At 40.0% G+C, this 144,179-nt stretch overlaps 1 protein-coding gene across 7 annotated transcripts; it reads right to left on the minus strand.

The window, feature by feature from the left end:
- Positions 1-573: 573 nt before the first annotated feature.
- Positions 574-80,684, minus strand: FAM168B (family with sequence similarity 168 member B). Of its 7 annotated transcripts, XM_023556105.1 has the most exons (8): positions 69,225-69,307; positions 57,287-57,389; positions 57,055-57,152; positions 56,854-56,937; positions 7,197-7,339; positions 6,894-7,071; positions 5,781-5,906; positions 574-5,248 (listed from the first exon to the last, which is right to left on the minus strand). In XM_023556105.1, the coding sequence occupies exons 4-7, from the start codon at positions 56,924-56,926 to the stop codon at positions 5,794-5,796; spliced, it is 507 nt and encodes a 168-aa protein (XP_023411873.1). In that variant the 5' UTR covers positions 56,927-56,937; positions 57,055-57,152; positions 57,287-57,389; positions 69,225-69,307; the 3' UTR covers positions 574-5,248; positions 5,781-5,793. The 7 variants fall into 7 exon arrangements, with proteins under 7 accessions (XP_023411873.1, XP_023411871.1, XP_003416716.1 ...); XM_023556103.2 differs by lacking the exons at positions 57,055-57,152; positions 57,287-57,389 and adding an exon at positions 80,538-80,684 and having other exon boundaries at positions 6,894-7,068; positions 69,225-69,305; XM_003416668.4 differs by lacking the exons at positions 57,055-57,152; positions 57,287-57,389 and adding an exon at positions 80,538-80,677 and having other exon boundaries at positions 69,225-69,305.
- Positions 80,685-144,179: the final 63,495 nt, after the last annotated feature.

A 144,179-nucleotide genomic window follows, 5' to 3' on the forward strand; every position in this document is an offset into this window, starting at 1 on the left:
CGGTCAGGCCCTTGATGAGACATGCTAAGGTGGCAGGACAGGCTCCAGGGAGGCCACAAGGAGCTGGGGAGAACTGGGACAATGAAGGGGGAGAGCAGGGCCAGGGTTAGCCTGGTATGTGCCCAGACCCTGTTCCGGTGAGGGATGAAACTGGCTCAGCCCCCTTCCTCAAAGGGCCCAGAAGCCCAGGGATTCAAGGAAGGCTGCTTCCCAGAAACTACAGTTCGCTGAAGTGGGGAAATGAGTCTGGGGGAGAGGTGAAACTTAATCTTTTGGGGGCTCAGCATCCTCATCTGTGAAATGGGGAGGAATTTGATTTCCCAGGAGGAGGTGCATCACATGACCTAGGAGAGCAGGTGTGCAGGGCTGTTTCCCTTCCTTTCACCCCCTGGGAAACGGTCCTTCACACCCTTATTCACTGCCAAGGTCACTGAGGGGCTGAAGACAGCAAGGGCTTTCTTCCTGAAACCCCAGATAGTCTCCTACCTTGAGACCAGAAGCTACAACACCTCCCAGTCATGCCAAGCTACCTCTAAACAAAGTACCTACAGAAAAACGAAGAAAAACAGAATATGCAACACAAGTCAATCTTTATTGAAAACTGCAGTATTAATACATAACAATTCTTGTTACGATAAACGTGCTTTTAAGAATTTTAAATCTGAGCTCATCTACTCATCAGATTGCATAAAAAATTAAAATAGGAAGAATTTACACATAATTGAACTGGCTCAGGATGGATTTCTCCATTCCTTTGTATCGACACAGTAAGTTCAATGCAGAGGTGAGGGACGCCTTTAACACTGGAAGACAATGCTGACTTAAGCGTAAAAAAAGTACCAATAGAATGGTCTAGGAAACAGTATTTAAGTCATTAAAACAAAAAAACAACAAAAAAAAAACCCATTTCCTGTTTAAACACAACCCATAAGGCTCCTTGGGGCCTCTCTCAAAGTGGCTCTCACAGCAACCCTGCCAGGAGCGCAGGACAGCTGCTTTTCTATCTGGCCACAGCATTCCTGACCACTAGTCTGCACAAGGAGCCACAGGAGGCACTCTGAGGGGCCAGTGGCCTGCTGGGCACCACCACCATGCAAGAAGACTTCCATATTGGCTCCAGGAGGCCAAGACTGACACCTGTCACCTCCAGTGGCCCAATACCGTGCAGGAAGATGACTAGGAGCACACGCTGTCTCCTGAAGCTCCTCTTGGACTCCCTAGACAGAGATGCCCAGAAAGGTTTCTTTTGCCTCTGGTCTCCCTGTCTGCAGTGGACAGGGAATCCCGACTAACCTCTAGTCCTGTGGATCAAAAATAAGACTATCCCCACAGGTTTTCTGTTCCTCAAATGAAGTGGAGGTGGAAGAAAGGGTCAAACCTTCCCAACAGGTTTATCTAAGAGCAACATCACAGTTTTGTACCTGAAATGATCAGACCCTCCCCTCAGAGAATTACCTGCAGTATATTCAAGAGTCTACTGCACCTTCAGAAAGCTTAGGCTGAATAATACACAATTCAGGAAAATGTACGCTGACACACACAAAAATCTGAGATGTAGAGAGGGGAGCTAAGCATTCTGCCCCCTCCCTTAAGCCCCACTGCATTCCTCTTTTGAGACCCTCCCCCCACCCCCAAAAGCACCAGAGAGAACCAGAAGCTGCCCTTACTTCATGCTCCCCGAAGCTAGTGATGCTGTACTCCCTGGAACCTACCCTTGCATCCACTAGAATGTCAGACAAGGTATCCTGTCCTGTTTAGTTAGGCCATTAGCTGCCGGATGAGGAGGAAGTGGCGCAAATGGTCAGTTAATACTGTTTTCAAATGTTTAAAATGGGCAGGTAAAGAAGTCTGTACATGCCATTTAGAACAGACCTTAGTATTTACATAGCTGGTGTACACCACTTTCCCCCTGGCACCCTCAGAGAAACCAAATGTGAGCAATACTACCAGGTATTAGTACGTTTTGCATTATCTTTAAGAATGTATTTTCCCTCATTACTGGAGTGTCCCCAAAAGACACACGCAAATCACCTTCAGGCCTCATTTATTACAGCCAGGTGATGCTACCCGGTGGAGCAAGGAACTGTGTGCCCAACTTGGGGAGGGCAGGCTCTCTCATGTCCCGTAAATACTAAGTTTGCATAGCACTCAATAAACAGTGTCCCAGAATAGCCACTGATGGGCCTAATGACGCTACCTACACTAGAGACTCAAAAGGTTCTGAAGTGCCTCCGTACTGATGAGCCTGGCTGCTCCACGAATGGCCCAGCCAATGCTGGCCTCCTTCTCAGAGGCAGCAGGCCAGTCTGCTGAACACACAGCAACTCAGTCCAGATCCAAACCAGATTTCCATTAACACAGAAACAGCAGTATCTACACATCTGATGTAATAACCTCGCGGACCTTGGGTTGTAAGTTGTATAACAAGATTTTCTAAAACATCCATGACGTCATCCATGTCTACAGGAATCAGGCCCTTTTGCTTGCCTGCTTTAGCTTCTAAAAGAGCCGTAATTCAGCTGAAAGACTCTCAAATCAGGAATATCATATGCGAAAAAGCAAAATTTCTCAGAATCTTCCACTACTGTGCTTGGGATCTCAAATTACACAACTTTTTAACAGAAGTTTGACCCAAGTTGTACTCAATGGTACTGGAGTTAAATGCTGCTGAAATTACTGTCTGTGAGAGTTTTGTTACTATTCATATGCCTAGATTCTTACCTGACAAGCTCTACCTTTTATCATCATAAGGTATTTATTGATAGCTGATGCCCTGATAATTTCAAAACTGAAAAGACTTCCTCATGGATGCATTCCATAATGCAAAGTGTTTGATAAACAGCCTCCCAACTCAACTTCACAAAAGGGAAAAAAAATTAAAAATTATAAAGGGGAAGAGAAGTGTTTATGAAGCTGATGTAAAAGAAAGAAATGCAACCCGCTCATCTTTCTCTTGAAGTTTAATTCAGCGCTTGTGAAAACACTCACCCCGTGTGTGCCAGCATCCAAGCAAGTCTGAAGAGACATCCTAGATAGCTTCTCATCCTGAATTCAAATGACTACACCTCTTACAGGAAGTTGTGTGTGTGGTTTTCTGCTTTTTATTGTTTGGGGTTTTTGTTTAAATACACACTAAAATCGTAAATATCTTCTAATCTATTATTCCTAATCTGGGAAAACCGACTTCTCTATCAGTCGGGTCAGCCCCTGGAACCCTTAGAACCTGTTAATATTGCAAGCAAACCCATTAACTACGCAAATGGAATCATCAACACAGACTTGAAAAAATGAACAGATTCTAACTGTGTACCTGGGGTAAATGTCTGCTACACACACACGCTAAGGTGGGTTAAGTGCTCATAAAGCAATTTAAAGTACTTATCAGTAAACACTCTATGTTAATAGATATCAGGAATAAGGAATTTTATTTACAATGATCCATGCAAAAATATTCCTAAAGTTGTTATAAAATAAATGTGAAAAAAAAATTATGAAGACTACGTACTATAAAAAATAAAGATTACCAAAGGCTCAGTGGTCAGGTGTCCTGCCCACCAACCAGGGCTGACCACTAGTGGGGCGACCTCCCAACCAGCATCAGAGCCCGTGACCTAGCTGCCAGAGACATGAGAGCAGAAACCCTTCCCCCAAATACAGCACTGAAAACCACCATCGGGGTGTAAACAAGATGCCAGCCCCACAGCCCTAAAGACCACTAAAAGGGAACACAATTTCCATCGCCACCCCGACTACATCTGAGAACACAGAAAAAAGCACTCCCATCATTTTAAGTTCGGCGTACTTAGGAAAACAAAAATGCATCTATATCCTCCTGATTTCTTATGTGCAATATTCAGATTTTAAGATCAAAATTCCTTCCTGATCATCATGGCGGCCATAAATGCATTCCCTTCTTGCGGTCCAACCTTGTTTCATGCTAAACACCCTCAGGTGCAAGAAGAGATGGCAGAAGAAATCTCCCGGACCGCAGACATTACCCCTTCACTCTCTCATTCCCCCCCAGCCAGTCTCAGAGGACGCATCACCAGGGGGGACAACCCCAGGAGAAATTACAGGAGCCCTGACACAATGCATACTCAGTCTACAAGAAACATGAGGAATTTTAAATAGGTTTGTTCCCTTTTCATAATTCTTAAATATATATATTCTTCATAACACATAATCTTTGCCCTTCTTTTTGTGTGTGTGTATGTGGGGGAAGGGAGGGAGCGGCAAAGCCTCCATGTTCTTCAGCTGACTCAGGATTTCTCAGGAAAAAAGAAGGAATGATTCTCTAAGCTAAATACAGCAGAGGTCAATGCCTCCTCCAAGTGCGATGGCTCCTCTTTTACACGTCTTCCCCGCCAGGGAAATAGTTTAATTCTACACAGGCCTTTTCCACTACAGATAAAGAAAACAGCATGTCTAATTTGTAAGAGATTTGTAACAAAAATTTTGATAGCAGAGGAAGTTCCTCTGCTTACACATCAACCACCGCTCTGCCCCTAAATGTACCGGCCACACAACTGTTTGGTGATGGTCTTTAAGAATGTCCACACCACACTGACCCCACCACACCCACATGGAAAGGGGGGGACAGAAGGGGCTGGGAAGCCGGCATGCCACACCCCAGGCAGCTGCAGCCTCCTCTTGACTCTGCCCCTCCTGTGACTTACTCCCCCAGTGCAGTCAATGTGAAAGAAAAAAATCACTGAAAACTAAAGTCTATGGTCCTAACTGGCAACCACACCAACCCAAAAGGCTGAAGAATCATCTAGCGTATTTTAGGTGCTCTATGGAGAAATTCACTTTTACACTTATAACTTTAAGACTCTGCATACATTACAACAGTGCATTAGTGATACAAGTTGTAAAATACTTTTCCATTCCTTTGGATTTTGCATATGATGGTTTTGCATCAGTCACTGCAGGTAGATTGAGCAAGCTTTGTTTTTGTGGTTTTTTTTAAAACATGCATTCAACTAGATATGGTTCAGAATAGATTAATACTCCCTTTTATCATTATAGTTAGCTAAAAAAAATTGCCACACAGTCCACGAAACAGGATTTGCTTTAAAACCAACCCACAGAGTTAGCTGAAGACTACCAACGCTGGGACCTGCTGGGCCAGAATGTCATCGTGTTTAGCTAAGTGTCGAGAGCATTAAGAAGAGAGTCCCTGTTGGAGGCACGAGGCCTGCAGCACCAGCTGTGAAACCTCAATGTGACTGCACAGCTCCATCCAAACCTGGGGGGAGAGAAAAGACACGTAGTCACACAGAGCTCCTCTGGCACCACCGCTCAGAAGAGGAAGTCTGAAATTAGTCTTAAAGGAAAGAGGATGAAATCCACTAGGACCACGAAGGGCAGAATCATCCCACAGAGCCAACATGGTGGGGAAAGAAAGGTCACAGTACATGAAGGTTCCTGTGTGCATCACAGATCCTCCCACCAGGTCCCTAAGCATCCACACACACCTCAGCACCTGGTTAAGACAGGGGTCAGAGGGCCACAGAAGGCAGGTATGTGAATCAGAGCAGAGAGTCGGGTAAGGAACAAAGTGGATAGTAAATATAGTAAGTACACAATGGTTTCTCCTCTTTCTTCTTACTTCTTCTAGTTCCAGTAAGAACAAAAGTTTAAAAACTGCCTTGTCCTTGGATCAATGGTTAGGTAACATCTCTCTACCTGGTATGCTAAACATGCGGTAAGCTTGGCATTCTCTCCTGAAGAGACGCTCTTCAGTCAAGAGCCAACCCGGGCCTTTGTCGGTCACTTACATTTGCAGAGTGATCACCACTGAGGGGGCACGTAGCTGTAGGTGGGTGTTCCTGGGGCCCGGTATGTTGGCACAGTGACTGGGTGGGGGGCGACAGGAGTTGGGGAGTGAGCTGTCAGTAGGGTGCCTAGAAGAAAGAACAGCACATCTCACTGGCCAGTAGCAGCATCCACGCAGGAGACTGGCTGGAGCCACTGCAAGTAAGGCCAACTTCACCACCACAATGCCATGCCGCCTGGAACCAGAGCTCCTTGTGGCCTAAACTCCAACACAGTTTCTATCTGTGCCCCAGTCTCCTCTGCCTTGAGAGTTAAGTGTGGGAAACCCGAACAAAATCGAGACTCAGGGCAGAAACACAAATGTTATCCTGAAATGCTTTTTGCCCTGGCACAAATTCCTTACACTGAAACAGTCTAATAAAACAAAGAACAGTATTAAAAAAAGAATTCCAGTCATGGGCAACCAAGTACGCCTTGTGCGGACATGAGCTCCCAGCTATACGCGACTCATGTTGGGCTTAACCCAACTCACATTCGCAGGATGCCACCTTTACCAGGGGCTCCACGGTTCCATAATTGGGACCATCCCAATGAGGAGTCTCATCTCACCATGACTTACTTCCTAACCTATGGGAGGCCTTGGGAAGTGAAGCACACGAATGCCAAAGGATTCCTGCACGCAGCTGTCATTTCTATTAACCCAAGCCCAGCTTTCCTAGGTTCCTAACAATCTTCTCATTAACACAGCTGGCCCACAAAGACAGCCCACACTAATGTGAACATGCAAGAGGGAAGCTCCACCTGCAACAGTGTGCCCCTTCTGCTCAAGCTTTATGTGTTGAGGGTATTGGCACTCCTTTTCCTACTGCCAGACACAGCAGCTCACCGACAAAGTGGGATAATAAATCTAAAGAGTGCTAGCCTACACTCCAAACTAAGGGAAGGAAGGGAGGTAAGAAAAATAATTTGCTGTTCCTTCTCAAAAGAATTATATGTTCTTCCACACAACCACAGCCACGGAAAACTTGAGCCAAGGGTGAGAGAGCATTAGCGAGTCCTGCCCTCCCACCACTCTCATACCCCCTCTCTCAGCACAGCCAAGAACAACGACTCACCAGCTGACATGGCCATAGTGGTCCCAGCCACCATGCCCATGGTCACTCCGTTGCCTCTGGGAGGGGGGATGGGTGCAGGGTACACGGTCGCCGGCATGCCGTTGGGCTGCACCACGGTGGTGTGGTGGATGACGTGAGGGGGTGCTGCATAGAGGGGTTGTGTGTAGTACGTGCCCTGCTGTGGAAGAAGGAGAGAGACAGCTGCCAGAGGATCCCACTCCCCATGGGTCACAGCACAGATGGAGCAGACTCATTGCACATATGGAGTGTCAGAGAGGCCCAGAGCACACACCCGAGCCTTACCTGTGCGTATGGGCTCTGTTGGGGGTAGGCACTTCGCACAGGGTACACGGCAGTCTGGTAAGGGTTAGGGGAGGAGGAGTATGGCGGCACCGTCCCGCTGGTGGGTGAACAGGACACTTTGTAAGGTGTGCCAGGAGTGTAACCTGAAATAAAGAAGCCCGATGGCCTTAGTTTAAACACGCATTCACCACAACCTGTGCCAGGCTCATACATTCACAACCTGTGCCAGGCTCAAAGAAAGGACTGAGTGTGCAGAGAAGGGTAGGGCAGCACTCTAGGCCTGGACCTGAATCAAGAGCTGACAAACCTACGGCCACAACCCCCCTCCACTGACATTCTTATTTCATAACATACTGACAGAGAGAGAATGTGTGTGTATCACAGAGGCTGTTTGGAAAGGAGGAAAGGAGGTGAAAGAAAAAAGTTCTGCACAGTATGCTCCTACATACACAGAACAGGAAATAAGTGTCCTGTCCTGTTGGAATATAAACTGGTATGGCCCTTCTGGGGAAATATTTGGCACTGGAAGTATGCATATCTTTTATACATTCCACAATTCCACTTCTAGAAATTTGTCCTAAATAAGCATAGATATGTACAAAGCCTTAACTGTAGGCATGTTCATTCATCCTATGTTGTTTAGTACAGCAAAAACAAAAGAAGAAAGTTTTAAAAAACCATGAGACTGGCTAAACACTCTATGTTTAAAAAGAATTTCAGGTCAACAGAGTCAGCTGAACACAGACATGTGCTTATGACCCCACCTAAAACTACATAAAATGACAGTAAAACAGATTAAAAAATAATAAGACATAAAGCCACACATAGCAAAAACAGAGGAGAAGACAGTATTCTTGAACCTAAAAAGCAGAGGTGGGAAGTGATTCAGCAGACTCAAGAAAACTGTTCCTCAGCCAGCAGCAAGGGAGTCGAGAAGCAATTTAGACCATGGGCCCCCTCCCCAAAGGCCTAGAAACTGTTGGTACTTGCGTCCAGCTGTTGATGGAGCTCTGATCTGAAGAATGGCTGGGACAGTCCATCCAGGGAGCAGTGAAGCGCCTGGCTCCCTGTCCTGACCCCACATAAGGCCAATGCCCTTCTCGACCCCAACAGAGATCAGGGTTTATCTTGTGTTTTTTTTTTAAAAGAGAGGGTCTCTGGACAGCTATGTGCAAAGCAGCTTTACTCATAAAAACCAAAAACTGGGACCAGCCCAAATGTTCAGCAACAGATGAATAGATAAACTGTGGTATATCATATGATAATACTCAGCAATAAAAAAAAAAGAACAAAGTGTATATACCTAAAACATGTGAAAGACGCAGAAGAGACTTGCACACCAATGCTCACTGCAGCACTATTTACAACAGCCTCAAGGAAGATACAGCCTAAATGCCTATCAATAGATGAATGGATAAACAAAACATGGTACATACATACAATGGAATAGTACTCAGCCAGTATGAAAAACCAAGTCTTGATACATGGTAAAATATGAATGGAGCTGGAAGACATTATGCGGAGTGATAGAAGTCAATCATAAACGGACAAATACCATATGGCCTTACTTATATAAAAAGACAAGAAAAGACAAACACACAGAAAACAAAATTTATTAGTGGTTACCACGGGTGGGAGGGAAGGGGCAGGTAGGGTAACTGTGACAGAAATATCACAATGACTAAGTGTAGGGTTGCAGAGCTGATTATTATAATTGCTGACTATCAGTCGTACACCTGTAAAAAGTTGAATTGGCAAAAGCTGCAGGATACATTTACAACAATAACAAAGAGTAGCTGGTGAGGCTACTTATGTATAACCAAAAACCTCAGGGGATTTGGTTTCTTGGTTTGCAGGTTTGGTATGATGGTTTCATGGGACATCCCAGTTAACTGGCCTAATAACATGTTTGGTGCTTCTGTTCTACCTCCTAGTTCAATATGTAGTACCTGGGGTCTTCAAAGCTTTCAAGTAGCCATCCCAGGCACAACAATTGGTTTCTATTCAAGCAACAGAAGAAGAAGGAGGGTCAGGAACAGCAGGAGGATATGGAATGTGTGGCTAATCACCTCCATGAACAACTGCCTCCTTTGCCATGAGACCAGAAGAATTGGATGGTGCCCGGCTGCCCTTACCGAACATTTTGATCAAAGATTCCATAGGAGAATTCCGATCAACAGGGGGAAAATATAGACCAGAATTTCAAATTCTCATGGACTCTAGACTTCCTGGAGTCATGTAGGTTGGATGAATTCCTAGAACCACTGCCCTAAGATAAACTTTAAACCAAAAATATCCCCTTAAAGTCTTAAAACCAAACAACAGTTTAGCATAACTAGTAAAGAAGTCTGCCTTGAGCATTATGCTCTTTTAAGAACTATCTGTATGGGATCAGACTGCCAACAGCAACTCGAAAGATAGGAAACTTAGGAGACAGTAAATTTATGTTACTACGGGAGGAACAACTCACAAAATGAGAGTGAGAATGGCTACACAACTTGAAGAATGTGATCAATGTCAATAAATAGCACATGAAGAAACTGTTGAATTAGTATGTATTTTGCTGTGTATATTCTTAAAATAAAGCTATATATAAAAAAATAAAGAACACACCAAAACATGGATATATTTCAAAAGCATTATATTAACCAAAAACAAACCAGACATAAGAATACATGCTGTATGATTCCACTGATATGAATATCCAGGGAAGACAAATCTAATCCACAGTGTAAAAAAGCAAGTCAGTGGTTGTCAGAGGTCAGAGAGGCACAAGGGACTCTTTAGGTGGAATGAAAATATTGACTGTGGGTTTGTTATATATCTGTCCAAACACATCAGATTATACACTTAAAAAGAGTGATTTTCAGCACATGTACGTTATACCTCAAGGCCTCACAAATATGAATGGCTGGCAAAATAAAAGAGTGACATACAAATGTTGGTGGAAACGCAGAGCAAGTGCAACACTCCAAGCCCGGTCCATGGGAGGATAAAACAGTGCAATGACACTGGGAAACTGATAGTTTCTCATAGTTACTTTCTACATGACCCAGCAATTTCAGTGCTAAAATCCCCTAGAAAAATAAAAACATATGCCCATGACAAGACCTGTAAAAAAAAAAAAAGTCTACCAGATTTACTCTTAATAACCAAAAACGGCAAATAATCCCAATTTTTATCCACAGGAAAGTAGATAAATTGCGATACATCCATACAATGAAATACTACTTAGCAATAAAAATGAAAAAATGAATACACGCAACAAACAGCATGAATGAATCTCAAGTCATCGAGCTGAGTCAAAGAAGCCAGACATGAATAAAAACAGTGTTGAATCCATTTAAATGACATCTAACAACAGGTAAAACTTATTTGTCTACAGTGGTATAAATCAGAAAGTGGGGTTTGATCTGAAGAAACGGGAAGACGAGTTGCTGGGATGATAAAAACATTCCATACTTTGGGGTGGTGGTTACATTAGTATATATATCCGTCAAAACTCATCTAACTGAACGTTAAGATGTGTGTTTTGTGTATAAAACTATACCCCTCATATTTAAACAATGAGCTGAGTATTAAAAAAATTTAAACTTAAAATTAAAAAATTAGGTAGCCACACAAAAATCAGTTGTTCCTTTACAATGAACATTAACGAGGAATACTCTGAAAAAGAAATCAAGAAAACACCACCATTTACAATAACCCCAAAACGATAAAATAGTCAGGAATTAACCTCATCAGGGACATGAGAGCCTTACACAATGAAAATTATAAAAACCCTACTAAAATGGACTAAAAGAGACCTACATAAATGGAAGGACATTCTGTGCTCATAGATTAGAAGACTTAATATTGTGAAAATGTCAATATTACCTCCCCCAAACCCCAGCGATACAACGCAATCCTGATACAAATCCCACTGTTCTTTACTAAAATGGAAAAACTAATAACCAATTTGGTATGGAAAGGGAAGAGGCCCTGAATAGCCAAAGCAATATTCAAGAAGAACGAGGTCAGAGGCCTCACACTCTCTGATGTCAATACATACTACACAGCCACTGTAATCAAGGAAACCCTGGTGGCGCAGCGGTTAAGTGCTACAGCTGCTAACCTAAAGGTCGGCAGTTCAAATCCGCCAGGCGCTCCTTGGAAACTCTACGGGGCAGTTCTACTCTGTCCTATAGGGTCGCTATGAGTTGGAATCGACTCGACGGCTAGGGTTTGGTTTTTTTTTTTATGTAATCAAAATAGCCTGTTACCGTTTCAATGGTAAGCACATACACCAGTGAAACAGAACTGAGAATCCAGAAATAAATCCATTTATGGACAACTGATTTTCAACAAGGGGTCAAAGTCTATTCAATGGGGGAATAAACAGTCTCTTTGAATAAATGGTGCTGGCAAAACTGGATACCCACTTGCAGAAAAATGAAACAGAGCCCATATCTCACACCATACACAAAAACAAACTCAAAATGGATCTGAGACCTAAACTGTCAAACCTAAACCTATAAAGTTCCTGTAAGACAACAGAGACAAAACAATGGAACCTAATCTTTTTTTAAAAATGGGCTAACAAACATGAATGCACCAATAGCAGAAGACAAATTAGATAAACAGGACCTCATAAAAATTAAATACGCTCATCAAAAGAATTTATCAAAAATGTAAAAAGATAACCTACAAACCGGGAAAAAATCTTCAGAAACAACACATTGGATAAGGGGTCTGTCTGAGTTATCTAGTGCTGCTACAACAGAAATACCACTAGTAGACGGCTTTAACAAACAAAAATTTATTGTTGAACAGTTTACAAGTCTAGAAGTCCAAATAAAGGGTGCCGGCTCTACCAGAAGGCTTTCTCTGTGAACTCTGTGGGAAGGTCCTTGTCTCTTCCAAGTTTCTGCTCCCGGACGATCTTCATGTGGCTTGGCATCTCTCTTCCCTCATCTCTGCTTCTCTTTGCTTGTTTAATCACTTTTATATCTCAAAAGAGATTGACTCAAGGTATAAAAAAAAACGCTACACTAATTCTGTCTCTGTAGACCCTGGTGGCATAGTGGTTAAGAGCTACGCCTGCTAACCAAGAGGTGGGGATGTTTGAATTCACCAGGTGCTCCTTGGAAACCATATGAGGCAGTTCTAACCTGTCCTATACGGTCTGACTATGAGTCGGACTTGACACGACTGCACCGGGTTTGGTTTTTAGGGGGGCTTAATCCTGTCTCATTAACAAAGACAACCCATTCCCAAATGGAATTATAACCGAAGGCATGTTGTTGTTGTTAGGTGCCATCAAGTCAGTTCTAACTCATACTGACCCAACAGGATAAAACAGAACTGCCCCACAGGGTTTCCAAGGAGTGGATAGTGGATCTGAACTGCAGACCTTTTGGTTAGCAGGTGAGCTCTTAACCACTATGCCACCAGGGCTCCACCACAGGTTAGGATTTACAATACATATTTTGGGGGGACACGATTCAATCCATTAACATTCCCCCCTTTGGCCCAAATAAATCCACATGCAAAACACACTCATCCCATCACACCATCCCAAAATCCTGAAGTTCAAAATCTTATCTTCTAAATCATTTAAAATCAAATATGGGTGAGATGTTAGGCATATTCCATTCTGTGAAAAATTCCTCTTCCTCTGTGTACCTATGAAATATTGAACACAAGTTGTCTGATTCCAAAGTACAATGGTAGAATGGGCACGAGGTAAACATTTCTATTACAAATGGGAAAAACTGAAGGGAAAGAAGGGCTAAAAAGGACCAGCAAGTCCAAAACCCCACAGAACACATTACGTTAATGCTTAAGGCTGGAAAATAATCCTCTCTTCTCTGAGAACATCTGGGCAATGGCCCCACCCTCCAGACTGAGTATTGGCCACACTCTCTGGATTCTGGGTGCAAGTCCCTTGCATTCAACTTCACTTTCCTGGCCCAGTAGGATGGCAAACTCTGCTTCCTCGGCTTTGGGTAGCCACAATCTTCCAGCCCATCTGAGTAGTAACCCCGCCAAGCAGCCTTGGGCAGGCGTTCTTCTCCTGCCCCTTGGGCACAGCAGCACCACACCCTTAGCTTTGGACAGCAGCCCCATCCCCCTGATACTCCTGAACAGTAGCAACACACTCCAGAACCCATTTGGTGAAGATCTGTCACTTGGAAATAAAAAAACTGTGGCCCCACACTTTGAATTCCAGCAGGTTGTGGTTCCACCATTTGAAATCAAGGCAGCCCTGCTTCACATGCTCCTTCTAACAGTTCTGCTGATCTCCAAGTTGCTCTAAGGGTGGTCTTCTCCTTGGAGAACAACAGATGTAGCACCTGTGGCCTGCTTCCTGCCTTCTGCTTTCCAAAGGGTATTCTGTCCTTTCATTCTTGCTCTGTTCCTTTCAGGCTAAGCTGATAGGTTTTCTGCTGCGGTAGTTGGTTAGATTCATCAGTCACAGGCTTAATCTCTTTTAAAAACAAAAGATTGTACAGCCACCTCCTTGGTGAAAATTTTAGGGCACGTGTCCTTTTTTTGTATGACAAATTTTCCATATCTTCAAGTTCTGTTTTCATTTAGCACATTTCATTTTTTTCTTTTGCGTTTTTTTTTTCCGTTTGAAAATACACTTTACTTATAAGTTTGAGAATGATTATATGCCATTTTTTTTTCTTTTTCTTTATTACTGTACTTTAGAGGAAGGCTTACAGAATAAATTGACTTCTCATTAAACAGTTAGTTCACATATTATTTTATCACACTGGTTACCAACCCCATGATAACCCCATGTTATTAACACTCTCCCTAGGGTTCCTATTACCAGCTATCATGCTCTCTCCCACCTTCTATTCCTTGCCCCTGGGCTCACATGCCCCTTTAATCTTGTTTTGTCTTATGGGCCTGTCTAACCTTTAGGAGTGACTTCATTACTCAGCTAAAAGAGCATCTAGAGGGCCATACTCTCAGGGTTTCTCCAGTCTCTGCCAAATCAGCAAGTCTGGTCCTTTTTTCCTAAGTTACAATTTTGTTCTACATTTTTCTCCAGCTCTGTCCACAACCCCTCCATTGTGATCCCTGTCAGAGCAGTCGCTGGTGGCAGCCAGGTGCCATCTAGTTGTGCTATACTCAGCCTGGAGGAGGATATGGAAGTTGTGGCCCATGAATCCTTTGGAATAATCTTTCCCTGTGTCTTTGGTTTTCTTCGTTCCCCCTTGTTCCAGACAGTACAAGACCAGTGGGGTATTTTCAATGGCCGCTCACAGGCTTTTAAGACCCCAGACACAACTCACAGAAGCAGAATGTAGAATATTTTCTTTATAAACTATGTTATGCCAAATTGAGCTAGATGTTCCCTGAGACCATGGTCGCCACAGCCCTCAGCACAGCAATTCAGTCCCTCAGGGAGTTTGGATGTATGTGTGGAGCTTCCACGACCTTGCCTTCGACAAGGTGTGCTGGCTTCCCCTGCACTGTGTCTTGTCTTACCCTCCACCAAAGTTATCACTTACCTATTATCTATTTAGTTTTTCCATCCCCACCCCTCCCCTCCATCAAAACCATCAAAGATTTTTTCTTTTTGTGTGTAAACCTTTCCATGAGTTTCTACAATAGTGGGCTATTTGTCCTTTTGTGGTTGTCTTACTTCACTCAGCATTAATGCCCTCCAGAATCATCTATGTTGTGAGATGCTTCACAGATTCATCACTGTCCTCTATCGTTGTGTAGTACTCTATTGTGTGTATGTACCATAGTTTTCTTATCCATTCAACTGCTAATGGGCATCTAGGTTGTTTCCATGTTTTTGCTATTGTGAACAATGCTGCAATGAACATGGGTGTGCATATGGGTATTCTTGTGATGGCTCTTATTTTTCTACGATACATTCCTAGGAGTGGGATTGCTGGATCACACAGTATTTCTATTTCTAGCTTTCTAAAGAAGCGCCATATTGTTTTCCAAAATGGTTGTACCATTTTGCATTCCCACCAGCAGTGCCTAAGAGTTCCAACCTCCCCGCAGCCTCTCCGACATCTGTTATTTTCTGTTTTGTTTTGTTTTGATTCCTGCCAGTAATGCCAGGGTGAGATGGTATCTCATTATGGTTTTGATGTGCATTTCTCTAACAGCTAGTGATCGCCAGCATTTCCTCCTGTGTCTTTTAGCTGCTTGTATGTCTTCTTTGGTGAAGTGTCTGTTCATTTCCTTTGCCCATTTTTTAATTGGATTTTTTGTGTCTTTGTTGTAGAGGTGTTGGGTTTTCCTGTAGATTTTTAGAGATTAGACCTTTGTCAGATTTGTCACAGCCAAATTTCCCCTCCCTGCCCCCGAGTCTGTAGATTCTCTTTTTACTCTTTGGGTGAAGTATTTTGATGAGCATAAGGGTTTAATTTTTAGAAGATCCCAGTTATCTAGCCTATCTTCTGGAGGTTTTGTATTGTTACTTTTGGTGTCTATCCTCTTAATGCTGTGTATTAGGGCCTCCAGCGTTGATCCTATTTTTTATGACCTTTATAGTTTTTTTGTTTTATATTTAGGTCTTTGATCCATTTTGAATTCGTTTTTGTGTATGGTGTGAGGTATGGGTCCTGTTTCAATTTTTTGCAGATGGACATACAATTCTGCCAGCAGGATTTGTTAAAAGACTGTCTTTTCCACATTTAATTGACTTTGGGCCCTTGTCGAAGATCAGGTGACCATAGGTAGACAGATTTACATCTGGTTTCTCAATTCTATTCCAGGGTCAATGTATCTGTCGTTGTACCAGTAGCAGAGTGTTTTGACTACCATAACTGCATGGTAGGTTCTGAAGTTAGGTAATGCAAGACCTACTTTATTTTTCTTCAGTGGTGCTTTACTTACGCAGGGCCTCTTCCCTATCCATATAAAGTTAACGATCAGTTTTTCCATCTCTTTAAAAAATGTTGTTGGTAAAAGGACCAGGATTGCATTCTACTGGTAGACTGCTTTGGGCAGAATTCTTATTTTCACAATGCTGAGTCTAACTATCCATTGGAATGGTATACTTTTCCATTTATGCAGATCTCTTTTGGTTACTTGCAGTAGTGTTTTGCAGTTTTCTTTTCATAGGTCTTTTACACCCCTGGTTAGATTTATTCCGAACTATTTTAGGGGCTATTACAAATGGTAACATTTTCCTGATTTCCTGTTCGTCATTCCCCTTATCTGTGTATAGGAATCCAACTGATTTTTGTAGTTTATATTGTATCCTGTGACTCTACTAAGTCTATTAGTTCCAGCGGTTTTTTCATGGAGTCTTTTGGGTTTTCTATGTATAGTATCATGTCATCCACAATTAGGGACAGTTTCACTTCTTCCTTACCAGCTTGGATGCCCTTTGTTTTTCTTGCCTCGTTGCTCTCGCTAGGACTTCCAGCACCATGTTCAACAGGAGTGATGATAAAGGGCATCCTTGTCTTGTTCCTGTTCTCAGAGGGGAATGTCTATGGCCTCTCTCCATTAAGAATAATATTGGCTGCTATTTTTGCATAAAACAAACAAAAAAAAAACCCAAACCCATTGCTATTAAGTCAATTCTGACTCACAGCGACCCCAAAGGACAGAGCTGAACTTCCCCACAGGGTTTCCAAGGAGCACCTGGTGGATTTGAACTGCTGACATTTTTTTTGGGTTAGCAGCCATGGTTCTTAACCACTATGCCACCAAGGTTTCCTGGTTTTGTATAGATGGCCTTTATCATGTTGAGAAATTTCCCCTCTATACCTATTTTATTGAGAGTTTTTAACAGGAATGGGTGCTGGACTTTGTCGAATGCTGTTTCTGCGACAATCGAGATGATCATCTGATTCTTTTATTTGTGGTGGATTAATTTGATTGATTTTCTACTGTTGAGCCATTCTTGCATACCAGGTATGAGTCTTACTTGGTCGTGGTGTTTTGTTTTTTTTTTTTAATATGATGCTGAGTTCTATTGGCTAGAATTTTATTGAGAATTTTTGCATCTATATTCATGAGAGATATTGGTCTACAAAAGTTTCTTTTTTTGTGGTGTCTGTGCCTGGTTTCGGTATCAAGGTTACGCTGGCTTCACAGAATGAATTTGGAAGTATCCCTTCCTTTTCTATGTTCTGAAATACTTTGAGTAGTATGGGTGTAAGCTCTTCTCTGAATGTTTGGTAGAATTCTCCAGTGAAGTCATCAGGGCCAGGGCTTTTTTTTATTGGGAATTTTTTTATTACCTTTTCAATCTCCTCTCTTGTTATGGTACTGCTCAAATTTTCGAAGTCAGTTTGTGTTAGTTTGGGTACGTAATGTGTTTCTAAAAATTTGTCCATTTCCTCTAGGTTTTCAAATTCTTGGAGAATAGTTTTACATAAAATTGTTATGATCCATTTTATTTCAGTTGGGTCTGTTATAATGTCTCCCCATTTCACTTCTTATTTGTGTTATTGTGTCCTCTCCTGTTTTTTCCTGTCAATTTGGCCAGTGGTTTGTAGATTTTGTTGATCCTCAAAGAACCAACTTTTGGTTTTGTTGATTCTTTCTACTGTTTTTCTATATTATCCATTTCATTTTATTTCTGCTCTGATCTTTATTATTTCCTTTCTCCTGGTGGCTGTGGGCTTCTTTTTACTTCTCTCTATTTGTTCAAGTTGTGTAGCTAATGTTCTGATTTTCTCCCTTTCATCGTTTTTCATGTGTTAAATTGACTGTGTCCCAAAAGTTTTGGTATGTGTTTTCATTCTCATTTGATTCTAGGAATTTTTCGATTCCATGTCTTAATTCTTCTATTACCCAATGGTTTTGAAGAAGGGTGTTATTCAGTTTCCATGTTATTGAATTTTTTTTTTTCCTTGCTCTTCTGTTGTTAATTTCTACTTTGATGGCACTGTGATCAGAGAAGATACTTTGTATTATCGGAGTGTTTTGGATTTTCTTGAGGGTTGCTTTGTAGCCTAGGATGTGGTCCATTCTGGAGAACGTTCCACATGTGTTGGAAATGAATGTGAACTTCGCAACTTTTGGGGAGTGTTCTATATATGTCTATGAGGTCAAGTTAGCTGATTGTGCCCTTTAGCTCTTCTGTATCTTTGTTGAGTTTCTTTCTAGATGTTCTGTCCTTTACTGAGTGGTGTGTTAAAGTCTCCTAGTATTATTGTGGAGCTCTCTATTTCTCCTTTCAGTGCTGTTAGAGTTTGTTTTATGTATTTTGGAGCCGTGTCACTGGGTGTGTAGATATTTATTATGGTCATGATGGATTGTCCCTTTAATCATTTTATTATAATGATTATATAATGCCCTTCTTTGTCTTTTATGGTAGATTTTGTTTTAAACTCTATTTTATCTGAGATTAGTACTGCCACTCCTGCTCTTTTTCAGTAGCTGTTTGCTTTGTATATTTTGTCAATCCTTTGATTTTTAATAAATTTATGTCTTTGTTTCTAAGGTGTGTCTCTTATAGACAGCATATTGATGGATCCTGTTTTTTATCCATTCTGTCACTCTCTGTCTCTTTATGGGTGCATTCAGGCCATTTACATTTAGTGTAGTTATTGATAGATGTGAGTTTATTGCTGTCATTTTATACTTTTTCTTTTTTGTGGTGCTGACATTTTCTTTGTTCCTCTTACTCTCCTGTGCTGAATTCCTTGTTTGTGGGTTTTTCCTCATTTGTTTTTATAGGAATTGTGTTTACTGAGACTTTATGTTTTTCTTCTTTACTTTGATCAGTAGGTGTGTTTACCTTTCTTGTGGTTACTCTAAAACATGTCCTTATCTTCCTAAGTTTGAACCAGTCTTTTAATACTTTCTATCACCTTAACTTCCTCTCCATTTGAAAGTTCTGAACCTACACTGTTTATTCCTTCTTTCACTGTTCTGATGCTGTCATTTACAAATTAACCTCTGTTCCCTGTTTTAAATCTTTTAGTTTTGATTTGTCCTTGAGATTTCATTACCTAGATTATTATCTGGCTGATGGAGTCTTGCATCCTAGATTCAGGCTGTCTTCTGATGTTGCTTGATTTCTAATCGAAGGACTCCCTTTACTAATTCTTCTAAGTTTGCTTTGGTTTTTACATATTTCCTTAATTTCTGCTTATTTGGAAATGCCCTAATTGCACCATCATATTTGAAGGAGAGTTTTGCACACTATACTACTCTCGGTTGGCAATTTTTTTCTTTCAAAGTTTTACATACGTCATCCCATTGCCTCCTTGCCTGCATGGTTTCTGCCCAGTAATCAGGGTTTAGTCTTACCGTTTCCCCTCTGTATGAGACTTTTTGTTTTTCTTGGGCTGCTCTCAGGATTCTTTGTCTTTGGTTTCAGTGAGTGTGATTATGATATGTCTTGGTGATTTTCTTTTGTAGTCTATCCTATACTGGGGTTTGTTGAGTTTCTTGGATGGTCAGCTTTCCATCTTTCATGATATTAGGAAAGTTTTCTGCCAGCAGTTCTTCAATGATCCTCTTTGTGTTTTCTGTTTTCCCCGTTCTGGAACTCCCATCACTCGCAAATTTTTGTTTTTGATTGTATCCTACATCATTCTCAGAGTTTCTCCATTTTTCTTCTTTACTTTCTGATTTTTCCTCAAAGTGGTATCCAAGGATTTGTATTCAATTTTGTTGATCCTGTCTTCCACTGTTTCAAACCTGCTCCTCAAACCTTCTGTGACAGTGTTCATTTCTGAAATCTTGCTGTTTATCTTTTGGATTTCTAATTGCTGTTTTTGTATGATTTCTAGTTGTGAATTTGACATTTTGTTCCTGTACAATTTTCCTGAAATTTTCCATTGTTTTGTCTTTCTTTTCCATGATTTTGTCTGTTATTTTCCATGATTTTGTCTGTTTTTTCCTCATTTTTGTCTGCTTTCGCTTTCAACTCTTGGATAGCTCTGAACATTAGAACTGAATTCCCTATCAAGTAGTTCAAGTGCCTTTCCTTCTACTGGAAGGTCATCTGGTGTTTTATTCTGGATGCCTACTGGAACCATCCTGGTCTGCTTTTTTAGTTTGTTTTTATATTGTCTGTTGTCATCGAGACATTCGGGAATAATTTTCTACATTTGCTGTAGATTTATTTCTTCCCTTTTTTTGTTACTTAGTTATATCTGAGCAGGTGGGCTGGGCCTTCTTTGTTTGCTCATCTGTGGGTATGATACTTCTCACCACCTAGTCCAAGTGGCAGGGCCAGTTGCTTGACTATGGTGCAGCAGGGCAGGTTTATCCCAGGGGGAGTGGCTGGGATGAAGTTGTTTGTGGCATGTACTGCGGCTGACAGGGCAGGTTCAAATAGACCATGCCTGTGCTGCTCAGGGGTGTGATGCTCAGCACGCAGTGCAGAGTGGTAGGAGGGATGGGGAGGTTGTGATGTGGGGATCTAAGTGGGTGTTCGAAAGAAGAAAAAGAGGAGAAACAGGAGTCCCCCCCCCAAAAAAAAAGTGCTGAGGGAGCCTGTCACTGGAGTGGTGCAGACCCAGGGAAGTCGTGTACCAGAAGCTTTCTAGTCAGGCAGTGAGGCACAGCCTGTCAAGAAGGGACAGTTATGGCACATGCAGCTAGGTGGGCAGGGGAAAGGACAGATAAACTCAATTAAGGAAAAAAAGAGAGAAAGGTACATGTGACCAGATGGTCAGAAGGAGGGAATGGGAGGAATGTGGAGAGACAAGAAACTCAGGAAAAAAAAAAAAAGATGCCAGGTGGTTAGGAGGAAGGAAAGGTAGAGACAAGAAACTGAGAGAAAAAAATAGAAAAATGCCCCACAGAGCCCACAGGAAGTACATCCCCAGCTAAGCAGAGCTGCACAGCCTGGCAAGAAGGTGCAGAGATGGCACACGGTGCCAGGGGTTCAGGAGAAGGGTAAGGAAGGAAGGTAGAGACAAAAAAACTAAGAAAAGGTGAGAGAAAAAAATGCCCCAATGGAGCCCACTGGTGTGATGGAGCAAACTGGGGCAGTGACTCCCGAGCTGCGCAGCACTGCACAGCCCTCTAGAAGGAGCAGAGATGGCACATGACTCCAAGTGTTCTGAAGAAAAGAAGGGAAGGCTGGTAGAAGGAGATAAGAAACTAAGAAAAAAAAAAAAAATTCCAACGGAGCCCACTGGCTTGGCAGCGCAGATTGGGGAAGTGGCTCCCAAGCTGCACAGCCCATCTAGAAAGGGCAGAAATGGCACATGGTACCTGGTATTCAGGAGACAAGGTAAAAAGGAAGGTAGATACAGGTGAGTAACCAAGAAATGAAGAAAAAAAAAAAAATACACCCATGGACCCCACCGGCATGTCAGCACTGACCAGGGCAGTGGTTCCCCAGCCGAGCAACACTTCACAGTCTGTCAAGAAGGAACAAAGATGGCACATGGAACCAGGTGTTCAAGGGAAAGGAAAGGATGAAGATGAAAGAGACAGAAGAAACGGAATAAAGCTGAAAAAAGCAACAACAAAAAAAAAATGGCACTGAAGGAGATGGTGTGAGCATGGATAATCCAGGCAAGGAGCTGGCGCCTCCCCAGCCCAGCAGCTACAGCCCACAGGGAAGCAGTAGAAGCTGAGCAGGAGGAAGAAGGGTGGGGGGCGGCAAAACATGTATTGCTGGTTACCGGGTGCGCTGTTTCCTGGCAGGAGCTCCGTGTAGCTGCCTTCCTGTACTCTCTGTCTGCTCATCTTGGTGGATGAGGAGGCCAAGATGGCAAATCCGTGCTGCACTGGCTGACAAGGGAGCTCCAGTCCATATCTTTCCTCGCTATTTCTTATTCCATTCGATGCTTGGATGAGTTCTTTATCCCTTCATTTGACACCTGGGTTCCAGGACTGCTGTTTGTCTCTGTTTTAGTTAGTTTTTCAGGTCTTTGCTGTGGAGGGACGATGTGGTGGTTCTGTCTACAGTGCCATGTTGGCCCACCTCTTTAGCAGGACTCTGTACATTCTCTTTATGCCATGTATTAGGGCCCCTATTTTTTCTTCCATGATCTTTATCATTTTTGGTTTTACATTTATGCCTTTGATCCCTTTAGATTTAGTTTTGTTGCATAGCATGAGGTATGGGTCCTGTTTCATTTTTTACAGATGAACATCCAGTTCAGCTAGCACCATCTGTGAACATGACTATTCTCCATTCAATAGAGTTTGACCCTTTGTCAAATATCAGCAGCTCATAGATGGATGGATTTACATCTGGGTTCTCAATTCTGTTGCATTCGTGTGTGTCTGTTGTTGTACAATACCAGGCTGTTGTGACTATCATGCTGTATGACAGGTTCTGTGATCAGGTAGTATGAGGCTTCTCATTTTGTTTCTCTTCTTCATTAATGCTTTGTTTATATGGGGCCACTTCCATCTCCACATAAAGGTGGTGCCTCTTCCATCTCCATACAAAGGTGGTGACCTGGTTGTCCATGTCTTTAAAGAACGTTACTGAAATTTGGATCAGGACTGCACTGTAACTGTAGACTACTTTGGGAAGTCCTGACAGTTTCACAATGTTGTGTCTTCCTATTGATGAGCATGGTATATTTTTCCACTTAGGTAGGTCCCTTTTGGTTTCTTGTAGTAGAGTTCTGTAGTTTTCTTCATACAGTTTTCACATTCCTGGTTAGATTTATTTATTCCTAAGTATTTTATCTACTTGGGGGCTATTACAAATGGCATTGATTTGCTGAATTCCTTTTTGAACTTCTCTTTGTTGATGTAGAGGATCCAACTGATTTTTGTATGTTAATCTTGTGTCCTGCTGCTTTGCTGAAATCTTCTATTTGTTCCAGTAGCTTTCTTGTGGATGCTTTTGGGTTTTCTATGTATAAGATCACATCATCTACAAATAAGTATAGTTTTACCTCTTCCATACCAATCTGAATGCACTTTTTATTTTCTTGCCTCACTGCTGTAGCTAGGACTTCCAGCATGATGCTGAATAAGAGTGGTGGTAACAGGTGCCCTTGTCTGGTTCCCGTTCTCAAGGGGAATGTTTTCAGTCTCTCTCCATTTAGCACAATGTGAGCTGTTGCTTCTGTATTACTGCCCCTTACTATGTCGAGGAATTTCCCTTCTATTCCTATTGGTTTAGAGTTTTTATCAGGAATGAGTGTTGGACTTCGTTAAATGCTTTTTCTGCGTCAATCGAGATGATCATGTGATTCTTTTGTTTATGTGGTGGATTACACTGACTTATTTTCTAATGTTGAACTGTCCCTGAATAACGCTATAAATCCCACCTGGTCATGATGTATCTTTTTTTTTTTTTTTTATGCTGTTGAATTCTATTGCCTACAATTTTCTTGATAATTTTTATATCTATGCCCATAAGGCATATTGGTCTGTAGTTTGTTTTGTTTTTTTCTGGTGTCCTTGCTTTCAGGGTTATACTGGCTTCATAGAATGAATTCAGGATTTTTTTTTTTTTCCCCTATGCTTTGAAATAATTTGAGTTGTACTGGTATGAACTCTTCTCTGAAAGTTTGCTAGATTCACCAATGAAACTATCTGGGTCGGGGCTTCTTTGCTGTTGTTAGTGGTGGTGGAGGTTTTTTTTTTTTTTTTTAATTACCGCTTCAATCTCTTTTGTAATGGGTTGGCTTAGTTTTTCTACCTCAGTTTATGTTAGTTTAAGTAGGTAACGTGTTTCTAGAAATTTGTCCTTTTTCTCTAGATTTTCAAATTTGTTGCAGTGCAACTTTTCATAGTATTCTATTATGATTCTTTTTATTTGTGTCTGTTGTGGTATCACCTGTCTCATTTCTTACTTGTGTTATTTGCTTCCTCTCCTGTTTTCTTTTGTCAGTTTGGCCACTGGTTTCCCTATTTTGTTCATCTTTTCAAAGAACGAACTTTTGCTCCTATTGATTCATTCTATTTTTTTTCCTCCATATCTACTTCTGCTCTAATCTTTATTATTTCTTTCCTTGTGATACCTGTGGGCCTCTTTTGCAGTTCTCTTTTCTATTTGAGTTGTAATGCTAGTGTTTTGTTTTGGCCCTTCTTTTTTGATGTGTATGTTTACTGCTGTAATATGTTCTCTAAGCACTATTTTTCCTGTGTCTCAAAGGCGCTGGTAAGATGTGTTTTCATTCTCATTTGATTCTATGAATTTTTTTATTCCATCCTTGATTTCTCTTATTATACAGTAGTTTTTAAACAAGGTGTTGTTCAGTTTCCATGTATTTTTCTCCTTGCTGTTTCTGTTAGTGATTTCTACTTTTATGGCATTATGATTAGAGAAGATGCTTTGTATTATTTCAGTGTTTTGGATTTTGCTGAGGATTGCTTTGTGGTCTAAAATCTTTTCCATTCTGGAGCATGTGCCATGTGCGTTGGAAAAGAATGTATACTTTACTGCTGTTGGGTGGAGTATCTGTACATGTCTATGAGGTCAAGTTAGTTAACTGCGGCATTTAGATCTTCTGTATCTTTACTGAGTTTCTTTCTAGATGTTCTGTCTGCCAAAATCGGTGTGTTGAAGTCTCCTATTTATGTAGGACTATTTCTCTTTTCAATACTCTTAAGAGTTTGTTTAATATATTTTGGAGCCCTGTCACTGGTTGCATACATATTTATTATGGTTATGTCCTCCTGGTGTATTGACACTTCACAGTCATTATAGAGTGACCTTCCTCATGCTTCATGGGGGATTTTGCTTTAAAGTCTATTTTATCAGAGATTAATACTGCCACTCCTGCTGTCTTGTGGTTTTGCTTGCTTGATATATTTTTTTTCCCCATCTTTTGAGGTTTAGCTTATTATCTTTGTCTCTCAGGAGGGTCTCCGGTAGACAGCATATACACTGATCATCTTTTTTATCCCATGTGCCAGTGTCTATTTTTTACTGATGTATTTAGGCCATTTACATTCCGAATAATTATCAATATAGGTATGAGTTTACTGCTGTCATTTTGTTGCTGCTGTTTGTGGTGCTGACAGATTCTTTGCACTGCTTGATTTAGGTGCTGAGTTTATTTTTGTTTATGGATTTTCTTCTCATTTCTTTCATTATTGTTGATTTTATGGTGCTGAGTTTTTATGTTTTTCTTTCTTATTTTGATGGGTAGGTTTCTTAGCTTCCTTTGTTGTTACCCTGAAATTTACCTTTACTTTTCTAAGTTAAACCAGTCTTTTATTTCTAGATATCACCCTGACTTCCTCTTCATATGGAAGTTCTATGACTACATCATTTTTTCCCATCTTTTTTGTTCTGACATTGTGGTCGTTTATATATTGTTTTCTCTGGTTCCCTATTTTAGCTCTTTTAGCTTTGTTTTACCTTTGATAATTCCCTATCTGGGTTGGTATCTGGTGGATCTGTCCTGTGTTCCAGTCTTGGATTGCAGTCTAGTATTGTTGGTTCTGTAACCACATGACTCCCTTTAATATTTCTTATAATTCTGGTCTTGTGTTTTACATATTCCTTTCATTTCTGTTTATCTGGAAATGACCTAATATAGCCATTGTATTTGACAGACAATTTTTCCTGGATATATAACTATTGGCTGTCAATTTTTGTCCTTCAAGGACAAAATTTCATTCCATTGCCTTCGTGCCTTCATGATTTCTGCTCAGTAATCAGAGCTTAGTCTTATTGGTACTCCCTTGTAGGTTAGTTCTTGTTTATCCCTAGCTGCTCTCAGGATTCTTTGTGGTGTTGGCAAGTTTGATTATGATATGTCTTGGTGATTTTCTTTTGGGATATATCCTGTATGGATTTGTTGAACTTCCTGGATAGGTATCTTTTCATCTTTCATGATATTAGCAAAGTTTTCTGCTGGCAAATCTTCCAACAATTCTCTGTGTTTTCTATTGCCCCCCACCCCCCACACACACACCATTCTGGAACTTCTGTCACTCGTAGGTTTTTCCTGCTGATAGTATCCCACTTAATTCTTCGGCTTTCTTAACATTTACAGAAAAAATTTTTTTTTCTGATTTTTCCTCAAATTGGTGTCAAAGGATTTATCTTCAATCTCACTAATTCTGACTTCCATTGTCTCAATTCTGCTTCTATCACCTTCTATTGGGTTATCTAATTTGGAAATTTGGTTAGCTTTTTGGATTTCTAGTTGCTGATTTTGTACGGTTTTTAGTAGCCTGTTTATTCAGTCATTTTCTTCTTGTATTTTTTCCTGACATGTTGCAGGGGTTGCAACCAACGTCACAAAACAATTTGTGTATAAATTTCTGGATGAAAAACTTAATTTGCAATTAACGTCAGACAAAACCACAGTAAGATTAAAGAAACAAAAAATAAATTCATTATAGTTTTTAACTTTAAAAAATTTTTTCAAAATGACATAAGATGAGAGCAATTTAAAATGCTATTTTTTACACTTAATGTGTATTTCTGACTGAATTGTGAGCACTCTAAAACGGATTTTAAGTTTCTTGAGGCTTGAATCACATGTACTATTCTCTATAATACTACTGCCATCTATTCAGCTCTCGACCCAATGCGATCCCATGCACAGAAGATGGAAACCCTGCCCGGTATTGCACCATCCCCATGATCAGCTGGCCACTGGACTGTTGTGATCCATAAGGTTTTCACTGGCTGACTTTCAGAAGTAGATCACCAGGCCTATCTTCCTAGTCTGTCTTAGTCTGGAAGCTCCAATGAAACCTGTTCAGTAACACAGCCAACATGCCAGCCTTCACTGACAGAAGGGTGATGGCTGCATAGGAGGTACACTGGTTGGGAATCCAACCTGGGTCTCCCCATGAAAGGTGAGAGATCTACCACTGAACCACCAAACCCACTGGATGCAGAGAGGAGCATTAATGATGCAAATTGAATGAAGTGAACAATCTGGTGTTTTAGGAGTATCCGTCCCTCTCACTGCCAGTGAGTCGATTCTGACTCATAGCGACGTATTCAAACTGCTGACCATCTGGTTACCAGCCAAGCTCTTAACCACTGCACTAAGCAATCTATGGCCATTTAATTTTATTCCAGTGTTTTTACAGCTGTGAAGAACTTGGCATTTATTTATCCATTCAACAAGCTACTTTTTATCTCCTACGCTGGGACCAAGGATAGCAAAAAAAATGAAAATCATGATTACTATATTCATTTGTTTTTGTTTTTCTCACAACCAGTTAAGTTTCAGAAAGCCCTGGGATAAGAAATTTGCCCAAAGAGATGTGTTTTATGTGAAATTTCATCTAGGTGATTTAACTTTCTGGTGACCTCTGGAATTAAAGCCCATTCTTTGGCTTGTCTATGGGATAAGAAAGCCTGGCCACAGACTACATGCCAACTGCCTCCTGATCCTGCATTTGCACTGTTTCTTTCACTGGTTATTTTGCCCTCTTAATAGGCCACAAACCCGCGTTACCTTTTACTAATGTCAGACTCTTTGATTCCATCCTTCATGAATTTGTGAGATGCCGTTTCTACATACAGTACTTTGTAAATAAAAGTAATAATATGGCAAATCATAATTATGTAAAATGATCAAGTCTTTAAGGTGGGGGGAACCTTTGTTCTTGTAGTTGCTTGTGGTTCATGTTGTTCTCACTGCTGCATAATTGTCCCTGTCTTTGCTGTTCCCTCGTTATGGATTTCTATTTCTCCTTTGGCATACCTTATTATTATTTCCTTTGAAACAACCTCTCCTCTACTGGTATGCAGACTTACTTTAGCTTAGTCCGTCAAGAATTTATCAATCATTTACAATGTGACTATCACTGTATAGGACACTATGGGAAAGACTCCAAGGTCCATTTGACATTCGATGTAGCCTCTCCCCTTGAGGAGTTTAGGAACTAAGGGATGACTTTTCTCGATATTCTTCCATACCAGTCTAAGCCACTGAAATTAGAAAATTACAAGCAGTATGTTGATATTCCCTACTGGAATACTCAGTATTTCTTTGAGCCTCTGCCTCTTTGCCTATCTACAAGACAGAGAGAGGGAGAAAGGAAGTCCTGGAAGGGCTTTGACCATCTAATTTATGTCTTCTGTGTCTGATTTCAATATTGATTGCTTATAGTCAAAGCTTACATTACTGCTTTCTTGAAGTCCTAGTCGTAAACATGAAATTTATTTCATCCATTCTTCTAATTGTCCTCCTGATCTCTAGGCTAGACATGGAGATGCCTAGTAGGAGTTAATGCATAAAACCTAGGAAGTGATGACAATTTTATCTAAAACGTCCTATTATAAAATGCTTTAAGACATTTCCGAATAAAAATGGCTGAAAACTGTGAAATTCTTACTCTAAAAAAGTGGGTCTTATGCTGACCATAAGACCACTTTAAGTGGGTCTTATGGTCAGCTTTGATCCTCACAAAATTCTTTAAAGTTGCTATCTTACTGCTTTCTTCATTTTATAGATGAGGAAAACATGCCAAGTTATATAACTTTCCCAAGACCCATATCTAACAGGTGGCAGAGCTGGGACCTGACCTCAGCTCTGGATGTACTCTGAATACACTCTGACTTTCAACCACTCTGGTAAATGCCCTCGCCTTTGAGGGACACTGAACAGAGTCAAATGGAGAAAGAAACAAATGGTTAGGTGACTTGATTTTATTTAATTGGTTAACAATCTTAAGTTCCTGGTTCATGTATTTATTTACAGAAAATATGAGGAAAGATAAATAATACTTAGTGTACTTGGAATGGATTAAGGCAGCACCCCAGCCATGGATGTGACTTAGAAAGACCTCTGATGTGCAAAAGAATCACCTACAATGACAAAAACTTTACTCTTCATATTTTCGTGTCATTATCTTAAGGCATTGTTATTGTTGCTGTGGCTAGTTGACTTCGAGTAGATTCTGACCCACAATGACCCCATGTGTTACAGGGTAGAATTACAACATTGGGTTTTCTTGACTGTAATCATTAGTACAGTTAAAATGCAAAATACCTTACTAGGTGGGGCAATATACTGAAATATCATCATTCAAGCAGGTACTTACAGAACTTCACAAAGTTAAAGAATGATAAGTACTCTAACAGAAGTGTCTTGGGTCTGGTTTCCTAACAGTACAGTCTGAGATGGGATTCTTACCTAAGTGGTATGTTCAGTGCATGCCCTCAGGTGCAACCTGTCAGGGAAACCAGGACAGAACACAGGAAGGAAAACCTCAGCCTCATCCCATGGAGAGGCTCTGGAGTAAGAAAGGCTCCAAGGAGTTGAGGAAAGAGGTTGGTCTTTTGCACCCCAAATAAACCAGTCATTGACTCTGCCTTCTAACTCTTGCCCTTATCCTGCCTGTGTAATTTGGAATCTCTCACTCCCAGGCATTTCCAGTAGAATTGGCTTCCAGTGCATCAGAATAGTTCCTTTGAGAGATTATAGTTGTGACTCTTCAGGAGCCTGACTCTTAACAGCAAGGGGAAAGGGGGAATGCATCACCATTACCACCTACTACAAAAAACTTGGACAAAATGCTCTGAGGAAACAGAAAGGAGATTATTTTCACATGGTGGAGAGGTAATTTTTTGGTCATTTTCACCATAATATGAATAAGGTACTCAAGAGTTAAACTTTATAATCGAGTATTGGAAAGGGGAAGGGAAGAGGGAGGGAGAAAGGGAAGGAGAGACAAAGTGAAAGTATCAAAGAAAAAAAAAGGGAATGGAATGGATTAACCAAAACGAAACCAAAGCCTTTACGATCTAGTCAATTTTGACTCATAATGACCCTATAGGACAGAGTATGACTGCCCTGTAGTGTTTCCAAGGCTGTAATCTTTACAGAAGCTGACCGCCACATCCTTCTCCTGCAGAGCTGCCGGTGGGTTTGAACTGCCCACCTTTCGTTAGCAGCCAAGTACTTTACCACTGCACCACCAGGGCTCTTACGGAATGGACTGCTTACGTCAAAACGTGCTATAGTCTTTGAAAAGCTTGTGTCCAAAAGGTTGTGGTATGGTGCGTTTTCATTCTCATTTGATTCTAGGAATTTTCTGATTCCACCTCTGGTTTCTTCTATTACCCAGTGCTTTTTAAGCAGGGTGTTATTCATCTTCCATATAATTGATTTCTTTTTTTTTTTTCTTGCTCTTCCTGCTGTTAACTGATACTTTGATGGTGGTGTGATCAGAGATGATACTTTGTATCATGCCAATGTTCTGGATTTTGTTGAGGGTTGCTCTGTGGCCTAAAATATGGTCTAATCTGGAGAACGTTCTATGTGTGTTGGATAAGAATGTACACTTTGCAGCTGTTGGATAGAGTATCCTATATATGACTACGAGTTCAAGCTGGCTCATTGTGGCCTTTAGATCTTGTGTTTTTGCTGAGTTTGCCTCTGCTGTTCTGTCCTTTACCAACAGTGGAGTCTCCTACTATTATTGTAGAACTGTCGATTTTTCATTTCAGTGCTGTTGGAGTTTGTTTTATGTATTCTGGAGCCCTGTCGTTGGGTGTGTAGGTATTCATTATGGTTATGCTTTTGTCACGGATTAAACTGTGTCCCCAAAAAATATCTGTCAACTTGGCTAGATCATGATTCCCTTGTACAACTGTATGACTGTCTACCATTTTATCTTCTGATGTGATCCCCTTAAATGTTGTAAATCCTATCACTATGATGTAATAAGATGGATTCACAGCAGTTATTTACGCTGATGAGGTCTACAACATTAGCGTCTTAAGCCAATCTCTTTTCAGATATAAAAGACAGAAGTGAGCAGAGAGACATGGTGACCTCATACCACCAAGAAAGCGGTGCCGGGAGCAAAGCACGTCCTTTGGACCTCAGGTGCCCACGCCGTGATGCTCCCAGACCAAGGGAAGAATGGTAACAAGGAACCTCCTCCAAAGCCGAGAGAAGAAAGCCTTCCCCTGGAGCCGGTGTCCTGAATTCGGACTTCCAGCCTACTGACTGTGAGAAATTAAACTTCTCTTTGTTAAAGCCACCCACTTGTGGTATTTCTGTTATGGATCATCCATTTAATCATTATATTATGCCTTTCTTTACCTTTTATGATGCATTTTGTTTTAAAGTGTATTTCATCTGAGATTAGTATTGCTACTTCTGTTTTTTGGTAGCTGTTTGCTTGATAAATTTTTTCCATCCATCCTTTGATTTTTAATAAAATTTATATCTTTGTTTCTAAGGTGTGACTCTTGTAGGCAGCATATTCATGGATCCTGTTTTTTATTCATCTTTCACTCTCTGCCTCTTTATGGGTGCATTTAGGCCATTTACATTCAGTATAAATATTGGTAGGTGTGAGTTTGTTGCTATCATTTTGTAGTGTTTTTTTTTTCTTTTCTTTTTTTTGTGGTGCTGACATTTTCTTTGTTCCTCTTACTCTCCTGTACTGAATTCCTTTTATTTGTGGATTGTTTTTTCATTCCTTTTGTTTTTGTAGATTTTGTGTTTACTGAGATTACATTTTTCTTCATTAATTTGATGAGTAGGTTTGTTAACCTTCTTTGTGGTTACCTTGAAATTTAGCCTCATCTTCCCAGGTTTCGATCAGACTTTTATGACTTGGTATCGCCTTGCCTTCCTCTCCGTTAGAAAGTTCTATACTTACACTGTTTATTCTGTCTTCCATTGTACTATCAATTTTCTCCCCCTGTTCTGGAACTCCAAATACTTGCAAATTTTTGCTTTGGATTGTGTCCCTTGTATCCACATCATTCTCAAGGTTTCTTCATTTTTTTTTTTTTTCTGATTTTTCCTCCAAGTGGTATCCAAATATTTGTCTTCGATTTTGCTGATCCTGTTTCCACTGTGTCAACCTTGCTCCTCAGAACTTCTGTGACACTGACCATGCCTGAAATCTTGTTGTCTTTTAGATTTCTAACTGCTGTTTTTATATGATTTCTAGTTGTGAATTTATTTTGACATTTTACTGCTTGTATTATTTTCCTGAATTCTTCCATTGTTTTGTCTGTCTTTTCCATGATTTTCCCTGCCTTTTCAATGATTTTGTCTATTTTTTCAACATTTTGTCTGCTTTCTGAATATTAGAGATTTGAATTCCGTATCAGGTAGTTCCAGTGCCTTTTCTTCTAATGGAAAGCCATCTGGCATTTTATTTTGGGTGCCTACTAGAATCATCCCGTCCTGTTTTTTTTTGTATGTTTTGATATTGTCTGCTATCTTCGGGGCATTCAGTAGCTATTCTCTTCATTTACTGATTGTAGATTTGTTTGTTTCATGCTGTTTTTTTTTTTTGTTGTTTTATTTGGTATGTCTGAGCAGGCAGACTGTGCATTCTTTGTTTGCTTGTCTGTGGGCACAATACTTCTCACCATCTTCTCCAGTGGGCAGGCCCAGTCACTCAGCTATGGTGCAGCAGGGGAGGTCCAGCTGAAGGGGAGGGGCTGGGATGGGTTGTTTGTGGCAGGAAATGGGCCCGACGGGGGCTGGGCCAGCGGTGAGTGCACAGCAGGTTCCAGCAGGCCTTGCCTGTGCTGCTCAGGGTTGCGATGTTCAGCACAGGGTACTGATAGGCAGGAGGGAGGCTATGATTTGTGGATCTAAGTGGGTATGTGAAAGAAAAGAAAGAGAAGAAACTGGAGTCAAAAAAAGAAAAAAGTGCTGAGGGAGCCTGCTGTTGGAGTGTAAAGACAAGAAACCGAGAAATGAAGAAAAACAAAAGAGAAAATAAAGAAAAATTAAAAAGAAAACTGACCCACCGGTGACAGGGAAGTGGCTCCCAGGCCTCAGAGTATAGCCTGTCTAGAAGGGGTAAAGGTAACACACAGTGCCGGGTTTTCAGGAAACATGAAAAGGAGAGAGAGATGAGAAACAGAGAAATGAAAAAAAAAACAAAAAGGGAAAAATTTTTTTTTTTTTTTTTTAAAAAGCCAAAGACATGTCCCTAGGGATTCCACCAGTGACCCAGGAAGTGGCTCCCAGGCCTCAGGACACAGCCCATCTTGAAAGGGCAGAGATGGCACACAGCATGAGGTATTCAAGAGGCAGCAAAAGAAGGTAAGTAGAGAGAGATAAGAAACTGAGACAGGAAGAAAAACAAAAAGGAAAAATGAAAAACAAAAAACAAAAAGGCCCCAGGGATCCCACCAACACGGCGGCACAGACCAGGGCAGCGGTTCCCCAGCTGAGCGGTGCTTCACAGCCTGTCAAGAAGCAGAGCTGGCACATAGAGCCAGGTATTCAAGAGAAAAGAAGGGGAGGAGCTGAGAGAGAGGGAAAAACCAAAAGAAGCCAAAAAAAGCACCACCAGCAACAAAGAAATGGCACTGAAGGAGCCAGCCAGTGTAGGCAGGGCGAATCCAAGTGGCAGGGAGCCAGCACCTCCTGGGCTGAGCAACTGCAGCCTGCTGGGAAGCGGCAGAGGCCAAGCAGCGGGTAGAAGGGGAAGGGGTGGGAAAGCGTGCATCACTGGTTACCAGATGCTCTGTCTCCTGCTGGGTGCTCCGTGAAGCTGGTTTCCCATACTCCTTGTCCACTGATCTCTGAAAGTAGTCCAAGATGGTGAATCTGTGCTGCAATAGCTGATGGGCGACCTCTGCTACATATCTCTCCTCTCTCTCTCTTCTCTGTCAGTTTCTTACTCCAAATGGTGCTTGGTTGAGTTCTTTACCTCTTCATTTCACACTCAGGGTTCCAGGACTGACGTTTGTCTGCGTTTTACTTAGTTTTTTGGGTCTCTGCTGTGGAGGGATGGCGTGCTGCCTCTGTCTACAGCACCATGTTGGTGCTGGCTCTGCACAGCTCATTTTTAAATCCATCTTTTTCCTCCCACATTTTACTGTAAGTGGCAAGGAGAAACCACAGGGCCCCTTTAAGATCTCATCAGCCAGATATCCAAGTTCATCACTTACAAGTTCTACCCTTCACCAAACATTTGAAAATAATTAGGTAAGTTCTCTGTCACTGCGTCAGAAGCATCGCCCTTCCTCCACTGTCCAATCACATGTTCATTGTTTTCTTCTAAAGCCTCGGCAGAAGCACACTTTACGTCCCCATTTCCAGGAACGTTCTGTTTTGGGCACTGGATGTATTCTCTAAGGTGACAGAGACTCCCTCCTGAGCCCTCACCAGGATTGATTTTTGACATCCATACTTCTACCAACAGTATCTTCAAGGCACTCTAGGTTTTTACTATTAGTCACCTTAAAACTCATCCAGCATCTAGTCATCAACCACTTCCACGTTGTAGGTATTTGTCAGAGCAGCATCCCACCCCCAGTACCAAATTCTTAGTTATCTAGTGCTGCTATAAAAGAAATACCACAAGTAGGACGGCTTTAACAAACAAATTTATTTTCTCATAGTTCAGGAGGCTAGGCTGTAGGATGCCAGCTATAGGGGAAGACTTTCTCTATTTGCTCTGGGGGAAAATTCTTGTCTCTTTCAAATGCCTGATCCTAGACAATCTTCATGCGACTTGGTATCTCTGCTTCTCTTGATGGCTTGTTTAGTCTCTTTCATATCTCAAAAGGGATTGACTGAAGATACACCCTACACTAATTCTATCTCATTAAACGTAACAAAGACAACCCATTCCCAAACCATAGGCACAGAGGCTAGGATTTACAACACATACTTTGAGGGAAACAATTCAATCCATAACTAATTTGTAAACAGAAAACTTCAACAACTCAACAACAAAATGATAAACAACCCAATTATAAAATGGGCGAAGGACACGAACAGACACTTCACCAAAGAGGACATTCAAGCAGCCAACAAACCCATGAAAAGATGCTCATGACTATTAGCCATTAGAGAGATACAATTCAAAACTACAATGAGATACCATCTCACCCCTGCTAAAACGGCACTGAGAAAAAAAAAAGTAAAAACAAATGCAGGAAGAGTGGAACCCTTATCCACTGCTGGTGAGACTGTAAAATGGTACAACCCCTATGGAAAAACAGTATGCAGCTGTCTCAAAAAACAAGGAATTGAAATACCTTATGATCTAGCAATCCCGTCCTAGGTATATAACACAGAGATCTAATAAAAGAGACACAAACAGACATACGCACACCTATGTTCACTGCAACATTATTCACAATAGTAAAAAAAATGGCAACAGCCTAAATGCCCTTGAACAGATGAATGGATAAGCAAAATGTGGCACATACATATAATGGAATATTATGTAACCGTAAAGGTCAGTGATTGGTCTGCAAAACACTTTATAACATGGATTGATCTGGAGGACATAATGTTAACAGAAGTAACCAAAAAACCAAACCCACTGCCATCAAGTCAATTCTGACTCATAGTGACCCTACAGGACAGAGCAGAACTGCCCCAAAGGGTTTCCAAGGACCTCCTGGTGGATTTGGACTGCTGACCTTTTGGTTAACAGCCACAGCTCTTAACCACTATGCCACCACGGTTTAACAGAAGTCAATCACATAAGGGCAAACATGGTGTGATTCCACTTTTACAAGAACAGATATTACAGAGAGACCAATGTTCATCGGTGGTTACCAGGGATGGGCACAAGGGAAGGGGGAATCACTCTCTAGATCACAGACACGTTTTATTTTTGGTGATGGGAGGAGTAGCACCCAATGTGGGTGTAATGAGCACAGCTTGACCAAAGTAAACAGTGCCACTAAGAAGCTTACCAGAGCCATCTAAGACACATCAATTGGTCCCAACCCACCTGGAGCAAAGGAAAATGAAGAACAAGGAAAATATTAGCCCAAGAGACAAAAAGGGCCACATAAACCAGAGACTCCATCAGTCTGAGCCCAGAAGAAACTAGATGGTGCCTGGCTACCACCAATGACAGCCCTGACAGGTAACACAATAGACAGTCCCTGACAGAAGGAGAAAAGTGGGATGCAGAATTCAAATTCTAGTAAAAAGACCAGACTTAATGGTCTACGACTGGAGGGACCCCGGGAGACACGGCTCCCGGACTCTCTGTTAACCCAGAACTCAAACCATTCCCAAAGCCAACTGTTCAGACAAAGATCAGACTGGACTATAAGACATAAAATGATACTCGTGAAGAGAATGCTTCTTAGCTCAAGTAGATAAATGAGACTAAATGGGCAGCTCCTGACCACAGGCGAGATGAGAAAGCAAAAAGGGACAGGAGCTGATTAAATAGACACGAGAAATCTGGGGTGGAAAGAAGGAATGTGCTGTCACATAGGAAAAGCAACTAGGGTCACATAATAATATGTGTATAAATTTTTGTATGGGAAACTCACTTGAACTGTAAACTTAAAGCACACTTTAAAAAAAAAGTGCCATTGAAAGCAGAAAAAAAAGCTTACCAGAGAAAAAGATGTTTGCACTCAAGAATATGACCTATACAATTAGGCAACAACACCAATAACCAAAAAATGAGCACAGGGTACATATGTATGGTATAGGCATATATGTATACGTGTAGGTACAGGTGCGCACATATGAGTGCAGAGTTAAGTACACCTACTCCTCGCTTATCGACTATCGTGCAACATTTTGCATTTACGACAATAGTAAAATATCTACTCTCCAACTATTCTGTGCATCAACAGTGTATTTCTGGCAAGAGCTACACTGGCCGTGATGGTTAAGGTTATGTGTCAGCTTTGCTGGGATGTGATTCTCAGTTATTTGGCAGTTATGTAATGATATAATTTGTCAGTTATGTAATAATGGAGTCATTCTCCATTTTGAGATCTGATGTGATCATCCTTCATTTTCACATAATGCCGATTTTCACATACCAACCAGGTCTTTGGAGCCTAACCATGTCGATAAGTGAAGAGTAGGTGTATTTATACATATGTGTGCATACAGATAAATGTGTGCAAACGTATAAAGGATCTAGTTACACAAAACTTCTCAGACATGACCAAACACCTTGTGAGATTGGCTTTCTGAATTTGATGGCTTAGGACATTAATCTCATGGTACAGTTCAGTTAATTGGCATAATATAGTTCATGAAGTTCATGTTCTGCATCCTAGTGAGGAGAGTAGCATCTGGGGTCTTAAAAGCTAGCAAGCAGCCCTCTAGGACACAACCATTGGTCTCTATCATCAGGAGCAAAAGGGAAAGAAGGCAAGCAAAGTCTCAGAGAAGAAACTAGTCTACAGGGTTAAAAGCCTACAGAAGCCACTGCCTCACCCACCCTGAGACCGTAAGAACTAGGCGGTGCCCATCAACCACTGCTTACCATTCAGAAATGGGCCACAGTAGATGGATCCTGATAGAAAAGGAGAAAAAACACGGAACAGAATTCAAATTCTTAAAAAGTCCAGACTTACTAGACAAGTAGAGACTAGAAGACTCCCTGAGACTATCATCCTCAGATACTCTTTAAATTCAGAACCAAAACTATCCCTTAAGGTCCCCTTTTAGTGAAATAACAGATTGGCACACAAAATAAGGGATACTGCCCACGAGTATGATGCTCCATTAAAAAGAACCATCCACATGAGACCAAAAGCTCAACAATTACTCTAAAGTAAAGAAGGGAAGAAAGGTGGACAGGGAAACTAGAGCACTGAAAACAGAACAACTAGAACACAAAGAGAATGTTGACACACTGTGAAAAATGTAACTAATGTCACTGAATTTGTATAGAAATTAGCAAATGGGAACCTAATTTACTGTGTAAACAAAACACAATAATATATTATGGAAAAAAAATAGGTACCTTTGGATGTGCTAAGCAGGAGAGAGGTGTGGCTGCATGCTTCTATAAGGATTTACAGCCTTGGAAACTCTATGGGGGCAGTCCTACTCTGTCCTTTAGGGTCACTATGAGTCAGAATCAACTTGACGGCAATGGGTTTATACATGCTGAAAGGAACCTTGGTGCCTCAAGTGATTCAAACCCAACCCAAATACTCTGCAAAAGGCCTGGCAATTCCATAAAGGCTGTTGTTACCGTTGGAGGCCATCAAGCCAATTCTACCTCACAGTGACTCCATGTGAGAGAGGAGAACTGCCCCCATAGGGTTTTCTTGGCTGTAATTATAACAGAAGCAGATTGCCAGGTCCCATAGAGCTGCTGGATGGGTTCAAACCTTCAACCTTTCAGTTAGCATCCGAGCGCTTAACCACACTGCACCAACAGGGCTCCTTTCCATAAAGATTACTACCAAGAAAACTCTACTCTGTAACACATGGGGTCACCATGAGTTAGGGTCCAACATGACAGCAGCTAACAACATTTGCTGATAGGGAATAATTTCCAACACATAGTGTTAAATGCAAAAAAGAATGTGCAGAATAGTATATACTTTGTTTCCTTTTGTGGAAAGATGGAAGGATATGTATGTATGTATACAAAAACTTTGCAAAAAACATTCTGAAAGATTCTCAAGAAAGAGGACGGACAGTCAAAAAAAGGGAGCTACGTTCTAATGTATATTTTCTTACATTGTTGGAATTCTTTAAACAATGTATACATTATTTTGTTTTTAATTTAAATGAGAATGAATTCCCAGGAAATTCACCAGTCTTAAATGGTCTTTTTTAAAAAATCACAAGAAATGTCCTCTATCTCCAAAGGGCCAGTTCAGTCTTGCTAAGCTGTTCCACCTTACCACAACCACCAGTTGTGACGACACCATGTGCATCACAGCAGAACTGTGCTCTGCTGGGCTTTTCAATAGTGATTTTTTGCAAGTAGATTGCCAAGCCTTTCTTCCCAGGCACCTCTAGGTGAACTCGAAACACCAAACTTTCAATTAGCAGTCTAGCATACAGTTCCAGTTGTGAAGATTTTTATTTTTTTATGTTGAGGTGTAACCCATACTGAAGGCTGTAGTCTTTGGTCTTCATCAGTATGTGCTTCAAGTCCTCTTCATATTCTCTTCACACTTCCAGCGTTATATCTGTTTATTGAAACATCTCAATTGGTATGTTGCCAATTCATGGAGCCTTTTTTTTTTTTTTTTAAACCAATGCCCTTTAGCTTGGACTTCTTCCTTCAGTACCATCAATTCTGGATCATATGCTACCTCCTGAAATGGCTGAATGCCAGCCAATTCTTTTTGGTACAGTGACTTTGTATATTCTCTCCATCTTCTTTTGATGCTTCCTATGTCATTCAGTATTTTGCCCACAGAATCCTTCAATATTGCAACTCAATGCTTGAATTTTTTCTTCAGTTTTTTCAGCTTGAGAAACGCTGAGTGTGTTCTTTCCTTTTGGTTTTCTAATTCCAGGTCTTTGCACATTTCACCACGATACAGGTAGTCCCTCAACTTACAACATATTCGAGTTTACAGTGAACCACACTTAAGACCATACATTTTGTTTTTTAGTTTTTGGCGAGTGTACTCCTGTCAATAATATGTACTACATACAATGTTGCAGCACGTAATTTGCTGATCTTTTCATTCTCAGATGTTCAATTTCATGCTTCGCTATTCAAAACAGTGCCGTACATCAGCCTATGGCCTGGTCCACAATGAAGTCAGCGCCACTGATGGAAGTCACAATGGACAGAAAGCTGGACAATGTTCAACTCTAACGATATATGACAAATGAACAGCAAATGCACATGAGAGCCTTTATAACTCTGACTTCATTGTTAGGACACTGACACCGATTTCACTGTACACCAGGCCTACAGTGTGATCTTATCTAGCATTTCATATTATAACCATCATCAGTTCTTAATCTGAAATGAGGTATTCGACACAGGACAGAACCAATTTATGACAGGCTCACTGGAGCAGAACCCCATCCTAAGTCAGGGACTACCTGCATTTTACTTTGTCTTTTCAAGCCACCGTTTGAAATCTCTGCTTTAGCTACTCTATATTAAAGAGCAAGTTTTAATCCCTCCTGACATCTGTTTTGGTCTTTTCTTTCTTTCCTGTCTCTTTAATGACCTTTTGTTTCTTCATATATGATGTCCTTGATGTCTACCCCCAACTCTTCTGGTCTTTGATCACTTGTGTTCACTGCATTCAAACCTATCCTTGAGATGGTCTCTAAACTCAGGTGGAATATATTCAAGGTCATATTGTGGCTCTTGCCCATGAACTTGATCTAATTTTCTTCACTTTCGACTTGAACAGGCATATGAGCAATTGATGGTTTGTTCTCCAGTTGGCCCCTGACCTTGCACTGACTGACGATATTGAGCTATTCCATCGTCCCTTTCCACAGATGTAATTGATTTTGATTCCTGTGTATTCCAACCAGTGAGGTCCATGTGTATAGTCGACATTTATGCTGTTGAAAAGGGTATTTCCAATGACTAAGTTGTTGGTCTTGCAAAATTCTATCACACGATCTCTGCATCATTTCCATAATCGAGGCCATATTTTCCAACTATTGCTCCTTCTTTGTTTCCAACTTTAACATTCCAATCACCAGTAATTATTAATGGATCTTGATTGCATGCTAGATCAATTTCAGATGGCAAAAGTTGGTAAAAATCTTCAGTTTTTTCATCTCTGGCATTAGTGATGGTGTGTAAATTTGAGTAACAGTTAACTGGTCTTCTTAAAGGCATACGGATATAATCCTATCACTGATAGCCCTGTCCTTCAAGACAGATCTTGAAAGGCTCTCTTTGATGATGAATTTGATGCCATTCCTCTTCAATTTGTCATTCCCAGCATATAAAAAAATAGTAGACCATATAATTTTCTGATTCAACATGACCAATATCAGTTCATTTCAGCTAATACTTAAGACACCGATCTTTACACATTCTATTTCATTTTTGACAAGTTCGATTTTCCTATTCATACTTTGTACATTCCACGTTATGATTAATGGATGATTGCGGCTACTTCTTCTTATTTTGAGTCCTGCCACATCAGCAAATAAAGGTCCTGAAAGCTTTATTCCAGCTATGTCATTACGGCTGACTATACTTTCCGGGGGCAGCTCTTCCCCAGTTATACTGAATGCCTTCCAACCTGAGAGGCTCATCTTCCGGCACTGTATCAGACAACGTTCTGCTGCTAAGATTTTCGCTAGCCAACTCCCCCCACCCCCGCCCTGGAGGTAGATCACCAGGACTTCCTTCCTGGTCTCAGTCTAGAAGCTCCACTGAAATCTGTCCACCATGGGTGACCCAGCTGCTATTTGAGGAATCGGTGGCATAGCTTCCAGAATCACAGCAACACGCAAGCCACCACAGCATGACAAACTGACAGACAAAAGTCCTTTGCGCACAATCAATGACAGGTCAACCTACAGTGCCTTTCTTTTCTTCTGATGGAGCCCTACTGCTGAAGAAGGCCCTCCTAATGCCCTAGGTCTCCTCATCATCTGAGATGTTCTTTACAACACCTGCCTTAAATGTAGGCTCTGCTAAAGATAAAGAGATGACTCCAAGAAGCCACCAAGTGTGTGCATCTGTTAGAACACAAAGAATCATCTGCTTAAAATCTGTGCAATTCGTTTATGTAAATCTTATCTAACAATAAAACAAAAAGAACCATACATAAGTATTAATGACATGCTTTATACTTATTGATTTTACAAATGCAAAAAATGCAATTAAAAAACACTCTCAGGAGTAGCACAGCCAGGATTAAAGACCACATCTAGGTAACTCCACAACCCAAGCTCTTCAATATATTGTTCTGATTCCCAAAAAAAAAAAAGAGGACAGCCCATTCTGGCTGCATGTGTACTCAGTCTACCACGCCTGTTCAAAGGACAAAATGAATGACACTCTTCTACATTTTCAGAGTAACGGATCTTTCAGCAAAAGACATGACGTGTTATTTCATGGTTCTCTGAACACTCTACATCACACATGGAAGAGGAGCTGGGAAATAAGCAGTGTTACGATTGTAAAAACTGCTAAAAGAGACAATACCACGTGCACAGCATCTATACTACTGATGAGCTTTATCTTAGTATTTTCTACAAATGTGGTGGTAAGAGGACCCAAAGGCAGCAGGAATGAAGACACACCTTCTCTTTTTATTTTATATTTTTATTCGTAATGACTTTGACATGCTCATCAGATAAAGCGAAAGGCCCACTGAAAAGAGAGATTAAAAAAATTCAGGATATGAAAACACAGAAGGAATCTGAGAAAAAGGGCACAGTAGCAGGCACAGCCTCAGATTAGGTGGCTAAAAACACAGGACATTTACAGAACATACAAAGTGTCTTTTTCACAAATTTCATGTAAAAATCTCTTATTCCCAGACCACATATTAGTCATAAAACAAGCCTTAACAAAATCCAAAACATAAGAAATATTACAAGGCATCTTCTCTGACCATAAAGACATAAACGCAGAAATCAATAACAAAAAGCAGGGAAAAGAAATCAAGTACGTGGAAACTGAACAACACTTTCCTCAAAAACTAATGGGTTATAGAAGAAATGAAGGACAGAATAAAGAAATTCACAGAATCCAATGAAAACGAAAACATTTCCTATCAGAACCTCTGGGACACAGCTAAATCAGAGCTCAGAGGTCAATTTATATCAATAAATGCACACATCCAAAAAGAAGAAAGGGCCAAAATCAAAGAATTATTCCTACAAATTGAACAAATAGAGAGCACAAAAGAAACCCTCAGGCACCAGAAGAAAGTAAATAATAAAAATTAGAGCAGAAATAAATGAAACAGAGAGGAGAAAAACAATTTAAAAATTTAACAAGCCCAAAGCTGGTTCTTTGAAAAGATCACCAAAATCAATAAACCACTGGCCAAACTGACAAAAGAAAAACAGTAGAGGAAGCAAATAACTCAAATAAGAAATGAGATGGGGAATATCACAACACACCCAACTGAAATTAAAAGAATCATATCATATTCCGATGAAAAACTGTACGCTAATGAATTTCAAAACCTAGAGGAAATGGACAAATTTCTAGAAACATACTGCTTACCTAAACTAAGACAAACAGAGGTAGAACAACTAAATAAACCCATAACAAAAGAAGAGATTAAAAAGATAATTTAAAAACTCCCAACAAAAATGCCCTGGTCCTGATGGCTTCACTGCAGAGTTCTACCAAACTTTCCGAGAAGAGCTAACACCACTAACTACTAAAGGTATTTCACAGCACAGAAAAGGATGGAACACTCCCAAACTAACTCTATGCAGGCAGCATATCCCAGATACCAAAACCAGGTAAAGGCACCACAAAAAAGAAAATTACAAACCTATATCCCTCATGAATTTAGACACAAAAATCCTCAACAAAATTCTAGCCAATAGAATTCAACAACATTTCAAAAAATAATTCACCATGACCAAGCGGGATTCATACCAGTTATGCAGGGATGGTTCAACATTAGAAAAACAATTAATGTAATCTGCCACATAAATAAAAGACAAGAATCACATGATTTCCTCAATTGATACGGAAAAGGCATTTGACAAAGTCCAACACCCACTCATGATAAAAACTCTCAGCAAAATAGGAATATTAGGCAAATTCTTCAACATAATAAAGGGCATTTATACAAAGCCAACAGCCAACATCATCCTACATGGAGAGTCTGAAAACATTACCCTTGGAGTCTGAAAGCATTACACCCTTCAGAACCAGACAAGGATGTCCTTTATCCCCACTCTTACTCAACATTGTGCTGGAGGTCCTACCTGGAGCAAGTAGGCTAGATAAAGAAATAACGGTCATCCAAATTGGTAAGGAAGAAGTAAAACTATCTCTATTTGCAGATGACATGATCTTATACACAGAAAACCTGAAAGAATCCATAAGAGAACTACTGAAAGTAATAATATAATAGTTCAGCAAAGTATCAGGATACAAGATAAACATACAAAAATCAGTTGGATTCCTCTACGCTAACAAAGAAAATGTTGAAGAAGAAATCAACAAATCAGTATCATTTACAATAATCCCCAAGAAGATAATACTTAGGAATAAATCTAACCAGAGACATAAAAGACCTATACAACAAAAACTATAAGACTACTATTGCAAGAAGCCAAAAGAGACCTGCGTAAGTGGAAAAACATACCTTGTTCATGGATAAGAAGACTCGACATAGTGAAAATGTCTATTCTACCCAATATGAACTATAAATACAATGCAATCCCGATTCAAATTCCAATGACTTTTTTAATGAGATGGAGAAACGAATTCACCAACTTCACATGGAAGGGGAAGAGGCCCGGATAAGTAAAGCATTACTGAAAAAGAAGAACAAAGTGGAAGGCCCCACAATACTTGATTTCAGAGCCTAGTATATGTCACCACAGTAGTCAAAACAGCCTGGTACTGATACAATAACAGACAAATAGACCAATGGAACAGAATTGAGAATCCAGACATAAATCCATCCACATATGAGCAGCTGAATATTTGACAAAGGCCCAAGGTCAGTTAAACAGGGAAAAGACAGTCTCTTTAACAAATGGTGCTGGCATAACTGGATCCATCTGCAAAAAAAAGAAACAAGACCCATATCCTTACACCATGCACAAAAACTAACTCAAAATGGATCAAAGACCTAAATATAAAATCTAAAACAATAAAGTTTAGGGAAGAAAAAATATGGACAACTCTAGGAACCCTAATACACGGCATAAACAGTATACAAAACATTGCTAACAATGCAAACACCAGAAGAGAAAATGGGTAACTGGGAGCTCCTAAAAATCAAACACACTCATCCAAAGACTTCACCAAAGAGTAAAAAGACAACCTTCAGACTGGGAAAAAGTTTTTGGCTGCAATAAATCCGATCAGCGTCTGATCTCTAAAATCTACATGATACTGCAAAAACTCAACAGCAAAAAGACAAATAACCCAATTGAAAAATGGACAAAGGATATGAACAGGCACATCACCAAAGAAGACTTTCAGGTAGCTAACAGATACATGAGGAAATGCTTACCATCATTAGCCACTAGAGAAATGCAAATCAAAACTACAATAAGATACATCTTACCCCAACAGGGCTGGCATTAATCCAAAAAACGCAAAATAAAAAAATGTTGGAGAGGTTCTGGAGAGACTTAAACACTTATACACTGCTGGTGGGAATAGTAAGACGGTACAACCACTTTGGAAATCAATTTGGTACTTCCTTAAAAAGCTAGAAATAGAACTACCATACAATCCAGCAATCCCACTCCTTGGAAAATATCCTATAGTAATAAGAGCTCTCACACGAACAGATATATGCACACCCATGTTCACTGCAGCATTGTTTACAACAGAAAAAAGATGGAAGGAACCAAGGTGCCCATCAACAGATGCATGGATAAATAAATTATGGTATATTCACATAATGGAATACTACGCAATGATTAAGAATGATGAATACATGAAATATAACATGGAGAAATCGGGAAGGCATTATGCTGAGTGAAATTAGTTAGGACAAATATTGCATGAGACCACTATTATAAAAATTCAAGAAAATTTTAAACACAGAAGAAAATATTCTTTGATGGTTACGAGGGTGGGGAGGAAGGGAGATGGGTATTCGCTAATTAGACAGTAGACAAGAACTACTGTAGATGAAGGGAAAGACAACACACAATACAAGGGAGGTCAGCACAACTGGACTAAACCAAAAGCAAAGAAGTTTCCTGAATACAACCAAATGCTTCAAAAGGCCAGAGTAACGGGGACAGGGATCTGGGGACCATGGTTTCAGGGCACACCTGAGTCAGGGGGCATAACAAAATGTATTAAGAAAACAATGCTGCATCCCACTTTGGTGAGTGGTGTCTGGGGTCTTAAACGCAAGTATGCAGCCATCTAAGATGCATCAATTGGTCTCAACACACCTGGAGCAAAGGAGAATGAAAAACACCAATGACACAAGGTAAATATAAGCCCCAAGAGATAGAAAGGGCCAATAAACCAGAGACTACATCAGCCTGAGACTGGAAGAACTAGATGGTGCCTGGCTATCACTGAAGACTACCCTGACAGGAAACAGAGCAGAGAATCCCTGACAGACCAGGAGAACAGTGGGATGCAGACCTCAAAATCTTGTAAAAAGACCAGACTTAATGGTCTGACTGAGACTGAAGGGACCCCAGAGGTCATGGCCTCCGGACCCTCTGTTAGCCCAAGATTGGAACCATTCCTGAAGCCAACTCTTCAGACAGGCACTGGACAGGACTAAAAAACAGAAAATGATACTGGTGAGGAGTGAGCTTCTTAGATCAAGCAGACACATGAGATTAGGTGGGCAGCTCCTATATGGAGGTGAGATTAGAAAACAGAGAGGGACAGGAGTGGTTGGCTCAACATGGAGAATACACCGTGGAGGGGAGGAATGTGCTGCCACATTAGCAGGAGAGCAGCTAGGAGTACGTAGCAAGGTGTGCATAAGCTGTTGTATGTATGAGAGCCTGACTTGGTTTGTAAACTTTTCAGTTAAAGCACAATTTTAAAAAATCTCTATTCCCATCTTCTCCTATGCAATTAGATCACTGGGCAACGATGGGCCAGCACTCTTGCAGCCAGCAACTGTCCGGAGCCCACTCACGCTCACACCTTTAAATAAAGCGGGCACACTAGGCAACCAGAGTTGCCACCAGGCCCTTTACTTCCATCTCCCTACCCTAGCTTTTGAGTTTGAGGAACAATTTGAAAGTAATCTTGGAACAGTGGCAAATAAGGACGCTTTTTAAGTGTTAGCACCTGACCTCCAGACACGACCTTCCCCTTTGGGGGGGCAATGCAAACTTTTAACAAGGACAGCTTTGCCAGCCTCAAATACACCTGAAGCCCTTCCCCCCCCCCAAAAAAAAAGAATAAAAAAGAGTTGAACTTTTTAGTATATTTTTACATTCAGTTGTACTTCATAAAGAAAACAAGTAAAGGTGGGCTACTTTTGAAAATTCTGGAACAGTGACTTTTATTTTATGGTGGTCTGCAAAAAATGAACTTTGACGTATTCTTGGGAGCAAAACTTACAAAGAAATGGGTCAGAGATCTAAATATAAAACCTAAAACTACAAAACTTCTAAAAGAAAACCTATGTGATATTGGATTAATCAAAGATTTTATGAACGTGATACCGAAAGCATGACCCACAAAAGTACACAACGATAAACTGGAATCCATTACTTAAAAACTTCTCTTTGAAAGGCACTGTAAGAATTAAAAAAAAAGCTGCATATGGACTAGGAGAAAATATTTGCAAATTATATATTTGGTAAAGGATTTGTATCCAAATTATATTAAACCTTTCAAAATTCAATAATAAAATGAAAACAACCCAATAACTGAGATACAGTAAAAGATATGAACAGAAAATATGCAGATAGCAAATAAGTACTTGAAAAGCTGTTTAACATTGCTGGTTAGTAGGAAAATAGAAATTAAAAACACTGGGAGATACCCCCATACACTAAGATGGCTAAAATTAACGACTGACCAGACTAACTGCTAACAACAACATGGAGAAAATGGAACGCTCATGCACCACTGCTGGAACTGTAAGATGGTACAACCGCTTTGAAGACAGTTTGGCAGTTTCTTATAAAGCCCAGCGTACACTTATCGAAAGAACCAGTCGTTCTGCTCCTTCATATTTACTCAAGAAAAATGAAAACACATGTCCATTCAAAGATTTGTACACGACTATTCACAGCAGCTTTATTTATAACAGCAAAAAAGTACCAACAATCCAACGTGTTCATCAAATTGTCGTACATCCTTACTATGGAATACCACCCAGCAATAAAAATAAATAAACTACTGACACACACTACAACATGGGTGAATTTCAAAATAATTATGCTAAGTGAAAACAGTCCAAAAAAAAAAAAAAGATTACATTCTGTATAATTCCATTTATATAAAATTTTAGAAAATAAACTAATCTGAGGAAGAGAAAGCAGATCAATGATCGACCTGAAAACTTTTGAGGATGGATATGTTCACTCTCTAAATTGTGGTAATGGGTGTATACATTATATCAAAACTGATCAAACAGTACACTTTAAACATGTGCAGTTTACTATATGTCACTTACATCTCAATAAAGCTGTAAAAGAAAAAAAAAAAACAGTCAAACAAGGTGAGATTTTTACAAAAGGAAAGGGGCGTTGCAACATAGACCTTAAAGAATCAGATGAGTAACAGCATAAAGTGGTGGTATTAGAGAACCTACCACAGAAGGGATGTTTCATAACAGAGCCCAGAAGACAGATACAAAATAGTAGGTACTAGTCCAGGTGGGACAGAAAACATGAATAAAAGCTGGGCAAGAATACAAAACCATTTAGGAAAGAACAAACAGGCCAATGTGGCAAAGAGCTAGGGATTTAAAGTCAAGAGTCTTGGCTTAACTGTCTTATATAGTCAATGGGAAACCATTTAGAAAACTTTGAACATTACTCTGGGCAGGTAGCATGAACCTAAGGAAAGAACAGTCAAAGCAGGCTGTATCAGGGAAAAGGTTTTCTAAGGCTACAAGCTAAGGGCTAAACAAAGGTGGCTGTGAAGATGGAAAAGAGATAAGGGTCACAGAAAGCAGAACTTTATGATTAATAAAATAGGAAGAACTCAGGAAAAGACACTTGTTGTCTCCTTTTTTGTCAGAATAGCTCTGTAGAGATAGGTGTTCTGAGGGATAAAGAACGGCCCTGCAGTCCCATGAGAGTAAGGCACGTCCTGGAGAGGCCAACCCAAGCACTTAGGTTGGAAAAGGACAACCAATGCTGTGTCGGAGCCACAAAAACCAGTCACAGTGACTGAACACCCAAATGAACCAAGACAGAGTAAGGGATCACAGGAGGAAAACTCTACTACAAGTGACCTTTAACAGATTCACAGCCCCAATCAAGTCCACTTTCAATCTTAACACTGATTTCTAACATCTAAGAATATTTTCATTCACCTTAGACAGAAAACAAGGTATTCATAAAAAATACTCTGTACAAGGAAAGATGAAACAATTAGTCACTTACCACCAAAGTGCTAAAGTACTGGAGAGAAATCAGAATTCTAAAAATGTTAACATGGAAATTCCTCCTACTAACGTGGCAATTAACATGGTTTGATGGACAGATGTTCTAGAACAACTGGCACAGTGTTATGCAGCCTATAACCACCCAGTGATAAGAATGAAGGTTTGGAAGGTGGGGCCAAGATGGCATAGTAGTCAGACGCTTCCAGTGATCTCTCTTACAAGGAAACAAAAAAACCAAGTGAAACGATTATGTTTGTGACAAGCTAGAAGCCCTAAACATCAATGCCAATTAGAAAACAGACTAAGCAGCAAGGGGAGGGAGAGATGGTTCCGAAGAGGACAGGAGCGCCAGACCTGAATCGCCAGGAACCCGCAGGTGTAGTTTCCTGGAGCGCCTCTAGCAGGCCTGGCGGCAGCAGCCCAGATGCAATTTCCTCAGAGAGAGACAGTGAGCCGCAGAGCCTACTCACGCCTCCAGCGCCAGAAAAGAACGGCACTCTCGGCAAAAGCTAAGTGCTTGCATTTATTTTACCATGCCCCCAGCCCCCAAGCCGGCTTCAGTGGCTGTCCATTTCCCTGGGCCTGAGATAGGTCCTACTGAGCACCCTGACTCATTCTCCCAGCTTGGAAAAGAAATATATTCACAACCAGGGGAAAAGATAACCTGCCAGGTTCACTAAGCTGGGGAGCTCAGAACAGACACAGCTCCTGTCCAGGCACAAATGGCCTGTTGACTTTGAACACCTTTCACCACTGCATGAACCTGTGTGGGTCCATTTCAGGAGAATCAGCCCTGTTGGCAGACTGCAAATGTTTCAGCTGTGTGGTGGAGAGGTGGGTGTTTGATGTTTGACACTCCTTTGCTTACTAAACAGGGTTCTCACCTACCCACATCAGGTGCCTAAGGACTGGTGGCTCCAATCAGGTCACCCAGCCATCCACACAAGGGTCCAAGGATAACTGGTACCTCCCAGTCCTTACAACCAAAAGCACTGGGTGACCATGGTCTGGCTGCAGATCCCACCCACCTGTGTGCTCTAAGGAACAGGGATGCGCATTCCTCACAGACACTCGGGGGGTGGCTGTCAGCCCCCTGCCTTGTTCAGAGCGTGACCCCCTACTGCAACCAGATACCTGTACCAATACCAATCACCCCTGCCCCTCTAAGACTGTAGGACAGACCCTATACCACACAAGAAAAGTGAACAGAATCCAAGGCTCATGAACGTGGTAACAGCTTTAGCCATCTGATGACAGGGCGTTAGAGCTTAAAAGGTGTTAATAATCAAGCTAGCTCACTCAAGCAGCCTATTTCGGCATATCAAAACAAAACAAAGCAAGAAGATAGGACACAGTAAGCAAACATACACTAACACAATAACTTACAGGTGGCTCAGAGACAACACTCAATATCAAATCTCATAAAGAAGCAGACCATGATCACTTCAACAAGCTCTCAAAACAAAGAATCAAGGAAATCTTCCAGATGAAGGTGTCTTCCTGGAATTACCAGATGTAGAATGCAAAAGATTAATATACAGAACTCTTCAAGACATCAGGAAGGACATTGAGGAAAACACAGAAAAAGCAAAGGAACACACAGATAAAGCAGCTGAAGAAACTAAAAAGGTTATTCAAGATTATACTGAAAAATTTAAAAGGTTGCAAGAACCCATAAAGTGACAGCAATCAGAAATTCAGAAGACTAACAATAAAATTACAGAATTAGACACCTCTACAGAAAGTCAAGGGGCAGAACTGAGGTAATAGAAGGCAGAATTAGTGAGACTGAAGATGGAATACTGGGCACCAATACATGCAAAAAAAATCAGATAAAAGAACTTAAAAAAATGAAGAAACCCTAAGAATCACGTGAGACTCTATCAAGAGAAATAACGTAGGAGTGACAGTAGTACCAGAACAGGGAAGAAAATACATAGAGAATTGTTGAAGATTTGTTGGCAGAAAACTTCCCTGATACGGTGAATGATGAGAAGGTATCTTTCCAAGGTGCTCATCGAACTCCACATAAGGTAGATCTCAAAAGAAAGTCACCAAGACATAATCAAATTTGTCAAAACAAAAGATAAAAAGGGAATTTGAAGAGCAGCTAGGGATAAACGAAAACTCACCTACAAAGGAGAGTCAATAAGATAAGCTCAGAATACTCCGCAGAAACCATGCAGGCAAGAAGGCAATGGGATGACTTATATAAAGCACTGAAAGAAAAAAATTGCCAGCCAAGAATCGTATATCCAGCAAAACTGGCTCTCAAATATGAAGGGGAAATTAGGACATTTTCAGATAAACAGAAGTTTAGGGAATTCATGAAAACAAAAACAAAACTACAAGAAATTCTAAAGGAAGTTCTCTGGCTAGAAAATCAATAATATCAGATATCAACCTAAGACTAGAACACAGAGCAGAGCAACCAGATGTCAACCAAAGCAGGGAAATCACAAAAATAAATGAAGATTAAAAAAAGGCTCAAAACAGGGAAACAGCAATGTCATTGTGTAAAAGAAAACCATATCAAAACAATAAAGAGGGACTAACAAATACAGTCAAGAATCTTTCATATGGAGAGGAAGTTAAGGCAATATATACAGAAACAAAAATTAAGTTTAAACTTAGAAAAATATGGGTAAATATTAAGGTAACCAAAAAAGGAGACTAACAATCCAACGCATCAAAATAAAATACAACAAAAAAATAGATTCAGCAAAAACAAAATCAACAACGAAAAAGTGGAAAACATAATATATAAAGATGAACTACTGAGCACAGAAAATTCAGTGGGAAAAAGGAACTGTCAACACACAAAAAAAGACATCAAAATGACAGCACTAAACTCATACCTATCCATAATTACACTGACTATAAACACACTAAATGCACCAATAAAGAGACAGAGAGTGGCAGAATGGATTAAATACACGATCCATCTATATGCAGCCTAAAAGAGACACACCTTAGACTCAGAGACATAAACAAACTAAAACTCAAAAGATGGAAAAAAACATACCAAGCAAACAACAATCAAAAAAGAACAGGAGTGGCAATATTAATTTCTGACAAAATAGACTTTAAAGTTAAATCCACCACAGAGGATGAGGAAGGACTATATAATGATTAAACAGAAAATATACCAGGAGGATATAACCATATTAAATATTTATGCACCCAATGACAGGGCTGCAAGATACATAAAACAAGCTCTAACAGCACTGAAAAGTCAGATAAGATGGTTCCACAATAACAGTAGGAGACTTCAACACACCACTTTCTGTGAAGGATAGAACATCCAGAAAGAATGTAAATAAAGACACGAAAGATCTAAATGCCACAATCAACCAACTTGACCTAACAGACATATACAGAACACTCCACCCAACAGTAGCCAAGTGTACTTTCTTTCCCAGTGCACACGGAACATTCTCTAGAATAGACCACACATTAGGTCATAAAGCAAGCCTCAACAAGATCCAAAGCATCAATTTATTGCAAAGCATCTTTTCTGACCATACGGCCATAAAAGTAGAAATCAATAATAGAAAAAGCAGGGAAAACAGATCAAACACTTGGAAACTGAACAGTACCCTGCTCAAAAACGACTGGGTTATAGAAGACATGAAGGACGGAATAAAGAAATTCAAAGAATCCAATGAGAATGAAAACACTTCTTATCGGAACCTTTGGGACACAGCAAAAGCAGTGCTCAGAGGTCGTATTATATCAACAAATGCACACTTCCAAAAAGAAGTGCCAAAATCAAAGATTAAGCCCTACAACTATAAGTAGAGAAAGAGCAACAAAAGAAACCTCAGACACTACAAGAAAGCAAGTAACGAAAATTAGAGCAGAATTAAATGAAACAGAGAACAGAAAAACAATTGGGGTGAAAGGGTTAACAAGACCAAACGCTGGTTTTCGGAAAAAATTAACAAAATTGATAAACCACTGCCCAAACTAACAAAAGAAAAACAGGAGAGGAAGCAAATGAATAAGAAATGAGATTGGCAATATCACAACTGACCCAACTGAAATTAAAAGAATCATATCAGGCTGTACTCTAACAAATTTAAAAACCTAGATGAAATGGATGAATTTCTAGGAACACATTACCTACCTAAGCTAACACAAACCGAGGTAGAAAAACTAAATAAACCCATAACAAAAGAAGAGACTGAAAAGGTAATTAAAAAACTCCCAACAAAAAAAGGCTCTGGCCCGGATGTCTTCACTGGAGAGTTCTACCAAACTTTCAGAGAAGAGTTAACACCACTACTACTACAGATATTTCAGAGAATAGAAAAGGACAGAATACTTCCAAACTCCTTCTATGAAACCAGCATATCCCTGATCCAAAACCAGGTAAACATACCACAAAAAAAAGAAAATTACAGATTTATATCCCTCATGAACTCAGATGCAAAAATCCTCAACAAAATTCTAGTAAATAGAATTTAACAACATATCAAGGACAAAGTGCGATTCATACCAGGTATACGGGAATGGTTCAACATCAGAAAAACAATTAATGCAATCCATCATATAAATTAAACAAAAGACAAGAACCACATGACCCTATCAACTGATGCAGAAAAACCTTTGACAAAGTTCAATGTCCACTCATGATTAAAACTCTCAGCAAAATAAAAACAGAAGGAAAACTCCTCAGAATAATAAAGGGCATTATACAAAGCCAACAGCCAACATCATCCTAAACGGAGAGAGCCTGAAAGCATTCCCCTCAGGAACAGGAGCCAGACAAGGATGTCCTCTATCACCACTCTTATTCAACATTGTGCTGGAGGTCCTAGGAAGAGCATTTGGCTAGATAAAGAAATAAAAGGCATTCAGATTGGTTAGGAATAACTAAAAGTATCTCTATTTGCAGATGACATATCTCATACACAGAAAACCCTACAGAATCCTCCAGAAAACTACTGAAACTAATAGAAGAGTTCAGCAGAGTATCAGGATACAAGATAAACATACAAAAATCAGTTGGATTCCTCTACACCAACAAAAAGAACATCGAAGAGGAAACCACCAAATCAATACCATTTTCAGTAGCCCCCAAGAAGATAAAATACTTCGGAATGAATCTAATCAGAGACATAAAAGTCCTACATAAAGAAAACTACAAGACACTACTGCGAGAAACCAAGAGAGGCCTACGTAAGTGGAAAAACGTACCTTGCTCATGGACAGGAAGACTTAAATTTGTAAAAAGGTCTATTCTACCAAAAGCCATCTATAGATAGAATGCAATTCCAATTCAAATTTCAACGATATTTTTTAATGCAATGAAAAAACAAATCACCAACTTCATATGGAGGCCCCGGATAAGTAAAGCATTACTGAAAAAGAAGAACAAAGTGGTACTGGTACAACAACAGATACACAGGCCAACGGAACAGAATCAAGAATCCAGACATAAATCCATCCGAATATGAGCAGCTGATATTTGACAAAGGCCCAACCAAACCAAACTAAACCCAGTACCGTCCAGTCGATTCTGACTCATAGCAACCCTACAGGACAGAGTAGAACTGCCCCCATAGAGTTTTCCAAGGAGCACCCGGAGGATTCGAACTGCAGGCCCTTTGGTTAGCAGCTGTAGCACTTAACCACTACGCCACCAGGGTTTCTGACAAAGGCCCAAAGTCACTTCCATGGGGAAAAGGCAGTCTCTGCAAAAAAATGAAACAAGACCCATACCTCACTCCATGCACAAAAACTAACTCAAAATGGATCAAAGACCTAAATATAAAATTTGAAAGGATAAAGATCATGGAAGAAAACATACCGACAATGCTAGGAGCCCTAATACATGGCATAAACAGTATACAAAACATTACTAACAATGCACAAATGCTAAAAGAAAAACTAGATAACTGGGAGCTCCTAAAAATTAAACACCTATGCTCATTCAAAGACCTCACCAAAAGACTAAAAAGATTTCCTATAGACTGGGAAAAAGTTTTTAGCTATGACATTTCCCATCAGTGTCTGATCTCTAAAATCTCCACAATACTGCAAAAACTCAACTACAAAAAGGCAAATAATCCAATCAAAAAATGCACAAAGGATGCGAATAATCACTTCACTGAAGATGACATTCAGGTAGTTAACAGATACATGAGGAAATGCTCACAATCATTACCCATTAGAGAAATGCAAATCAAAACTACAATGAGATACCATCTGACTCCAACAAGGCTGGCATTAATCCAAAAAACATAAAATAATAAATGTTGGCGAGGTTGTGGAAAGACTAGAACACTTATACACTACTGGTGGGAATGTAAAATGGTACAACCACTTTGGAAATTGATTTGGCGCTTCCTTAAAAAGCTAAAAATGGAACTACCATAGGATCCAGCAATCCAACTCCTTGGAATATATTCTACAGAAATAAGAGCCTTTACACGAACAGATATATGCACACCTATGTTCACTGCTGCACTGTTTACAACAGAAAAAGATGGAAGCAACCAAGGTGCCCATCAAGAATGAGTGGATAAATAAATTATGGTATATTCACACAAAGAAATACTACGCATTCATAAAGAACGATGATGAATCCGTGAAACATTTCATAACATGGAGGAATCTGGAAGGTATTATGTTGAGTGAAACTAGTCAGCTGCAATGGGACTTTTTTTTTTTTGTATGAGACCGCTATAATAAGAACTCAAGAAATACTATGAACAGAGAGGAAAGTATTCTTTGATGGTTACGAGAGTGAGGGAGGGAGGGAGGGAGAGGGGTATTCTCTAATTAGATAGTAGATAAGAACTATTTTAGGTGAAGGGAAAGACAACACACAATACAGGACAGGTCAGCACAACTGGACTAAACCAAAAGCAAAGCATTTTCCTGAAAAAACCAAATGCTTTGAAGGCCATTGTAGTAGGGGGCAGGGGTTTGGGGGCCATGATTTCAGGGGACATCTAGTTCAATTGGCACAATAAAATCTATTAAGAAAACATTGTGCATCCCACTTTGGAGTGTGGCGTCTGGGGTCTTAAACGCTAGCAAGCAGCCATCTAAGATGCGTCTATTGGTCTGGACCCACCTGGAGCAACGGAGAATGAAGGACACCAAAGACACAGGCTCATTACGAGCCCAAAGGACAGAAAGAGCCGTCTAAATCAGGGACTACATCAGCCTGAGACCAGAAGAACTAGATGGTGCCTGGCTACAGCTGATGACTACACTAACAGGGAGCACAACAGAGAACCCCTGAGGGAGCAGGAGAGCAGCGGGATGCAGACCTCAAATTCTCATAAAGAGCCAGACTTAATGGTCTGACTGAGACTAGAAGGACCCCAGAGGTCATGGTCCCCAGACCTTCTGTTAGCCCAGGACAGGAATCATTCCCAAAGCCAACTCTTCAGGCAGGGATTGGACTGGACTATAGGACAGAAAATGATACTGGCGAGGAATGAGCCTCTTGAATTAAGTAGACACATGAGACTATGTGGGCAACTCCTGTTTGGAGGGGAGATGAGAAGGCAGAGGGGGACAGAAGATGGCTGAATGGACATGGAAATACAGGGTGGAGAGAAGAAGTGTGCTGTCTCTTTAGGGGGAGAGCACTAGGAGAACAGAGCAAGGTGTATATAAATTTTTGTATGAGAGACTGACTTGATTTGTAAACTTTCACTTAAAGCATACAATTAAAAAAAAAAATGAGGTTTTGTGTTATGGAAGGACATCCATCAGAAATACCAATAAGTAAAGCTTTCCGTGCAATGGGAATTAAGCTCCTATTATATTTATCGACAAGGCTAATTTTATGAACCCAAAAATCAATTCACCCAAATCCTAATACTATAACCACTCTTCTCAAAATCCACCTATTACACATTCTCCCACAGCTGCACGTACAAAGCATTTCTGTTAACCAGCACAAACTGGCCCGCATACCTGTTTGGAAGGTAGGATTTGCTCCAGGGTACATGTTAGGAGAATAGGCAGGAGCTGCTGCTGCATAGCCCATGGGGAAACCAGCTGGAGAAAAACAAACATGAAACAATCTGATGTTATAAAGCTAAGCAGTAACATGATTTCACAATCAGGACTCCCACAAGTCTGCACACTGACGTACCAAGGCCCCCACAGCATTACCTGTGCCAGAACATAACGTCCTTCCCCAGAACTTCAGTAGATCACATTCAGAATCCTATCTTTTAAACCTGTGATTAGGTGCCTACAACCTTCGAGAACTGAAAAATTTGAGCAAAAACTGAGGTATAAGCCCACAGTCCAAGTAGCAAAATCATAACCACAAGACACACATACAAAAGCTGAAGTCAAGAAAGCCCCAACAGTTAAGGCAGTTATTCCACATTCTAATCACCTTAATGCTTCGCAACAGTAATAAGAGTGCTCAGCGCATCCTGTGCTAGGTCCTGGTTTATTCTGTTAAGACTTGAAGGGGGTACCGTTCATCTGCTTTCACTCTATCAAGTATGAAAAACAGATTAAAATCTTACTTGGATTCAAGACTGTTTTTGCTGCTACCCATGAGCAGCAAAAGGTGTTTTAATAATTTAATTTATTCTCGTTAATTGCAAATAAGTACCCATATTACTGTACATTTTCACCTAGAAGCTAATTTTTTTTTTTTTTAAACCAACCAACTAGTTGCCATCAAGTCTATTCCAAATCATGATGACTCGTGTGTCAGAACAGAAGTCTGCTACATTGGGTTTTCAAAGGAAAGGCACTGTTTAAAAGTTCTAATTTAATTTCAGGTTTCTTCATATGCTGCCAATCCTCAATTTCTATCAGTCAGGGTGTAAATGTCACTGACCTCAGTCTCTGACTGAGGAGCTCTAATGGCACCACAAGCACATAGGAAATAGAAAAAACAAATTTCACAATCTACTTATTTGAAGAAACTCTCAAGCAATATGATCTTTACTAATACAAATGAGTATTTCTTAATCCCTAATAAGACTAAACCCAACCACTAATAACACGCACACAATAGAAACATAAAATATGTAGTGCTATGGCTAAAATCCTGCTGTCAGGTGTCCACCACCAGCAGCGGCCTTAGCCATGTGTTTAACAACACCTGTGAGGCAAGCACTCACCTTCTGCCTGGCCCACTCCAGTTCACAATGTAGGACATGCCACTCATTTGGATAACCAGGGGCTTTTTCTATATCCAGACACACAGCCAATGATGCCCCAGGCTCACTAGTCTTAACTATTGTCATTAACTAGTTTTGAGAAGCTGTAGCTTCTCTATTCCTGTCTTATTTCATCTGTAAATAAACAAGTTGAAATAGAACAGCAGTCTTCAGGAATAAATGAATAACTGTGTTAAGGACACCCAGAGGACAGTGTCTCCTAGGACACTTGGACCAGGACATTCAAGGCAGAAAAGGACCCCTGAAGGGACTGTGGTGGTAACAGTAGCCAAAGTGAGGAAACAATAAAGACAAGATGAAAACTCGGGGCAAGTTCTGAGTGAAATTCCAAAGATAATAATACCTTTGTGAATCCGGATTTTTAAAGGCTCTGAATAAAGTTCCTTGCGTGAATTCCTCACATGGGTGGCCAACACAGCCTGGAAGTGCTTGCTACGCTGTCCTGCAGGTTCACTTGGAACTCCTCATCTCAGGACAGGAGTCTTCGACCCCACTAGTCCCCAGGAATCCCTACTTGGAAGTGCCCAGCTCTCACCTCTCATATAAATCCATTGCTTCAGAGTTGCTTTCCTGTCTCAAAACTGACCCTCCTCTACGTCAGCAAAACCTATTTTGGGTTTCCCTCCTGGACTATCACTTTCCCCATTTGCCCTCTCTCGTTAGCAGAGCACAACACGTAGTGGTCAAATGTTTTATCAAGTTAAGTCCTCTTGGACATCAAGGACAACTCTGACTTGAAACAGGCCTAGAATGGTCATTTTGAAGAGTAGGTCGGTGGTTTTCAATCTGTGTTCTAAGGGCCTTGAGAGATTCTTTAGAGGTCCCAGCTGCAGGCAGAGGAAGTCCAAGTAGGCTCTGGAGCCGGTCCTCAATTTACCCACAGGAGCTGCTGTGATATATCTTATTCCAGGAATCCATTTAGAATTAAAAAAAAAAGACTTCATTATTAAAAAGTTTAAAAAGCCACTGACCTAGATCATATCCTGTAGGCCACTACCACTATCCCAACAACATCTGTATTTCCTCATCTCTCTCCATAAACTCTACCTGTAAATTGTTAGGGGGAATCATCTGCTTCTATACTTGCTTTGCTAGAGTTTGCTTGGTCCTTCCTATCCTAACCTTCTGGAGGTGGGGCCAAGGTGGCAGAGGAGTCAGATGCTTCCTGGGGTCATCTCACAACAAAGACCCAAAAAAACAAGTGAATTGATTATATATGACAAGCTAGGAGCCCGAACATCAAAGGCAAAGCTGAGGAATCAGACTGAGTGGCAGGTGGAGGGAGAAAGGACTCAGAATCAGCAAGGAGTTGCCAGACCTGACCCAGCGGTAACCAGCACCCTGCAGGCCGATTCCGCTGCCGTGAGCACAGTGAGGCAAGCAGAGGTACGACGAAGATTCCACTCAACCCACCAGAACAAGTGAGAAGCAGCCCTGGATAGGCAAACGGCCTATCACGATCCAAAAATACCACTTCAGGAAAAACTTCTCTCCCACTCCCTCTCCCTTCCCGCTCTGCACCCGACTGCATCCCCTGGGCCAGAAGGACCCTGCACAAGCCCTGAGCTATTTTCCTGGCCTTGGAGAGGGAACAGATTAACAAACGGGAAAAAAATAATCTGTCGGCTGCCCTAAACCAGGAACTCACAGCAGAAACATCTTCTTTGCCTAGGCACAGGCATAAGGGGTCTACGGACTTTGAATGCCTTTCACCCCTGCAAAGACCTGTGTGGGCTCATTGCACAGCGTAGGCTCTCATTAGCACAGTACAACACGGTATATACCTGAAGTCTAACTTCACTGTATAAGCTATATGGTGGAGAGGCAGGTTCATGTCATTTAACACTGCTCTGCCTATTAAGCAGGGTCCTGACCTACCCACATCAGGGGCCTGAGGACTGGTGGCTCCACCCATGATACCCAGCCACCTGCGACAGGGGTCCAAGATTAAGTGGTGTCTCCCAGTCCTTACAGCCAACAGTATCGGGTGCCCACAGTCTAGCTGCAAAACCCACCCACCTACACACTGTAGGGAACAGGGACATGCTTGCCTCACAGACATTTAGACAGTTGTCAGCCCCATGCCTTGCTCAGCATGTGACCCCCTACTGTAGCCAGACACCTGTACCTACACCAATCACCCCTGCTCGTCTACAACTATAGGTGAGAACCTGCACCACACACTTGGTAACCAACTACCTGCATACCTGAGCTGAATCCATACAAGAAAAGTGAACAGACTCCTGGGCTCACATACTATTAACAACTCTAACCACCTGGTGACAAGACATTAGAGTTTCCCAAGGGGCCAGTAACCAAACTAGCTCACTCGAGCAGCCTATTTGGGCACATCAAAACAACACAAGAAGCTAGGATGCAGTAAGCAAACATAAAAAAAAAAAAAAAAATACAATACCTTATTGATGGCTCGGAGACGATCCCCCATTAAAAAAAAACCCACTGCCGTCGAGTCAATTCCAACTTATAGGGACCCTAGGGGGCAGAACAGAACTGCCCTATAGAGTTTCCAAGGAGTGCCTGGTGGATTCGAACTGCTGACCTTTTGGTTAGCAGCCATAGCACTTAACCACTATGCCACCAGGGTTTCCTTGGAGACAACAGTCAAAATCAAATCACATAAAATGGCAGACCACAATGCCTTCAGCAAGCTCCCAAAACAAAGAATCAAAAAATCATCTGGATGAAGAGAACTTGCTGGAATTACCAGAGGTAGAACACAAAAGATTCATATACAGAACCCCTCAAGAAATCAGGAAGATCAGGCAAAACAGAACAAGCCAAGCAGCACACAGACTAAGTATTAGAGGAACTTAAGCAGATTCAATAAGAGCATAATGACAAATTTAACAGGCTGCAAGAATCCATAGAGAGACAGCAAACAGAAATTGAGACGATTAACAATAAAATTTCAGAATTAGACTATTCCATAGAAAGTCCTAAGAGCAGAATTGAGGCAATCGAGGTCATATGAGTGAGATTAAAGATAAAGCACTTGGCACCAACTTATCTGAGGAAAAATCAGATAAAAGAATTTTAAAACATGAAGAAACTCTAATATGTGCAACTCTATCAAGAAGAATAACCTATGAGTGCTTGGAGTACCGGAATTGGTGGGGGGGATAGAAAATACAGAGAGAATTGTTGAAGATTTGTTGACAGAAAACTTCCCCGATATGGTGAAAGATGAGAAGATATCTATCCAAGATGCTCATCAAACCCCATACAAGACAGATTCCAAAAGAAAGACACCAAGACATATTATAATCAAGCTTGCCAAAACCAAAGATAAAGATAAAAGAATTTTAAGAGAGGCTATGGATAAACGAAAAGTCACCTACAAAGGAGAGTCAGTAAGACTAAGCTCGGACTACTTAGCAGAAACTATGCAGGCAAGAAGGCAATGGGATGACATATACAAAGCCTTGAAGGAAAAAAATTGCCAGCCAAAACTCTCTCTCAAATATGACAGCGAAATTAGTATATTTCCAGACAAACAGAAGTTTAGGGATTTTGCAAAAACAAAACCCAAATTACAAGAAATACTAAACCAAGTCCTCCAGTTATAAAGTCAGTAACATCAGGTAACAACTCAAAACTAGAACACAGGACAGAACAACCAGATATCAACCCAGACAGGGAAATCACAAACATAAATCAAAGCTAAAAGGCTCAAAACAGGGAAACAGAGGCATCATTACATAAAAGTTGACAACACTAAAAGAAAAAAAAAGCCTAAATAATGTAGTCATATTTTCATATGGAGAGAAAGTGAAGGCGATATAAAGAAATCAAAGATTGGTTTAAACTTAGAAAAATAGGGGTAAATATTAAGGTAACCACAAAGGACACTAACAATCCTGCACATCAAAATAAAAAGCAAGAAAAACATACTCAGCAAATACAAAATCAACAACAATGAAAATGAGGAAAAGAAAATATATAAAGAAAAATAACAGCACAGAAAATTAAGTGGAACAAAGAAACTGTCAACAACACACAAAAAAAGACATCAAAATGCCAGCACTAAACTCATACCTATAAATAATTATGCTGAATATAACTGGCCTAAATGCACCAATAAAGAGACAGAGGGTGGCAGAATGGATTAAAAAAAAACACGAACCATCTATATGTTGCCTACGAGAAACACACCTTAGACTCAAAGACACAAACTACAACTCAAAGGATGGAAAAAAATATATCAAGCAAACAACAATCAAAAAAAGAGCAGAGTGGCAATATTAATCTCTGACAAAATAGACTTTAAAGTAAAATCTACCACAAAGGATAAGGACACTATATAATGATTAAAGGGTCAACACACCAGGAGGACATAACCATAATAAATATTGACGCACCCGACAGGGCTCCAAAATACAAAAAACAAACTCTAACAGCACTGAAGAGAGACAGACAGCTCCAAAATAGTAGTAGAGACTTCAACACACCACTTTCCGTGAAGGACAGAATATCCAGAAAGAAGTTCAATAAAGACATGGAAGATCTCAATGCCACAATCAACCAACTTGACCTTATAGGCATATACAGAACCTATCCTAACCTACACACAGCAGGTGTTTTAAACAGCACAATGAACCACCAGCAATGGGGGTGGGGGGCTGTCAAAGTCCCTCACTCTCTCTAGAGCATCCTCTGCTCCTTCCCCGCCCCCCCATCCCACCAGCCACCTTTCCCCCCCTCCCAACACCTTGATGCAGAGCCTCAGCATGGCCCACCTCACTATCTTTAGTCCAACAGTTTCCACCTCGGTTGCACAAAACCCCCACAACTTTGAAAGGACTGCCACCCAGGATGCCCCCACCCCCGGCACTCTGCTTTGACTGGTCTTGAGTGGAACACCAGAATCATTTTCCTTAATCTCTCCAGATCATTCTAATTTGCAGGGTTCCAATGAACAGGGTTGAGAATCACTGTTTCTTCCCATTCCTGTCAGTCTTCCTCACTATAGACAGCAATGCCATCCTATGAATACCCTTCACAGAGGATACCATGGGCTGTCTCATTCAATATCTTCTCTCCATTCCCTTTCTGGCATAGAGAGTCTAGAAAGCTAAAAATTACACTGCCCAGGATCCCCTGCGGCACGGGTTTGGGACTGATCCCAAATCCTAATCACTTATATGAGACTCTGATCACTTTATGACAGTAAAAAAAAAAACTTCAGAATAGCAAAAAATACCATAAATTTATTTAAAAAAAAAAGACAAACTAGGAGAAAATATTTGCAAATTATTTTGACACTGAGTAAATATTCTTATATAACTATTAAAAAGAGAACAAAAATCCAACCCTATTAAAAAAAAAAAAGTCATGGTGAGAGAACTGAAAACTACAACTATACTGATATCATTTCTAACATCAGGCTAGCAAAAATCCAAAAGCTTGACAACACACTTTTGTTAGTAAGGTTTTTGGTAAACATACACTTGTCGTAGGAGTACATAACAATACAAATCCTATGAAAAGGAACTCGGCAATATCTTAAAAACTGGATATTCATTTACTCCCACCCAGCAATCCCCCCTCTAAGAATCCACTGTGAAGACAATTCCCACAAACACAATGAACATAAGCATGAGGCTATTCACTGCAGCATTATTTGAATGACGAAACACTTCACACAACCCAAGACTGGTTGAACAAACTGGTTGAAAAGCCCCCCAAAATAGAACATTGTACAGCAATATTGTGTAAAAAGGGGCAAGGCAAGCCTTGTGAGCTGATATGAAGTGATTCCTCAAATACGCTGGGCCACCAAAGCAAAGTGCACACCAGCACCTGCATTTCCTTCCAGAAAGAATCTACTGTTATGCCATGAAGAGTTTCTGGGCTGATGTTTAAACTTAGAAAAATAGGGGTAAATATTAAGGTATTTATAAGCAGCAGTGCCTTCTGGATCTATTTCTGTCTGAGGCAGGCCTCCGCTAACTGGCCATCCTGGGCCCTGAGCTCCCCAGTCACAGTAATGCATTGCAGTCTGACGCGGTCCCTACCCGATCCTGCTTCCTCTTCCCCCTCCCCTTCACAAGTGTTGTGTCCCAGAAAGTCTGCACCCCTAACTGCATCTCAGTGTCTGCTACCTTTTGTGCCTGGGAATACCTGTCAACTCTGGGCCTGGGTAGGAGGCTGAGCGCAGGCTGTCCTGGGCAGACGGGACAGAGACAGAGAGTTTTGGTGGCCTTGTAGAGAATGTAGTGATGAAACATCTAAGGAGCTTCAAAACCAGCTAAAGTCCCTTTAAGACACGTACCAAATTCCAAAGCTACCCTAGCAGAAAGCTAAAAAGCTAAAGTGAAAATCAGTGAAATGCAAAACAGAATTTTTCACACTCCCCTGATGCTGAAGAGACAAAGATCAGAGTTTGGGACCCACTAGGGGGATGGGTCCTGGTGAGCAAGGCAGGCTCAGAGAAGCCCTGGACTCTAGGATGAGGGCAAAACAAACTCAGCTTCTGAGCGCATTAAGGAGATCAGTCACCACTCTATCTTGACTAGCAAAGGAACACATTAACTGGACCACCTGCAATTTTTAATACAACATATATAACCGATATTCCATCAAAAACACAAGGCATGCCAGTACGGGACCAGTTGACCAAAAGACAAATTGACAAAAGAAACAGACTCATGAGTGATCCAGAGACTAGAGTCAGCCAACAAAGTCTTTAAAATAACTCTGAGTTATGTGTTGTAGAAAACAGAAGATGAAGAAGATAGATGAAAAGACTAAAAGAGCAGAAGGCGGCATAATGAAATGACAGCAGATCATTAGAAAGCACCTATACTGAAACTGACAGAGAGAAAAAACAGAAAATACAAAAAAGGGCACAAGAGACATGAAGGACAGAATGAAATGGTCTAATATGCTTGTACATGAGTCCCAGGAGAGAAGAATGGAGCAGAAAAAAATATTTGAAGAGCTACTGCTAATTCAACCCACAGCATCAAGAAGCCCTTGAATGCCATGCAAGATAAATTCGAAGAAAATCACATCTAGTCACATCATAATAAAACAAAACTATTTTAAAAGCAGCAGAGGGTAGGGAAAGAGACATTACTTTCAAAGAAGCAAAAATAATTCTGACAGAAACCAGAAGGCATTACAATTGTATCTTTAAAGTGCTGAAAGAAAACAACTGTAAACCTAAAACTGAACACAGTGAGGTAGGCTGAAAAATGGCCCCTCAAAAGATACTGATATCAAATCCCCGGAACCAGTGAATGTGACTTTATTTGGGAAAGGGTCTTTGCAGAGGTGATTAAGTTAAGGATCTTGAGATAAGGTCATTCTGGATTACGTGGGTGGGCCCTACATCCAATGACTGGTGTCCTTACAATACACACACAAAATTAACAGAATTTGAGGAGGCGGTGTGATCATGGAGGCAAAGACTGGAGTGACACATCAACAAGGCCATGTCAAGGAATGCTGACAGCCACCAGAAACCAGAAGAGGGCAGGCAAGTAGGAATTTTCCCCGGGGACCTCCAGAGGAAATATGGCCCTGCCAACCCCTTTATTTTAGATTTCTGGCCTCCAGAACCATAAGAAAATAAATTTCTGTTGTTTTAAGCCACCAAGTTTGTGGTAATCTATTACAACAGCCATAGGAAAATAAATACCGCCAGCAAAAATATCCCCCCAAAATACAAGTAAATACATTTTTCACAAACAAAAACAAAAATCACTGCCAGCAGACCTATAGTAAAAGAAATACCAAAGGGAGTTCTTCAGGTAAAAGGAAAATGATACCAAACAGAAACACAGAAATACAGAATGCAATGAAGAACACCAAAAATAGTAAATGTACAAATAAATATAAATGCTGACTGAACAAAATAAAAATAGTAATGCCTTAAGTCGCGGCAACAGTAACACACAAGGAGGGGATAAAAATGCTATAATCTATAGCAAAAAAAAAAAAAAAACCAAACCCAGTGCCATCGAGTCGATTCCGACTCATAGTCACCCTATAGGACAGAGTAAAACTACCCCATAGAGTTTCCAAGGAGCGCCTGGCGGATTCGAACTGCCAAGCCTTTGGTTAGTAGCCATAGCTCTTAACCGCTACACCACCAGGGTTTCCATAACCTTTACAGCAACCACTAAAAGAATAATAGAAGAATTTTTTAATTAATAAAAGGAAAAATGAATAAAAATATACTTGATTAGAAAATAGTAAGATGGTAGCAAAGGTCCGATTCAATTATATCAGTAATTACATTATCCTAATTAAAAGACTAAGTGTTACTTGGAATTGTTCCCTATTTTCAAGTAAATGTAAATAAAAAGGAAAATTAAAATTTTAAACTTCTCTCAATTTGCTGAAGAGTATAAAAGCACTTTCTTGTAATGTGAGTTTTTGGTACTGAGGTTATGCTAGCCTCAAAATACTGAAAGCACATAATTTCCTACATGAAATAACTCCTGGTTAAAAATTCCTAGAATGTTTTCTATTGCCAGTATTAAACACTTACTGATACAGATAGTGTTATAAAAGTCAGAGAGAATAAAATACCAAAACCAAGAAAATAGGCAAAATAGATTCAAAGAAATAGTAAAGTGAGGAGAAACTACACAAAATTTAAAATTGCTTTAAAGCTACAGAAATTTTCTTTTATGCATTATTTTAAGAATTGGCTCCCAAGCCACGGCAACCTCGTGTGTTAGAGAGCAGAGCTTTCCACAGAGCTTCCTTGGCTGCAATCTTTATGGAAGCAGATCGCCAGACCTTTCTCCCATGAAGCATCAGGTGGACCTGAACTGCCAACCTTTCTGTTGGGAACTAATTACAAACTGCTTGCACTACCCAGGCTCCTATAATTTTAAGGCTAAAAGGAAAAAAAAATTTTTTAAACCTAAAAAGTATTTTTCTCCAATTCTTTTGACCAGACATCACTAAACTATAGCCCATAGGCCAAATCCAGCCCAGCACTTGCTTTCATAAAGTACTGGAACACAGCCACACTTGTTCATTTCGTATTACTGCCTACAGCTGTTTTTGTGCTACAAAGGTTTAGTTGAATAGTTGCAACACAGACAGTATAAACCACTAAGCCTAAAATATTTACTATCCGTCCCTTTATATAAAGTTTGCCAACCCCTGCTTTTGACCAACCAAAGAGCAAGTACAGAGTTTATGTATCTGTCTCCTCACAACCATACACAGAAATGGTGTATGGTAGGTGATCAATATTTTATTATGTTGACTATTAGGTAATGTTATAAGTTTTGGCTACTTTCCTAGGTCCTGATCCACTCAAGATCCTCTTTAGCTACTTAACATTCTATTTAAATTAGTGTTGATACTTTAAAGACTTTAAAAGTAGGTCTTACCATTAAATTATCTTTCACCAATTCTGAAAAATTTTGTCACTCCTTTTTTCTCCACTCTCTCATTTTGATCCTTCTGGAGCACTTAATTCTCAACCTTCTCATTCTGGCTCTGTATTTCTTAACTGATCTCCTATTTCTCCCTTCTCCATGTTCCATTCCAGTTTTCTCTTTAGCAATGGGTTTATCTGCAATTTAACCTGAATTTTGTTCAAATGCTATTTTTCATTTTTCCAGCATCCTGTTCCTCTCTTATATTTGTGATTCCTTCTTTCACATCTTCAATTATTCTAAATGTGTTTATATGTGACATGGTCTCCACCTAATGGTTCTATCCAGCAGCCTGTCATGACTGCTGACTCTTACTTGATGGATAACAGTGTGCCTGTTGTTATTTGCACTGCTGGCAGACAGAACTTGGTCTGTGGGAACCCAACAGAACCCAAGATGGGGAGCCATGCCTCCAGAGCAGCTCTGCATGTGCTGCTGCCAAGTACTCCAGGGGTGACCTAGGCTAGGACTATTTTTTTATGCTACTTTCACAATTTCTGGACCCCCCAAAGAACAATACAAATTAGAACTCCAAACATCCCCGAATGGTTATAAATTCTTAGGAAACCTTATGCTCCCCCAATCCCACCCCCAGAACCAATCCAGAGACAAAGTTTTTGCTGGGCCAGTGAATTAATATTTTTGTGTACCTAAATCCATTTCTGTCAAGTCATTCCGACTCATAGCAACCCTACCAGACAGAGCAGAACTGCCACATAAAGTTTCCAAGAAGCAGCTGGCGGATTTGAATTGTCGACCTTTTGGTTAACAGCCAAGCTCTTACCAGATTTATGAGGGTAACTCCCTGCCTCACATGGTCCTAGGACCTCATTTTCTGTCCCCAGGTAGATTATTAAAACTCACTAATAGCGAGTGCCGCCAGGGCAGGCAAAACATTACCTCAACGGCCAAAGGCACTGGTTATTCTATCACTTCATATTTGGTCAAAGATATTTCTCTTACTTTCCTGGAAGCTCACCTTTTTAAAAATGTTTGTTTTATTAAACTTTCTAGGGGTTTTGCAAACAATGTGATTTTAGGGTAATATCATCCACCTTATTTTCAAAACACACAATAAAGTGTAACATTCAAATTAAAAACTACTTGTTCAAAGTCACCAATTAGGACAACCATTCGCTACTCTTGACCAACCAGCTCCTATCCCCCTAATTTTTGTTTCACCTCCTCCTCCCTCACAGTTCATGTTTGAGCTAGCTGACTCCACTAAGGGTGGAGGAGGTGGCTCAGGCTTAAGTTAATCTGTAGGATCCCCTGGCCTGGGGACTGGCTCAAGGATGGGCGGAGAATGGAAGCTGAGTCCAGTCAGAAAGAATCCTAGGATAGGGAACAAGAACCTCCACTGGGCCTTCCTGTTGGACAGAGATAAAAAAAAAAAAAAAAAAGAGAGAGCTGCTGGGAGGTACTAATCACCATGGAGAAACCACAATGGGGAGAACGACCAACACTGAGGCAGTACTGAAGAAGTGAAGCTGAGACCAGAAAACAGAGAAACTAGATCCTAGTCGCAACTGACCAAGCCTTCAGCAAAGCCAGATCTACCTCTTGATTTTTCGATTCCAGGAGCCAATGAATTTTCTTCCTTAGTTATGCCATGTGGGGTTGGGTTTTTCAATTGAAAGCGTTCTTAGTGACATGGAAATTTACCTAATGTTCAAAGGTCAAGAATGAAAACAAAATTATACTTCCTTACCTGGATAACCAATTCCTTTGGCATTTGCATAGGGAACCCCAGAAGATCCAGGGCTATAAACAGGATTCATGATTTCAAGAACTAAAAGGAAACAAAAAACATGAGTTAATCAGTGCTTTTGTTCTCAGATTTTTCTCCAGCATCAGTCCCAGAAGAACAGGTGGTACCAAGAGTTCCTTCTCTAGTCTACTACAAAGCAATGCCATGTCATGCCGCTGCCAGCCCGAAGAGAAGACAAACAGCACACGTCTTAATGAGCACCCACCAAGACACTGCAAATTTTCCTTTACAGCTCTCTTCAGACCATCAGAGTTAAGGAGGAAAAAAGTGTTCTGTGTCCCTACCTAAAACAGTTAAAATAAATAAATAAATAAAATCAGCAAATAACCTAAATGTCCTTGTAACAGAGAAGGTAGTTTAAACAAACCAAGGCATAGCCAAAGCCTGAACTACTTTGCATCTGCTTTTCAAACTGTTTTAAAACAAGAGATTGGTATAATCTTACGTGAAAAAATTAGAGTATGATACTGCATCATGCAGTATGATCCCAAATTTACATCTACACGTCTAGGCATGGGCACCCCTGACACAAACAAGTAAGTCTGGGAAGAAACACGTGAAAATATTAACAGCGTTTGTCTCTGGACGAGGTGGGTTTAGTTTTCTTTCTGCACTTTATTTCCTATAAAACTTCTGTTTAAAAATATATATTTAAAAAAATCTAGCTACAAACCCAGCAACTCCTATTAACCCATACAATATTTTAACAATTATAAATCTAATTTTCTCAAAAGTTCAAGAACTTGTACAGCAACAACCACAATTCTACCCCTTTTCATTACTATCCCCAGCAAGCTTCTCTTAATTTTAAAACCCAATGTATTCTTAAAAGTATGAGCTTAATTAAGACTATTCAGTGTTCCTAGTGTGATAAATTAGTCACTGACTTATATTACCAAACAACTGTTTAATTTTTTTAAGCTTCTAAATCAGAAGTCGGATGCCCTGACAACTACAACTACAGTTTGATTAGTCTAGACTGGTACCGTCCAACAGATGTTTGCCTGCAATGATGAAAATGAGTTATGTCTGCACTGTCCGATAGCCAGCCAGGAGCCACATGTGGCTATTCAGCACTTGAATAACAAGGCCTGTAATGGATCTGATTTTTATTTTTACCTAACTTTAATATAAATTCAAATAGTCACATCTGCCTAGAGGCTACTACATTAGACAGTACAGGTCTAGAAAAAAGATTAGAGAAAGAAACCAAGGACAGAAAGATAGCAAGTAGGCAGGACAATCAATTGTGTATTTTACCCCACAGTTTAAGAATTAACAAATTGGTAACTGCCAATTCCTATTATCCTGCACTTTTGAACCATTCTTGGCAACACAGGAATTGTGGAGGCAAAAAAAAAAAAAAAAAAAATTTTTTTTCCCAAACATTTTATCTGTATTTGTGGGTCAATTGCCATCTCTGAAGAAGTGAATACTTCCCCAAACTCTTCCTCTGTTCTGTGCCAGGATCTAAATCTACTTTCTTAATGAATTCAGGATAAACAAAGCACTATGCAAAGGCCAACAGAAAATAAAAGAACAAGTCACAGTCCCTGTTCAGAGTTAAAAGTTCTCGAAAAGTCCTAAGAAAACTCTGCAAAGATGGAGATGTATGTCTGCACTGTCCAGAAACAGCCACTAGCCAAATATTGCTACAGAACACTTGAACTGTGGCTAACACAAAAGGAACTAAATTTTAATTTAACTTTAATTCTAATAAAATTAAAGTCACATGTGGGTGATAGCTATCATACTGGACAACACAGGCCTAGTAGGAAGAAGACAAGAGGCATGAATATCGGCAAAATGGGGCAGTGTCAAGAGCCACAAAAAAAAAAGAACAGAGTGTTCTGAGGGTTGAGTGGGGAGAGTAAATTCAATGCGGGAGGTAAGAACGGTCAGAAAAAAACTTAAGGTGCTAGTATTTGCAATAAGGAGTCCCTGGGTGGCACAAACTAGTTCACATGCTCAGCTGCCAACTGAAAGGCTAGAAGAGCAGGTCCTCACAGAGGTTCCTCAAAAGAAAGGCCTGGTGATCTGCTTCCGATAAATCAGCCACTGCAAACACCATGAAGCCCAGTTCTACTCTGACACACATGGGGTCACACCATCAGTCGGAATCAACTTAAGAGCAGCTGGTATTTACAATTAAAAAAAAAAAATTTTACAATAAGCCCTAAATAACGGGTAGCATCCTGACTAGCCACAGAAATGAGAAAATGAATGATGCATTCTAGGAGTATTGGGCAATTTGGTTTATTTGGAGCTGAGGCTACACGTAGGACACCAGGAAAAGATTATAAGCATAGATTAGGTAAGACCATCATGTGTAGACCCTTAAGTGTGGGGCTGAACAGGCGATGCCCTCTGACAGGCAGTGAAGCTCATGAACAGCTAGCAGTTAAACACAGTTACTATATGACCCAGCCATCCACACTATTATACTACCAAGAGAAATGAAAGCGTATGTCCACAGAACAACTTGCACTCAATGTTCATATAATGATGCACAATAGTGAAAAAGTGGAAACAACCTAAATATCCATCAACAGATGAATAAATAAGCAAAATATCGTATGTCCACACAATGGGATATTATTCTGTCATAAAAAGGAAGAATGAAGTTCTGATGCCCACTATGACATGAATAAACCTTGAAAATATGAAACTGAAAGAAGCCAATCACAAAAGGCCACATACTGTACAATTCCATTCATATGAAATGTGCAGAATAGGCAAATTCATAGGCAGAAAGATTAGTTAGTCATTGCAAGGGGCTGGGGAGGGGAGAAAGAGGAGTGGCTGTTAATGGGTATGAGGCTTCTTTTTGGGGTGATGAAAATATTCTAGAAACTGATAATGGTGATAGATGTACAACTCTGTGAACATACTAAAAACCACTTAACTGTGTATTTTAAAAGGGTGAACTTTATGCTATGCAAATCATGTCTCAATAAAGTAGTTACAAAAAAAAAAAGACCAAAATATATAAAGTTTCTAAGACAACTCAATCAAAAAAAAGGGGGGGGGGCAGGACTTGACAGGCATTTCACCAGAGAAAATCCAAATGAACAACAAGCACATGAAAAGATGCTCAACATCATTAGCTGTTGTTGTATGCCACTGAGGCAATTCCAACTCATAAGGACCCTATATGACAGAGTAGAAATGCCCCCTAGGGTTTCCTCAGCTGTAACCTTACCATAGCAGATCTCCAGCTCTTTTCTCCCACAGAGCCTCTGCTGGGTTCAAACAGCTGACTGCTTAAGCACTGCACCACCAGGGGTCCTTTCACTAGCCACTAACCCATTGCCATTGAGATGATTCCAACTCATAGTGACCCTATAGGACAGAACTGCCCTAAAGGTTTCCTGGTGGATTTGAACTGCTGACCTTTTGGTTAACAGCAGATCTAATCGCTGCACCACCAGGGCTCCTCACTAGCCATTACCAAAAAAAAAAAAAAACTCATTATCAGTGAGTCGATTCCGACTCACAGTGACTCTACAAAACAGAGTAGAATAGCCCCATAGAGCTTCCAAGAAGCACCTGGTTGATTCGGACTGCCAACTTTTGGTAAGCAGCTGCAGCTCCTAACCACTATACCACCAGGGTTTCCACTAGCCATTAAAAAGGGAGATGGAAATCAAAACTACAACGAGACATCGCCTCACCCCTATTAGAGTGGCAATACCAAAAAATGGAAAACAAGTTTTAGCAAGGTTGTGGAGAAACTGAAATCTCCATCCATTGCTGGTGGTAACGGAAAACAGTGCAGCCACTGTGGAAAAATTGGACAGTTCCCCAAAAAGTTGAACACAGGACTACCATATGACCCAGCAAACCCAATCCTAGGTATATACCCAGAAGTGAAGGCAGGAATGCAAACAGAACCCTGTATGCCAATGTTCATTGCAGCACTTTTCACAATAGACAAAAGGTGGATACAACCTAAATGTTCATCAACAGGTGAATGGATAAACAAAATACGGTATACATACACAATGGAATACTACTCAGCCATATAGAGAAATGAAGTCCTGATGCATGCTACAACATGCATGAAACCTGGAAACAACATACTCAGTGAAATGAGTCAGCTGGAAAAGGACGTATATTGTATGATTTCACTTACATGAAATAAGGAAATATATAGAAACCAAAAATCAGTGGTGGTTACCAGGGGTGGGAGGAAGGGGGAAAGGAGAAGTTTTTGGTTAGTGGGCACTGCATTTATATTAATGGTGGTGGAAAAATTTGGAAAAGGATAGTGAGAATGGTTGCACAACTTGAATCATTTAAAATTGCTGGGACGCAGCATGTTCTGTTATGTATGTTTTCACGATAAAATTTTAAAAATGAAGGCTAGTACAGCAAGACAATGCTTCATGAGGATTATTAATTTGGCAATGGGATGCAGACAGTTCAATCGACTGGAGACTAAGACTAAAAAAAGAAATAAGGGGTTTACAAGACAGAGCTAGAAGACCAAAGCTTCAAAGACTCTGCCTTGCTTAATGTTTCTTCCCACCACTGTGTTCTAGCAGCAGACTCAGCATTGTTACAATCCATGATGATATCTAAAAATTATGCACAACAGCCAAAAGGTGGAACAACCTAATCGCCCACCAACAGATGAAAGGATAAACAAAATGTGGTACATACATACAGTGGAATACTACTTAGGCAGTAGGAGAAATGTCCTGATACAAGCCGCAGTAAGGATGGAGCTTGAAGATATTATACTGAATGAAATAAGTCAATCACAAAAGGACAAATATTTAGTATGACCTCACTTTTATAAAAAAGAGAAGAAAAGGCTAATGTACTTGTAACAGTGCTGCTACCTCCCATTCACTGCCTTCTAAATAGAAACAAGGATTTCTTCACCCTCCCCATCCATCATGAAATCCAATCCCCACAGGCACTGCCAACTTGTCCCACTTTCCCTCCACTCAGATAAATCTCAAGGGGATTCCTTTGCCTCTAAAACAACATACAAATGCTTGAATTCAATGTCCCCAAAATCTGGCCCCAGCCCGCCATTCTTACCTACGGTATTCTTTATACCTTTCCCATTTTGCCCATGCTGTTCTCCCTGCCTGTGAGGTCCTGTACTAACCAACCTTCAAGGGCAGACTCAAGCATCCCTCTCTTCAACTTCCCTACCTTTAAATCACCACTAAAACAAACAAACAAACAAAACCTGTTGCCATCGAGTTGATTCTGACTCATAGCAATCCTACAGAACAGAGTAGAATTGCCTCATAGGGTTTCCAAGGAACAACTCGTATATTCGAAATGCTGACCTTTCAATTAGCAGCCTTAGTTCTTAACCACTGAACCACCAGGGCTCCAAATAACCACTGGGGCACATATATTCTCTGTCATATTGTGGCTTCCTAAATTTTAATTGCCTACTGGACAGTAGCTAAGTTCTCACCTTTTTACTTCGTCATAATATCTACTACTGTTCCTTAAAGACCAGCAACGTGGATGAATGCTATAAAATATAGACCAAATTAGGAACAATATAGTTTAGAACAAGGTTTACTCATACACTAATTCTTTAGGGAAATGGCATTTTCACAGTAATAGCTGCACAGAACATCAAATTTTCCTAAATATTTCATTTTTCAACCATGCCAGTTAAGGTTATGACTCAGTGTTTTTTTTTTTAAATGAGCTTTACTACTCAAGAGATATAAAACTTAGAAAAAACTCTCAAGTCCTTTCTTCGTCCTATTGTATGCCAAACTATGCAAAATACTCTTTTTAAAAAATTATAAACAGATTATTTAATTAACAGGTTATATTATTTACAGATAAATTTATATGTCTGGGATTTCCTTCAAGCTAGGGAGGAGGACAGGGTGTATTGTATATAGCCAGACAAGATCTACCATGAGCTGATAACGGCTGAAGGTGGGTAATGGGTACAAGGGGTTCATGTATATTTCTCTCACTTTAGTATGCATTTTCAACAGAGCTTTTCATAGCTTTTCTCTCCTTCTAGCCTGTTGTTCCCCCAGACAGCTGACTGGCTCACTACCACAATTCACTGGGTTTTCTGACGTGGCCACTTCCTCATGAGATCTTCCAAGATAACCTTGTCTAAAATAGCCACCAACGCTTTCTAGACCTTGTGCTTACTTCCTTTTTGTTTTCATGGTACTTAAACCTTTTTAAAATTAAATGTCTGTTTGTTCATTTTTTGTCCTTTCCCATTAGAACATAAAAGACTGTCTCTCTTGCTCACCTAAACACCTCAACAGTATTCAACAAACACGTAGTGAGCAACCCTGCTGCTGAATGGGTGAAGAGTCTATCCTGACTACAGAGAACTGAGTACAAAACTAAGCGCAAGGAGACCAAAGTCAGATTTAGGGCTCTACCTTCTCCTAGCTATGAGATCTACGACAAGTCTTTTAGCCTTTCCTGCCTTTCTGCTCCTGGGTAACTCTAATCAGTCAGTTACTTCAAAGGACGCAGGAAGAATCAAGAAGACAAAAGATGTGAAGGGGTTTGACCTGTGAAGCACTAAATGCTCTCCTTCCATAACAACTTGACCACAGTCTGACCAATAATAATACAATTCTACCCTACATCTGGAGTCCCTGGATGGTGCAAACAGCACACTCCGCTGCTAACCAAATGGCTGGTGGTTCGAGTCCACCCAGAGGCACCTTGGAAGAAAGGTCTGGAAATCTACTTCCAAAAAATCAGTCACTAAAAACCCAGCTGAGCACAGTTCTACTCTGACACACACAGGGTCACCATGAGTTGGAACTCATTACCCCATATTTACCACTTAAATTCTTTTCATGAGATTGCACTTGAATCATAAGTTTTAAACTAACTACAAGTTACATTTTCTGAAAATATTTTTACTCCTTCGGGGACTAATAAGAGATACACTGCCTAATGACTAAAAAGGTTTTAATAAATTAAAAATTATAGGTAAAAAAAGGTAGATAAGAAAATATGATACAGGACTGCTAAGATAAAATGGGGCACTTCCCTCTGTATCTGCTAAAAGGGCTTGCAATGAAAGAAAGTCAGTAACACACAGACAAGGTCTGTGAACAAATACCAAATAGCTCAAGTCACTTGTTTAAAAGATGAGATAAAGATTCCCTGAAGAATTCGAACCTGTAAGCGCGGGGGGAAAACACCTTATTCAGCACCGTCTCCCTGCATTTCACAGTGCTTGGCACAAAGGTAGCTCATAAATACCTTTCGAATATTGCTAAAAAATGAACTATGCAATTGAAAATACATAATTTTTCATAGCAATAAATATTAATTTGAAACCTTTATTTAAAAATGTGGGTTTTGTTTTATTCAGAACTATTGAAACATATCTGCTTATTGATGGGCTATTTTTTTTTTTTTTTTTATTGTTGTTAGGTGCCATCGAGTTGATTCTGACTCACACTGATCTTATAGGGTATACCAGTACTGCCCTAAAGCGTTTCCCAGGCTGTAATCTTTACAGGAGCCACTGGGTAGGTTCAAACCACCAAACTTTCGATTAGCAGCCAAGTGCTCAACCATTTGCACCACCAGGGTTCCATGTTTATTGGTTAGTGCACACCTGACCATCTCATCTGAATCCACTAATCAATCTTAATAACACCAAGAGTCAAGAGAAATATTACTCAGCATTATCTGCTATGTACCATTACAAAAACATTAAAATTTGAATGTGATGGAGCCAACAGATCTAAGTACACACTTCTACAGGAAAACACAGGGGTTGGAGGAAGATGCTGAACTACACCATGAAGCAATCAGACAAATCCAAAAGGTGGGACATTCTAGAGGATAATGACTCAGGAGGGAAATGTTCATATTAAAACTGATTTAGACAGAAGGGCAATAGATGAATTTTGTCTGGATTCAGATTTGGATAGAAAAACCTAACTGTAAGGAAATATTTTAAAGATAACTGGAAAACAACAGAAAACAGGCTGAGTATCAGATGACACTAATTATTATGGTTAATTATTAGCTGTGATAATGGTATTGTGGTTATGTAAAACTAGATAATTTTTAGAGAGACATACTAAAGTTTTAAGGGTAAAAATGACATTATGCCTATAATTTATTTCCCACAAAAAAGGGTAAATACAGAAAAATGCTAATAACCATTACAGCAAGGTGATAGTACATGAGTTACATCGCATCATTCTACTTGTTTAATTTGAATAAGGAAAAAAACTACCACCACCATCCCAGTCTGATCTGGTGTGTACCAAGTACTCTAATCTCAAGGCTGGATCCAGACGATGTCACCTTTAAAAAGCTCCCCCTTGGAATGCCTCAACTGGCAGAACTCCTACGGGAATCAAGAATAGACAAATCTTCGATCTGCATTTTTAAAAAAAAGGATGACAGCAAAAAACCCTCAATTTGAAAATCCATCAACGACCAGAAAGAATGTCTTTGAAATGAGAACATTCATCACCATACTATTTTGTCTAATTCAAAACTTAGTTCCTCCCATGCTTTGCGATTGAACTGTGTCCCCCAAAAATGTGTGTCAACTTGGCTAGCCCATGATTCTCAGTATTGTGTGGCTGTCTTCTATTGTGTGATCCAATGTAACTTTCCTCTGTATTGTAAATTCTAACATCTATGATGTTAATGAGGCAGAACACCATCTACAGGATTAGGCTGTATCTTCAGTCAATCTCTTCAGATACAAGAGAAGTGAGCAGAGAGGAGAGGGACCTCATACCACCAAAAAAGACAGCCGGGAGTGGAGTGCATCCTTTGGGCCTCAGGTTCCTGTGCTGAGAAACTGGATGACAAGGCCCTTCTCCCAGAACTAACAGAGAAAGAAAGCGTTCCCTGGGAGTTAGAGAACTGAATCCCGACTTCTAGCCTCCTACACCATGAGAGAATAAATTTATTCGTTAAAGCCATCCACTTGTGGTATTTGTTATAAAAAATAATTTTTTTTTCCTAGACCATGAGAGAATAAATTTATTCGTGAAAGCCATCCACTGGTGGTATTTGTTATAGCAGCACTAAGTAAGACACCCCGTAAAACAGTAATTATAAATGTTAAAGGCCTTGTACATTAATATGTGTATTTCATAACAAAACTAATTTCAAGGAGTTTAAATTCTCCCTCTTGGATACACCAAAATACAAGAAAATCAACACTGAAAATTCTCAGTAATGCCAGGTATCACATAAGAATATATACATAACAGGAAAAAAATTCCCCACTCCCCCAAAATCCACCTTCACCACCAAGGTTTGCAAGTTACTGGGAGAAGTTCACATATTTCTGCACAGAACAACTGGGCAGACTGTAAAGATAAAGGCATACAGTAAAACATAGACATGGAAAAAGTCACTGTTACTCTATTACACTGGTCTACTGTTGTTTTAAGATTGTCCTCAACTGATCCAGATAAAGCAGCTCTCTATACAAGGCAAGTTTGGTAGACAAAAATTGCCCTTTAAACTACCAAACCAAAACTAAACCCACTGCCATCGAGTGGATTCCAACTCACAGTGACCCTAAAGGAGAGAGTAGAACTGCCCCATAGGGTTTGCAAGGAGCACCTGGTGGATTCGAACTGCTGACCTTTTGGTTAGCAGCCGTGGCTCTTAACCTCTATGCCACCAGGGTTTCCCTTTAAATCACAGAACCTACAAAAAGTTAAAGTTGTTTTTTAAATACACTTACGTTTCTTTCAATTCTAATTCTCTACTCTGTACCATTATATACTGTTCTTATTTTCCCAATATTTGTAATTCAAATGACTGTCATTACAACTGTCTAATCTTAAAATGAAAATAACTTTAAAGGCGGTTGTGTATCAAAACAGTAACTAAAAAGCCTAACAAATTTAACACGGCATAATAAGGGGGCAATGGTCATAGTATCAACAGCAGCAATTGCTGCTGTCTCCTTCTTACTGAGTTCCAGGCACTTGCCTTACACAGAATGCTTCCACTGCTCAGAAGGGCAGGAGGCTCGTCCTACTGCTACGTTTCTAATGACTGGCCAAGGGCTGCACGAGGAACACCCAGGAGAACCCCAGAGGAAGCCAGCTAGGCCTTCTACTAGACCATAACTTTGGTTTAGTCACAAACACAACTAAACATGAGAAGCACAGGCACGCACCGAAGTAAGCCTGCTTTATAACGCTTAAGAGAAACAAAAAGCTGTCACAACTGTGCCACTTCGCAGTTGCTTCAACACTCGGAAAAATACCCTTGAATTGCCCAATTCTTTGCTGTCAAAGCAAAAATAATCCACTATTTACTTACCAAGTTTAAAAATTTGTCCCTGTTATTAGCCAAAACAAACAAAAAACTTACTTAATCTAAAGTCTTTCATCATAATATTTCAGAAAGTAATCTCAAATTAAACGAGGATGACTTGAGAGTTTAAGTGGGAACTATATAAACAGCTTCATCTTTAAAGCCTTCTTGCATGCCAAAACACTCCAACTAATTTTTACATATTTTATAAAACGTTACCTCATGCAACTCATTAAACGCACCCTATACCTCCACGTACGCGATAAAAGAAAAACACCGTATTCGTGACATTGTACAAGTGTACTGTTTTTCAAAGTAAACCGAGGAGGGGCTACAGAACGCCCTTCTGAAGAAAACTTTTAAAAGCTGAATTTAAATCGTATCTTTTCAAGCTGGAGGGACAACGCTCAGTTTCTGCAGGCAATTCGGACAATTTTTACTTCGTGGGTAAACAACGATACATTCGAAATTATTAAAATCACAAGAATTCTAAGTACAGAAGTAACACCCATTTTTCACCCTCAAACACTTTCGTCACGTACACTAACTCTGGCCTTGCAAACACCAAGAAAACATTCCTCTACAATAAGCCGCAGCTCTCCGCCGGCCGCCTGGGCAGCAGCCCCTCCTCCCCCTCAGGCTGCACACGCCCGCGACCCTCGGGTCCGCGCCGAGCTCCTCCTCCTTCGCGCCTTTCCGCAGGCCCTCAGGACCGCTCCAGCCGCCGGCCCAGGGCCGGCCGGCAGGACAAAGCGCGCCGGCCCCCTCCCGGATCCAGACGACAAGCGATCCCACGCCCGTGGCCCGACCTTGGCGCCGCCCCAGGCCTGCCGCACAAAGCGCTACACTTCCGGCCGGGTCGCCGCCACCGCCTCCCGCGCCCGCCGTTCGCTCGCCCGCGGCCCAGGCCCAGGCCCAGGCGGGCGCCGCGGCCCGCACCGACCGTGGGGCGTCCGTCCCACTCACCGGGCCGCAGCAGCAGCAGCGACCTGGGCCTCGGCGACGAGCGCGCGCTAGCCCGGGGAGGCTCGGCCGCGGGACGAAGCGAGGGGCACAAGACGTGGAAGCCTGCTCCGATCCGGGGCTGAGTCGCGAGGCCGCCGGTCTCCGCCACCACTGACCCCGCCCGCCTCTCCGCAGCCCGCGCTCCCCGCCGACGCTGCGCAACCAACAGAGCCGGCGACCTCACTTCCGCCCGCGAGCGTGCGGCGGCGGGGGCGCGCCGGACACGTGACTCGGCGGCTTGCCCGGGCTCGAGTGGCGACGTGCGCGCGCCCCCGCGGCGTCGTGCGGAGGCGGCTGCGCGCGGCCCCTACGGCGGGCCTCCGTGGACCCGGCTCTGGCCGCCCTGGCTGGGGCCACGATGCATGGTCTCCGGCCCGGCAGGCGCTTGGACGGCGCACGGCGTAACCGTGGAAGAGCCGCGATCCACGGACCAGCCTCTCCAGGGTCCCCTGAGTGCTGAACGTCGGACCAGGTGCCCGCTGGGCATGTTTTCTGTTGGTCTTTTGGGATAAACACTTACATGGAGAATTGTTCTTCATGCTATTTTGCGTTCTTAAGTACAGAAAAAGAGACATATTGGAAGCAATTCTAGCTTTTTATGTATTCCCCATGAAAAACTAATTTACTTGGTATTTTTTTAATACCTACTGCACTGCTGAGTCTGTGTGTGAATGTAGACACGAGGACACGCTGGTGTGACGGTCAGCCGCTTCGGTGGGCTGTAGGCGCCTGCGGGCGGGAGCCTCCGTGTGCCCGCGCCCAGCCAGCCCTGTCGTCGTGGATGCTCTCTGGTGACAGCCGACCTGACACAGGTGCTCCGGCCGCGCACTGCTTCGTGGCCTGGGAGACTACTGTTTGGCAGCTGCTGGGCTCGGCCTTGGAGAAGGCTGGCCATTGACTGGCAAGGTGCCATCCAACCACGCAGAATGGAGGGCCCGACACTGGGTGCCAACCTCCAGTTTGGCCCAAAGGGCTGCTAAGCGAGCAAGGGGGTGGGAGTGGGGCAGCTCCCTTAATGCAGCAACAGCAGATGATGGCTAGCAGACATCACTGATGTGACACTGTGCCGATCACCGTTTCATTTAACACTCATGATGACTCTATGGAAACGGTACTGTCATCATCCCCATTTTACAAATGAGGAAATCAAGGCAGAGAGAGGTTGACTGTCTTCTTCAAGAACACATCTACGCGGAAGCAGACTCGGATTCAAACTCCAGGTCTGGCTTCAGAGTCCTTCCTCTTTGTGTGGAAGCCCTGACTTTTAGCTTTCCCAGAGCTGCTCAGGAGCGTGAATGGGACCCACAAGTTCCCTGTCTGCTGAGAGCCAGTGGGTCTGTCTCGATGAGAGGTGAGAGGACCCTGTGGTGAGGCTGGGCTGGGTCTGCAGAAAGAGCTAAGGATAGCCAGATCTTCAGTAACTTCAGCTACAGTTCCTAAAGACAATTTACTGGCACCTATAGATTTAAGTTTCTGGTGAACTGTAAATGTTGATAATTTTAAATAAAACTGGGATGCTAACTTTTTTAAATAAGTATGGTGATTTGATTCCCGCTATTTTCCATTATAAAAATATGTAAGTTCTTCTATAACAGTACAAGATTTCAATTTTTCTTCTCCTTTAGCTCTGATTTCCATTTCACCACCCCCACGGAATTTCTCGCTAACATACTTACATGTTGAGGGTCTTGTATTGACACTTATTTCAGTCATGATAGCTAGGAAATACTACATGAACAAGCCCAAAACCTCAATGTCTTAATACAACAGAAGTTTATTTCTCCCTGGAGCATCAGGTCCTAGACAGGTTGAATCAACTAAAAAATTACACAAAAATCAGTATGCAACAATCAAAATTAATAGCTATACCGTATATCTAGATAACAACTAATTAGAAGGTATAATGGAAGAAGAGAGTGTTTTATGCAGGGTTATATATACCAAAAATGATACATATATAAATATAAAGGAGCCTGGTGGCACAGTAATTAAAGTGATCGACTGCTAACCTAAAGGTGGGCGATTCGAAACCACCAGCGGTCCTGAGGGAGAAAAATGTGGCAGTCTGCTTACATAGGGGTCACCATGAGTTGAAATCGACTCAGCGGTGGTGGGTTGGTTGGTTGGTTGGTGGGTGTATAAATATAATTAAATTATAATTCCTAGCAATAAACTTTTATAAGAATTGTGCAAGATCTACATGAATAAAATTTTAAATAACAACTGAAAGGCACACACACATAGGAAAACACATTTCTGGATAAGTAGATTTAACATCAAAAGATGTCAATGCTTCTGAAATTATGAATTTAACAGACCTGCAGTAAAACAGGGTTATTTTTAACTAGATAAACTGGTTCTAATTTACATATGGGAAAAATCAACAAAAAAATGAAAAGCAAGAACATCTGCTAGGAAAACTTTGCAAATAACAAGTAATAGGAAGCGGTACCACTAGACCTATCAGATATGGAAACATTTAAAAGCCTCAATCGATAAAGCAGTCTTATTCTAATGCATGAATAGAGAGACCAGTGAAATACAACAGAAAATCCAGAAATGCACCCAAATAGTTTGGGAAGTTGGTATCTAAAAAAGGCAGTAACTCAGATCATTGGGCATAAAGATGGTCTATTCAATAAATGGTATTGGGAACAAAATATAGATCTGGAAAACTAAAAATTGGATCTATACATCACACTGTATACCAGGATTAAATTGAGTTGGAAAAAGATATGAATGAACAACAATGGAGTCATACAAGGACAAGAAGAAAACATGGGGAAATTCTCTTTTAAATTTGAAATAAAGAAGACCTTTTTGACTATCACTCAAAATCCAGCCACCATGACTATGACGCACCATTAAAAAAGGCAAAAAAAAAAAAAAAAAGGAAGAAATAGTCCCAATACATACCACAAACAATGGGTTAATCTCTACTCAAAGAGCTTCCGGAAGTCATAAGAAAAAGTCCAACAACCAATAAAAAATTGAGGAGAGTCTCCAGTAAAGGAAGTATGTTGTTATTGCTAGTTGCCTTCAAGTCGATTCAGATTTACAGCGAATCCATGTGTGCAGAGTAGAACTGCTCCATAGGGTTTTCCATGCTGTGACCTTTCAGAAGCAGATCACCAGGATTATCTTCAGAGTGAGTCTGGGCGGGTTCAAACCACCAACCTTTTAGCTAGTGGTTGGGTGCTTAACCGTTTGCACCACCCAGGACTCCGGGGGAAAGCTCAACCTCACTCATAAAAAGAAAAATGCAAGTTAAAACTTACTAGAGAGAGAGGCAGGCCCAGTATGGCAGAGTAGTCAGACGTTTCCTGTGGTCCCTTTTACAACAAAAACCTGAAAATACAATTGTATTGATAATAAATGACAAGCTAGTAGCTCCAAACATCAAAGAAAAAGTTGGGGAATCAGACTGAGCGGTAGGGGGAGGGAGAGATGATTCAGAAGCAGTGAGTTGCCAAACCTGACCTGGCCAGCACCAGCACTCTGCAGGCTGAATTGGCTAGCGCACCAAGGGTGGAGCAAGCAGTGGCGCTGGGGATGCATTTCCCACATCCTGAGAGACCGAATGGCAGAGAGTCTGCTCAAGCCTCCGGAACCAGTGAGAAACAGTGCTAAATAACCAAAAGATAAGTACAACCATCTAACCTAGCACACGGATCAAAAAAAAAAAACACACAAAAAAAACCTGGCAAGTACCTCTCTCCCATTTACCTGTCCCCTCCCCACTCTGCTCTGGGTCCCAGTCCAGTGTCAGCAATTGCCGCACTCCCTGGACCAGAAGTTGGACACATCGCACGCCCTGAGCCGTTCTCCCTGCTTTGAAGAGGGAACAAATTAACAAGCACGGTAAAATATTATTTGCCAGCTCCCCTAAGCTAAGAACTCAGGGCAGACACAGCCCCTTTGCCTAGGCACAGACATAAGGAGTCCTTTCACCCCTGCATAGACCTGTGTGGGCCCATTTCAACAGCATAGGCCCTCATTAGCACAGTACAACCTGAAGCCTATTTTCAGCTGTATCGGCTATAAAGGGGAGTGGCAAGTCATGACATTTGACATTGCCCTGCCTATTAAGCAGGGTCCTCACCTCACCTCATCAGGGGCCTGAGGTTTGGTGGCTCCACCCATTCCACCAAGCCACCCCCGTGACAGGGGTCCAAGAATAAGTGGTGATTCCCAGTCCTGTAAAACCCACATGACTATGTGTTCTAGGGAACAGGGACACGCCTTCCACCCAGACACTTAGGGGCAGGAGTCAGCCCCCACCTTAATCAGCGCATGACCCCCTACTGCAGCCAGATACCTGTGCCTACCCCAATCACCCCTGCCCATCTAGGACTGTACATGAGAGCCTGCACCACACACTCAGTGACTGACAACCTGGACACCTGAACTGAATCCACACAGGAAAGGTAAATGGACTTCTGGGCTCACATACCTAGTAAAAGTTCTAGATAACTGGAGACAGGATGTGAGAGCTTCAAAGATGCCAATAATCAAACTAGCTCACGTGACCAGCCTATTTGGGTATATCAAAACAAAGCAAAACAGGAAGCTAGGACACAGTAAGCAAACATAGCTAACTATGATAACTTCTTGATGGCTTGGAGACAATAGTCATTATCAAATCACATAAAGATTTGACCATGATGGCTCAGCAAGCCACCAAAACAAAGAATCAAGAAACCTTTCGGATAAAGATAACTTCTTGGAATTACTGGAAGCAGAATTCGAAAGATTAATATACAGAACTCTTCAAGAGATCAGGAAGGAGATCAGGCAAAATCCAAAACAAGCCAAGGAATACACAGACAAAGAAATAGAGGAACTTAATTTTTTTAAGAAGATTATACAAGAGCATAATGAGAAATTCAGCAGGCAGCAAGAATCCATAGAGTTTGTCTACTTCCAGACGTGGAATTTTTAGTATCCATAAACATGTTTAGTATTTCTGAAAGTACAAAATGTAACAAGTTTAGGCTTAGTCATTGCAGCATTGGTTTTAGTAGCAAAAACATAGAAATGACCTAAGTGTCCATCTTCAGAGGACTGACTGAATAAACTCTCATTCATCCGTACAGCAAAACATTCTGTAACTCAAAAAAGAAATAGGTACAGCCAATTATGTAATTGCTATCAAAAAAAACAGGGCAGGGGCAGGTGGGGGCACTGTCTAACCTCCTCTAACTTCACAAGAGGCAAGGAGAATCAAGATCAACAGCCCGAGGCTGATTCCTATGAGGCAGCGGTCAGAAACACTTCCTTTCTCCACCATCTTTACCAATTCTGACTCCAACTGTCCCTTCCACGGCACTCTCTACTTCTCTGCTGGGTTCAATAATTCATTGCAATGGTCACACAGAACTCACAGACAATACTCACAATTATGAGGTATATTAGGGAAGCGGCAGGTTACAATTCAGGTTCAGGAACACTCAGGATACAGTTCTTTCATCAGGACAGCCTTTTCCCAGACATGCTTGCAACAGGCCTCTCTGGCCCTCAGCCTCTGCCCTGCTCATGAGACAGAGCCCCCACAGTGCTATATTCTTACCTGACTTCTTCCCCTACAGTGTTGTATTGAAAAATTGTTTCCTTTGCTGGGCTCCTCCTCCCCTCCAGTTTTGCATTTGAATCATGCTTTTGCTTGGAGGTTATATGTAAACCCATTGTGCCTGTGTAATATAATTAAGTGTTGCTGCCATAACCTGTATGAACTCCCTACTTGTAAACCCCTTTAAAAGTGACTTGTCTGCCCGCCCTTGGTGAGCAGTCTTGGCAGCAGCAGCTCTGACTGACTCCATTTCCTTGTACAACAAAATAAAGGTGCCTTTCCTGTTCTCCCACCTCAGTCTCTCATTTTTCAGCCAATATGAGTCAGGCCAAGTAAGAACCTGGGGTTTCCACCTGGTAACATTTGTGGTGAGCCAGGCAGGAGCCCTCTATTTGGTTCCTGAGGTAGATAGAAGAACAGACTGGCCCCGATGTCTGGCACCACCAGGACATTTCTCCTGGAGACCTTGGAGCAGCTCTGAAAGCCAATACCCTCTGGGACCTAAACAATGGCTCTGTGAGACACACAAAACAAGCCTGGGTTGTTTAGTAAGTGCCTAGGTAAGGCCTTAGAAGAGCCCCAAGAAGCAGGAGAAATTGACCACCGAGGGCATTAGGAATCTGAGGTTATTTGGTAGGTAATGGGCGTAATTCCTAGGTAAGGCCTTAGAAGAGTTTTTAATGGGCGTAATTCCTAGGTAAGGCCTTAGAAGAGTCCCAAGAAGTAGGAGGAATTGACTACTGAGGACATAAAAGGCTCAGGTACCTGTTAAGTTGGGTTACCTGTTAAGTTGGTGCACTGGATTAGGTTGTGTGAGTATGTAACTGTGTATATGCAAAGAATGGGGAGCTTTCAAGAAATCCCAAAATGCGACCCGCTAAGATGCATCCTTAAGAACTGGGAATAGAGACTTGGACAGACATGGCTCTGGCAGTATGCCTGTCTTTCCTACTTTTGTTTCTTTACATGTCTGTGAATAAAACCTTTCTTTTTGCTTTACTAAACTTTGTGGTGTTTTCACCCTACAATAGTTAATGGTGTAGTTGCTGCAGGGATTCTAAAACCACGAATCCAGTCGGCCTCAAGGACACCTGGACTACAGAACAGAAGCCAGCAAAAAGAGAGGTCCTATCTTCTGGACTCAAGCATTCCACTCCAAGTCCCTTCAACACCGACAGGGTGAGTGCTCTAGGAAAGCAAGCCTTTGCTTATTCTTTCTGTTCTTTTTCTCGTGTTAAGTTTTGTTTGAAAAACTGGTTGTTTGATTAAGGAGAATCTTTCTTAGATTTTTCTTGACCATTTGTTTAAGAGTAATATCTAGTAACTCTCAGTGAACTGCAGTTTAGGTCCGGGTTCAGGCATTTGAAACATTAAAAAGGTAATTCTGTTTTCAAAGAGCTCTGTGCCAATATAAACCGCAAAATTCGGGCACACTCGACAAGTAAAAGTCATTGGGGTGGTCACCAGTGCCCATCATGAGCATTAAAGATGCTCATGACAGGATAAGCTTGCTCTACCAAGGCAGGCTAGAGTACTAGGCTGCCTGCCACCCACAAGCAAACTCTTGCAGAACGATGGTACACATTGGCCTAAGCAAAACACTGTCCAAACTCCATGGAGTTCCTCGTTAGGTTTCTTTTTGTGGTTCAGAGAAAACCTGGAAAATAGTGATCTGTTTTTGCCAGATTTGCAGGAAGAAGCAGCAGCTCCTGACCTGTTCTATAAAATTTGCAGAGAGAAGTGGTAGCTCCATACCTCTTTTATGATAATTTCTCAATAAAGAATCACGATAATATCACTCCATCTGACACTCTGGCAAGTTAAGAAGTTTTAACTAAAACCTGTTATTTCTATTGAATTGAGTCAATCTTACTTTTTTTTTTTTACCAAAAATTGCCGTGTAAACTTTGAGAAACTAGAATCCTCATATCCTTGTTCTGTGTAGTATTGTTGTTACCAATTGCCAATCTGACACAAAGGGGCCTTGTCTTTTCCCGAGTAAGAATACATGTGAAAGACAAACCTTATCTTCAGCAAGCTTTATTTTGCTTCAGTCAAGCAAAAGGAGTCAGCGGGGATCTAAGCCTCTCCAAAAGACTGACTAGAAAAGGGAAGTGAGGCTAGGGCTTACATGGGTTCTGTGGAGACAATAGAGTAATGAATATTTAGTGGGCTTCTTTCAAGGGGCGAGTACTTCTCAAAATGGCAGTGTATGCTAATTGGGTTGTGTAGGCATCTGGAATCTAAGATGGAACCCACTGACTTCAAGATAGAGTCTTCTACAAGGATGCCTTTTATCACCGCTCTTATTCAAAATCGTACTTGAAGTCCTAGCCCGGGCAATTAGGCTAGACAAAGAACTAAAGGATATCCGGATTGGCAAGGAGGAAGTAAAGCTATCACTATTTGCAGATGACATGATCATATACACGGAAAACCCTAAGGAATCCTCCAGAAAACTACTGAAACTAATAGAAGAGTTTGGCAGAGTCTCAGGTTATAAAATAAACATACAAAAATCACTTGGATTCCTCTACATCAACAAAAAGAACACCGAAGAGGAAATAACCAAATCAATACCATTCACAGTAGCCCCCATGAAGATAAGATACTTAGGAATAAATCTTACCAGGATGTAAAAGACCTATACAAAGAAAACTACAAAGCTCTACTACAAGAAATTCAAAAGGACATACTTAAGTGGAAAAACATACCCTGCTCATGGATAGGAAGACTTAACATAGTAAAAATGTCTGTTCTACCAAAAGCCATCTATACATATAACGCACTTCCGATCCAAATTCCAATGTCATATTTTAAGGGGATAGAGAAACAAATCACCAATTTCATATGGAAGGGAAAGAAGCCCCGGATAAGAAAAGCATTACTGAAAAGGAAGAAGAAAGTGGGAGGCCTCTCTCTACCTGATTTCAGAACCTATTATACAGCTACAGTAGTCAAAACAGCCTGGTACTGGTACAACAACAGGCACATAGACCAATGGAACAGAATTGAGAACCCAGATATAAATCCATCCATGTATGAGCAGCTGATATTTGACAAAGGCCCAGTGTCAGTTAATTGGGGAAAAGATAGTCTTTTTAACAAATGGTGCTGGCATAACTGGATATCCATTTGCAAAAGAATGAAACAGGACCCATACCTCACGCCATGCACAAAAACTAACTCCAAGTGGATCAAAGACCTAAACATAAAGACTAAAATGATAAAGATCATGGAAGAAAAAATAGGGACAACCCTAGGAGCCCTAATACAGGGCATAAACAGAATACAAAACATTACCAAAAATGATGAAGAGAAACCCCATAACTGGGAGCTCCTAAAAATCAAACACCTATGCTCATCTAAAGACTTCACCAAAAGAGTAAAAAGACCACCTACAGACTGGGAAAGAATATTCAGCTATGACATCTCAGACCAGCGCCTGATCTCTAAAATCTGCATGATTCTGTCAAAATTCAACCACAAAAAGACAAACAACCCAATCAAGAAGTGGGCAAAGGATATGAACACACACTTCACTAAAGAAGATATTCAGGCAGCCAACAGACACATGAGAAAATGCTCCCGATCATTAGCCATTAGAGAAATGCAAATTAAAACTACGATGAGATTCCATCTCACACCAACTAGACTGGCATTAATCCAAAAAACACAAAATAATAAATGTTGGAGAGGCTGCGGAGAGATTGGAACTCTCATACACTGCTGGTGGGAATGTAAAATGGTACAACCACTTTGGAAATCCATCTGGCGTAATCTTAAACAGTTAGAACTAGAACTACCATACAACCCAGAAATCCCACTCCTCAGAATATACCCTAGAGATACAAGAGCCTTCACACAAACAGATATATGCACACCCATGTTTATTGCAGCTCTGTTTACAATAGCAAAAAGTTGGAAGCAACCAAGGTGTCCATCAACGGATGAATGGGTAAGTAAATTGTGGTATATTCACACAATGGAATACTACACATCGATAAAGAACAGTGACGAATCTCTGAAACATTTCATAACATGGAGGAATCTGGAAGGCATTATGCTGAGCGAAATGAGTCAGCAAAAGGACAAATATTGTATAAGACCACTATTATAAGATCTTGAGAAATAGAAAAAAACTGAGAAGAACACATACTTTTGTGGTTACGAAGTGGGGAGGGAGGGAGGGAGGGAGGGAGAGGATTTTTTATTGATCAATCAGTAGATAAGAACTGCTTTGGGTGAAGGGAAAGACAACACTCAATACAAGGAAGGTCAGCCCAATTGGACTGGACTAAAAGCAAAGAGGTTTCCAGGATAAAATGAATGCTTCAAAGGTCAGCGGAGCAGGGGCTGGGGTCTCGGGAACATGGTTTGAGGGGACTTCTAAGTCAATTGGCAAAATAATTCTATTATGAAAACATTCTGCATCCCACTTTGAAATGTGGCGTCTGGGGTCCTAAATGCTAACAAGAAGCCATCTAAGATGCATCAATTGGTCTCAACCCACCTGGAGCAAAGGAAAATGAAGAACACCAAGGTCACACAACAACTAAGAGCCCAAGAGACAGAAAGGGCCACATGAACCAGAGACCTACATCATCCTGAGACCAGAAGAACTAGTTGGTGCCCGGCCACAAATGATGACTGCCCTGTCAGGGAGCACAACAGAGAATTCCTGAGGGAGCAGGAGATCAGTGGGATACAGACCCCAAATTCTCATAAAAAGACCAGACTTAATGGTCTGACTGAGACTAGAGGAATCCCGGTGGCAATGGTCCCCAGACCTTCTGTTGGCACAGGACAGGAACGATCCCTGAAGACAACTCATCAGACATGAAAGGGACTGGTCAGCGGGGGGGGGAGAGAGATGCTGATGAAGAATGAGCTAATTAAAACAGGTGGACACTGGAGAGTGTGTTGGCAACTCTTGTCTGGAGGGGGGATGGGAAGATAAAGAGAGAGGGAAGATGGCAATATTGTCACGAAACGAGAGACTGAAAGGGTTGACTCAATAGGGGGAGAGCAAGTGAGAGAAGGGAGTAAGATGTATGTAAACTTACATGTGACAGACTGATTGGAATTGTAAATGTTCACTTGAAGCTTAATAAAAGTTAATTAAAAAAAAAAAAAGATACAGTCTTCTAGGCTGCCCTTGGCATCACTTATTATGGGATATAGCACAAGTGCACTTGATCTTCAGCACTACATTGCCATCTTTGGAGGGCTAAGGAAGGTTAAACAGTGGTCACACTTTGTTCTTCTTGCACATGCAGAGCCTGTAAAGGAGGAAGGGGACTAGAAAAACACTAAGAAGGAGATAGTAATTCATGGGTTGTTTCAATCTTATCTAATGTTGACAGGATGGGTTCCTGTTTACCCAACTTCTAGATGGTAATCTTTTAACACCTCGTTTTTTAGCTGCTGGCGTAGTTAACCCTCCCTATCTTATTGTTTGGTGAGTTTATGTGGTCTTTCTGTCTCCTTTTGTTCTGAGAGCTTGCTTCTGGTCTAGAATGTTGTGTCTAAGTTTCTGTCTTGTATCGGGTTGAAGACTATGGCTGAGAATTGCTGTTTTTTGTAAGGCTGTCTTAGAACCTCAGTTCTTTCCTCATCCAAGAAAAACTGTTGTGTGATTTAGATTTTTAGTAGCTATATTGAAAAACTTTATGTTTAAGTCAATCATAAAAGTAAAGCCTTTCTAAGTAACTTAAGCTAGATATTATATGGAGTGTGTTTTATTTAAACAAAAAGGATAATTTTGTCTTTTTAAAGTAAAACTAACAGTTCCAGAGTATGAATAAGGAGGCAATCCTAGAAAAAAATTGCTAAAGGGCATTGATATTTACTGGGTAGATAAAAGGTTGTGATAAAGAGAAAGCAAAACTGCTTTCCCAGAGGAAAGGGAAAGTTACTTATCTTTTGCCTTTCAAAATCCCTAGATCATTTTAAACATATGTAAATGACTCAGAATAGCCTAATCTTCTTTTCTACCCTGAGTCAAAAATAGGGAGGGTGGGGCAACATCAAGTCTCCAAGGTCCTATAGCTTCAGGAAGCTTACTGTAGTTATCAGAAATTGGTGGCTCTCAAGCAAAAAAGAACTGTAAACAAATTCTCTCTATTGTAGGAAAACTTCAAGAAGCCAAAAAAAAAAAAAATAGAAATCAGGATGAGACACACCCAAAATGGCCTCTGAAAATGTTTCCAACCCAGAGCCAGACACTTAAGGTTATATCCATATCAATGAATTGGTCAATTGAGCAGAGACTTTGTGATTTCCAAAGCCAGTTGATGAAATCTTTAAAAGCTAAAATTAGATTGGGGAAATATGAGAAATAGTAAAAGTTGAATGAAAACTTAGAATGTTTAAACAGACTTTTTACCAACAATAGTTATGTTTTATGATATACAGGCTTAAAATAATTTTTTTAAGAACTTTAAGGTAACTTTCTGATATGAACCCCCACGTGTCTGTCAGTTTGTCGTACTGTGAAGGCTTGCATGTTGCTGTGATGCTGGAAGCTATGCTACCGGTATTCAGATATCAGCAGGGTCACACATGGAGAACAGGTTTCAGCTGAGCTTCCAGGCTAAGACAGACTAGGAAGAAGGACCCAGCAGTCTACTTCTGAAAAGCGTTAGCCAGTGAAAACCTTACGAATAGCAGTGGCACATCATCTGATGTAGTGCTGGAAGATGAGCCCCCTAGGTTGGAAGGCACTCAAAAGATGACTGGGGAAGAGCTGCTTCCTCAAAATAGAGTCAACCTTAATGACGTGGATGGAGTAAAGCTTTCAGGACATTCATTCACTCAAGTGGCATGACTCAAAATAAGAATAAACAGCTGCAAACATTCATTAATAATCAGAATCTGAAATGTATGAAGTGTGAATTTAGGAATATGGGAAATCATCAAAAATGAAATGGAATGCATAACATCGATATCCTAGGCATTAGTGAGCTGAAATGGACTGCTATCGGCCATTTTGAATTGGACAATCATATACTCTACTGTTAAGGGAATGATAGCTTGAAGAGGAATGGTGTTGCATTCATCGTCAAAAAGAACACTTCAAGATCTATCCTGAAGTAAAACGCTGTCAGTGATAGGATAATATCCATACGCCTACAAGGAAGATCAGTTAATACAACTATTATTCAAATTTACGCACCAACCACTAAGGCCAGAAATGAAGAAATAGAAGATTTGTATCAGCTGCTGCAGTCTAAAATTGATCGAACATGCAATCAGGATGCATTGATAATTACTGGTGATTGGAGTGTGAAAGTTGGAAACAAGAAGAAGGATCAGTAGTTGGAATATATGGCCTTGGTGATAGAAACAATGCTGGAGATTGAATGGTAGAATTTTGCAAGACCAATGACTTCTTCATTGCAAAAACTTTCTTTCACCAGCATAAATGGTGACTATTCACATGAACCTCGCCAGATGGAACACACAGGAATCAAATTGACTACATCTGTGGAGGGACAATGGAAAAGCTCAATATCATCAGTCAGAACAAGGCCAGGGGCCAACTGTGGAACAGACCATCAATTGCTCATAAGCAAGTTCAAGCCAATACTGAAGAAAATCAGAGCAAGTCCATGAGAGCCAAAATATGACCTTGAGTATATCCCACCTGAATTTAGAGACCATATGAAGAATAGATTTGACACATTAAACACTAGAGACTGAAGACCAGACGAGTTGTGGAATGACATCAAGGACATCACCCATGAAGAAAGCAAGAGGTCATTGAAAAGACAGGAAAGAAAGAAAAGACCAAGATGGATGTCATAGGAGACTCTGAAACTTGCTCTTGAGCGTCGAGCAGCTAAAGCAAAAGGAAGAATTGATGAAGTAAAAGAACTGAAGATTTCAAAGGGCAGCTCGAGAAGACAAAGTATTATAATAACATGTGCAAAGAGCTGGAGATGGAAAACCAAAAGGGAAGAACATGCTCGGCGTTTCTCAAGCTGAAAGAACTGAAGAAAAAATTCAAGCCTCGAATTGCAATAGTGAAGGATTCTATGGGGAAAATATTAAATGATGCAGGAGGCATCAAAAGAAGATGGAAGGAATATGCAGAGTCATTATGCCAAAAAGAATTAGTCAATGCTCAACCATTTCAAGAGGTGGCATATGATCAGGAATGGATGGTACTGAAGGAAGAAGTCCAAGCTGCTCTGAAGGCATTGGCAAAAAACAAGGATCCAGGAATTGATGGAATATCAATTGAGATGTTTCAACAAACAGATGCACCACTGGAGGTGCTCACTCATCTATGCCAAGAAATATGGAAGACAGCTTCCTGGCCAACTGACTGGAAGAGATCCATATTTATGCCTATTCCCAAGAAAGGTGATCCGACCGAATGTGGAAATGATAGAAAAATATCATTAATATCACACGCAAGCAAAATTTTGCTGAAGATCATTCAAAAACAGCTGCAGCAGTATATCAACAGGGAACTGCCAGAAATTCAGGCTGATTTCAGAACCAGACATGGAACCAGGGTTATCATCGTTGATGTCAGAGGGATCCTGGTTGAAAGCAGAGAATACCAGAAGGATATTTACCTGTGTTTTATTGACTATGCAAAGGCATTTGACTGTGTGGATTAGAACAAATTATGTATAACATTGCGAAGAATGGGAATTCCAGAACACTTAATTGTGCTCATGAGGAAACTTTACATAAATCAAGAGACAGTTGTTCCGACAGAACAAGGGGATACTGATCGGTTTAAATCAGGAAAGGTGTGCATCAGGGCTGTATTCTTTCACCATACCTATACAATCTCTGTGCTGAACAAATAATTCAAGAAGCTGGACTATATGAGGAGGAACTGGGCATCAGGATTAGAGGAAGACTCATTAACAACCTGCATTATGCAGATGACACAACCTTGATTGCTAAAAGTGAAAAGGACTTGAAGCACTTACTAATGAAGATCAAAGACCTCAGCCTTCAATGTAGATTGCACTTCAACATAAAAAAAACAAAAATCCTCACAACTGGACCGATGAGCAACATCATGATAAATGGAGAAAAGATTGAAGTTGTCAAAGATTTCATTTTATTTGGATCCACAATCAACAGCCATGGAAGCAGCAGTCAAGAAATCAAAAGACACACTGCATTGGGCAAATCTGCTGCAAAGGACCTCTTTAAAGTGTTGAAGAGCAAAGATGTCACCTTGAAGACTAAGGTGCGCCTGATCCATGCCATGGTATTTTCAATCACATCATATGCATGTGAAAGCTGGACAATGAACTTGGAAGACTGAAGAAGAATTGATGCCTTTGAATTGTGGTGTTGGCGAAGAATATTGAATATACCATGGACCACCAAAAGAACGAACAAATCCATGTTGGAAGAAGTGCGGCCAGAATGCTCCTTAGAGGCAAGAATGGCGAGACTGTGTCTTACATACTTTGGACATGTTGTCAGGAAGGATCAGTCCCTGGAGAAGGACATCATGCTTGGCAAAGTACAGGGTCAGCAGAAAAGAGAAAGACCCTGAACGAGGTGGATTGACACAGTGGCTGCAACAGTGGGCTCAAACATAACAATGATTGTGAGGATGGCTCAGGACTGGGCAGTGTTTCGTTCTGTTCTGCGTAGGGTTGCTATGAGTCGGAACCAACTCAACAGCGCCTAACAACAACAACGACTGGTTTGAAATTGAGTTAATAGAAATTTGTCATAATTTAAGCTTATATACTTTTGCTTTTTATGCCACAAGAGAAAAGATGTATACGTATGTGCATTTGGGTCTGCTAATGAGTGAGTTCATTTTTGCCATTTAAAGGGATGCACTATAAGAGGTATGCAACAAAGACAACATTTAAGAGGTTTATTAAAAAGAAATTTATCTGATATGGTCACAAGTTTTATCTGTCTGACTAAAGTTTAATGGTTTAATTCATCAGATTTTAGGTGCTTTAATATTAAATAAAATATAAAACAAAAATTGGCTTTCTTACTGTTAATATAACAAAATTTTCTTTGATTTCTGAGTTAAAGGGTTAATTTATTCTTCATGTAATCTGCCTAGAAGGCAGACGTTTGGGCTGTCAAAAGAATAAGATTCCTGAGTCAGAAACCAAGCCACATGGCCTTTACGGGGAAAAAAAAAAAGCTAAGGTTTTTTTACTTTAAGGTCTTTGGCTAAGTAACTTAAGTATTGTTTCACAATGACCTATAATAAACTCCTGACATCTCTGAAACTTCTTGGAAAGCCAAAAAAAAAAAATTTATAAAGGAAAAATGCTAAGAAGTTTTATTTGATAAATTACACGGAACATGTTGTCTAAATCAAGAGAAACACCTGATTCTCTTTGGGTTAAAATTTATATGTTAGTGTTCCTTCTTGTGTTTTTGCCTAATATTGGACAACAAATGCATATGTCATAACTTTATTATTTCTTAATTGCTATATTGGTCACAACTTTGTTAAAGCCAATGGTTTGATTAAGAATTAACATCGTTTACCTATGAAGCTTTCTTTTATTACTATTCAGTTGTTTAAGATTTAATAATCTTGGTATATCCTGACTATACAGTAGTTATGTCTTAAAATTATTATGTATTATATCTAAAGCTCTTTAAAATTACAGTTAATGGTTATATTTAGAGGTATTTTCATCCAGAGTTAACTGATTTTATTTGGCCTTGACATTATGCTTGTAATTAATTTCTATCAGATCTTTCACTCTAAGAGTATTATTTTTATAAGTTAATCATGGCCATATTAAGTTTTGTCATCTGCAGATAAACTTTTACTTTGCTGATTTGCTGAAAATATTTGACCAAAATATCTCGACAAAAAGATGGACTATATTGGACTTGCAAAAAGGACTGTGACTAGACTGAATAAAATTTCCAGAACTCCTATGCAGAAGCTGTTGAGTTTGCTGACTGGGGTTGATTCAAAGTCACATGGAACAGAAATTAACTGTATAAGACTGAGTAAATGAAAGGAAGCTACGGGTTTTATATGGGAATATTGCTGATATTTTAAGGTCCTGCTTCCTGAATATAATAAACAATTTTCCTTCTAAATTATTTAATGGGTTTAGATAGTGTAACTCTTAAATTAGAAATCCTCTCATAAAAACAGTTTAGTGATACTTCTGCTTCTGAGGAGTGACCCATGACTGCTAATAGGTAGACCAAAGAGGAGCAGCTTGCTCTCGAGAAGAACACTCAGTATGTTTTAAACAGATTAACTAAAGACCTCGAACAGGAGAGGTCCATCCCATGTTATCTTGTTAATCATGTATTCTCTAATGCAAATCTTGCTGTCACACATGGATTTTTCTATACCTTCTGTTTCCTCTAGACAAGCTTCATGTGTGGTGAATCCAACTATATTGGTTTTAAATGATCCTTTTCAACTGACAGTGAGTTTACACGGGCAGCTCATCTTATCTAGATTCCTGGTGAATGCATGGGCAATGCACTTTGAGAATCTTAAGATTACCTTTAGATATTCATAGTAATGATGCTAGTAAGTATTGAAAAGCTAATGTTAAATTATTAAAAAAAAAATTACTATAAAATAAGAGTCAAAAAAAAAACCCATTGGTCCAACACTCAGGGTATATTTGGTAGCTTTAATTACTAATTATGTTATAGCTGAATTGGAGAAATCTTTAAGAAATTTATCAATCATTATGGGACAAATAACAGATGAAGTTGTTAATGAGGTAATAACACAACAGTAATCTCTGACCTCATTAGCCAAGGTGATACGAGATAACAAAATAGCCTTATACAAAAATCAGTGCTGTTGAGTCGATTCCGACTCATAGCGACCCTATAGGACAGAGTAGAACTGCCCCGTAAAATAGCCTTAGATTTTTTTTATTAGCCCCAGAAAGTGTAGTCTGTGCTGTAGCAAATACCTCTTATTGCATTTGGATAAATAACACAGGAGATGTAGAACAGGATATACATAGACGTAGACAGCAAGCTACTTGGTTACACACTGTAACACCCTTACAAACACTAGATTTATTTGGTTGGTTACCATTAGGAATACGTACATGGGCTAGATCACTACTGCAAGGAATAGTAACGTTCTTAGTCTACATCCCGATAGTATTAGGCATAACAAAACTTACCTTTGACTGCCTTACACACTCTTAAAAGCTTCAGGCTAAAATGTTGATGTACATTGAGCCTGCTCACTTTGGCAATGTGATTGATGGGAACTTGATGGTATCTGCTGGAAAACCAGTACAATGAGTTTAAAGATCCTGCCATGGCTGCCATCTAAGGGCTCAACTAAGTCCAGGTATTAATATCTCCAATCTCTGATCAAAAGAATGATTTAGGAGGTAATATTGGAGCCATTTATCCCTATCCTTGAGCATAAAGGATGTGATCCAGCTGGAGCTGGACTCACAAAGACTCATAAAGACACATCAACTGGGCCCTAAGGTATAAAGACAATAGCTAAGACAATCTGAGAAAAAAAAAAAAAGAGAGAGAACCTTTTAGGGAGACATTCACATAAACAGGTCATAAAGGTACTCTTTTTCTTTTAATATTTAGTAAATTGTTATAAACCAACAAGAGGTCAATAGCCACAATGAAAGGCCTAGGTCCAGTGTTTGCCCCTCCCTGAAAATATGCCAAACAATTCCAAGCCAGGCTATAGTTCAAAATGGACACTGGTCTTGAATGACCAATGTCCAAAAAAAAAAGGGAGGAGTGATGCTACAGTGCTGTATTCTTTACAGGGCTTCCTCCCCTACAGTGTTGTATTGAAAAATCATTTCCTTTGCTGGGCTCCCCCTCCCCACAGATTTGCATTTGAATCCTGCTTTTCCTTGGAGGTTATATGCAAACCCCATTGCATAGCAGGATTAAGAGTGTTGCTGATGTAACTTGTATGAACTCCCTACTTGTAAACCCTTTTAAAAGTAACTTGCCCCACTCCTCGGAATATATCCTAGAGAAATAAGAGCCTTTACACGAACAGATATGTGCACACCCATGTTCATTGCAGCACTGTTTACAATAGCAAAAAGATGGAAGCAACCAAGGTGCCCATCAACGGATGAATGGATAAATAAATTATGGTATATTCACACAATGGAATACTACACATCGATAAAGAACAATGATGAATCTGTGAAACATTTCATAACATGGAGGAATCTGGAAGGCATTACGCTGAATGAAATTAGTCAGTTCCAAAAGGACAAATATTGTATAAGACCACTATTGTAAGAACTCGAGGAACAGCTTAAACAGAGAAGAAAATATTCTTTGATGGTTACAAGAGGGGGGAGAGAGGGAGGGTGGGAGAGGGGTATTCACTAATTAGTAGATAAGAACTACTTCAGGTGACAGGAAAGACAACACACAATACAGGAGAGGTCAGCACAACTGAACTAAACCAAAAGCAAAGAAGTTTCCTGCATAAACTGCTTCGAAGGCCAGGGTAGCAGGGTTTGGGGACCATGGTTTCAGGGGACATCTAAGTCAATTGGCATAATAAAGCCTATTAAGAAAACATCCTGCATCCCACTTGAGAGTGGTATCTGTGGTCTTAAACGCTAGGAAGCGGCCATCTAAGATGCATCAATTGGTCTCAACCCACCTGGATCAAAGGAGAATGAAGAACACCAAGGACACCGGTAATTATGAGGCCAAGAGACAGAAAGGGCCACATAAACCAGAGACTACGTTAGCCTGAGACCAGAAGAACTAGATGGTGCCTGCCTACAACCGATGACTGCTCTGACAGGGAGCACAGCAGAGAACCCCTGAGGGAGCAGGAAAGCAGTGGGATGCAGACCCCAAATTCTCGTAAAAAAGACTAGACTTAATGGTCTCACTGAGACTAGAAGGACCCCAGTGGTCATGGCCCCCAGACCTTCTGTTGGCCCAGGACAGGAACCATTCCCAAAACCAACTCTTCAGACAGTGATTGGGCTGGATAATGGGTTGGAGAGGGATGTTGGTGAGGGGTGAGCTTCTTGGATCAGGTGGACACTTGAGACTATGTTGGCATCTCCTGCCTGGAGGGGAGATGAGAGGGTAGAGGCGGTTAGAAGCTGACAAAATGGACACGAAAAGAGAGAGTGGAGGGAGGGAGCAGACCGTCTCCTTGGGGGGAGAGAAATTGGGAGTATGTAGCAAGGTGTATGTAGGTTTTTATGTGAGAGACTGACTTGATTTGTAAACTTTCACTTAAAGCACAGTAAAAATAAAAGTAACTTGCCTAACCACTCTGACTGACTCCATTTCCTTGTACAATGAAATCAAGGTGCCTTTCCTGTTCTCCCACCTCAGTCTCACATTTATTGGCCAATACAGGTCATGCTGAGTAAGAACCTGGAGTTACCACCCGGTAACACTCAGGCAAGTGTTACAGAGCTATTTCAGCTCTTTAGTATTTTAGTAAGTGCCCAGAGTCATTCTACTCCCCCAGCAAGCCACGTGCCCAGAGGACACGGTATTCTCCTGGCTCTTGTTTCTTGGTGGTATGAGGTCCCCATGTCTTTTTCCTCGTTCTCTCTTGTATATCTCAGAAGAGATTGACTTGAGACACAACCTAATACTCCAAGAGTATGTCCCCCAGACACCCTTTTAACTCAGTACTGAAGTTACTCCTGAGGTGACTTCAGCCAAAGATTAGACAGGCCCATAAAACAAAATGAGACTAAATGGGACAAGGGGATACTGCATGGTTGAAAATTAGGTAAGGTGTGGTCAGGATTGTATCCATTCACCATGTTATTCAACCTGTATGCTGAACAAATTATCTGAGAAACTGGATTATATGTTGAAGAATGTGGCATCAGGATTTGTAGAAAAAATAACCTGCGATATGCAGATTACACAACCTTGCATGTTGCAAGTGAAGAGGACTCAAAGCACTTACTGATGAAGATCAAAGATTACAACATTCAGTATGGATTATGCATCAACATAAAGAAAACAAAAATCCTCACAACTGGACTAATGAGCAACATCACGATAAATGGAGAAAATAATGAAGTCAAGGATTTCATACTACTTGGATCCACAATCAACACTCACGGAAACAGCAGTTGAAAAATCAAATGATGTATTGCATTGGGCAATTGTGTTGCAAAAGAACTCTTTAAAGCATTTGAAAGCAAAGATGTCACTTTGAGGACTAAAGCACACCTGACCCCAGCTATGGTATTTTCGGTTGCCTCATATGCATGCAAAAACTGGAGAAGGAGTAAGGAAAACAGAAGGTGAATTGATGCCTTTAAATTATGGTGTTGGGGAAGAATATTGAATATACCATGGAATGTGAGAATAAGGAACAAGTCTGCCTTGAGAGAAGTACAACCAGGGTGTCGTTGGAAGCAATGATGGTGAGACTTCGTCTTGTGTGCTTTGCACATGTTATTGGAAAGGACCATTCCCTGGGGAAAGACATCATGCTTGGTAAAGCAGAGGATAAGCGAAAAAAAGAAGACTCTTGATGAGATGGATTGACACAGTGGCTGCAATAAGGGCTCAAACAACAACATTCGTGAGGGTGGTGCGGGTCCAGGCAGTGTTTCATTCTGTTGTACATAGGGTCACTATGTACAGAAGTGACTCGATGGCACCTAACAACAACAACAACGAACCTCGTGTATTCAACATGCCTCTATCAGTGGAGGCTCGTGATGGTGAACAGGTTTCAGCAGCTCTTCCAAACTAAGACAGACTAGGAAGAAAGGCTGTGTGATCTACATTCAAAAATCAGCAAACAATGACACTATGGATCACAACAGTCCAGACTTCAATTGATTGTGGATATAGTTCAGGACTGGTCAGCATTTCTTTGCATGTGCATAAGGCCAACTCCAAAACAGCTAACATTTCACTGAAAGTTTTTTCTTTGGTTATCCATTCATTCAGCAACCATTTAGTGAGTGTTTTTTTTTTTTTTTTTATGCCATGCACTTATTCTGGCATTAGAAGTAAAACAATTATTCTTGCATTCATGAAGTTTACAATGTAATGAATATAGTTGTGTTTATCCAGAGATAAAAAATAACTACCATTTTCATGTTTATTCTACATGCCATACGGAACAAAGTATTTTTTTCCAAAAAAAACCTCCTAATTCTACAAGACCACTGTTAAATAAGGAATAAATATTATACTTTCAATTTATACATAAGATAATAGAGCATCTGAAATTTGGATAACTCTTTCCAAGACTTACAGCTGGTAGTCAGCAGAATCAGAATTCGAACCTAATATTTTTTGTGACTCTAATGCTCTTAACTCCTACACTGCATAGATGACAAAAAAGCCCTGAAGAAGAAGACTGGGAAGTGCTCCTATGTAAGGGAGATCAACAGAAGATAACCCAGGTGCAATGTAGGGAAGGAAGTGGAGACTTAAAAGTAAAGAGAATTGCCCCCTACCAGAAGAAAGACTTTGGGAACAGGTGAGAAGGAGTTGAAAGGACAATACACTGGGTCAAAAATTCCCAGAGGTGTGAAGTTACACAGTGTGCAGAGAATTCATTGAAGTCAGCTTTTAAGTGGTGTTACCAGAGAGCAGCCAGAGCCAAAAATGGAGGGCTGATGAGAGACAAGCAAGTGAAAACACTGAATGTGAGAATATATCAGATAATATAATTGAAGAGAATTTGGGAAGGAGAGTAGAGATACATGACCTTAGTAACAGGGGAAATTAGAATCAAGATGATAGTTTAAATGGAATAATCCTGCTTTGTATGTTGTAGAGAAATACCAGATTTTTTTCAAACAAAAAAATTCTGTATTGGTACACATCGGGAGCACTTATGTTTCAGAATAATTGGAAGAAGACTGTTTACTTCTTGCAATTTTATATCTGCCAGAATACTATTGATGTTTTATTTGAGCAAACATAGTAAACCCATTAAAAATTTAATGTGTGGAGCAGGGGAGGAGGCAACATGACACTATAGACAGAAGCACCCTGCCATCCCTCTGCAGCAAAGATCCAAAAAACTAAGTAAAACAGATACAGACATCAGTCCTGGAACTCTAAGTACCAAATGAAGGGGTAAAGAACTTGATCAAGCATCCAATATGATAAGAAACTGACAGAGAACAGATCAGGTGGAGAGCTATGGAGTGGAGGTTCCCTACAAGCTAACGTGGCAGGGCTTCTCCATCTTGGGCCTTCGCCACCAAGAAATGTAGACAGTATGGGAAGGCAACTTTTCAAAGCATCCAACAGGAAACAGAGCACCTGGTAACCAGAACACACGCTATCCCGCCACTCACCTTTCTTCCCTCTACATGGCCTCTGCTGCTTTCCAGCAGGCCACGGTCACTTGGCCGGACAGTCACCAGCTCACTGCTGCCTGGGACTGCCCTGCCCCCACTGGCCAGCTCTTTCAGCACCACATTTTTATTTGATTGTATGGTTTTATCCCTTTTTTTTTGTTGTTGTTGTTATATAATTTTTTCTTTTTCTTCTTTCTCTCTCCCTTTCTTCCTTTCCTTTCTTCTGCCTAGCTAGACACATGTACCCTCATCTCTCCTTCTTGTTGGGCTCTGACACACTGCTTGGATAGAAAGCCTCCAGCACAGTCTCCAGGTCCATACCACCCCCATTTACTGTCTGCACCAACCACAGCTGCTCCATGTCCGCCCTGTACCCAATCACTGAATCCTACAGCACCACCACTTTATTCACTCTTTTTGTTTTTATTTTTCTTCACTCTCTCATACACTTATCTCTGCACATCACATCCTCTCCCTTCCCTCCTGCAAATCTGCACTGAGCTCCAAGTGCCACGATCCTGAGCAGCACTGACATGGTCTCCTAGACCCCACCCAGTACTGTCCTCCAGCCCCACCATATCAGCACCAGTTTGTGCTGCAAATGACCCACCCCCCCATTACTCTCACTGGAACTGCCTTGCTGTGCCATAGCTGAGTGACCAGCACTGCCCCTTGGACAAGGCTCTAAGAAGTATTGGGCCCATTGATGAGCAAGCAACAAAACATGCCCAGCCTGCCTGCCCAGACATAATCAAATAACATGAAAAAGCAGGACAAAACAAACAAATCTACAATCAATAAATGAAGAAAATAATTCCTCAAAGTCACGGAGGCAGCACACAATATCAAAACATATTTAAAAAAAAAAAAAAAACACAGGATGGCTCCAGGAAGCAACCAAAGTAAACACCAGATAATCTTCCAGTAGAAGAAAAGGTGCTGAAAATACCTGATAGGAAATTCAAAACTCTAATATTGAGGACTCTCCAAGAGATGAAGGAAAATGCAGACAAAAATAAGGAAAAAATAGGTAAAAGCATGGAAAATACAGAAAAAATTGGGGAAAACACAGACAAAGCAATTGAAGAATTCAGGAAAATAATACAGGAATAAAACTTCAAAATAGGTAAGTAGAAATCATGCAAGAACAACAATTAGAAATACAAAAGATAAACAACAAGATTTCAGAAATGGACAGTACAATAGAATGTTTTAGCAGCAAATTTGAAACAATAGAAGATAAGATCAGTCAAATAAAAAAAAAAGTCCTTGGATAACACTTTGTTTGAGGAAAAACAAGAGAATGAAGACAACCTGAGAAGAATGTGGGATACAACCAAAAGCAAAACTTGCTTGTGATTGGAGTTCTACAACAGGGGCAGAAAATGGAAAACACAGAGAGGATCATTGAAGATTTGCTGACAGGAAATTTACCTAGTATCATGAAAGATGAGAAGCTGACATTCAGGAAGCTCAAGGAACACCATATAGGATAGATCCCAAAAGAAAATCACTAAGACATCATAATGACCCATGAAAAAATCAAAGACCAAGAATCCTGAGAGCAACTCCAGAAAAACAAAAAGCCACATACAAAGGGGGAACAATAACACTAAATTCTGATTACTTGGCAGAAACCATGCAAGCAAGAAAGCAATGGGATGACATATATAAAACCTTAAAGAAAAAATTGCTAACTAAGAATAATATATCCTGCAAAACTCTCACTCAAATATGATATGGCAAAATTGAATATATCCAGATAAACAGAAATTAAGGGAATATGTAAAAACCAAACCAAACTTAAATATTAAAGAAGTCCTTCAGTTAGATAACCATCAATATCAGACAACAACCCGAATCTAGGACACAGGACAGAATCAGCCAGAAATCAACCTAGGTAATGAACTCTCAAGAATAAAACTAAAAGATTTACAACAGGGAACCAGAGACGTCAATCTGTAAATGATAACAACGTCAGAACAATAAAAGAGGGAATAAATGGTGTACTTATAGAACTTTCAAATGAAGAGGAAGTCAAGACAATACCAAGTAATAAAAGACCGGTTTAAACTTAGGAAGATAGGGATACATTTCAAGGTCACCCCAAAGAAAGTTAACAAACCTACTCATCAAAATAAAGAAAAAAAAACCATAAAGACTCAGTATTTTTTAAAACACAAAATCTAAAAAAATGAGAGAAACAAACAAAAAGGTCCACAAACAACGGCACTTTAGCATAGAGGAGTAAGGTGAACAAAGAAATGTGAGTGCACACACACACACGCAAAAACACTACAAAATGACAGCAATAAAATCACACCTATTGATAATCACACTGAAAATAAATGGCTTAAATGCACACCCATAAAGAGACAGTGACAGAATGGATTAAGAAAATGAGTCATCAATATGCTGTCTATGAGAGACACACCATACAAAGAAATAAATATATTAAAAATGAAAGGTTGGACAAAAATATATCAAGCAAACAGCAACCAAAAAAGAACAGGAGTGGCAATACTAATCTCAGATGAAATAGACGTTAAAACAAAATCCACCATAAAAGACAAGGACATTAATAATGATTAAAGGAACAATCCACCATGAGTGTATAACCATAATAAATATATATGCACTCAATGACAAGGCTCCAAAACGCATAAAACAAACTCTAACAGTACAGAAAAGAGAAATGGACAGTTTCACAGTAATAGTAGGAGAGTTCAACACACCACTCCTGATAAAGGAGAGAATATCTAGAAAGAACTTCACAAAGGTACAGAAGATCTAAAGGCCAAAATCAAACAACTTGACCTCGTAAACATATGTAGAACACTCCACCCAACAGCACCAAGGCACACATTCTTTTCCAGCACACATAGAATGTTCTCCAGAATAGAACACATCTAGGCCACAAAGCAACCTTCAACAAAATCCAAAACATTGATATAAAGTATCTCTCATCACAACACCATAATATAGAAATTAATGACAGAAAGAGCAAAGAAAAATACATGGAAACTGAATAATACCTTGCTTTAAAACCACTAGGTAGTAGAAGAAATCAATGATGGAATCAAAATAATCCTAGAACCAAAGAGAACAAAAATACATCATAGCAAAACCTTTGGAACACAGCAAAGGCAGTGCTCAGAGGTCAATTTATAGCAATAGATACATCAAAAAAGGGACGAAATCAAAACATTAGCCATACAACTTGAACAGAGAGAATCAAAAGAAGCCCATAGTCACCAGCAGAAAGGAAATAATAAAGATCACAGCAGAAATAAATGCAATAGAGAATAGAAAAACAATGGAAAGAATTAACAAAACCAAAAGTTGGTCCTTTAATTGGATCAACACAATTGACAAACCATTGACCAAATTGACAAAAGAAAATCAGGACAGGATACAAATAACCCAAATAAGAAATGAAATGGGGGACATTACAATCAAAATAAAAAGGATCATAACAGGGTACTATGAAAAACTATACTCAAGCATATTTGGAAACCTAGAGGAAATGGACAAATTTCTAGAAACATACCATCTACCTAAACTAACACAAACTGAGGTCAAAAATCTGAATAGCCACATAACAGGAGAAGAGGTTGAAAAGATAATTAAAAAAAAAGAAAAACTCCTGACAAAAAAAGTCCTGGCCCAGATGGCTTCAGTGGAGAATTCTACCAAACATTCAGAGAAAAGCTTGCACCAGTACTACTCAAAGGATTTCAGAACATAGAAAAGGAAGGGATGCTTCTAAATTCATTCTATGAAGCCAGCAAAACCCTGATCCGAAAACTAGGCAAAGACATCTCAAAAAAAGAAAACTACAGACCAATATCTCTCATGAATATAGATGCAAAAATTCTCAACAAAATTCTAGCCAATAGAATTCAGCATTATAAAAAATATATACACCACAACAAAATGGGATTCATGCCCAGTATGTAAGGATGGTTCAACGTCAGAAAATCCATCAACAATCCACCACATAAATAAGAAAAGAATTACATGATCATCTCAATCAAGGCAGAAAAACATTTGAATGGATCGACAAAATTGAAAACCATTGACCGAATTGAAAACAACAAAAAAAATCAGGACAGAATGCAAATAACCCAAATAAGAAATGAAATGGGGGACATTACAACAGACCCAACTGAAATAAAAAGGATCATAAGAGGGTACTACGTCCAACACATATTCCTGATAAAAAGTTCAGTAAGCTAGGTATAGAAGGGACATGATTTGCAGATGATATGATACTATACATGGAGAACCCAAGGGACACGACAAGAAAACTACTGGAACTGATAGATTCAGCACAGTAGCAGGGTCTGAGATAAGTGTTCAAAAATCAGTTGGATTCCTATACACCAATAAAGAGAACTATGCAAAGGAAATCAATACCGTTTATAAAAAACCAAACCAAACCCATTGCCATCGAGTCGATTCCAACTCATAGCGGCCCTATAGGACAGGGTAGACCATTTATAATAGCCCCTAAAAAAATAAAATATTTACTTAGGAATAAATCCAACCAGAAGCGTAAAAGACCTATGCAAAGAAAACAACAAACTGCTACTGCAAGAAACCAAACGAGACCTACAAGATGAAAAAACTTACCATAGTCATGAATATGTAGAGTCAATATTGTGAAAATGTCAATTCTACCCAAATCATTCTATAAATACAATGCAATCCCTATCCAAATACTAACAGCATTCTTTAACAAGATGAAAAAAATAATCATTAACTTTATAAGGAAAGGAAAAAGGCCCTGGATAAGTATAACATTATTGAAGGAGAATAAAGTACGAGGACTTGCACTGCCTGACCTCAGAATCTAGTATACAGCTACAGTAGTAAAAAGAGCTTCATACTGCTACAAGGAAAGACACACTGGTCGATGGAACAGAATCAAGAACCCAGATGTAAATCCATCCACCTGTGGTCACCTGATTTTCAACAAAGCACTAAAGTGCATTAAATTTGAAAAAGACAGTCTTTTTCACAAATGGTGTTGGCAAAACTGGATGTCCATCTGTAAAAAAAAAAAAAAACAAAAGGAAACAGGACCCATATCTCACACCATACACATAAACTAACTCAAAAGGAATAAAAGACCTAAGTATAAAACCAAAACCTATAAAGATCATAGAAGAAAAACAAAGTCAATGCTGGGGATCCTAATACATGGCATAAAATAGGACACAAACCATAACTAACAATACACAAACACCAGAAAATAAGCTAGATAACTAGGATCTTCTAAAAATTAAACACTTATGCTTATTAAAATACTTCACCAAAATAGTAAAAAGAGAAACTGCAGACTTGGAAAAAACTTTTGGCTATGACAAATTCGACAGTTGTCCAATCTCTAAAGTCTTCAGGACAAACCAACACCTCTACAACAAAAAGACAAATAACCCAATTAATAAATCAGCAAAACATATGAACAGAACTTCACCAAAGAAGATATTCAGGCAAATGAAGAAATGCTCATGATCACCAGCCATTAGAGAAATGCAAACCAAAACCACAGTGAGATACCATCTCACCCAAAATTACTGGCACGAATCAAAAAAACAGAAAATAACAAATGTTGGAGAGGCTGCGGGGACATTGGAACTCTTATGCACTACTAGTGGGAATGCTCTTTGGAAATCCACCAGGCACTCCTTGGAAACTATGGGGCAGTTCTACTCTGTCCTATAGGATCGCTATCAGTCGGAACCAACTCGACAGCACTGGGTCTGGGTTAGTGGGAATGCAAAATGGTACAACCATTTTAAAAAAGCTAGAAATAGAAATACCATATGATCCAGCAATCCCACTCCTAGGAATATATACTAGAGGAATAAGAGCCATCACACAAGCAGACAAATATACACCCATGTTCATTGCAGCGTTATTCAAAACAGCAAAAATATGGAAACAACCTAAGTGCCCATCGAAGATGAATGGTACATATACACAATGGAATACTATTCACCAACAAAGAACAATGGTGAATCTGCAAAACTCTCACAACGTAGGTGAATCTGGACAGCATTACACTGAGTGAAATAAAATAAGTCAATTACAAAAGCACAAATATTGTATGAGACCACTGTTATAAAAACTCATGAAAGGTTTACACACAGAAACAATCTTTGATGGTTACAAAGGAGGGGAGAGGTAGGGAGGAAAAAAATACTAACTCGACAATTGATAAGTGGTAAATTTGGTGAAGGGAAAATAGTACATAATACCGGGGAAGCCAGCACAACTTGTCCAAGTCAAGATCATGGAAGCTTCATAGACACATCCAAACTCCCTGAGGGACCACATTACTGGGCTGAGATCTGAGGACTATGATCTTGGAGGACATCTAGCTCAATTGGCATAACATAGTTTATAAAGAAAATGTTCTACATCCTACTTTGGTGAGTACAGCCTGGGGTCTTGAAAGCTTGTGAGAGGCCATCTAAGTTACTCCACTGATCCCACCCATCATGAAAAAAGGAAGAATGAAGAAAACCAAAGTCTCAAAGGAAAGATTAGTCCAAAGGACTAATGAACCACAAGTACCACGGCCTCCATCATACTGAGACCAGCACAAGGATATGTTGCCCAGCTATCACCACTGACTGCTCTGACAGGTATCACAGTAGAAGTTCTCAGACAGAGGTGAAGAAAAATGTAGAACAAAATTCATATTCACAAAAAAAGACCAGACTTACTGGTCTGACAGAGGTGGGAGAAACCCCCAGAGTATGGCCCCTAAAGACATCCTTTTATCTTAGTACTGAAGGCACTTCTAAAATTCACCCTTCAGCCAAAGATTAGACAGGCCCAGAAAACAAAAGAGTTGAAATGGGCACACCAACCCAGGGGCAAGGACAAGAAAGCAAGAGTAGATGGAAAAGCTGGTAATGGGGAATCCAATGTTGAGAATAGAAGAGTGTTGATACGTTGTGGGGTTGGCAACCAATGTCACAAAACAATATATGTATTCATTGTTTCATGAGATACTAGTTTGCTCGGTAAACCTTCGACTAAAGCACAAAAAAACTAAAAAACATTAAATGTAGTTCACATTAATTTCTTATCTGGCCTTTGTATAAGATACTTAATATTATGACTCTGGTTCAAAAACTAAAGCTCTAACCAAACCAAGTAGTTGAGATCAAGGTCATGAATATCCCACTGCAATAATGTATGGGTATTATGATATAGGAAGTGATGTTCTTTGTGGAAGAAATATGTAGCTACAATGACATTAAGAGAAGCACTGCTGAATCTTATCATTATATAAAATGTGTATAATTCAAACCATGATTTGCCTCAGATACTGAGCAAAATAACATGGAAAAACATGATTTCTAGCAGGACAAAACATATCACAAGTGCTACAAAGGAAGGCAGACCCAATACCTGGAATTTGATGAGCACCAGAAGGCAAAACCTTGAACTTAATCAGTTTATTCATTGCTTTTGCAAGCAAGCTTCCAGTCACTTAATTTACTCATGTTTGGAAAAAAGAAAAAACGAAACAGAAATCACCTTGATCTTTGAGTAAGTTTTTATGCTTTCCCTTTGAAAAAGTCGTTACAAACTCTAAAAGGCCCATCCTTTAATCATCTCAGGTTAAATTAATAAGGAATACAACTATCGTAATTTTATAAATACCTTGGCAAAAACTACTGTTCCTCAAAAATGAATATATTAGTTAGAGTGCATGCCAGAACACAGAAAAATGAAATAGAAAAGTGCTAATTTGTTTGTGCTAATAGTACTCTGGTAAGGGTGGGAGCAGATGGTAGAACTAGCATACAGTGAAGGAATATTTAAAATCAAGTTTTTAAAATAAATATTTCGGTTCCAATTATCGGCTTTACTAGTACTGGAGGAAAGATGACTTTTTTCCTAGGCCTGTTTATCAACAAGGCTAGTGGAAAGCTTCTCCAGGTAAATTTCCAATGAAGTCTATACATGCCTGCCACACTTCCAGGAAAATACTCATCTCTCAAGATGATTGATCTGAGGTGTTTGCAGAGAAGACACTATTCATCTTATGGCAACCTGTCCAATGATAGCCTGTGGTCTGAAGATGTGCTTAAGAGCTAAGGATGTGCAAATTTACTGTTTAAAAAGCCCCCAAAACGAAACAAAACCAAACCTGTTGCCGTCGAGTTGATTCCAACTCATAGCGACCCTACAGGGCAGAGTAAAACTGCCCCATAGGAAAAAGCCCCAAAACTGGTTTTAAATGACGGTCTTACAGTGTAAAACACATGTAAACAATTTAGCCATCATATCAATGTTACTTATTCATATTCTGATGAGAGATTATAAAACTCTACAAAATTAGGTTTTTTAAACACCATAGCACATTTTAACATAGGCAATCCATTCCATAGGAGCCCTGCTGGTGCAGTGGTAAAGACCTCGGCTGCTCACGAAAGGTGGGTGGTCCAAACCACCAGCAGCTCTGTGGGAGAAAGATGTGGCACTCAGCTTCTGTAAAGATTACGGTCTTGGAAACAATATGCGGCAGGTATACTCTGTAATATAGGGTCATTATGGTCAAAACTGACTAAATTTCAATGGTTTTGGCTTGCTTTTTGTTAATCCATTCCACTCCCTTTTTTTTTCCTTTGATACTTTTACTTTGTCTCTCTCTCTGTGTCCCTCACTCTCCCTCCTTCTGTCTCCCCCTCCATCTTCCCTTCTCCTTTCCAACACTGCTTAATAAGATTTAACTCGAGTACCTTATTGATATTATGGTGTTAACCATCAAAAAATTACCTCTCCCCTAGGTGAAAATGATCTTTTTCCTTTCTGTTTCCTCAAGCATTTTGTCCAAGTTTATTGTGGTAGGTGGTAATCTCAAAGCATTTCCCCTTTTCCTCAGCAGGTACGAGACAGGCTGGGGATTATTCACAACTATAGCCTTTTCCAGTGTTGCTGGGTGAAAACCTCAGGTTTTGCTTGGCATGACATGTTAGAGCCAATAAACAAGAGGTTGAGGTGAGAAATCAGAAAGACAGCTTTATTTCATTGTACAAGGAAAGGAGCAGTCGGAGCTCCAAGACTGCTATTAGGCAGCTTGGGGAGGTGGGCTTTTACAGAGAGCAGACAAGAAAATGCAAATTCATCATGAATACACAGGATCGACCTTCATGCAGGCACTCAGAGCTTGGGGATGACTATGCATTTTCTTTAGACAAGGGTTCAATTCCCTAGGATGGAAGAAGGGATGAATTATTCTTCATTAGGATGTTAAGTCTCCACCCAGAGGTGGGTTGAGGCTATCTATGGTCCATTTTGTGGTTATCTTGTCAAGGACAATTTCAGAAGAAAGGGAAGCTGTTTTGCTCTGTGTAGGAGGATAAGACAGAGCGGGTGTCTCTTAGAAGGGTTGGGCTCTAAGGCTGCCTGCCTCAACAGGAGTTACTCTGATGCACTTGAACCAAACTTTACTGGAAATGCCTTAAATGGGAGATTCCAAATTACACAGTCAGGATAGGGTTGGAAGTTACAAGGGATCAAAGTTCCAGCATGGGAGGTGTAGGGAGGTAATGGAAAACACAGAAAGAATTGTTAAAGATTTACTGGCAGAAAACTTTCCTAATACAATGAAAGACAAGAAGATACCTATCCAAGAAGTTCAATGAGCCCATACAGGAAAGATTCCAAAAGAAAGTCAACAAGAGGAGGCAGGGCCAAGATGGTGCAGTAGTCAGATGCTTCCAGTGGTCCCTCTTACAACAAAGACAAGAAAAAACAAGTGAATTGATTATATATATGATAAGTTAGGAACCCTGAACATTAAAGGCAAAGTTAAGAAACTGGACTGAGTGATGGGGGAGGGAGAGATGGTGGAGAAGCTTTGAGGAGTTGCCAGAGCTGACTTGGCAGGAGCACCTCAGCCTCGATACCAAGGCACAACCATGACGGGGCTGGTGGTAGCATTCAGGATGCAGCTGCTTCAGCAAAAGAAGGCAAGCGAGGTAGCGCAGCCCCGATTCCCTGGTGTAACCATGGTGGGGCCAAGTCAGTGTGCGGAATCTATGCACGCCTCTGGAATCTGAGATAAAACAGCACTTGCAGCACAAGATAAGTGATTTTATTTAATTTACCATGCAGATCTAATAGTTCCTCCTTTTAAAAGAACTCTCTCCCATCTATCTGATTCCTCCTCCCAGTGCCCCAGCTGGTTTCAGTGACAGTTGATTTCCCTGGGCCTGAGATAGGTTCTGTTGTGCTCCCTGAGCCATTCTCCTAGTCTTGGAGAAGGAATAAATTAACAAATGGGGGGAAAAATATCTGCCAGCGCCACTAATCTGGAAATTTAGAGGAGAAGCTGCTCTTGTCCAGGCAAAAGTCGTCCAAGGAGTTTGAATATCTTTCACCCCTGCATGGACCCAGGTAGCCCCATTACAGCAGATAGGATCTGGCTGTTATATTTCAAGGGCGAATGTGTTGGAGGTCTGACAGTAACTGTTTGAGCTGTGTGGTGGAGAGGCAGGTTTTTGACATTTGTTACTGCTCTGCCTGTTAAAAGGGGTCCTCATCTACCTACAGCAGGGGCCTGAGGACTGGTGGCTCCACCCACACCACCTAGCCACACATGACAGGGGTCCAAGGATAAGGGGTGACTCCTAGTTCTTACAGTTAAAAGCATTGGGTGCCTATGATACAGCTCCAGAGCCCACCCACCAGTGTGCCCTAGAGAACAGGATGTGACTTCCTCACAGACACTCTGGAGAAGGTTGTCAGGCCCCTGCCTTCCTCAGAGTGTGACCCTCTGCTTCAACCAGAAACCTGTGCATACACCAATCACCACTGCTCCTCTAAGATCATAGGTGAGAGTCTGCACCACACACTAGGTGACCAACTACCTGGACACCTGAGCTGAATCTATACAAGAACAGTGAATGGACTTCTAGGCTCATATACCTGATAAGACCTCTAGCCATCTGGTGACAGGACATTAGTACTTCGAAGGATCCAATACTCAAGTTAGCTCACTCTAGTAGCCCATTCGGGTATATCAAAACAAAACAAAGCAAGAACCTAGGACGCAGTGAGTAAACATAAATTAATCCCATAACCCATAGGTGGCTTGGAGACAACAGTCGATACAAAATCACATAAAGAAGCAGACCATGATTGCTTCAACAAACTCCCAAAATAAAGAAACAAGCGACCTTCCAAATGAAGATATCTCTTGGAATTACCGAATGTAGAATATGAAAGATTAATATACAGAACTCTCTAAGACATCAGGAAGGAGATCAGGCAAAACGCAGAACAAGCCAATGAGCATACGGATAAATCAGACGAGGAAATTAAGGTTATTCAAGAATACAATGAAAAATTCAAGGCTGCAGGAATCCATAGAGAGACAGCAATCAGAAATTCAGAAGATTAACAATAAAATTTCAGAATTAGACAACTCAGTAGAAAGTCAGCAAAACACAAATGAAGATATGGAAGTCAGAATTAGCAAGACTGAAGATAAAACACTTGGCACCAACATATTTGAAGACAAATCAGATAAAAGAATTAAAAAAAAATGAAGAAACCCTAATAATCATGTGGGACTCAATCAAGAGAAATAACCCATGAGTGATTGAAATACCAGGACAGGGAGGGAAAACAGAAAATACAGATGACTGTAGAAGATTTGTTGGAAGAAAATTTCTCTGATACCTTGGTGTCATGAAAGATGAGAAGATATCCATCTAAGATGTTCATCAAACTCCATACAAGGTAGATCCCAAACGAAAGTCACCAAGACATATTATAATCAAACTTGCCAAAATCAAAGATAAAGAGAAAATTTTAAGAGCAGCAGGGGATAAACAAAAGGTCACCTACAAAGGAGAGTCAATAAGAATAAGCTCAGATTACCAGCAGAAACCACGCAGGCAAGAAGGCAGTGGGATGACGTATACAAACCCTTGAAGGAAAAAAAATGCCAGCTAAGAATTATATATCCAGCAAAACTGTCTCTGAAATATGAAGGTGAAATTAGGACATTTCCAGATAAACAGAAGTTTGGGGACTTTGCAAAAACCAAACGAAAACTACAAAAAATACTAAAGGGAGTTCTCTGGTTAGAAAATCAGTAACATTAGATAACAAGCCAAGACTAGAACACAGGACAGAGCAACCAGATATCAACCCAGATAGGGAAATCACAAAAATCTATCAAGATAAAAAATGCTCAAAACAGGGAAAGAACAATGTCATTACATAAAAGATGATCACGTTAAATCAATAAAGAGGGGCTAAATAGTCATAGATCTTTCATATGGAGAGGAAACCAAGGTGATATAGAGTAAAAATTAGGTTTAAAGTTATAAAAACAGGGTAGATAATAAGGTAACCACATTAAAAAAAAAAATAGAGGCTAACAATCCTACACATCAAAATAAAATACAAGAAAAACATAAAAACCCACCAAAAACAAAATCAACTACAATAAAAAAGAGGAGCACACAATTTACAAGGAAAAACTACTCAGCACAAAAAATTAAAGGGGAAAAAAAAACCGTCAACAACACACATACAAAAAAAGACATCAAAATGATAGCACTAAACTCATATCTCTCCATAATCACACTGAATGTAAATGGACTAAATGCATCAATAAAGAGACAGTTGCAGAATGAAAAAAAAAAATGTGATCTGTCTATATGCTGCCTACAAGAGACACCTTAGACTTAAAGACACAAACTAAAATTCAAAGGATGGGAAAAAATATATATCAGGCAAAAAACAACAACAACAAAAAGCAACAGGAGTGGCAATACTAATTTCTGAAAAAACAGACTTTGAAGTTAAATGTACCACAGAAGGTAAGGAAGAACACTATATAATGATTAAAGGGACAATGTACCAGGAGAATATTACTATATTAAATATTTATGCACCCAATGACAGGGCTTGAAAATACATAAAACAAGCTAACAGTGTTGAAAAGTGAGATAGCTCCACAATAATAGTAGGACTCTTCAACACGCCACTTTCCAGTGAAAGACAGAACATCCAGAAAGAAACTCAATAAAGACACAAAAAATAAGAACTAATTGCCACAATCAACCAACTTGACCTCATAGACACATACAGAACACTCCATCTAACAACATCCAAGTATACTTCCCTTTCCAATGCACATGGAACATTCTCTAGAATAGACCACCTATTAGTCTGTAAAGCAAGCCTCGACAGATTCCCAAACATTGAAATATTACAAAACATCTTCTTTGACTATAAAGCCATAAAACTAGAAATCAATACCAGAAAAAACAGGGAAGTGAAATCACACACATGGGAACTGAACAATGGTTTGCTCAAATACAATTGGACTGCAGAAGTAATCAAGGAAAGAATGAAGAAATTCATAGAATCAAAAGAGAATGAAAATAATTCCTATCAGAAACTTTGGGACACAGCAAAAGCAGTGCTCAGAGGTCAACTTATAGCAATAAATGCACACATCCAAAAAGAAGGGTCAAAAATGAAAGAATTATCCCTACAACTTCAACAAATAGAAAGAGAGCAACAAAAGAAACCCTTCAGGAACGAGAAGAAAGGAAATAATAAAAATTAGAGCAGAATGAAAGAGGTTAACAAGACCAAAAGCTGGTTCTTTGAAAACATTAACAAAATCTATAAACCATTGGCCAGACTGACAAAAGAAAAACAGAGAGGAAGCAAATAACTTAAGAAATGAGATGGGTGATACCACAACAGACCCAACTGAAATTAAAAGAATCATATCAGATTACCATAAAAAATTGTACTCTAACAAATTAGAACCCCCACCTGTCTGTCAGTTTGTCATACTGTGCGGGCTTGCATGTTGCTGTGATGCTAGAAGTTATGCCACCAGTATTCCGACACCAGCAGGGTCACCCATAGAGGACAGGTTTCAGCTGAGCTTCCAGACTAAGACAGACTAGGAAGAAGGACCTGGCAGTCTGTTTCTGAAAAGCATTAGCCAGTGAAAACCTTATGAATAGTAGCAGAAAATGGTCTGATATAGTGCTGGAAGATGAGCGCTCCACCTTGGAAGGCACTCAAAAGATGACTGGGGAAGAGCTGCTTTCTCAAAGTAGAGTCGACCTTATGACGTGGATAGAGTAAAGCTTTCAGGACCTTCATTCACTGATGTGGCATGACTCAAAATGAGAAGAAACAGCTGGAAACATTCATTAATAATTGGAACCCAGAATGTACGAGGTATGAATCTAGGAAAATTGGAAATTATAAAAAAAATGAATGGAATTCATAAACATGCATATCTTAGGCATTAGTGAGCTAAAATGGACTGGTACTGGCCATTTTGAATTAGACAATCATATAGTCTACTAGGCTGGGAATGACAACTTGAAGAGGAATGGTGTTGCATTCATCGTCAAAAAGAACATTTCAAGATTTATCCTGCAGTAAAACGCTGTCAGTGATAGGATAATATCCACACGATTACAAGGAAGACGACTTAATATGACTATTATTCAAATTTACGCACCAACCACTAGGGCCAAAGATGAAGAAATAGATTTTTATCAGCTGCTACAGTCTGAAATTGATCGAACATGCAGTCAAGACGCATTGATAATTACTGGTGATGGCAATGTAAAAGTCAGAACAAAGAAGACGGATCGATAGTTGGAAAATATGGCCTTGGCAATAGAAACAATGCCGGAGATCGAATGATAGAATTTTGCAAGACCAACGACTTCTTCATTGCAAAAACCTTCTTTCACCAACATGAAAGGTGACTATGCACATGGACCTCATCAGATGGAATACACAGAAATCAAATTGACTACATCTGTGGAAAGAGACAATGGAAAAGCTCGTTATCATCAGTCAGAACAAGGCCAGGGGCCCACTGTGGAACAGACCATCAATTGCTCATACGCAAGTTCAAGCTGAAACTGAAGAAAATCAGAGCAAGTCCACAAGAGCCAAAATATGACCTTGAGTACATCCCACCTGAATTTAGAATTCAGATGAATTCTTCCATCTGAAGAATAGATTTGAAACATTGAACGCTAGTGACTGAAGACCAGATGAGCTGTGGAATGACATCAAGGACATCATCCATGAAGAAAGTTAAGAGGTCATTGAAAAGACAGGAAAGAAAGAAAAGACCAAGATGGGTGTCAGAGGAGACTCTGAAAGTTACTCTCGAACGTCGAGCAGCTAAAGCAAAAGGAAGAATTGATGAAGTAAAAGAACTGAACAGAAGATTTCAAAGACCCTCTCGAGAAGACAAAGTAAAGCATTATAATAACGTGCAAAGAGCTGGAGATGGAAAACCAAAAGGGAAGAACACGGTCGGCGTTTCTCAAGCTGAAAGGCAGAAAAAATTCAAGCTTCAAGTTGCAATAGTGAAGGATTCTACAGGGAAATATTAAACGATGCAGGAAGCATCAAAAGAAGATGGAAGGAATACACAGAGTCATTATACCAAAAAGAATTAGTCAATGTTCAACCATTTCAAGAGGTGGCATATGATCAGGAATGGATGGTACTGAAGGAAGAAGTCCAAGCTGCTCTGAAGGCATTGGCAAAAAACAAGGATCCAGGAATTGATGGAATATCAATTGAGATGTTTCAACAAACAGATGCACCACTGGAGGTGCTCACTCATCTATGCCAAGAAATATGGAAGACAGCTTCCTGGCCAACTGACTGGAAGAGATCCATATTTATGCCCATTCCCAAGAAAGGTGATCTGACCGAATGTGGAAATTATAGAACAATATCATTAATATCACATGCAAGCAAAATTTTGCTGAAGATCATTCAAAAACAGCTGCAGCAGTATATCGACAGGGAACTGCCAGAAATTCAAGCCAGTTTCAGAGGAGGACATGGAACCAGAGATATCATTGCTCATGTCAGATGGATCCTGGCTGAAAGCAGAGAATACCAGAAGGATGTTTACCTGTGTTTTATTGACTATGCAAAGGCATTCGACTGTGTGGATCATAAAAATTATGGATCACACTGCGAGGAATGGGAATTCCAGAACACTTAATTGTGCTCATGAGGAACCTTTACATAGATCAAGAGGCAGTTTTTCCGACAGAACAAGGGGATACTGATAGGTTTAAAATCAGGAAAGGTGTGCGGCAGGGTTGTATTCTTTCACCATACCTGTTTAATCTGTATGCTGAACAAATAATACGAGAAGCTGGACTATATGAAGAAGAACGGGGCATCAGGATTGGAGGAAGACTCATTAACAACCTGTGTTATGCAGATGACACAACCCTGATTGCTGAAATTGAAGAGGACTTGAAGCACTTACTAATGAAGATCAAAGATCTCAGCCTTCAATACGGATTGCACCTCAACATAAAGAAAACAAAAATCCTCACAACTGGACCAACGAGCAACAACATGATAAACGGAGAAAAGGTTGAAGCTGTCAAGGATTTCATTTTACATGGATCCACAATCAACAGCCATGGAAGCAGCAGTCAAGAAATCAAAAGATACATTGCATTGGGCAAATCTGCTGCAAAGGACCTCTTTAAAGTGTTGAAGAGCAAAGATGTCACCTTGAAGACTAAGGTGCACCTGATCCAAGCCATGGTATTTTCAATCACATCATATGCATGTGAAAGCTGGGCAATGAATAAGGAAGACCTAAGAAGAATTGACACTTTTGAATTGTGGTGTTGGCGAAGAATATTGAATGTACCATGGACTGCCAAAAGAATGAACAAATCTATCTTGGGAGAAGTACAACCAGAATGCTCCCTGGAGGCAAGGATGGTGAGACTGTGTCTTACATACTTTGGACATGTTGTCAGGAGGGATCAGTCCCTGGAGAAGGACATCATGCTTGGCAGAATACAGGGTCAGCGGAAAAGAAGAAGGCCCTCAATGAGGTGGATTGACACTGTGGCTTCACCAATGAGCTGAAGCATAACAACGATTGTAAGGATGGCTCAGGACCGGGCAGTGTTTCATTCTGTTGTGCATAGGGTTGCTATGAGTCGGAATCGACTCGACGGCACCTAACAATAACAACAACAGGATTTCACTGTGCACTTTGTTTTCCCTGGGCATCAATGTGCTTTCACAATCTCTTCACGCTAACACTTTATAGCTGTTTTTCTGAAAGGAGAAGGGGTACAGTGATGTAGTTTTACCTAGGAAACCTTGTGTTTGCAAGAGCAAATTTACCGAGTTCATTGCAGGGAAGAGAAACCTGTTGAGAGTTTCTCTTGTTCTGCCTGCTTTCATCAGAGGACTGGATGAAGTCAGAGAGTTCTCTCTCTTACTGAAACACATGAAATCTAATGTTGCCTCTGCATGCTCTTAGTGGAGAAGAATGAAAAGTTACACCCGATCAATTGCGGGCAGACACTTGGGTTTTCTGGGATTACAAAATGCACTTTGTTATCCTTGGGTGTCAGTGTGTTTTCAGAATTTCTTAAAGCTGACACTACGTAGTTGTTCCCCTGCAAAGAAAGGAAAGACCGTGATGTAGTTTTGCTGAGGAAACCTTGCTTTTGTAAGAGCAAAGTTACCGAGTTCATCACAGGAAAGAGAAACCAAAAGACAGTTTCTCTCATTCTGCCTGCTTTTGTCAGAGGACTGGATAAATTCAGAGAGTTCTTTTTCTTACTGAGAAACTTGCAAGCTGATGTTTCCTCTGAGCTCTCTTATTTGGAAAAAAATGTAAAGCTACGCCCACTGAACTGCTGAAGGACAACTGGGTTTGCTAGGATTTCGCTCTGCACTTTGTTTTCCATGGGCATCAATGTGCTTTCACAATCTCTTGACACTCAATGTACGTAGTTGTTCCTCTGCAAGGAAAGGTACTCTCACAATGTAGTTTTGCCTAGGAAACCTTGCCTTTGCAAGAGACAAATTTACCAAGTTCGTTCCAGTAAAGAGAAACCAAAAGATGATTTTTCTTTTTCTGTCTGCTTTCATCAGAGTACTGGATGAAGTCAGACAGTTGTTTCTCTTACTGAAACACATGAAAGCTGATGTTGTCTCTGCATTCTCTTAGTGGAGAAGAGTGCAAAGTTACACCCATTGAACTGGGGGCAGACATTTTGGTTTGCTAGGTTTGCAATATGCACTTTGCTATCCCTGGGCATCAATGTACTTTCACAATCTTTTAACACTAACAGTACATAGTTGTTCCTCTGCAAGGACAAAGCCTGCCACGATATTGTTTTGCTGAGGAAACTTCACTTTTGCAAGAGCAAAGATACTGCATTCATTGCAGGAAAGAGAACCTAAAAGACAGTTTCTCTCATTCTGCCTACTTTTGTCAGAGGACTGGATGAGGTGGGAGAGTTCTCAGAGACAACATCAGCTTGCACGTTTCTCAGTAAGAGAAAGAACTCTCTTTCATCTAGTCTTCTGACAAAAGCAGGCAGAATGAGAGAAACTGTCTTTTGGTTTCTCTTTCCTGCAATGAACTCGGTAACTTTGCTCTTACAAAAGCAAGGTTTCCTCAGCAAAACTACATCATGGTCTTTTCTGTCTTTGCAGAGGAAGAACTACATACTGTTACCATTAAGAGATTGTGAAAACACATTGATGCCCAGAGATAACAAAGTGCATATTGCAATCCTAGCAAATCCAATAGCCAACAACATCCTAAATGGAGAGAGTCTGAAAGCATTCCCCTTGAGATTGGGAACCAGACAAGGATGCCCTTTATCACCATTCTTATTCAACATTGTGCTGGAGGTCCTAGCCAGAGCAATAAGGCTAGATAAAGAAATAAAGGGGATCCAGATTGGCAAGGAAGAAGTAAAAGTATCTCTATTTGCAGATGACATGATCTTATACACAGAAAACCCTAAGGAATCCTCAAGAAAACTGAAACTAATAGAAGAGTTCAGCAGAATATCAGGATACAAGATAGCATACAAAAATCAGTTGGATTTCTTTACACCAACAAGAAGAACATTGAAGTGGAAATCACCAAATCAATACCATTTACAGTAGCCCCCAAGAAGATAAAATACTTAGGAATAAATCTTACCAGAGATGTAAAAGACTTATACAAAGAAAACTACAAAACACTCCTGCAAAAAACCAAAAGAGACCTACATAAGTGGAAAAACATACTGTGCTCATGGATAGGAAGACTTAACATTATAAAGATGTCTATTCTACCAAAAGTAATCACTGAGTCAAGTAGATGGTAACATAATGAATGTGGGAGTGTGGAGGTTTACAGAGTATCCTCACTCTACCCTACTCAGAACATGACCTTCTTGGGGTGGTGGCAATTGACACAGAGCACAGTAAGGCCCAGACTTTGCAAACAGCTAGGACCCAGTGAAGACACCATGGACAGAGAAGCATAAGAACACAGACCAAAGAAAGGGCACCTTGACATCTCTCTCTCAAAAACGGCAACATGAGAGAAAATGCAGCTCAATCCCTCACAACAATTATAGGAACAAACCATCAAAATTGCACTAACAAGGAAATAGAAATGTGAATATAAAAACATGGAAACCAACCCAAAAGTGGAAGCAACAAGTCATGTACTGAAAGAGGAATGAAGCAGTCACCAAGAGAAACCCACTCAGAAACTAATTTGGGGGAAAGAGAAGAATCTGAAACCTAGAATTATCTCATCAAAGTATTCAAATGTCTCAGGTTCAACAAAAATTGCAAGGCATATAAGAAAGCAAGTGCGCATGACCCAATTAAAAGAGCAGCATGAAGAAGCAGTAATCACTCCCATGGAAGTAAGCATAATAGAAAAGAGAACTTTCAAACAAGGAATTTAAATATGTTCAAGGAATTTAAATAACAAATGAGTGGAGATCACAAAACAATATGATAATCATAATAAAGAGATGGAAAACAGAAATACTGGAATTGAGGAACAAAACAACTGAACTGAAAAATGCAAGATAGGGATACAACTGTAGGTTTGAGCAGACAAAATAAAGAATAAATGAATTAGAGGACAAAACAATTGAACTTCTGAATCCAAAGAGAAACCAAAGAAGAAAAAAATATTGAGAAAATCCAAATGAAACTATGGGACACCATTATGACAACCCATATATGTATTATGAGAATTCAGAAGGTTAGGGCAGAAATAAAGGAACAGAAAGAATATTTGAGAAATCTGTGGCAGAAAGCATCCTAGACTTGAGTATGGAAATAAATCTGTAAATCCAGGAAGCTTGGAGAACTTTATCAAGGTACATCGTAATCAAACTACTGAAGACAAGAGAAGAATCTTTCAAAAAAAAAAAAAAAGAAAAAAACACAAAATAACATTAAAAGACCCTTAATGAGTCAAAATTGACTCTACGGCAACAGGATTGTGTTTTTTTTTCTGGTAATAAGATGGAGCACAGACTTCTCCACAGAAAACATGTATGGCAGGAGGCAGCGGAAATTGTGTTTGTGTGTGTGTAGTGAAAGAAAAGAATTACACACCAAGAATTCTTTATTCATCAAAATTATTCTTCAAGACATTCCCATATAAACAAAAGTTAAGGGAATGGATTATCACAATACTTGCCTTGTGAGAACTGCGGAAGTGTGTCCTTGAAGTAGAAAAGAATGTTACACAACTATCCTATTCAGTACGCAGGGAAGAAAACTAACTAAATAAAAGGGAGCCCTCCAAAAAGGCAATGGCATGGGCGAGCATAACCTAATCTTACCTCATTAACATATATTAGATTTACAACACACAGGAAAATTACACCAGATCACAAAATGAAGGACAATCACACAATACTGGGAATCATGACCTAGCCAAGTAGACACACACTTTTGGGGGACACGATTCAATCTATGACACTCCCTAACACAATGTTTGTTGTGTATTTTCGGTAAGTAAATTTACTTGTTATGTGCGATCAGCTTCATATCAACAAATGTATAAGAAACAAATACAAAGTTATCTTAACAGATGCAGAATGTATAATGATGTGAAAAAGTGATACAATAACAGCGATGGGGGAGGGAGGAAAGAATTAGGTTTGATATTTAAGTATGTTAATATTGTAGGTTACTTGCTGTTTGTATGTTGCTTGCTATTTGTTAATTTTTGGTATCAAGGCAGAATAGGTCATTGTAAAGGTAGGGTCCTATGGATTGAATTGTGTCCCACAAAAATATGTGTTGTAAATCCTAACCTCTATGCCTGTGGTTATAATCCCATTTGGAAATAGGTTTTCTTTGTTATGTTAGTAAGACAGGATTAGTGTTGAGCTGTCTTAAGTCAATCACTTTTGAAATTAAATAAACAAGCAAAAGTAGCAGAGATGTGGGAAACCAGACGCTGAACCACATGAAGATTACCCAGGAGCAGAAGTTCAAAAGAGACAAGGGCCTTCCTCCAGAGCAAACAGAGAGAGAAAGCCTTCTCCTAGGGTCTGAGAGTTGGTGCCTCGAATTCAGACTTCTAGCCTCCTAAACTGTGAGAAAATAAATTTCTATTTGTTAAAGCCACCCACTTGTGGTATTTCTGTTACAGCAGCTCTAGATAACTAAGGCAGATCTCAAATGTAATGTTCATGTTAACCGCTGAGAAAATACTTCAAAAATATACAGGGAAGGTAAGGAAGAAAAGCCAAATATACTTAACAGAGAGCAACCTGTGATTTTTAAAGTTGTGTGTTAACTTGGTTGGGCCATGATTCTCAGTGGCGTGGTAGTTATGATGTAGTTTGGCAGTTGTATGATGATGTGATCACCTCCATGATGGGATCTACTGTGAGCAGCCAATCAGTTGAAAGGAAGCTTCCTTGGAGGTGTGGTCTCCATCTAATACAGGTGGACTTTCTGGCAAGGCTTGTGGGCTTTTTCTCACACTGGATTCTGCAGCTGGCTCCTATTCATCTGACCCCTGGTTCTGACATCTTGCCTGCCGATCTTAGAATTTGCCAGTCTTTGCAGCCTGTGAGCCAAAGCCCTGCTCACTGACTTGTCAATCTTGAGTTCGCCAGCCCCTGCAGCTATGTGAATCAGGAGAACCCTCCAGCCTGACTCATGGGCTTGGGATCTTCCAGCCTCTACAGCCACATGAGCCATTTCCTTAAAATAAATCTCTATCTATATATGTATTCATATGCTTTACTGGTTTTGCTTGTCTAGAGAACCCAACATAAGACACAACTTAACACAAAAATGAAAAAAATTGTAAAAAAAAAGGTAAGACAAAGAAATTATAAGACACACACAAAAAAGTAATAAAATGACAGAAATAAGTCCTTCCTTATAAATTATTACCTTACATGTGAATGAATTAAACTCTCCATGAAAAGGCATAAGGTGTCAGAATGGATAAGAAAACATGACCCATTCACATGCTGTCTTCAAGAGACACATCTTAGGCCCAAGTTAACCAACAGATTGAAAATGAAAGGATGAAAAACAATATTCCATGCAAATAATAACCAAGAGAGAGCAGGGGTGACCACACTCATAACAGAAAAAATAAACTTCAGGTTAAAATCTATTATGAGAAATGAAGAAGGACATTATGAATTGATCAAAGCGGTAACCCATCAAGAATATTTAACAATCAAAAATATATATGCATCCAGCATTAATGCACCGAATATATACAATGCAAATACTGACAAAATAGAAAGGAAAAACAGAATACTGTGCAATAACAGTAGGAGACTTCAGCTCACCGTTGTCAATACTGGGCAGATCTTCCAGAAAGAAGTTCTTTAAGGAGATGAAGCATTTGAACAATACCATAAACAAATTAGATTTAATAGACATATGTAGAACTCTCCACCTAACATTAGAACAATACACATTTTTCTTTAGGGCACATGGGACATTCTTCAGGATAGACCATATGCTAGAACATGAAATAAACCCAGGACAAGTTTTAAAAGATTGAAATGACAAAAGTATCTTCTACCACAAAGGAACAATACTAGAAATTAATATTACAAGGAAAAATAGAAAACACATAAATAAGTGGAAAACAAATAAAATGCTATTAAACAATGGATCAAGGAAGAAATTCACAGTGAGATAAAATATGTATACACACTTGGGAGTTAAACAATAATGAAAACACAACATACCAAGACCTATGAGATACAGCAAAGCCATCTGTCAGAAGGAAATTTGTAACAATAATTGCCTACATCAAAAAATAGGAAAGAGGAGGCGGGGCCAAGATGGCTGACTAGGTAGAAGCTACCTCGGATCCCTCTTGCAACAAAGACTTGGAAAAACAAGTGAATCGATCACATACATGACAATCTACGAACCCTGACCATCAAACACAGATGTAAAGCATTGACCTGAGTGGCAGAGACTCAGCCAGCACAAGCAGGCTGCACACTGACGCAGTTAATGAGAGAATGAGCAACCACAGGGAAGCAGCGACTGTTTTCGGAGCCTGAAGCCAGCGTCCCAGTCAGAAAACCTTGGCGCCGGGCTTTGGATTGGGCGCAGGGGAGCTGAGCACAGCCTCCTGAGACGACGCAAACTTGGGACGCAGCCCTAGCCCCCAGAAGTGTCTTCGAGGCAAGCCCAGCCAGTGCATGAAGGCAGCGCAGGTGACGCGGCTGACAGGAGGAGAAGTCAGCGGGAGGCAGCGACTGGTTTTGGAGCCTGGAGTGTGGATTCCCAGCTGGGGAACCTTGGCGCTGGGCTTTGGACTAGGAGCGGAGGAACTGACCATGGCTTCTGAGACAGCACAATCACGGGACATGAGCCTGACCCTCAGGGGCAATCTTGACCCAGCCAACCACAGGCTACACGCCCCTGGGGAATCTCAGATAAAAGAGTCATCACCAAGCAAGATAAGTAACTTTGTATATATTCCGGGGTGCTATTCTCTCCTATCTATTTGATCCCTCCCCTCCCCTTCCCAGGCGGCTTCACTAACATTGGAATTTCCTGGGCCACAGAGTGAAGTGCTCTGCAGTTTTTTTTTTTTTTTTTGTCTTTCCTTAACCCATTCTCCTGGCCTGAGAGAAGCAGCTACAAAAAACCCAGGGACCAAAAACCCTTCCCTGACTTCCCGAAATTGGACTAAAAGTACAGAGCAAGCTCCAGCCAAGCATATGAGATCCACGGTCTTGGGCTTTCATCCCTACAGGGAACAAGGTGGCTATTATAATGCAAAGGCAATTCTGATAGTGACCTGACTGTACTTGTTTTAGCAGATTCCTGGAAAGACAAGTTTCCCAGGTTTGATATCTCTACCTATTCAACAGAGCCCTCACTGACCCACAACAGGGAACTGAGGGCTAAAGCTCCACCCAAACCACCTAACCTCCTGCCACAGGGGTCTGAGGATAGTGACACCTACCAATCTGTAGAGGTACATGCATTGGATGCCTAAGGTACAGCTGCAGAGCTGACCCACCAAAGTGCTTTAGGAATAGAGACACACCTACCTCACTGGCACTTGGCGGAAGCCTGTCAGCATCCTGCCCCCCTGGAGTGTGACCCCCTGCTGCTACTACAATCTGGTGCACATAACTAGCACCACTACTCCTCTAAGTAAACAGGTGACAGTCTAAACCACACACTTGGTGACCCGAAATTAGATTCTATTCAAGAATAGTGAATGGACTCTCAGGCTTATATATCTGGTAACAGCCCAAACCAGCTGGTAATAGGACATAAGTGATTCAAAGGCTACAACAATCAAGACACTACAATCTAGTAGCCCATCTACGTATATTGAGAGAAAACAAAACAGGATAAGACTCAGTGAGCAAGTATAAAATAAATCATTACAATATCTTATAGATGGCTTGGAGACAACAATCGATATCAAACCACATAAAGAAGCAGACCATGATTGCTTCTACAGCTCCCCAAATTAAAGAATCAAAATCTTTCCCAAATGAAGATACAATCCTGGAATGGCCAGGTGCAGAATATAAAAAACTAATTTACAGAATGCTTCAAGACATCAGGGATGACATAAAAAATGAAATAAAGCAATTTACAGAAAAAGCCAAGGAACACACTGATAAAGCAGTTGAAGAAATCAAAAAGATTATTCAAAAACATGGTGGAAAAATTAATAAGCTGCAAGAACCTATAGAGAGACAGCATTCAGAAATCCAAAAGATTAACAGAAAAATTACAAAATTAGACAACTCAATAGGAAGTCAGAGGAGCAGAATCGAGCAACTGGAATGCAGAGTGGGGGAGCTGGAGGATAAGGCAATTGACACCAATATAGGTGAAGAAAACTCCGATAAAAGAATTTTAAAAAAGTAAGTGGAAAAATGAAATTGTCAACAACACACACAAAAAGGCATCTAAATGACAGCACTAAACACATACTTATCTATAAATACGTTGAATGTAAATGGACTAAATGCAACAATAAAGAGACAGAGAGTCTCAGGGTGGATAAAGAAACAAGATCTGTGTATATGCTCCCTACGAGAGACACACCTTATACTTAGAGACACAAACAAACTAAAACTCAAAGGATGCAAAAAATATATATCAAGCAAACAATAAGCCAAAAGAGCAGAGGCAGCAATATTAATTTCTGACAAAATAGACTTTAAAGTTAAATCCACCACAAAGGATAAAGAAGGACACTACATAATGATTAAAGGGACAATTGACCAGGAAGATATAACCACATTAAATATTTATGCACCCAATGACAGGGCTGCAAGATACGTAAAACAAACTTTAACAGAACTGAAAAGTGAGGTAGACACCTCCACAATTATAGTAGGAGAATTCAACACACCACTTTTGGAGAAGGATAGGACTTCTGGTAAGAAGCTCAATAGAGACACGGAGGATCTAATTGCTACAATCAACCAACTTGACCTCATTGACTTATACAGAACTCTTCACCCAACAGTTGAAAAGTATAGTTTTTTTTCTAGTGCACATGGAACATTCTCTAGAATAGATTACATTTTAGGTCATAAAACAAACTTTTTCAGAATCCAAAACATCGAAACATTACAAAGCATCTTCTCAGACCACAAGGCCATAAAAGCGGAAATCAATAACAGAAAAATCAGGGAAAAGAAATCTAATCCTTGGAAACTGAACAATATCCTGCTCAAAAAGACTGGGTTATAGAAGACATTAAGGAAGGAATACAGAAATTCATAGAATGCAATGAAAGTGAAAACACTTCCTAACAAAGCCTCTGGGACACAGCAAAAGCAGTGCTCAGAGGCCAATTCAAATTGATAAATGCACACATACATAAAGAAGAAAGAGCCCAAATCAGAGAACTGTCCCTACAACTTGAACAAATAGAAAGCGAGCAACAGAAGAATCCATCAGGCACCAGAAGAAAACAAATAATAAAAATTAGAGCTGAACTTAATGAATTAGAGAACAGAAAAACAACTGAAAAATTAAAAAAGCCAAAAGCTGGCTCTTTGAAAAAATTAACAAAATTGATAAGCCATTGGCCAGACTGACTAAAGAAATACAGGAAAGGAAACAAATACCCGAATAAGAAACGAGATGGGCCATGTCACAACAGACCCAACTGAAATTCAAAGACTCGTATCAGATTATTACGAAAAATTGTACACTAATAAATTTGCAAACCTAGAAGAAATGGATGAATTCCTAGAAAAACACTACCTACCTCAACTAACACAATCAGAAGTAGAACAACTACATAGACCCATAAAAAAAAAAGAGACTGCGAAGGTAATCAAAAAACTCTGAACAAAAAAAAGCCCTGGCCCGGACAGCTTCACTGCAGAGTTCTACCAAACTTTCAGAGAAGACTTAACACCACTACTACCAAAGGTATTTCAAAGCACAGAAAATGATGGAATACTACCTGACTCATTCTATGAAGCCACCATATCCGTGAAACCAAAACCAGGTAAAGACACCACAAAAAAAGAAAATTACAGACCTATATCCCTCATGAAGATAGATGCAAAAATCCTCAAAAATTCTAGCCTATAGAATTGAACAACATATCAAAAAAATAATCCAGCACTACCAAGTGGGATTTATACCAGGTATGCAAGGTTGGTTTAATATTAGGTTGGTTTAATATTAGAAAAACCATTAATGTAATCCACCATATAAATAAAACAAAAGACAAAAACCACATGATCTTATCAATTGATGCAGAAAAGGCATTTGACAAAGTTCAACACGCATTCATGATAAAAACTCTCAGCAAAATAGGAGTTGAAGGAAAATTCCTCAGCGTAATAAAGGGCACTTATACAAAGCCAACAGCCAACATCACTCTAAATGGAGAGAGCCTGAAAGCATTTCCCCTGAGAACGGGAACCAGACAAGGATGCCCTTTATCACGGCTCTTATTCAACATTGTGCTAGAGGTCCTAGCCAGAGCAATTAGGCTAGACAAAGAAATAAAGGACATTCGGATTGGCAAGGAAGAAGTAAAATTATCAGTATTTGCAGATGACATGATCATATACACAGAAAACCCTAAGGAATCCTCCAGAAAACTATTGAAACTAATAGAAGAGTTCGGCAGAGTCTCAGGTTTCAAGATAAACATACAAAAATCACTTGGATTCCTCTACATCAACAAAAAGAACATCGAAGAGGAAATCACCAAATCAATAGCATTCACAGTAGCCCCCAAGAAGACGAAATACTTAGGAATAAATCTTACCAAAGACATAAAAGACCTATACAAAGAAAACTACAAAGTGCTAGTGCAAGAAACTAAACAGGACCTACATAAGTGGAAAAACGTACCTTGTTCATGGATAGGAAGACTTAATATAGTAAAAATTCCTATTCTACCAAAAACCATCTATACATACAACACACTTCTGATCCAAACTCCAATGAGATTTTCTAATGTGATGGAAAAAGAAATCACCAACTTCATATAAAAGGGAAAGAAGCCTCGGATAAGAAAAGCATTACTGAAAAAGAAGAAGAAAGTGCGAGGTCTCACTCTACCTGATTTTAGAACATATTATACAGCCACAGTAATCAAAAGAGCCTGGTAGTGGTACAACAACAGGCACATAGATCAGTGGAACAGAACTGAGAACCCAGATATAAATCCATCCACTTATGAGCAGCCGATATTTGACAAAGGCCCAGTGTCAGTTAATTGGGGAAAAGATAGTCTTTTTAACAAAGGGTGCTGGCATAACTGAATATCCACTTGCAAAAAAATGAAACAGGACCCATACCTCACACCATGCACAAAAACTAACTCCAGATGGATCAAAGACCTAAACATAAAGACGAAAACGATAAAGATCATGGAAGAAAAAATAGTGACAATGTTAGGAGCCCTCATACAAGGCATAAACAGAATACAAATCATTACTAAAAATGCTGAAGAGAAACCAGATAACTGGGAGTTCCTAAAAATCAAACACCTGTGCTCATCTAAAGACTTCACCAAAAGAGTAAAAAGACCACCTACAGTTGGGAAAGAATTTTCAGCTATGACATCTCCGACCAGCACCTGATCTCTAAAATGTATATGGTTCTGTTAAAACTCAACCACAAAAAGACAAACAACCCAATTAAAAAGTGGGGAAAGGATATGAACACACACTTCAGTAAAGAAGATATTTGGGCAGCTAACAGATACGTGAGAAAATGCTCTCGATCATTAGCCATCAGATAAATGCAAATTAAAACTACGATGAGATTCCATCTCACTCCAACAAGGCTGGCATTAATCCAAAAATCACAAAATAATAAATGTTGGATAAGCTGCTGAGATTGGAACTATTATACACTGCTGGTGGGAATGTAAAATGGTACAACCACTTTGGAAATCTATCTGGCGTTTTCTTAAAAAGTTAGAAATAGAACTACCATACAACCCAGAAATCCCAGTCCTTGGAATATACCCTAAAGAAATAAGAGCCTTTACACGAACAAAAATATGCACACCCATGTTTATTGCAGCACTGTTTACAATAGCAAAAAGCTGGAAGCAACCAAGGTGTTCATCAACGGATGAATGGTTAAATAAATTATGGTATATTCACACAATGGAATACTACTCAACGATAAAGAACAGTGACGAATCTGTGAAACATTTCATAACATGGAGGAACCTGGAAGGCATTATGCTGAGTGAAATTAGTCAGATGCAAAAGGACAAATATTGTATAAGACCACTATTGTAAGATCTTCAGAAATAGTATAAACTGAGAAGAACACATTCTTTTGTGGTTATGAGGGGGGAGGGAGGGAGGAAGGGTGGGAGAGGGTTAGTTATGGATTAGCTAGTAGATAAGAACTACTTTAGGTGAAGGGAAGGACAATACTCAATACAGGGAAGGTCAGCTCATCTGGACTAGACCAAAAACAAAGAAGTTTCTGGGATAAACTGAATGCTTCGAAGGTCAGCGGAGCAAGGGTGGGGGTTTGGGGACTATGGCTTAAGGGGACTTCTAAGTCAACTGGCAAAATAAATTCTATTATGAAAACATTCTGCATCCCACTTTGAAGTGTGGCATCTGGAGTCTTAAATGCTAACAAGAGGCCATCTAAGATGCATCAATTGGTCTCAACCCACCTGGATCAAAGGAGAATGAAGAACACCAAGGTCACATGATAACTATGAGCCAAAGAGACAGAGAGGGCCACATGAACTAGAGACTTACATCATCCTGAGACCAGAAGAACTAGATGGTGCTCGGCCACAACCGAAGACTGCCCTAACAAGGAGCACAACAGAGATCCCCTGAGGGAGCAGGAGAACAGTGGAATGCAGACCCCAAATTCTCATAAAAAGACCAGACTTAATGGTTTGACTGAGACTAGAAGAATCCCAGCAGTCATGGTCCCCAATCCTTCTGTTGGCCCAGGACAGGAACCATTCCCGAAGACTACTTATCAGACATGTAATGGACTGGAAAATGGGCTGGAGAGAGATGCTGTTGAAGAGTGAGCTACTTGTATCAGGTGGACACTTGAGACTGTATTGGCATCTCCTGTCTGGAGGGGAGATGGGAGGGTAGAGAGGGTTAGAAACTCGCAAAACGGTCACTAAAGGAAAGACTGGAAGGAGGGAGCGGGCTGACTCATTAGGGGGAGAGTAAATGGGAATATGTAGTAAGGTATATATAAGCTTATATGTGACAGACTGACTTGATTTGTAAACTTTCACTCAAAGCACAATAAAAATTATTTTTTAAAAATAGGAAAGATCCCAAACAATACTCTAACTTAGGTCCCAGAATAATAGTCTAACTCTTCAACTTGAAGATCTAGAAAAGGAGAGCAAACTACGCTCAAGTTAACAGAAGGAAATAATAAAGATCAAAGCAGAAATAAAGGAAATATAGAATATAAGAACAATAGAGTAAATCAGTAAAACTAAATGTTGCTTCTTTGAAAAGATTAATAAAATTGACAATGTTTTAGCTAGACTCACAAAAAGTAAAAGTGAGAGGATGCTCATAACCAAAAAAAGAAATTAAATTGGAGACATTACAATAGATCTAACAGAAATAAAATGGATCATAACAGAATACGATGAAAGCTGTATTCCAACAAATTTGAAAATTTAGATGAAAGGAACAAATTCCTAGAAACACTTAATCTACCTAATCTGACACCAAATCAAAAAAAACCAAACCCACTGCCATCACTGCCGTAGAGTTGATTCCGACTCATAGTGACAAATTGGTTAAAATCTCAACAAACTCATAACAAGTGAAGAAATTGCGTCAGTAATTAAAAACTTCTCAGCAACAGCAACGAAAAATCCCTGGATCAGATGTCTTCACTGGTGAATGTTACAAAACATTCAAAGAAGAATTGACACCAATCCTGATCAAACTCTTCCAAAATTTCTATGTTTCAAAATTTCTATTCCTCTTCTATGAGGAATAATTCCTATCTCATTTTACGAAGCCAGCATAATAGTGATACCAAAATCAGACAAAGGAATCAAAGAAAAGAAAACTACAGGCTTATATCCCTCATGAACATAGTTGCAAAAATTCTCAACAAAATGCTAGTGGATAGAATTTAACAATGTATTGAAAGAATTACACATCATGACCAAGTGGGATTTATTCCAGCAATGCAAGAGTGGTTCAACATTAGACTCTATCAGTATACTACATCATATTACTGGAACAAAAGAGAAGTACCACAGTATCATCTCAATAGATGCAGAAAAGTCATTTGATAAAGCTCAACATGCTTTCCAGATTTAAGAAAAAAAAAATCTCTCAATAAAAGGGGAATAGAAGGGAAGTTCCTGAATATGATTAAACCCAGCCCAGTATGATTAAAAGCATCTGTGAAAAACCAACAGCCAACGTTATGCTCAATGGAAAAAGAGTTCTCTCTGAGAACGGGAACTAGACAAGGATGCCCGTTATCACTATTTCTAGTCAATATAGTACTGGAAGTTCTAATCAGAACCATAAGCAATAAGGCAAGAAAAGAAATAAAAGGTGTACAAATTGGAAAGTAAGAAGTAAAAGCATCTATACTTACAGATGGCTGGACCCTGTATATATTCAAAAACAAAACAAAAAAAAACTCAATTTCCAAAAGAAGACTGCAAAAACCAATAGAAGAATTCAGCAAACTTCCAAGGGACAATATCAACTTACAAAAAGTTGGTTGGGATTGTATGGATCAACAAGGACAAACCTGAAAAGAAAATCAAGGGAAAATATTTATTTACAATAGAATAAAATACCTAGGAATAAACTAACAAGGAATGCAAAGGACTTACACAAAGAAAACTACAAAACTCTTCTTCAAGATACTAAAACAGACCTAAATAAATGGAAAGATGTTCCATGTTCAGAGATAGGAAGGCTTAATATTATGAGAATATAAATCCTACCCAAAGTGATATATAGATTTAATGCAATCTCAATCAAAATTCCAAGAGCATTTTTTACAGAAATGGAAAAACTAATTCTAAGCTTTATAGCAAAAGCCAAGAGGCTCCAAACAGCCAAAGCAATGTTGAAAAAGAATGAAATAGGAGGCCTTATGCTTTCTGATTTCAAAATGTACTATACGGCTACAGTTAATAAACAGACTTGTAGGGATTTAATGATAGACACAAAGATCAATAGAGTAGAATTAAGGTGCCAGAAATAAAACCATACATCTTGATTTTTGACAAGGGTACTAAGTCCATTCAATGGAGGAGGAACAACCTGTTCAACAAATGGTGCTGGGAAAATTGTATTTTCACATGCGGAAATAAGAAGCAAGATCCATACCTCACATCTTACAAAAAATCTAATTAACAAATCTATGGGCAACAGAAGACAAAAATAGATAATTAGGACACCATAAAAATGAAATATTTATGTTCATTGAAGGACTTTATCAAGAGAGTAAAAAGACAACATTTGGACTGGGAAAAAATCACTGGGAACCATATATCCGATAAGGATCAATATCCAAAATACATATAAAACTGTTAAAAATTAACAACAAAGGGGGGCGGAGCCAAGATGGCTGACTAGGCAGACGCTACCTCGGATCCCTCTTACAACAAAGACACGGAAAAACAAGTGAATCGATCAAATACATAACAATCTATGAACCCTGAACAACAAACACAGATTTAGAGACGGAGAACGAACTAATACGGGGAAGCAGCGATTGTTTCCAGAGCCTGGAGCCAGCGTACCAGTCAGGTACGGCACAAGCACAGAGAGCTGCTCCACCAATCTGAACTAACCCCGGGAGGAGGCCCAACTGGTTCTCGGAGGAGGCACGGCCACGCGGCTGGAAGGAAGAGAAGTCCCCGGGAGGCAGCGACTGATTTTGGAGTCGAGAGTGCACCGTCCCAGTAGGGGAGCCTTGACGCTGGGCATGGGGCTGGAAGCAGAGGATCTGACCGTGACTCCAGCGGGCCAGACCCCCCGGGGGCAATCTCCACACAGCCAGCACACATAGGCGACGCGCCTGCGGGAATCTCAGATATAATAGTCATTCCAAGCAAGACAAGCAACTCTGGTTATATTCTGAGGTGCTACTCTCCTATCTCTCTGTTCCCTCCCCCACCCTCCCCAGGCGGCTTCATTAACATCTGAATAGCCTGAGCCAGAGGGAAAACTCTGATAGGGATCTGACTGCAGTTTTTTTTTAGCGGATTTTCTGGAAAAACTAGTTTCCCAGTGATGGCTCGGAGACAACAATCCATATCAAACCACTTAAAGATGCAGACCATGACAGCTTCTCCAACCCCCCCAAACAAAAGAATCAAAATCTTTCCCAAATGAAGATACAATCTTGGAATTATCAGATACAGAATATAAAAAACTAATTTACAGAATGCTTAATGATATCACAAATGAAATTAAGATAACTGCAGAAAAAGCCAAGGAACACACCGATAAAACTGTTGAAGAACTCAAAAAGATTATTCAAGAACATACTGGAAAAATTAATAAGTTGCAAGAATCCGTAGAGAGACAGCATGTAGAAATCCAAAAGATTAACAATAAAATAACAGAATTAGACAACGCACTAGGAAGTCAGAGGAGCAGACTCGAGCAATTAGAATGCAGACTGGGACATCTGGAGGACCAGGGAATCAACACCAACATAGCTGAAAAAAAATCAGATAAAAGAATTAAAAAAAATGAAGAAACCCTAAGAATTATGTGGGACTCTATCAAGAAGGATAACCTGCGGGTGATTGGAGTCCCAGAACAGGGAGGGGAGACAGAAAACACAGAGAAAATAGTTGAAGAACTCCTGACAGAAAACTTCCCTGACATCATGAAAGATGAAAGGATATCTATCCAAGATGCTCATCGAACCCCATTTAAGATTGATCCAAAAAGAAAAACACCAAGACATATTATCATCAAACTCACCAAAACCAAAGATAAACAGAAAATTTTAAAAGCAGCCAGGGAGAAAAGAAAGGTTTCCTTCAAGGGAGAATCAATAAGAATATGTTCTGACTACTCAGCAGAAACCATGCAGGCAAGAAGGGAATGGGACGACATATACAGAACACTGAAGGAGAAAAACTGCCAGCCAAGGATCATATATCCAGCAAAACTCTCTCTGAAATATGAAGGCGAAATTAAGATATTTACAGACAAACACAAGTTTAGAGAATTTGCAAAAACCAAACCAAAGCTACAAGAAATACTAAAGGATATTGTTAGGTCAGAGAACCAATAATATCAGATATCAGCACAACACAAGGTCACAAAACAGAACGTCCTGATATCAACTCAAATAGGGAAATCACAAAAACAAACAAATTAAGATTAATTAAAAAAAAAATACATATAACAGGGAATCATGGAAGTCAATAGGTAAAAGATCACAATAATCAAAAAGAGGGACTAAATACAGGAGGCATTGAACTGCCATATGAAGAGTGATACAAGGCGATATAGAACAATACAAGTTAGGTTTTTACTTAGAAAAATAGGGGTAAATAATAAGGTAACCACAAAAAGGTATAACAACTCTATAACTCAAGATAAAAACCAAGAAAAACGTAACGACTAAACTAACATAAAGTCAAACACTATGAAAATGAGGATCTCACAATTTACTAAGAAAAACGCCTCAGCACAAAAAAGTATGTGGAAAAATGAAATTGTCAACAACACACATAAAAAGGCATCAAAATGACAGCACTAAAAACTTATTTATCTATAATTACCCTGAATGTAAATGGACTAAATGCACCAATAAAGAGACAGAGAGTCACAGACTGGATAAAGAAACACGAACCATCTATATGCTGCCTACAAGAGACACACCTTAGACTTAGAGACACAAACAAACTAAAACTCAAAGGATGGAAAAAAGTATATCAAGCAAACAGTAAGCAAAAAAGAAGAGGAGTAGCAATATTAATTTCTGACAAAATAGACTTTAGACTTAAATCCACCACAAAGGATAAAGAAGGACACTATATAATGATAAAAGGGACAATTGATCAGGAAGACATAACCATATTAAATATTTATGCACCCAATGACAGGGCTGCAAGATACATAAATCAAATTTTAACAGAATTGAAAAGCGAGATAGATACCTCCACAATTATAGTAGGAGACTTCAACACATCACTTTCGGAGAAGGACAGGACATCCAGTAAGAAGCTCAACAGAGACACGGAAGATCTAATTACAACAATCAACCAACTTGACCTCATTGACTTATACAGAACTCTCCACCCAACTGCTGCAAAATATACTTTTTTTTTTCTAGCGCACATGGAACATTCTCTAGAATAGACCACATATTAGGTCATAAAACAAACCTTTGCAGAGTCCAAAACATCGAAATATTACAAAGCATCTTCTCAGACCACAAGGCAATAAAACTAGAGATCAATAACAGAAAAACTAGGGAAAAGAAATCAAATACTTGGAAAATGAACAATACCCTCCTGAAAAAAGACTGGGTTATAGAAGACATCAAGGAGGGAATAAGGAAATTCATAGAAAGCAACGAGAATGAAAATACTTCCTATCAAAACCTCTGGGACACAGCAAAAGCAGTGCTCAGAGGCCAATTTATATCAATAAATGCACACATACAAAAAGAAGAAAGAGCCAAAATCAGAGAACTGTCCCTACAACTTGAACAAATAGAAACTGAGCAACAAAAGAATCCATCAGGCACCAGAAGAAAACAAATACTAAAAATTAGAGCTGAACTAAATGAATTAGAGAACAGAAAAACAATTGAAAGAATTCACAAAGCCAAAAGCTGGTTCTTTGAAAAAATTAACAAAATTGATAAACCATTGGCTAGACTGACTAAAGAAATACAGGAAAGGAAACAAATAACCCGAATAAGAAATCACACACAACAGAACCAAATGAAATTAAAAGAATCATTTCAGATTATTATGAAAAATTGTACTCTAACAAATTTGAAAACCTAGAAGAAATGGATGAATTCCTGGAAAAACACTACCTACCTAAACTAACACATTCAGAAGTAGAACAACTAAATAGACCCATAACAAAAAAAGAGATTGAAACGGTAATCAAAAAACTCCCAACAAAAAAAAGCCCTGGCCCGGACGGCTTCACTGCAGAGTTCTACCAAACTTTCAGAGAAGAGTTAACACCACTACTTCTGAAGGTATTCCAAAGCATAGAAAATGACGGAACACTACCCAACTCATTCTATGAAGCCACCATCTCCCTGATACCAAAACCAGGTAAAGACATTACAAAAAAAGAAAATTATAGAGCTATACCTCTCATGAACATTGCTGCAAAAATCCTCAACAAAATTCTAGCCAATAGAATCCAACAACACATCAAAAAAATAATTCACCCTGATCAAGTGGGATTTATACCAGGTATGCAAGGCTGGTTTAATATTAGAAAAACCATTAATGTAATCCATCACATAAATAAAACAAAAGACAAAAACCACATGATCTTATCAATTGATGCAGAAAAGGCATTTGACAAAGTCCAACACCCATTCATGATAAAAACTCTTACCAAAATAGGAATTGAAGGAAAATTCCTCAACATAATAAAGGGCATCTATGCAAAGCCAACAGCCAATATCACTCTAAATGGAGAGAACCTGAAAGCATTTGCCTTGAGAACGGGAACCAGACAAGGATGCCCTTTATCACCGCTCTTATTCAACATCGTGCTGGAAGTCCTAGCCGGGGCAATTAGGCTAGACAAAGAAATAAAAGGTATCTGGATTGGCAAGGAAGAAGTAAAGTTATCACTATTTGCAGATGACATGATTATATACACAGAAAACCCTAAGGAATCCTCCAGAAAACTACTGAAACTAATAGAAGAGTTTGGCAGAGTCTCAGGCTATAAAATAAACATACAAAAATCACTTGGATTCCTCTACATCAACAAAAAGAACACCGAAGAGGAAATAACCAAATCAATACCATTCACAGTAGCCCCCAAGAAGATAAGATACTTAGGAATAAATCTTACCAAGGATGTAAAAGACCTATACAAAGAAAACTACAAAGCCCTACTACAAGAAATTCAAAAGGACATACTTAAGTGGAAAAACATACCCTGCTCATGGATAGGAAGGCTTAACATGGTAAAAATGTCTATTCTACCAAAAGCCATCTATACATGTAACGCACTTCCGATCCAAATTCCAATGTCATATTTTAAGGGGATAGAGAAACAAATCACCAATTTCATATGGAAGGGAAAGAAGCCCCGGATAAGCAAAGCACTACTGAAAAAGAAGAAAAAAGTGGGAGGCCTCACCTTACCTGACTTCAGAACCTATTATACAGCCACAGTAGTCAAAACAGCCTGGTACTGGTACAACAACAGACACATAGACCAATGGAACAGAATTGAGAACCCAGACATAGATCCATCCACGTATGAGCAGCTGATATTTGACAAAGGACCAGTGTCAATTAACTGGGGAAAAGATAGTCTTTTTAACAAATGGTGCTGGCATAACTGGATATCCATTTGCAAAAAAATGAAATAGGACCCATACCTGACACCATGCACAAAAACTAACTCCAAGTGGATCAAAGACCTAAACATAAAGACTAAAACGATAAAGATCATGGAAGAAAAAATAGGGACAACCCTAGGAGCCCTAATACAAGGCATAAAGAGAATATAAAACATTACCAAAAATGATGAAGAGAAACCCCATAACTGGGAGCTCCTAAAAATCAAACACCTATGCTCATCTAAAGACTTCTCCAAAAGAGTAAAAAGACCACCTACAGACTGGGAAAGAATTTTCAGCTATGACATCTCCGACCAGCACCTGATCTCTAAAATCTACATGATTCTGTCAAAACTCAACCACAAAAAGACAAACAACCCAATCAAGAAGTGGGCAAAGGATATGAACACACACTTCACTAAAGAAGATATTCAGGCAGCCAACAGATACATGAGAAAATGCTCTCGATCATTAGCCATTAGAGAAATGCAAATTAAAACTACGATGAGATTCCATCTCACACCAGCAAGGCTGGCATTAATCCAAAAAACACAAAATAATAAATGTTGGAGAGGCTGCGGAGAGATTGGAACTCTCATACACTGCTGGTGGGAATGTAAAATGGTACAACCACTTTGGAAATCCATCTGGCATTATCTTAAACAGTTAGAAATAGAACTACCATACATCCCAGAAATCCCACTCCTAGGAATATACCCGAGAGATACAAAAGCCTTCATACAAACAGATATATGTACACCTATGTTTATTGCAGCTCTGTTTACAATAGCAAAAAGTTGGAAGCAACCAAGGTGTCCATCAACGGATGAATGGGTAAATAAATTATGGTATATTCACACAATGGAATACTACACATCGATAAAGAACAGTGACGAATCTCTGAAACATTTCATAACATGGAGGAATCTGGAAGGCATTATGCTGAGCGAAATTAGTCAGAGGCAAAAGGACAAATATTGTATAAGACCACTATTATAAGATCTTGAGAAATAGTAAACCTAAGAAGAACACATACTTTTTACGAGGGGGGGAGGGAGGGAGGGTGGGAGAGGGTTTTTTATTGATTAATCAGTAGATAAGAACTGCTTTAGGTGAAGGGAAAGACAACACTCAATACATGGAAGGTCAGGTCAATTGGACTGCACCAAAAGCAAAGAAGTTTCCAGGATAAAATGAATGCTTCAAAGGTCAGCGGAGCAAGTGCGGGGGTCTTGGGAACATGGTTTGCGGGGACTTCTAAGTCAATTGGCAAAATAATTCTATTATGAAATCATTCTGCATCCCACTTGGAAATGTGGCATCTGGGGTCTTAAATGCTAACAAGCGGCCATCTAAGATGCAGCAATTGGTCTCAACCCACCTGGAGCAAAGGAAAATGAAGAACACCAAGGCCACACGACAACTAAGAGCCCAAGAGACAGAAAGGGCCACATGAACCAGAGACCTACATCATCCTGAGACCAGAAGAACTAGTTGGTGCCCGGCCACAATCCATGACTGCCCTGACAGGGAGCACAGCAGAGGACCTCTGAGGGAGCAGGAGATCAGTGGGATACAGACCCCAAATTCTCATAAAAAGACCAAACTTAATGGTCTGACTGAGACTGGAGGAATCCCGGCGGCCATGCTCCCCAGACCTTCAGTTGACACAGGACAGGAACTATCCCCGAAGACAACTCATTAGACATGAAAGGGACTGGTCAGCGGGTGGGAGAGAGACGCTGATGAAGAGTGAGCTAATTATATCAGGTGGACACTTGAGAGTGTGTTGGCAACTCATGTCTGGAGGGGGGATGGGAGGATAGAGAGAGAGGGAAGCCGGCAAAATTGTCAAGAAAGGAGAGACTGGAAGGGCTGACTCAAGAGGGGGAGAGCAAGTGGGAGTAGGGAGTGAGATGTATGTAAACTTATATGTGACAGACTGATTGGATTTGTAAACGTTCACTTGAAGCTTAATAAAAGTTATTAAAAAAAAAATTAACAACAAAAGGACAAGTAACCCAATTATAAAAATGGGCAAAGAATGTGAACAAATGTGTCACCAAAAAGGACCCCCAAGAGGCCAACAAACACATGAAAAAGTGCTCAGCGTCATTAGTTATCAAAACTCAAATACCCATACCCATTACTGCCAACTTGATTCTGACTCATAGCAACCCTATAGGACAGAGTAGAATTACCCCATATGGTTTCCGAGAAGTGACTGGTGGATTTGAACTGCCTACCTTTTGGTTTGCAGCCATAGCTCCTAACCACTGCACCACCAGGGCTCCAGTAGTCATTAACCCAGTGCCGTCGAGTCGATTCCGACTCATAGTGACCCTATAGGACAGAGTAGAACTGCCCCATAGAGTTTCCAAGGAGTACCTGGCAGATTCGAACTGCCGACCCTTTGGTTAGCAGCCATAGCACTTAACCACTATACCACCAGGGTTTCCCCATTAGTCATCAGAGAGATACAAATTAAAACTGCAATAAAATACCATCTCAACCCTATTAGGATGGCAATGATCAAAAAAACAGAAAATAACAAATATTAACAAGTATGAGGAGATTGGTACTCTTATCCGTTGACGGTGGCAATGTGAAATAGTGAAACCATTGTGGGAAACAGCACAAAGGTTGAAATGCCTAAGTGTCCATCAATGAATCAACAAAATAGTGTATAACCACACTTACATGAAATGAAAAGAATAGATAAATATGTAGAGGCCAATAGTTTTTAATAGTTACTTGATGTGGGAGGGGGAAGGGAGAGAGAAAATCATTCTTTGCGAAGTAGTTAGTTTATTTCTATGGTTATGGGAATGGTTCCCCCACGAGTCTGTTAGTTTGTTGTACTGAAGGGGCTTTCATGTCGCTGTGACACTGGAAGATATGCCACCAGTATTCAAATATCAGCAGGTCACCCATGGCAGATAGGTTTCAGCTGAGCTTCCAGATTAAGAAAGACTAGGAAGAAGGACCTGGCAGCCTACTTCTAAAAAGAATTAGCCAGTGAAAACATTACGAATAGCAGTGGAACATTGTCTGATATAGTGCTGGAAGATGGGCACCTCAGGCTGGAAGGTACTCAAAAGAACACTGTGGAAGAGCTGCCTCTTCAAAGAAGAGTCAACCTTAATGATGCGGATAGAGCCAAGCTTTTGGGACCTTCATTTGCTTATATGGCAAGACTCAAAAAGAGAAAAAACAGCTGCAAAATCCATTAATAATCAGAATGTGGGATGTACAAAGTATGAACATAAGAAAATTGGAAGTCGTCAAAAATGAAATGGACCACATAAACATTAATACCATAGGCATTAGTGAGTTGAAATGGACTGGTATTGGTCA

This window comes from Loxodonta africana, chromosome 6 (assembly GCF_030014295.1).
Source record: "Loxodonta africana isolate mLoxAfr1 chromosome 6, mLoxAfr1.hap2, whole genome shotgun sequence".
Taxonomy (NCBI): Eukaryota; Metazoa; Chordata; class Mammalia; order Proboscidea; family Elephantidae; genus Loxodonta; species Loxodonta africana.

Bases quoted from the DNA above. Each gene is read 5' to 3' on its own strand.
- FAM168B (XM_003416668.4), bottom strand. From the start codon at position 69,294: ATGAATCCTGTTTATAGCCCTGGATCTTCTGGGGTTCCCTATGCAAAT. The intron at 56,938-69,224 runs GTAAGGAAGTAT...GTTTTTCTCCAG, and splicing joins CAAAGGAATTGGTTATCCAG to CTGGTTTCCCCATGGGCTAT. The intron at 7,072-7,196 runs GTAAGGCTCGGG...CTTCTTCCACAG, and splicing joins AACAGAGCCCATACGCACAG to CAGGGCACGTACTACACACA.